General features: G+C 36.5%; 12 protein-coding genes across 34 annotated transcripts; 6 read left to right on the top strand and 6 right to left on the bottom strand.

Annotated features, from left to right (window-relative positions):
- The first annotated feature begins 13,998 nt into the window (after window positions 1-13,998).
- Window positions 13,999-17,756, top strand: LOC131802290 (cytochrome P450 4d1-like). Of its 2 annotated transcripts, none has more exons than XM_059122276.1 (4): window positions 13,999-14,628; window positions 16,303-16,372; window positions 16,443-16,996; window positions 17,064-17,729. In XM_059122276.1, exons 1-4 carry the CDS (start codon window positions 14,046-14,048, stop codon window positions 17,414-17,416), a joined length of 1,560 nt encoding a protein of 519 aa, XP_058978259.1. In that variant the 5' UTR covers window positions 13,999-14,045; the 3' UTR covers window positions 17,417-17,729. The 2 variants fall into 2 exon arrangements, with proteins under 2 accessions (XP_058978259.1, XP_058978260.1); XM_059122277.1 differs by lacking the exon at window positions 13,999-14,628 and adding an exon at window positions 14,954-15,548 and having other exon boundaries at window positions 17,064-17,756.
- A 5,240-nt stretch (window positions 17,757-22,996) lies between these two features.
- Window positions 22,997-54,793, bottom strand: Sxl (sex-lethal homolog). Of its 9 annotated transcripts, none has more exons than XM_011298128.3 (8): window positions 54,549-54,793; window positions 53,356-53,452; window positions 34,856-34,901; window positions 30,467-30,790; window positions 29,724-29,831; window positions 27,382-27,563; window positions 27,056-27,261; window positions 22,997-23,517 (listed from the first exon to the last, which is right to left on the bottom strand). In XM_011298128.3, exons 2-8 carry the CDS (start codon window positions 53,421-53,423, stop codon window positions 23,450-23,452), a joined length of 1,002 nt encoding a protein of 333 aa, XP_011296430.1. In that variant the 5' UTR covers window positions 53,424-53,452; window positions 54,549-54,793; the 3' UTR covers window positions 22,997-23,449.
- A 1,032-nt stretch (window positions 54,794-55,825) lies between these two features.
- On the bottom strand, window positions 55,826-59,940 carry LOC101898177 (cytochrome P450 4ae1). 8 transcript variants are annotated; one of them, XR_002195593.2, is made up of 8 exons: window positions 59,369-59,940; window positions 59,137-59,308; window positions 58,685-59,071; window positions 58,554-58,623; window positions 57,937-58,493; window positions 56,783-57,143; window positions 56,693-56,726; window positions 55,826-56,638 (listed from the first exon to the last, which is right to left on the bottom strand). XR_002195593.2 is itself a non-coding variant. In XM_011298155.3 (7 exons), exons 1-6 carry the CDS (start codon window positions 59,495-59,497, stop codon window positions 56,803-56,805), a joined length of 1,656 nt encoding a protein of 551 aa, XP_011296457.2. In that variant the 5' UTR covers window positions 59,498-59,940; the 3' UTR covers window positions 55,826-56,726; window positions 56,783-56,802. The 8 variants fall into 8 exon arrangements, 4 of the variants coding, with proteins under 4 accessions (XP_011296457.2, XP_005177311.2, XP_005177310.2 ...); XR_002195592.2 differs by having other exon boundaries at window positions 56,693-56,723; XR_009342129.1 differs by having other exon boundaries at window positions 56,693-57,143.
- Window positions 59,941-60,080: 140 nt separating this feature from the next.
- On the bottom strand, window positions 60,081-64,287 carry LOC101898004 (cytochrome P450 4d2). Of its 3 annotated transcripts, none has more exons than XM_011298154.3 (6): window positions 63,961-64,287; window positions 61,966-62,163; window positions 61,712-61,900; window positions 61,577-61,646; window positions 60,582-61,138; window positions 60,081-60,517 (listed from the first exon to the last, which is right to left on the bottom strand). In XM_011298154.3, the coding sequence occupies exons 2-6, from the start codon at window positions 62,156-62,158 to the stop codon at window positions 60,180-60,182; spliced, it is 1,347 nt and encodes a 448-aa protein (XP_011296456.2). In that variant the 5' UTR covers window positions 62,159-62,163; window positions 63,961-64,287; the 3' UTR covers window positions 60,081-60,179. The 3 variants fall into 3 exon arrangements, with proteins under 3 accessions (XP_011296456.2, XP_005177309.2, XP_058978265.1); XM_005177252.4 differs by lacking the exon at window positions 63,961-64,287 and adding an exon at window positions 63,306-63,949; XM_059122282.1 differs by lacking the exon at window positions 63,961-64,287 and adding an exon at window positions 62,686-62,832.
- A 136-nt stretch (window positions 64,288-64,423) lies between these two features.
- On the bottom strand, window positions 64,424-66,409 carry LOC131802292 (cytochrome P450 4d2-like). Its single transcript, XM_059122279.1, has 4 exons — window positions 66,027-66,409; window positions 65,501-65,960; window positions 64,863-65,431; window positions 64,424-64,791 (listed from the first exon to the last, which is right to left on the bottom strand). Exons 1-4 carry the CDS (start codon window positions 66,187-66,189, stop codon window positions 64,448-64,450), a joined length of 1,536 nt encoding a protein of 511 aa, XP_058978262.1. The 5' UTR covers window positions 66,190-66,409; the 3' UTR covers window positions 64,424-64,447.
- Window positions 66,410-66,950: 541 nt separating this feature from the next.
- LOC101897841 (cytochrome P450 4d2) lies at window positions 66,951-69,402 on the top strand. The gene is made up of 6 exons (XM_005177251.4): window positions 66,951-67,356; window positions 67,434-67,820; window positions 67,889-67,958; window positions 68,010-68,200; window positions 68,259-68,657; window positions 68,729-69,402. Exons 1-6 carry the CDS (start codon window positions 67,194-67,196, stop codon window positions 69,073-69,075), a joined length of 1,557 nt encoding a protein of 518 aa, XP_005177308.2. The 5' UTR covers window positions 66,951-67,193; the 3' UTR covers window positions 69,076-69,402.
- A 737-nt stretch (window positions 69,403-70,139) lies between these two features.
- On the top strand, window positions 70,140-72,059 carry LOC131802293 (probable cytochrome P450 4d14). Its single transcript, XM_059122280.1, has 5 exons — window positions 70,140-70,379; window positions 70,447-70,903; window positions 70,966-71,162; window positions 71,262-71,624; window positions 71,687-72,059. Exons 1-5 carry the CDS (start codon window positions 70,217-70,219, stop codon window positions 72,025-72,027), a joined length of 1,521 nt encoding a protein of 506 aa, XP_058978263.1. The 5' UTR covers window positions 70,140-70,216; the 3' UTR covers window positions 72,028-72,059.
- A 1,045-nt stretch (window positions 72,060-73,104) lies between these two features.
- Window positions 73,105-78,036, top strand: LOC101897033 (probable cytochrome P450 4d14). Of its 2 annotated transcripts, XM_020040137.2 has the most exons (6): window positions 73,105-73,268; window positions 73,328-73,518; window positions 73,590-74,046; window positions 74,109-74,308; window positions 74,432-74,803; window positions 74,872-78,036. In XM_020040137.2, exons 2-6 carry the CDS (start codon window positions 73,353-73,355, stop codon window positions 75,207-75,209), a joined length of 1,533 nt encoding a protein of 510 aa, XP_019895696.2. In that variant the 5' UTR covers window positions 73,105-73,268; window positions 73,328-73,352; the 3' UTR covers window positions 75,210-78,036. The 2 variants fall into 2 exon arrangements, with proteins under 2 accessions (XP_019895696.2, XP_005177401.2); XM_005177344.4 differs by lacking the exon at window positions 73,105-73,268 and having other exon boundaries at window positions 73,291-73,518.
- A 1,556-nt stretch (window positions 78,037-79,592) lies between these two features.
- On the bottom strand, window positions 79,593-80,138 carry LOC101897150 (uncharacterized). Its single transcript, XM_059122283.1, has 2 exons — window positions 79,961-80,138; window positions 79,593-79,878 (listed from the first exon to the last, which is right to left on the bottom strand). Exons 1-2 carry the CDS (start codon window positions 80,018-80,020, stop codon window positions 79,642-79,644), a joined length of 297 nt encoding a protein of 98 aa, XP_058978266.1. The 5' UTR covers window positions 80,021-80,138; the 3' UTR covers window positions 79,593-79,641.
- A 581-nt stretch (window positions 80,139-80,719) lies between these two features.
- Window positions 80,720-82,790, top strand: LOC101897496 (mediator of RNA polymerase II transcription subunit 22). Its single transcript, XM_005177249.4, has 3 exons — window positions 80,720-81,089; window positions 82,372-82,473; window positions 82,526-82,790. Exons 1-3 carry the CDS (start codon window positions 80,987-80,989, stop codon window positions 82,741-82,743), a joined length of 423 nt encoding a protein of 140 aa, XP_005177306.1. The 5' UTR covers window positions 80,720-80,986; the 3' UTR covers window positions 82,744-82,790.
- On the bottom strand, window positions 81,451-82,287 carry LOC101897330 (ADP-ribosylation factor 1). The gene has a single exon (XM_005177248.4). The coding sequence runs from the start codon at window positions 82,110-82,112 to the stop codon at window positions 81,573-81,575; it is 540 nt and encodes a 179-aa protein (XP_005177305.1). The 5' UTR covers window positions 82,113-82,287; the 3' UTR covers window positions 81,451-81,572.
- A 1,803-nt stretch (window positions 82,791-84,593) lies between the features above and the next one.
- LOC101896737 (small ribosomal subunit protein uS12m) lies at window positions 84,594-91,359 on the top strand. 4 transcript variants are annotated; one of them, XM_020040135.2, is made up of 4 exons: window positions 84,668-84,748; window positions 84,824-84,896; window positions 85,551-85,601; window positions 90,957-91,359. In XM_020040135.2, exons 3-4 carry the CDS (start codon window positions 85,571-85,573, stop codon window positions 91,319-91,321), a joined length of 396 nt encoding a protein of 131 aa, XP_019895694.2. In that variant the 5' UTR covers window positions 84,668-84,748; window positions 84,824-84,896; window positions 85,551-85,570; the 3' UTR covers window positions 91,322-91,359. The 4 variants fall into 4 exon arrangements, with proteins under 4 accessions (XP_005177301.2, XP_019895694.2, XP_005177302.2 ...); XM_005177244.4 differs by lacking the exon at window positions 85,551-85,601 and having other exon boundaries at window positions 84,594-84,748; XM_005177245.4 differs by lacking the exons at window positions 84,668-84,748; window positions 84,824-84,896; window positions 85,551-85,601 and adding an exon at window positions 85,818-85,848.
- Window positions 91,360-117,498: the final 26,139 nt, after the last annotated feature.

Raw genomic sequence — 117,498 nt, 5'->3', positions numbered from 1 at the left:
ATTAGATGAAATCAATTAATGATGACGAAAACAAGCAAAATTTGTTAAAAATTATTTTAGCATAGTAAGAATATTTTATTTAAAAAAAATGAGTAACATTAGTAGGGTATTTGTGATGACACAGAATCGATTAAATAACTTACCTTTGCCACCTTTCTGACCTTTTAGAGGTTTGTCCTTGATAAAGCCTGGGTTGTCCCAGTTTATTGACCAGCTTCTGTATGTCTAAGCATATGTTTGTGTGTCCATCTAGATTTTATTGGCTCCACGTGCCGGCATTTGTTGGAGAATGTGAGGGTTGGCCTTGTTAGAGTTGAGATTAGGCTAGTTTTTAGTCGAGATTGGCCTATTTTAAAGCTGAGTTGGTCCAGTTTATTGACCAGCTTCTGTATGTCTAAGCATATGTTTGTGTGTCCATCCAGACTTTATTGCTTACACGCGCCGTCATTTGTTGGTAAGTGTGAAGAAAAAAAAACTTTTTGTTTTGGTCTGTAATGGTCTCCCTATTAGACAATGATGCTCTTATCAGTACAAATTATGTTAGAATTGTGTGTCGATCTGTCGAGATGTAAGTCCGACCACTTACATGCTGTGACGAAATTGGTGATAGAAGTAAATTGTAACAGAAACATTGTTTTTATTTTGTTTTTCGTTTTGGTCATATTTCAGATGCATTATTGAATATTGACATGTTTTGTCAGTCTAGAAGTTGAAGGCATGCTTTGAATTTGTATGAATAATTATTTTTCAGATTAAAAAGTGGGCATAGAATTTAAGACAAACTTGTTTTAATTAGTCATCAGTTTTTTCTTTCAAGATAACGAAAACTAGGAAAGAAAAAATGTATTTAGTTCTATAGACTATTTGACGCCCTATATGTTTAATAAATAATGTGTGTATGTCTGTGTGCGGGTATTGATTCTTTTGGTTATGTAATGTTTTAATATGAGTATAGATTCATAAGATGTGTAGTTTGATGTGTTGTCATAATTTAGATGCATTTCTAGGCGTATGAGTTTGTAATGGTGATATCGTTGTAAGAGTTGAGAAAGTCATCATGAAGTTTACAAACTTTCCCATAATAACATAATCTATTTTATGTTAGCAGACCCAGAAAATATCATTGATTATATAAGAATGCACTTTCATTATCAATTATATTTGGCTGAATGTTAAATATATAAAAGCAGAAAAAATTTGGAAAATGCATTCAGTTTCTAAAGAACTCTCAAAAATTAAAAAACAAAAATGGAAGGACAAAATTTAAAGTATGAAGGAGTGCATCCCATTCTCATGGAAGATGTGAAGGACGAAGCCGCGTTTTGCGAGCACGTTTCCTACATTCTACAGGACGATATTGCAGCAAGAAGGGAGGAAAATGATGACGTAGAGCTAAATTCTGATGACTGTTCAAGCGAAGAGACCGAATCGACGATTTTATCGGACACCGAGGATGAAGTGGAGGCGATACGAAATCATCTCCTAAATATTCTACAGAAGTTATTACAGGATTTTCAGGGAGATTATTTCGTATCGCCTCCACTTTATCCTCGGTGTCCGATAAAATCGTCGATTCGGTCTCTTCGCTTGAACAGTCATCAGAATTCAGCTCTACGTCATCATTTTCCTCCCTTCTTGCTGCAATATCGTCCTGTAGAATGTAGGAAACGTGCTCGTAAAACGCGGCTTCGTCCTTCACATCTTCCATGAGAATGGGATGCACTCCTTCATACTTTAAATTTTGTCCTTCCATTTTTGTTTTTTATACCCTCCACCATACTATGGAGGGTATATTAACTTTGTCATTCCGTTTGTAACTCCTCGAAATACTCATGTCAGACCCAACAAAGTATATATATTCTTGATCAGCGTAAAATTCTAAGTCGATTTAGCGATGTCCGTCTGTCTGTCTGTCTGTCCGTCTGTCTGTCCGTCTGTCTGTCTGTCTGTTGTAATCACGCTAACTTTCGAACGAATTGAGGTAGAAGGCTAAAATTTTGCACACATGTTTATTTTTTCAGTAGGCAGGTTAAGTTCGTAAATGGGCCATGTAGATCCACGTTTTCATATAGCCCCCATATAACGGTACCTCCGGATATTCGGTATTTTGATGATTTTATCGACATTATTCACCGGAATTATTTCAAATTTGGTATTTGAAGTTCGAAATGGATACTACAGCCTAAGACAGAAAATTGTCTGTGCAAGTCCATGTCTTCGTATAGCCCCCATATAACGGTACATCCCGATATTCGGTATTTTGATGACTTTAGCGACATTATTCACCGGAATTGTTTCAAATTTGGTATTTGAAGTTCGAAACTGATACTTCAGCCTAAGACAGAAAATTGTATGTGCAGGTCCACGTCTTCATATAGCCCCCTATTTAACGGTACCTCCCGATATTCGGTATTTTGATTATTTTAGCGACATTATTAACCAGAATTGTTTAAAATTTGGTATTTGAAGTTTGCAATAGATACTACAGCCTAAGACAGAAAAATGTCTGTACAGGTCCACGTGTTCGTATAGCCCCCATATAACGGTACCTCCCGATATTCGGTATTTTGGTGATTTTAGCGTAATTATTTACTGGAATTTTTTCAAATGGTGGAGGGTATTCAAAGTTCGGCCCGGCCGAACTTACTGCTTTTTTACTTGTTAATTTTTGAGAGTTCTTTAGAAACTGAATGCATTTTCCAAATTTTTTCTGCTTTTATATATTTAACATTCAGCCAAATATAATTGATAATGAAAGTGCATTCTTATATAATCAATGATATTTTCTGGGTCTGCTAACATAAAATAGATTTTGTTATTATGGGAAAGTTTGTAAACTTCATGATGACTTTCTCAACTCTTACAACGATATCACCATTACAAACTCATACGCCTAGAAATGCATCTAAATTATGACAACACATCAAACTACACATCTTATGAATCTATACTCATATTAAAACATTACATAACCAAAAGAATCAATACCCGCACACAGACATACACACATTATTTATTAAACATATAGGGCGTCAAATAGTCTATAGAACTAAATACATTTTTTCTTTCCTAGTTTTCGTTATCTTGGAAGAAAAAACTGATGACTAATTAAAACAAGTTTGTCTTAAATTCTATGCCCACTTTTTAATCTGAAAAATAATTATTCATACAAATTCAAAGCATGCCTTCAACTTCTAGACTGACAAAACATGTCAATATTCAATAATGCATCTGAAATATGACCAAAACGAAAAACAAAATAAAAACAATGTTTCTGTTACAATTTACTTCTATCACCAATTTCGTCACAGCATGTAAGTGGTCGGACTTACATCTCGACAGATCGACACACAATTCTAACATAATTTGTACTGATAAGAGCATCATTGTCTAATAGGGAGACCATTACAGACCAAAACAAAAAGTTTTTTTTTCTTCACACTTACCAACAAATGACGGCGCGTGTAAGCAATAAAGTCTGGATGGACACACAAACATATGCTTAGACATACAGAAGCTGGTCAATAAACTGGACCAACTCAGCTTTAAAATAGGCCAATCTCGACTAAAAACTAGCCTAATCTCAACTCTAACAAGGCCAACCCTCACATTCTCCAACAAATGCCGGCACGTGGAGCCAATAAAATCTAGATGGACACACAAACATATGCTTAGACATACAGAAGCTGGTCAATAAACTGGGACAACCCAGGCTTTATCAAGGACAAACCTCTAAAAGGTCAGAAAGGTGGCAAAGATAATTTATTTAATCGATTCTGTGTCATCACAAATACCCTACTAACATTGGACCACATCGTAAAATTCGTAATATGTATTTGCTTATTTCAAATCCTTTCCGCCTTATCAGGATTATATAAAAATATTCATTGCTACTAGTGAAAAAATCATATATCATCATCATATATAAAAATCATAAAAAATAAACAAATTTAGAAAACAAAATTTGGTTTTTTTGTTTATATATTTTTTAATATAAGATGCCATAATTGATAATTCTTGCTTGTGGAAATCCAATAAATCCATTTTTAAACTCGGTGGTATTGGGCAACTTTTGCATTAAATTGTCAATAGCCGAAAAATTCGAAAAAGGAACCACAAATTCTAAGTTATGTAATCTTCTTAAATGTCGACAGTTTTTATACCCTCCACCATACTATAGATAATATCTTAACGTTGTCATTACGTTTGTAACTCCTCGTCTGTCTGTTGCTACCACGCTATTTTTAGAACGAATTGAGATATTAGGCTAACATTTTGCACCCATGTGTATTTGTCGGTCCACGTTTTCCTCTCTCAATATTCGGTATTTTAATGATTTTAGCGACACCTAAATTGTTTCATATTTCGTATTGAAAGGTCTCAATGGGTACTAAAACCTATGACAAAAAATTACTTATGCGGGTCCTCGTTTTCGTGTACCCCCATATAACTGTTTTTATGTAAATTTTTCGAAGATTTCTTTTTAAATTTTCAGGTTCCTTCCAAATGTTTGTCTGTATGCCATAACATCTGATGTAATGGCATCCTTAATTTCTTTTCTATTCATTTCACACAGACATACACATGTGTGCGTGTGTATCTTCATTTCCGTTCTACAATTTCTTACCAAACTTGGTAATGTGCGCATTTCATTTGCAGCCGTCTCTGCTGATTGATCATTGTCGTAAATGATTCGTCCGTCGTCCGGTGATGATAGAATAAATTCCGCTCGAATGATATTTAAAAACTCATCGTTTTGCCTTGAATTGCGAATACTGTTTGTGGTTGAATTTCTTATTTGTTTTTTTTTTTTTGAAAAGAGAATGATGAATGCAGATGGCAATAACAAACACAAAATGTTTATATAAAATGCCAATGATGCGTTAACAACAAAACAAAAGTTCATTTAACTTTTTCCAAAATCATGACGATTGCCAATATGATGCATCGGAATTATTCATGGATTTATAGAACTGTGTATAGAATTTGTATTGTATTTGTATTTTTAATGAACTGCCTAAATAATGCATCCCAAAATTCAAAACTATGAATTAAATACTGAAAGGGTGAAACCGAAATTGCACAGACTGCTGAATTAGTAAGCGAGTGTCAGCTGATTGACTATAACCCATCTATCCAATATTCTAGACAAATTCCGTTTAGAAAAATTTGATTCGGAAATAGAAGAGAAAGCCAGCCGGGCATTCGGTTATTAATTGAGTTGTGACAATTGTTTGTGCCAAACATCGATGCAAACGTTCGGCAAATTATTTATTTGTATGGGCTTGCTGAGAGACGTGTGTGTACAACACACACACACACACATACACCAACAAATTTGTTTATAACAATTAGACAGTGAATCACTGAGGCAAAAATAATTTCAACAAAACAATTATGAAAATGCAAAACAAATTTTGTAGTTTATTTTCGTTTTTCTTTGATGCCTTCCTACACTACAAAAAAAAAAAAAAAATTAACAAAATATCTAACTAAATATATTCTTTTATTATAGTTATGTACACATATGTATGTATGTATGTATGACATATGTACATAAAACACGGTTGGTGTTGAAGAATACGCTAAACATTTGTTTCCTATTTCAGAGGGTTTTTTTGACATTTTTTTTTTGTTTTAGATCAACCAAATACGTATTTAGATTTCGGTGATGAGGCCCCTCCCGAGACGAGGTAGCTTTGACAGATGGCATCATGTGCCATCAATTTCTAACTAGCTGCTATTCTTGGACAAGCTTCATTAATGATATTCGTGGATGTTGGTATTCTGAGTCATTTGTTGGTTTTCGAGAAACCAATGCGGAGAAAAGAATATTGAAAGGATCACTAACTTCAACTTGATAGCTATATGTAAACTTTGAGACCACACGAGACGATTAACTCATTACTAGGTAATGCAAACAAATTTATTATTGGGCTTTTTCCCCAAAAGAGATGGATAATCAATTTTTTATTGGCGAATGGTGCATTTACGGTTCACAGGATTTAATTGACCCAGCGGACCTACATTTGCCAATTCCACCGCTTACATGAACGTGATATAAATATCCAAAGTCAAAAAATATAGAGTGTGATTTTAATGGCCTCAGGATTCAGATGTGTGCAAAGGACCCCATTTGCTCTATTTTGCTCTCAGCACACAACTTTTTCCTGGACTTTTGAGTAAAAAGACAACATCTAGTAAAGTTTTTTTTTTGTTCTTATAAAATATCGATTGAAAGGACACGCATAGAGTTTAAAAAAATCATATTTGTGAAACATCCATTGTAACTAAATTCTTTTTCAATACGGGTGGTTCATTTTTCAACACCACTGGCTTTATTCATACAATTACTTGTTTTGTTTGTATGGGTGTGTGCACAAATTACTTCATTTTACATTATCCTTCAAGTTCCTGCCTTGGAGTATAACTTTTTGTATGTCCCTTTTTGTTGTTTCCTTTTTTGTCAATATTAAGTGTCCGTCCTATTCCGTGCATCATCATAATCTTCATGCTGGCTGTATAGGATGTGTAAACACAATTACTCAGCCACTCATTCACCCACTTGCAGCAGTCCTAGGTGCTACCTATCTAATATTCACAATATTCGTTCGCTTGCCAGCCGGGCACATGATAAATGAATGATCTGTCTCGATATGCAAGCTGACGTTCTTCCCATGTATGTATGCATGCATGTAAGTATGTGTGTATGTATCTATGGCTGCTGCATTATCCCATAACAATGAAAGGTGACATGTGCTGGGCGAACGGGATTCGTCGTCTATTATATTTCACAGATCTGGGCCAAAAAAAATGAACATGTTTGTTTTTTGATGCAATTTTTGCTAAAGTTTCCCTCTCCCTCCCTCTAAACACTCAATTCGTTTCGATGCTTTGCAAAAAAATTGAATTACAATTTATAAGCATTTTATTATCTGTAAGTGGTGGCCCATAGATTAATTTAATTGCTGGTTGTTGTCATGTTGGCATTAATAAAATAAAAATGCATTCAGTGCATAATTCATCCGCTGCCGCCGGGGAGACGTCAAGAATGCACTTCATTCCTGTGGCCTGTCGTAATGCCTGTGTGTGTGTGCGTGGATACCTTTATATGTAAATTTATGATCAGATATTTGCTAATTAAGAGAAAATGCCGGGCGTCCTGCCTGTCAGCCAATCTCTAGCCGAGACGTCGTGTTCAATATTATGTACATTGGGTTTCATTCAAAGGAATATTTTCGCCATATTCAACATTCAAGGAAAATTGCAAACATACATACAGACAGATTTATTATTAATTTAACACAAGTGCCCTTGTGTCATACAAATGTCGGTGTGTTAGATAAAATATGCATTACATTAAATTAGGAATTTGCCGCGAATCGGCAATATTGTTGCATTGTATCGTACTTTCTATATTGGAATATTCGAAAAAAAGGAAAATAAATTTATGCGTTTTTGAGGGAACAGAAAAATGAAATTGTTTTTCGATCTTGGCTTATGGGTTATAAAGACTTTTTTCAACTTTTTTTTTTTGAAATTGCAACAGTTCAAATTAAATTGCAATAGCAGTTCATCTTACGAGTCAATCTTGAAATATAATTCCATTGCCATTTAAATAACAATTAGTTCCATTGTCGAATAATTCGTTGTTTACCTATTTATATTTGAAATTCTCTACATTCTTTTAATATTAGACAGTTACGTACGAATTTCCATTAGGTTCTACAGAATTGCTAATGTGTTTATGTATGTGTGGTGTAAACAATAATAATTTTGGCAAAATGTTAAAAATAGATTTTAGTTTTTTTTTTCTTTCTAATTTGGATCAAAATATTTCACTCTTCTAAATATAAACGCAGTGTTTTTTCATCTTTGTTTACATTTACTTTGAGAAACTGCTGTGAAAAACTCTACCGGGTAATAGGTGTGTTCCATACAACGACAACTAAATTGACAATTTTAATAACGCATAGAAATAATTTGAACAAATTATTAACAGATATTGTTCGAGTCGAGTAAATGAGAGCAGGTGAAGAGAAGAATTTTCACAGTTAAGTTACTGAGAGTTAGTCCGAATTTACATTTGGCAAGTCTCTGTTTGTGGAAGAGAGTGGTAAAGGGAATGGGGATTCCTTTTGTGTTTTCATTTGTATACAAAAATATAATACAAAAACAAGAGGCAAGTTTCATGGTACAATAAGGAGGTATAGCAGTTTTGTAAAACTATAGAAATACCTCTCTGAGGCTATGCCCGCTTCCTGTTAGAATTATTCAAAATTATATCCAACAAGTTGTTTTCGTTTATTTGATATTTTTAAACTTATTTAATAGTATAATACAACGTTGAATGTTTATTATCTGAAATCAATTAAACCATTTCCTGAAACATTGGTTTTGCATCGACCGCAAGGCTGCTGTTTTTCAATCGGCTGTTCTTAGTGGTTAATTCTTGCTGAGTACATTTATATGTATTTGCAATATTTGTACATTAGAGAGAAAATTTTCTCAAATTAAGCTTCAAAGAAATTTTTACTCGAAAACTAATCGTACACCCCCATTATATTCGTGTACATTGGAACATTAACGAATATTTCAATTTTTGGATGAATGACAAAAGAGGGACGCGTCTTTTTTAAATTGTGAAAAATTTGAATCGTCCTTAATCAATATTATCCTTAGCAGTATGTATGCAAAAAGTGGGACCATGTGTACACTTGTACGTATTAGTAAACACCAATCGTCTAAAATGTAGATATAAAAAATGTCCGATCATTCAAATGAGTTCGGTATTTGAATGTGGGTGTGTGTGTGCCACCAAATTATATTTTTTCACGTAATAACAGACATGAGTAATCTACATCAGCATCATCTGCATCAGCCCACATCAACATCATCCTCGTCAGAACATCGTCACTGGCGAGGCAAATGTTAGGGTAAACAAACTTATCGGTGGCCGCCATTGGACGCAACAAACGGAACGGAAAATTCTACCTGCCACATTCTGCTCGCTTTGTACGGCAACCGAGAGCCTCAACATTCCATTGATGTGTTGGGTGTAATAAACTTCAATGTGATCTGAAGAGAACAAAAAGCATTCACTTGCTTAGTCATGAACTTGAAATGCTATTTCCGATTATGAGTGATGTCGTTACGATGCATAAAGAGATCAAGTGGAAATATTAAGCAAATTTGATTTGTCCCCTCCTATTCCCCATGTATGTTTGCATGTAGATATATTTGGCCTCTTATAATCACACCCTAGTTTGATTAATTAGCTTTCGTGTAATAACAAATGTCGACATTTCACTTAACAAATGTTCTCCTGAATGTGAAATAAATGCCCAAAATAGAAAGAAAAAAACACTCTGCAGCAAAATCCAAGCATATTTCTTTCCGAATACTCTTCGGGTCCCATTCATTATTGCCACACATCTTATTTTTTTTGATGTCTCGCTGATGCTGATGCTGATAAATGATGCCAATTTGTAGTTGTCCCTGTAAAGAGAGATAATCGACAACTATAATTATCAATTTGTTACATTAGTTGTTGTTGCTGTTGTAGCAGACCGACTGTTGTTACAGACAGTCGTAAAACCCTATCAAGTTCATAGGCTCTGTTACAGATTCTTCAAAAAGTTTAACAAACATTTCATAATTTTTCTCTCCCAATAGAGATTCAACTGATTTGCATGTGTGTGTTTATTTTGCATACACACACCCACACATAGTGTGTTACCCATTGGGTCTTATCAACTGCCAACCACGTGTACGGTCCAGACATTATACTATACTTCATGATTTTCAGTTTGGGTTCAGCGAGTGCATTCTGTAATCCGAGTGCTGAGAAGGGGGCGGTTGTGGTTGAATCGGTCATTGCCACAAATTACACTTGGGCGCTACCAGCACTTTTTTATTGGGCCAATGTTTTTGATGTTGAACTGCTTTCATAGAATTTTATTGGCGCCCAACCATCGCCCATTTATTGTGTGATCGATTTTTGAAAATCCAGGCCATTTGATTTTCTGAATGAGGGTTTGGGTGAAGGACCCTTGAAACGGACTTTTATTTTTCAATTCATTTACAAAGGCTATGTCGAAATTTTCGAATGAATAACAGAATTGCAGCTGTGGAATGTGGAACGTGCTATTGGAATGCAGTATTAGGCTGCTGGCCACAGGTGGGACAAGGATTTATTTTACCAGGAGAGTATTTATTTTACCTAAGTGAAACTTTAGTGCAACATTCACTGGTGGCCAAAACTAAAGCAACTTAAATCGCAAAGACAATAAATGTCCTGTAACTTTTACAAAAATAAACAAATCGTAATTATTTTTCCAGTTTTAAATGAGGGGTTTAATTCACTTTTAAGAAACTAAAAATAAAAATACAAAAATAATTTTGAACGAAAAACAATATGTGGAAAACTAAAATGACCCAATTTTTGCTTGGTCAAAACTAAAGCAACTTTTGATTTTTTATTTTAAAATAATTAAATTTTGGCTAGTAGTCGATAGCATAACCATTATTTTTGATAGCAGCTGCACACCTACAAGGCATTGAATCTATAACACGCTCAATTTGATCCTTGGGAGTGCTTTCCCAGGCACCCCGAATTCTTTAGAAAATGTTGTGCTTATTTATTTCCGAATCTCTCTTGATCTTCCTATCTACGACACTCCAAAGGTTTTCTAAGGAGTTTAGGTCAGGTGATTGTGTCGGCCATAACAAAACATGAATTTTTGACTTCCGCAACCAATATTTGACAAGTTTTGATACAAGTTTGGGATCATTGTCATGCTGAAACACCCAAATCAGCCGAATATTTTACTCAGTGTAAGGGAACAACGTGATGTCCAACACATATTTGTAAACAAACCGATCCACAACTTTCTTTATTTTATGGGTAGGCCCAAGTCCATAGAAAGAAAAACAGCGCCACGCCATTTTTGACCCTCCCTCATGCTTCACAGTACCTTTGCAACACTGCGGCTTGAGTCCTTCATTTTTTGGTCTTCTCACCGTAAAATTTTTCACGTCTGAGCCTTTAATATTAAACGTGGACTCATCCCAGAAATAATGTTTTTTTCCATTGAACTTGATTCCACTTAATATTATCGTTTCCGAAAGCCTTTTTGATTTTTTTCAGATATAAATGGTTTTTTGATGTCTTACGGGCATGCAGACCAGCTGCCACTACTCGTCTACGCACTGATCTCGAGCTTATATCCAATGATTGCTCTCTTACCAATCCAGTTGAACTCTTAAATAGTTGTTTTTTATTTCTGTCACAATTTGTGGATCAGTACGGGCTGAAGTTTTTCACGGCCTTCATCCGTTATGGACTGTTACTACAGATCCAGTTTCAAAAAAACCGACTTAGTATACAGAAATAATTATGGAATCACATAAATATTTATGAAATATTTCTCGGAAATCATTTTCTGTGATTTGTTGTTTTGATAGTCACTGATAATTTGCTGTTTTATTCAGGTACTGTATTTGCTTCTAACAATTTTTTAAATTTTTTGGGCAGTACTTAAACAACGAAAAGAAAAACCCATACTGTTGTAAAAAACTTCTCAAAAAGGATTTATGACAAGCGAAATTGTCGAAGGAAGCAAAAAGCGATAAATATCTCAGTAAAAACAACTGAAATTGCAGCGGTTATATGCGTGTACAATAGAGTTGCTTTTGTTTTGTCCAAGCCAAAATCCGGTTAATTGACTTTACCAAACATTATTTTTTATATAAAAATGAATTTTGGTTTTATGTTTTAGGTTTTTAAAAAGTGAATACAGTACCTAATTTAAAACAAGAAAAACTTTCTCATTTTCTTAATTTTTGAAAAAGTTACAGGGCAGTCATTCTCTTTGTAATTTCAGTTGCTTTAGTTTTGGCCACCAGTGTATATTTTAATGCTAAAGTATTAGAGCTATATCGCGCTAACGAAATTCTGTGGCAGCTGGTTTAGTTACAGGGCAGTCATTCTCTTTGTAATTTCAGTTGCTTTAGTTTTGGCCACCAGTGTATATTTTAATGCTAAAGTATTAGAGCTATATCGCGCTAACGAAATTCTGTGGCAGCTGGTTTAGTTGATGGTCAAATTCCAGCGAAAGAAGTGTCAATAGCGTCAATGCTTGAGACTAGTGAAACTACAAACATCCTCCTTTGGTGAAATGCAAGGGCTCTATACCGATACCGACCAGATCTGATTCCATATAATTTAACGTTATTTTCATTTGGTTCTATCTCGCATGTGGCGAAGAGAAAACTGTTTTGATCAAGGATTTTTTTTTGTTACCAGTCCCTGCTTAAATGCCTAGATTGATGTACAATACACCCATGACCTTGAAACGAGATGGACGAGAGTACACTTATCAGAAATGGATCTTCTTCGTGTACGAAATCAATAAATTATTGCCTTTTTGTTTTTGAAAATCTCGAATTGGAATGAATCTGGGATTGAAAATAGCCAAAAGATAATCGCCAACTGTGGCGCTCATCTCATCAGTAACATTCCACATAACAGCAAGCTTGTCGCTGATTCTGACAACGATTGGTGTTGTTGTGTATTTTTCAAAATTCAAACATAAAATCGATGTCACCCACACAGCGCCCCCACCCTGCCGATAGTGGGTCACGCTCACTATTTCATTGGAGTACCGGCCCATTTGATGATGCAGCGCATCGTGTCCATGGGCGAGGGTCATCGCACCATCAAAGTTTGGTTGGGAACCCAGTTGAATATGGTTTTTTCACACATCGACGATATAGAGGCCATATTGGGTTCCATGAAACACCTGCAGAAGGCGGCACAATATCAAGCCCTGGCTTCGCGAGGGGTTATTGATTTCCACCGGTTCTCACGTCGGCCTTTCATTTCAACATCTTAACGGAATATGTAACGGTTTTCGATACAAAGTCTCGTCTGCTGGTAGAAAAGATACGTCACCATTCCCTGGACAAAGCCAATGACGAAGGATTCGATTTCTATGAAAACATAAGCCTGTGTACCCTGGATGTCATCTGTGGTAAATATTTAAAGTGAAGCAAAAAAAAAAAAAAACAGGTCCAGTAAAAGAGATTGAATTGAGAAAAATGTATGACAGCTGCAAAAAGGTTCAGTAGGTTAAATCTCACGGGGAAAGTAAACAGACATACCTCATCTGTACAAACTGTTGTTCTATAACCCAAAATTCAGTAAATGAGAGCGAGTGAAGAGAACAGTTTTGAATAGTTTTCTATAGCCAACATCGGTTGTAAAATGTCGGATCCAAAGTAATTCTACATACTTTACAGGGTCTAAATGGTACTTTCCGACTCCGACGGACATAATTTATACATGGCGGTATTCCTAGAAAGTCATACTTGAATATGGATCCAGCTGGACATAGTACCCGTTTCGGGTGAAACTGAGGTGAATTTCGAATATGAACATGGCTAGGATGACTCCAAATGTCCTTGAAAGGATTTCAAAAAAAGAGATTTTGGATTATTTCAATGTAACCATAAAATATGTCAAATTGAATTGACATTCGAAAACTGAAGTTTCCACAAAAAAAAAAAAAAAATAAATAAATAACCAGCCCTCTTCAAATGTAAACCCTGGACATTAGCTCGCCTGTGACACGCTCGTCGATTTTGTTTTTCAATGACGTGCCATTTTTGCACACACTCCTCTTGACCTTTCACTTTGTTTGTTTTCCAACAAACATACACTCCGACTCAGACCCAAGAATAGACACGTCCGAACAACATGAATTTGGAATTTTCGAAAAAAAAAATCGGAAAATTTCGATAATAATTTAAAGTGTTTATTGGATTGGAGATTAGATTAGGTCCTAATCTATCTCGCTATCGCTATCTCGTTGACGACTAAATAAAATGAATAGAAAAATATTTTCTTCCAGTGTTATTTCGTCGCTCTCACCAATACTATTACATTGGGCATCTAATCATTAGGACGAGTTAAAATGCCTAAGCGTAATTACCTGCAACTGCGAAGAAGTCAGTTCTGTTTTAACTTTCGACAGTGATAGCAGATGGCAGCCGCCGCCTTGATAAACGTCCTCCTCTGTGCTGGCGGATTGTTTACAATCCTCAGCACCATCGGCCTGGTGTTGTATTTGGTGAAATTCAAACACATGATCGACATTACCAACAATCTGCCCAGCCCGCCTTCTTTGCCGATCGTGGGCCATGGCCACCACTTTGCTGGGAAGCCCCCACATGAAAATATGTACACGATTTACGAGTTTGCCTCAAAGTATGGACCCACCTTCAAGGTCTGGCTTGGTACAGAGCTGAACATATGGACATCCGATCTGAAGGATGTCGAAGTTATTTTGGGCACGACTCGCTTCAATGACAAGGCTCATGAGTACGATATGCTGGAGCCGTGGCTGAAAGAGGGACTGCTCACCAGTCGTGGTCGGAAATGGAATTCGCGCAGAAAGGTTCTTACGCCGGCGTTCCATTTCAAAATTCTGGAGAGCTTTATTGATGTTTTTGAAAAGGAGTCCCGAACACTGGTCGCCAACCTGGACAAGGAGTATCGCATGCAGACGGATAAGGGATTTGATTTGAATGATTGGGTTAATTTGTGCACCCTGGACACGATCTGTGGTAAGAAAGAAGTATAATGGCTTGGCACCGTCCTCCCTTTTCTTGACAATTCCAAGGAAGTGAGTCATTTCCCTTCGACTGTTAGGTTTCGTCAAATCATGTCCATTCCTTTGAGATGTTAGATTAAAATAAGTAAAGTCCGTGCAAATTTGGTCTTTGCTCGAAATCAGACAAGAGATATAGATAACGCCCACTTCAGAGGCAATGCAAGTCGAATATTTTATGGTTTTGTCGTTTCTCCTTTGATAAGAAATCTAATCGCCCCTGTCCAGCAGGGGCCACAACAAACTGTCCAAATTTTCTAAGGCAGTGCAAATCCAGCTGCTGGTGGCGTTGAAATATGATCGCAGGATTAATTTACGTTGCCGCTTTTTGCGGCGTCTGCTTGGCGCTTTTAGCCTCGATCGGCCTTATCGTGTATTTCGCAAAGTACAAACATATTCTGGATGTGACCAGCAACATTTCAAGTCCACCTACCCTACCTTTGATTGGTCATGGACACCATTTCCTCGGCAAGCAGTCGCACGAATTTGTGCAGGTGTTTAAAAAGTTCTGTTTGGAGTACGGACCCACGTATAAGCTGTGGATTGGACCATCGTTTCACATACTCCTGGGCGATGTCAGGGATGTCGAAGAGGTCCTAGGTTCCACGCGATTCAATGACAAGGCCCACGAATATGCAGCGTTGGAGCCATGGCTAAACGAAGGGTTGCTTCTCAGTAGCGGCAGGAAGTGGCATTCGCGCAGAAAGGTCCTTACACCGGCTTTCCATTTTAAAATTCTGGAAAATTTCATTGGGATCTTTGAGCGCGAATCCCGTGTGCTGGTTGAGAATTTGGACAAGGAGTATCGCATGCATTCGGACGAGGGATTCGATTTGTATAATTGGGTGAATTTGTGTACCCTGGACACAATATGTGGTAAGGAGACGGGGGATATTTTGACATAGTTGCAGAACAAAGGCGAATGTCGGGGTGTCAAAAGTGTTTTTTGTTTTTTTCATTGAAATGCAATACAATGTTTTGTTCGAAACGCGAAAGTGAACTATCGTATCAATCGATATTTGCTATCTCAAATATCGATCTGTGACAAAGTTCACGGTGGGGGGTCGGGGGTTTACTATCAAGCATTGGCACGTATTTCGCCAATTCGGACACTTGATTGGCTGTGATAAGATAACACTAGTGCTACTGTAAACAAAAAAATGTTTGCGATCGGGAACATCTGTTGGGGTCTGTTCGGTCATTTTTGCAGTAGAGACTATACTGAGGGTCCCGATCCATATACGAGTGATTTCATGCGAAACATGAAACTGTCAAAAAATATCCATTTTTTATTTAGAATATTTATTAAGAATTTAAGTGAAACTAATGTTGCCTGAAGGTGTGAATACTTTAGCAGCTTGAATTCTCCGCATGACATATTTTGTGACATATCATAAAGGGATGCCAGAATCCTGTCGTTTTTTCCTATAACTTGACATTAAGATGACTAGTTGTGATGCCAAGCTGCTTATACATCCACAACTTAACTTTTGTGAATTGAATGAATAAATTAATTTATTATTTTGAACCTCCACATTCGTGTGTGTGGAGCTGAGTTACCGGTCCAAATGTTTTTCACTTACCGCCTTTAAGTCTCACTTGTTTCTGTTTTTTTTTTGTTTCTCTTCAGAAACGGCAATGGGCGTGTCGGTTAATGCCCAAACCAATGCCGATTCCGAATATGTGAGAGCCGTAAAAACGTAAGTAACGCCACTTACCAAGCATCTGGCATTTGTCCCATCTTGAATAACTTCCTCGCCTATCCCTTAGCATTGCCATGGTGTTGCACAAACGTATGTTTGACATATTGTGTCGTTTCGAGTTGACCTATCGCTTCACCAGACTGGCCCGTGAGGAAAAAAAGGCATTGGCCGTTTTACACGGCTTCACCGAGAAAGTGATTGTCCAGAGGCGTGAAGAACTGTTGAAAGCCCAAGAAGCGGGAAAACTTGATGCCGCCGACGAAGATACCGGTTCGAAGAGGAAAATGGCTTTCCTTGACATTTTGTTGCAATCGCAAGTGGACGGCAAGCCCTTAACAAACATGGACATCCGCGAAGAAGTCGATACGTTCATGTTCGAGGGACACGATACGACATCTTCGGCCGTAACGTTCTGCTTCTACAACTTGGCCAATTATCCGGAATGTCAGCAGAAATGCTTCGAAGAAATAGTACAGGTGTTGGGTAAGGACAAGTCGAAACCCGTAACCTTTGAAGACCTAAATAATTTGCACTATTTGGATTTGTGCATCAAGGAGACGCTGCGTATGTTCCCCTCGGTGCCACTGCTGGGCAGGAAAGTAACAGAGGAATGCGAGATAAGTATGTTTGAATTCAAAAACTATTTTCATTTTGGCAACATAAAATATCCATTGTTTATGTCTTCCAGATGGTAAAATTATTCCCGCTGGTACCAATATTGGAATTTCCCCCCTGCAACTGGGTCGACTGGAGGAGTTGTTCCCCGATCCGGACACCTTTAAACCGGAACGCTTCGAGGCAGGCTATAGCACAGAACGGCTAAACCCTTACGCCTATATACCCTTTTCGGCCGGACCACGCAATTGCATTGGACAAAAGTTTGCCGTCTTGGAAATTAAAACCATTTTGTCCAATGTCCTACGTCACTATTCCGTAGAATATGTGGGACCCGGTGAAGAGGAAATACATCTGATAGCCGAATTGATTTTGAGAACCAAAGATCCCCTGATGTTCAAAATAAAACCCAGAGTGTATTATTAATATGTTGTGCCAATAAAAAAAACGGGGGAGATTTTATTGGGAATCGATGTGCATCCCAAAAAAAACCTTTGTGATTTTCATAGTTCTGATGCTGTGCTTGGTTCTGGGCGATATAACAATCGAAATGAAATGTGTCAATGAGCGGACATCACTTTTCTACAGTTCTAAAGAAAACGAAACAATGCGGAAATTTATGAATAAAAATAGCTAAACATATTGGGCTGACATATATTTTGCGTTGAAACATATATACATAAATAATGCGCAATAATACGCAAACATTGCTGAGCGAATTCCACGTTTAGGTGGAGCATGAATATTGTTCGTTGGGATCAGTAGGAAGTATTGAGGGACAGGTATGACAATAAAAGAAAAATACGCTTTTAAAAGCAAGGAAATAAAAATAAATGAAAAATACAGGTTTATTAACTTTTACATTTTGCCACTTAGGGAAGTATATCGACGTAGACAGAAGAAAACACATCACAAAATAATGTGTAACATATGCATCATACAATTATCACGTTGTAGACATGGTAGAAGAATATAGGTAAATGCATCAAAGCTGGCGAACATTGATATGTCAACATTTTTTCAATGATTTTTCAAAAATAAGACTATATTTATATGTTTTCTTATACGACGCCTATCAGAGGTTATTAAGATATGCATTTTTTGCAAATTTGTATAATTTTTCATTCAAAATTTTCAATTCAAAAATTGGTGTGACAATTCATTGACCCAGCAGCTGTGTCGAAGCGACTACCTGTATTCTTCGACCATGGTTGTAGAGTCATTCATGTTTCCTTTTACAAGTGCAAGCTATATTTATCCGCAGGGATATTATTATTAGATTTCCAAAGTAGCTCAAGATATTTAGCTGTAAAACAAATCCAACTCAAACGATGGCCCCTGGCCATCATTTCACAAAAAAGAAAAACTAAAATCAGGAAACAACTTTCCATCGTTTCATCACTGCAGGCGGGCAAAGCCCCTGAGGTTACGCTGTAGATTGCATTTGCATTGAATTAAAAATGGCTTTTCACTTAAATAGTTTCCAAATAATAATCTTTATTTTGTTTTCTCACACATCGGTTTGTTGTTTTATTTTGTTATTTGTTGTTATTAATTTTGTTGTTGTTGTTTTTTATAATTATTATTACTTTGTTTAAATATTGCTGGGAAAGGAGGTAAATACACAAAATCATATTCACATTTTTTTGTCTGTTGTTTTTGTTGTTGTTGTTAGGTTATGAAATTGGAAAAAATTTATATTTTGTTCTTTCATGTTTTTCTTTTGTATTTTATTTTTTAATTTAATATTTGTCTAAATTTAAATAGGGATTTGTTTGACATAAAAAATCGTTTTTGTCTTTTTCGTTAAATATAATTGTAAATATTTGTTGTTTTCTTTTTTTTGGATTTTGTCATTTGGTTTTAATGCTTATATCAGTATATAGAGTATATAATTGGAATATATAGTTGTTGATTCTTTTTTTTATCGATTTGTTTCTGTTTTTGCTTTGTATATATAACATTTATAAAGATACATTATATAACAAGTCATAAATTGGGAGGTTGATTTTTATCATAACAATTTGTTTTTCTTTTGTTGTTAATTTGAATGGATTGTAGAACAAAAAAAAAAAAAAAAAGGATAATACGCTTAAACATTTGGAAGCTTAAAAAATAATTAATAAAAACCAAGAGTTATGTGTTTTTGTGGACAGATATCACATATGAATGTAATAACGGAGAATATAAATACTTCAATTTAGTTTAAGAAGTCGGTCTAGAAAAATTTTCATAGAAACCTCGTAATATTTTAAGAGTAGATCATCTTATGGAAACAAAGAAGAAGAGAACTGGAGGAATTAAGAGACAAATATTGACATTTCTTTTTGCAGTGCTGCTCAAGAAAATAGCCCTCTCACCAGTCAATTTCTCTTAGCTTAGCATTATTTATTTCTTTATTGTTAATTATTAGCTTCATTACTAGTTTCAGACAAATTTCATATTTAATAATATTTGAAATGAGTCATAGAATTCAAAGAAAAATCGAATATTAATTCTCTGTTAAATGTTTCCTTTTGCGTTTCGGTGATTTTTAATTGGGCAAGCGATTTTACTCACTCACTCACACCTCACTCTCTCAGAAAAAAAAACTGCTGGACAATTCCTGCAGGAAAATTAATCAGACGTCTGTCTATTTTTTATTAGGAAGTGTAGCCATTGACTAGTACTACTACTAGTTTTCAAAATCACCTTTCATAAAGATAACAAATGACTTCAGTTAAATATAGTCCACAAAAATTCCAAAACTCATATGTTTTGTTGTCCCCACAAGAGAGTGGGGTAAAACAGTAGCTAAAACAAAATAATTTTTATAAACTGCAACTAGCAATAGAGTTATAAATAAAAATATTTACCTTTTTGTGCCTCACAATCATCATTTACTTATTCTCATAATAGTCAACTATCGATTTGATTTTCTTGAAATGTATTCAACTATCAGTTACTTTAAATTTTGCTGCTAATGAAACATATTACGTATTTTTTTATTGTTTCAACATTTTTCCATAAATGTTTGAAGATTTCAGTTAAAAAATGCTCGAAAAAAGAAAAGTTTTTTTTTTTTTTTTTTTAATGAATGCATTTGAATTGTGGAAACTTAAAGTAACAAACCCATTAGTTAAATAATATTTGTTTGCCCAAAGTTGGATTTGCGCCTTGAACGAAAGGAAAGAAATTTTGTAATTCATCATTAGTTGCAAACGATTTGAAATTTTAGTTCGGTAATTTCGACTCTGATCAATTTTAGATTCGTGTGTGTTTTTTTTTGTTTTAATTTATTATATAATCACTATGTTTATAAAGATGCATTGTTTGTTTTAAAATTCGTTTACATAAATTATTATCATTAAGAATTAATTGGTATTGTTACACATCCGGTACAGACGCCGGTTCCGTATGTATACTTTTGTGTTTACTAATTTCATTTTTTGTTGGTTTCCATCTTTTTCATTATTAATAAATTTAAATAATTTGATCCGCTAACAGTTTGTTAAATATTTATATTAAAATTAGATTAGTTTTTTGTTTTATTTATTTTTTTTTTTCGTTTTTTTTTGTTCTATTAGTTAAAAAATCTTTATGGGCAGTTGACGTTGTTCACTTCTTCTTACTTTTTGTTTTGTTTATAAATATTTGTTTTAACTTGTCTTAAGTAAAAAATGTAGTACTTTATCGTCGTATATATAATTATGTATATTTTTGTTAAGGATTTTCATTTCATTTGAAAAAATATTTAATATACAAAGTTTTCGTTAGACTTGTTCTGGAACCTTTTTAGGGTAAATTTTTGTTTTTTTTTTTAATAATTTACAAAAAATTTAACTCTTTTTTTTAACGTGGAATTTCAGTATTTGCTCAACAATATCGTTTTGTAACAGTACTAATTTTGGTTTTGTATATAAATTTAAATGCTAAAGCTAATGTGGTAAGTTCTATGGAAGTCAGTTTTATCATTCATTCATTTATTTACTTTTTTGTTTTGTTTAATTCATGTCACAAACTAATTAAAATCTGTTCCTTAGAAACTATTTATACACATGGATGAAAATCATAGGGATTTCCAGTTAATTGAAATTATTAACACCTTAGAAGATGTTGTTAACCTGCTCTGCAGAAAATTATTCTCAAAGAAGCTGACAAATTTGAGAATTTTATTTTAAATTTGTATATTAAACAATGAATTGTTAGGTTTACTTCAAGTCGACTGTTCCGCCTGAAGTTCTGAAGTTGTAAAGGTGCACATACTAATCTGACATGCCCTATGAGTAAGCAAAGCAAAGTCGTAATTGTATTCAAAAACCAATTAATATAATTAATGTTAATACAATGCATTAACATATTAAGAAACATGGATCAAGGCTTATTTAATGAGATCACACCGGAAACGAAAATTTCCGTGTGAAATCCATCAGAAAGGAAGTTATTTTTAATATATTTATAATTATAATGCAAAATCAGGCAACAGCTGGCCTTCACCTGTTACCTTGTAAATACGCCTTGGATTACGTAAAAGGAACACCAAGATTTGGTTAAATTCAAAATTGCAATGAATTGTTGTCCCAAAATATTTGTGATAATTTAGAGATGTCAAATATGGGAATGATTTCTTTGATCAAATATTAAATAGTCTCATGCATGCCAGTTTTAAATGTTAAATTAACTGCGTAATCAGTCTCTTTACCATGCACGTTCGCTTTTGCATTATTGTAATATGACTAGGTATGGCACAGAAAATTATAGTTTCCAATCTTTTCATGGGCCTGGGCCCTCCCTCCCAAATGTCTTTAGCTTTGCTTTAGAGATAATGAAATATTAAAATTCCCACGAGCCACTCTAAGAATGCCAAGCAACGGCATAAAGTGTCCCTACTGCTATCGCCGAGTGAAGCCAAGTCAAGTTATTGCTTGAAATTGAGAACTTCTGCGTGTAAGCGACATAAAAATTACAAAACATAGGATAAAGAGTTCCAATATTGACGCGAATCCAAATCCTTGCACTTCAAAGAGAACTTTCATTACAAACTGTTAATGACAGCTGTGTGTGCATGTATTACAGGCCACCGAAGGTAAATGATCAGTTGATTTCCAGTTTCCAACTAAACGATTTGTATATAATTTCTTAATTAGTCTAACATGTAATGTGTACATGAATTAATTATTCACTTAAGTATTTCTATGTATTACATGTGAATTTGTATTTATTATTTATTCAACTAAACTAGCAAATACTTTTCATTAATCAGTCAGAATATTTATTTTTTATTAACTCAAAGACACATACAAGGTATAGAAATCAAAACAGTGGTTAAACAAATATATATAATCGAGATTCTAATTTGTTGCTAAGGTACATTTTTCATTGGTTTTTTCTTTGTAATTTTAGGACACAAATCAATGTAATGACGGTATTGCTAAACAGTACATATTTGGGAAAGAGAAATCGAATTCGTTGCAACGTCTGTATCTGTGCTAAACTTTTACAGAACGAAATTGTTATTGTCTTAGCCGTCATTTTATCAAATGCTACCTAAGAAACAAGTTATATCTAAGGTGTAATTTTTCACAAAACTTACCTGTCTGGCAGTGATCGAATTGAAGGGCTTTTTGTAAAACACAAAGGATCGCGTAAATTTCAAGAATTTTTATAGACTAAGATGAAGAAATGTAATTATTAATCATTAAAGATTTATAAAAAAAAAAACAATTACAAGGTTATCCATTCTTAGCTAGCTGCACCATTGACAATAATTTCAATGTTAGGCTAGTTATTTTTACAGAAAGACCCTTCAATTCAATTGGTTCTATTTCCGACGTACATACTTCGTCTGTTTCAGAACCTGCAAGAATCTACTAGTGTTAATATCATAAACCGATAAATCGATTTTAGATTCTTGCAGTTCTGGAACCGACCAAATATTTTGAGATAAATGTTTGTGGAATGCTTTAAAATAAACTAGAAGAAATACCTACTGGTGTTAAAAGGGTAAAATTAAACGAAAAATTCAACTTAAATTTCCAGTCTTTGTTTTATTAAAACTAAACGAACAAAAACGAAAAAAAAAATCACAAACATATTCAAGTTCATAGTTCTTGTTTTCTTAATCTTAAAAGTTAAAAATAAAAATATAAGTCTTTCATGTAGAAAAAACAAATCAATTGTTTTTCTTTTTTTTCCTTTTGGTTTTGTTAGCAATATACAAAATGGTTTGTTCTTTTTCTGTGTTGTTCTATACGAATCGTCTTAGTATGGGAAGTAATAATTGAATGCAGTACTAAAAAACAATTACGAATTTATGTATATTAACAATAATTTAGTTAGCTTATACAAGAATGAATTTAACCTAAACATTTTACAAGTCATTCATTATTAATTAATTAATTCATATCGTAATACTATTGAGTTTGCCTTTGTTGTTGTTGCTAATTAAAGATTAAATATTTACACTAGAGTGTGGCTGAATTATAAGTAAGGATAATGATACGACTTGTTGCGATAAAAACCATCCAGAAGACCAGAATAGTTGTACGCTGTGGGTAAGAGGCAGGATACGCACGAACGTGGACAACCACCAGTAGCATGAAAAAGAAATTCAAAATATTTCCATAATTATGATGCTTTATAGAAAAATGTTAATAGGAAAAAAGAGGAAAAAAGAATAACAGTTTTGAAAGGAAAATATAAAAAAAATAATAATTCCTAAATTTTTTTGGGAATATGGATTGTTTATGGACCATGTTTTTCATTTTTGTTTAAATCGGAAAATCGTAAATTCAATTAAGTCACTTAGAACTAAAATGTTGATGCTAAAAACCCGAAGTAAGACGAGTTGTAAAAATTTTCTACTACATAGATATGTAAATTAAATTGAACGGGTAAGTGCAAAACGGGAGCACGACTTTCTTTTATTGTTCTGATTGAAAATGGAATTCGACAGGGAATAGGATTAGCTAGTAAGTTATGAATTATGGAGGTGTACATTTAAATTTAAAAATAACAAAGAATAGTTGTTAGTTAATCCGAATTTACATTAGGCAAGTTTACTTACGGCAAGTCTCTGTTTGTAGGAGAGAGGGATGCGATGGATAGAAAGGGGAAAATTGGTCGGCAATATTCTGATTTTATTTTTGTATAAATATATTTATAAAAATGACAGCAAAGACTGTTATGAAAAACGAAACGAAAATTGACGAAACAAATTGCATTCTGTAAATGCAAGGACCGAGTTCTAAAGAGAACGAGAACAATTGTCGCAAATAATCTCGCCTAATCCAAATCGGGACTTAATTTTTGTATAGTTTTCAATCATCACTTGAAATTATTCTTAGTCAGTATTTGCAGGACTATGCTATTACTTTCCTCCTGGAAGTTACGTACATTTGTCTTATATTCAGTTGGAAATGGTTATAATAAGAATATTTCTTGGAATTTAATTCTGTAAAAGTGTGATGCAATGGTCATTTTAAATGAATTTTTGGACGGGCTTTGTTTATCGCGATATTCATTCAATGAAGTACCAATATTTTATATTCTAATGACTTAAAAAGTTTGTTTCGCAAGGCATCTTTACCAGGTCAAATAGAAGACCAATCAAGACCTAGTAATCCATCAAAATTGAATAAAACAACACTTGTACTGAAAAACTTCAGTCATAACCACAATTTAGAATAAGTATTGGGTTGTTTTATTCAAGTTTAATGGTTCTTATTGAAAGCAAAAAAAAAAAAAAAACGTAACGGCTCAAATTCGCCTCAGGTGTGACCTTTTATTTTAATTTGTTAAAAAATGTATTTTGCCGATTGTTTTCACTGTATTTCATGCACATCATTAAAAAGCTTAGGCATAATGGGCTTAATAGACACAGTTATAGTTTATATTTTTTCATTTAAAATAGTAAAAAAAAAATTATTTAAAATTTTATAAAAAAAACTGTGTGTGTTTTCACTAACAAAAAAAAAAATAGGTATATGAAAAAAAAAAACAACAAAAATGTTTCTCACCTCATTTGGAGACAATAATTATAAACATAATATCAATCAATTTTTCCTCAAGAGCTGTTTTTATTTCAAAAAAAAAATAAAAAAAAATTATTTGGTTTTTCAAAATATGATTCTTTGTTTAAGAACTCGAGATACCGATATCTTTGGGTGGGGGAGCAAATACAAGGAAGCATCTCTTGGAAGTTGCAAATATCGGTTGGCGCATACTTACCACGCCCACCATTTTCATTTTGGAATAGTTTGCTAGAAGTAAAAAAAACAACAAAAACAAAAAAAAAATATTCTTCCCGTTGATAAAGATGACTCGACTCATCTTTTTCTTTGCATATATACCATAGATGATTTAAGTTTTCATTCAACTCAGTGATTTATTACGAGAAAGAAAAACACACACACACGCAGACGAAAAAAAAAAAGGTTTCTTTTGTTGTTGAGATACTAAGTTTTTATTTCTAATCTTCTACAAAGATAGTTTTTTGTATTTTTTTCTTCCATTTTCTGCATTTCATATTAATAGAATTTAATAATTTCAAATATGAATATATATGTATATTGGGAATCTAAAGTTAACATTGTATTAATATAGACTTTCAATTTTTGTTGTTGTATTGTAGTTGTGGTGATTGTATTTATTTAGAAGTAAGTTAAAAAGATTTTTTCCATATCTAAGAAAACGCTAATTTGAGAGTTGAATACTCGTGTATTGCCAGTCATCATGATATCCTTTCGATTTGATTACTTTAATGGTGATATCACAAGGAATTTCCCTGTTTAAAGAAGGAACACCTTTTTCATTTCAGTATGGGAGACTTTTTACTATTTTCCTTCCGAATTCTTATTTTGACTTCCTAATTTTGGTGATGTCTTGATTTGTGTTAGACAATTTTACTTGAGCAAACTCCTGGTAAACTGTTTTCAATTAAGTTTCTAGTTCTTCGTCGTGCGAAACAATTTCAATATTTTGAGAACAAAAGTTGGTGATCTCAAAGGAAAATCATAAAATTTTCTACAATGAATTACTATTAACTATTGAAAAGAGCTATAACGAAACTCCCATTTACAATTAGCTTGTTACCATTGCAGACAATATTCCGAAAAGAGAGACTTTTCCCAAATTTCTTGTGTTAATATTCATTTGCAATTTAAAAAAATTAAATTTTGTAGGGCAATTCGAACAAGGGAACATTATTTCGTTATGAGCGCTGAAAGAGAATCTGTTTGTTCATCTTCGAAATGGCATGATTCGAAATGGCCTCTTAAGCTTTTGCTGGCTTATTTAATACACCAGTTGTTTTGTTTGCTCATTGTTCTTGAAGACTATTTTTTAAGTCTCTCGTCTATTTTATACTTATATTTATTAAAAACCTGTCTACATGTTCCCCTTTCTGGTAATACAGAATAAGTAACGACATCATTACGTGGAAAAACGTTTAGCTCAAGACCAAGTTAAACAATTCTTAAAGATGTTTTCTTTAAAAACAATTTGTAATTTAAAAAAAAAAAACCTTATTTGTGCTCTGCAACTGGATATATCCCCTTAAGATAAGTTAAAAGCGATCATTTTTGGATCATATTCATGACACAAGATGGAAAAATATAATTTCTTTTAGCATTCGGCGGAAATGTTGCCACAACTCTCTTTAATTAATTTAAAATGATGTTCGCAAGGATAAGCATAATGGTTCTCCACAGAGTCATTTCATTGGTCTTTGTAATATATATATATTTTTTGTTTTTGAAAAGGAGGAGAGAACTACTACAACTATTTATATATTTATGTTTATATATGTGTATATTTTGTTCAACTCAGGGAATATGTATGTGTCCCGTATTTTGTTAGAGACGAGCTTTTCTTTGTCACGATTCCTTTAAAATGTATGTACGTATGTATACTTATGTTTATGTGTGATACATGCCACGTTTTCTTCTAATTTGATTATATATGTATGTATGTGTGTTATTATATTGAGAAAAAAAGAAACGCTCTTAGTTTGCCTTCAAATTTATATGAATTTCTGGGGATTATGATAGGGATGTACTTTGTGATTGCGCATTTTATTTTGTCTACCTCTGTGCACCATATTGTTGTAGCCAGGGCCAGCAGCGGGAATGGGGGCAGCCGGTGGACCCATTCCCAATTGATTCATAAAGTGGTGGGCCTTCATTTTGCCATGCTCCTCGGCCAGACGCACAGTCAGGGGCTGTGAGGCACCTTCTGGTATGACATTATTCAAGGCCGATATGGCCTCTTGGGCTTCTTCGCGTTTATTGAATCTGTAGAAAAAAAGGAAACAATAATTATTTGCAACCAGTGGTGTATGATAGCAGCAAATTCAGCTCCAATTATGTTAATGTCCCTTTTAAGATCCCCGCTGCTGGCTAAAGAAAACCTACCTTACAAATGCTACACCTCTCGGTCTACCAGTGAGTTTATCTCTGAGAATATTCTTTTGTACAATGTTGCCATATTTGCCAAAGATCTTCTCCAGTTCGTCGTCGGTGATTGTACGTGGCAAATTGGTGACGTATAAATTGGTATCCTTAATTGATTCTCCGCCGGGTCGGGCATATGAAACCTGCAATTGGTAGGTAGTATAAGGAACGAATAGCATTTAAAAAAGAAAACTTCTTGTCTAGAACAATATTGGTAGTCTGTCTGGGTGTCTGTCAATTATGTGACACCTTATTATAGGTAAACTCAACACCGTTCTGCTTCAGCGCCAGGCATCGGTGCTTAGCAAAGCAAGCAATCGTCCCTTTTCTCTGTAAAGATAGTTTGATTGTAGAATGCAGCAAAAACACAAACAGCCAGCCTCTACGGCAACACGGGCAACATCGTAGACATTCTCATCACGTCGGCAATGCTAAATGTACTCTTCACGTGCATGACTGCGATGATCCACGTAAAACGTACACTCGATTGGCTGCCATTAAGCGTGACAATCGAAGTAATTAGTTCCAGATTAAAAACGGAACAACTTCCTCGTACAGGTGGCCCAAACAGAGAATTTGTCAAGCTAGAGAATTTGCCATGGAATGAAAGCAGAAGTGGTTGCAAGTGGAAACGAGTCCGTACTGAATGCCGTAGAGACAAGCGTGGTATGGCAGAACAAACATTGCCATGGAATATACATTGTGACGTCTGTTGCTGGTCGAACAATGCTTTTTGGACAAATACACACACGTACCCACACACTCGAATCGTGTGGCAGAAAGGGGAGTGCGGGTGGAACGACGTGTGTGCGTTAAACATCGCACATTAACGACACAAACCAAAAACAAGATTAATTAGTTTTTGTTGGTGGTATGCAAATCAGCAGCTACCAAGGAGAACAAAAAGAATTATTTAGCGAATGTCAACGCAAAGAAAACAAACATAAACAGAAAGGTGGCGTGTGCGATATGACCAACTCGACACCCTGGAGAGAGCAGCGTTTTTTATGTAATTGAAAACATGAGTTATTAAATGATTGATGATGGATGGATGGATGGAGGAAGTGGCACACAATGAACACCATTCCATCTACTTGACTGCCGCACCATGTGATGGAACATATACGTTTCATGAACATTAATCCTGTTCCCTACGACTGATGATTGTGCTAAATAATCATACTCGTCGTCATTGCCATCCTGCATGATTGACTGAATAGAGTGAATTAATAATCAACAGGGAGGGTTGATACGGAACTCCAATTCGAAAAAGTTAAAGGTTCGAACGCATATGATACTGAATGAAAACTAAACTATTATTTTTTTTAATTTGTTTAATGACTTTTTTAAGAGTTAACCGTATTACCAGAAAATAAGAGTTATCACAGAATGAATAGTGATAAGAAAAAACGTCACCATAGTATGTAACAAATGTGTTGGTCTACATTTTGAAAAGCCATAACAAGAAAAACCTATTCATTTCATTTCTAGACGACTTAAAATGTTGTTACCTTGTAGCCTCCCTCTTCCTATCCTAGCCAGAACTAATTGCATGAAACGACGTTACATCAATCTTCGGTTTTAATAACTTTGCAAACAAAAGATGCGAGAACAATCAACTTCACGAAGAAAAAATGTTGTCAGAAGCCAACCTTCATGCAATGCTGTTACTTGGCAAATATTATCTTCGCGCGGTGTCTGTCAGCTTGCCAGTCAACATTTCTCTCTGGGTAATGTAAGGTAAGGTAAGTACAGGTGGGGAATTACACAATTGCATCTCATAGCCGGTTATGAAAGCAACATCGATATTCAAGGAAAACTAAAGAGGATGCTCAATATGAAAGCATTTCCCGGTATTTCTTATATAAGCGCAGGAATGAAAAAAACCTTACAACAGCGATGATAAGGTATCTGCAATTGCTCGCGGTGTCGTGAAGGAAAGCTGTGTATAGAAACAACCCTCTTCATGGTACACACACACACACACACGACAACCAAACGCGATACAATGTTGCACAAGTGGTAAAGAAATCCTTCATGTTACTTCGTACAAGGCAGACAGACCGACACCGCCATCATGACTATCACCACCAAACACCAACAAAGCAAACAATGGAAACGACGGAAATTGATTTACATCTTCACTTTCAAGTGCAAATTTAAATCAATGTCGAGAATAACCGTTTGTGCAAAGAAGAACGAACGAACGAACCGGCCAACCAATCTGCCAGCAATGAGCAAAGGGAGGCCTCCTCCTAAGGAATAACAACAATGAATAACAAACAAACACAAAATATGCTTACCTTTAAACGTTTATTCCTTACTGTAATGCCATTTACGGTTTTAATGGCATTTTGGGCATCAATTTCGGAGGCAAAATCAACAAAAGCATATCCAAAACTGTAGCCAGTCTGTGAGCGTAATTAGGGTAAACAAAAGAAAAATAGAAAGAGTTAAATGCAAATCATTGAATTATGTTAAAAAAAATAAATAAAAGTCTGACGGTGTAACATTGCAAATTTCAGACAATGACTGGCCATTCCAATGCAGTTGTATATTTTTGATAAAAACATTATTATTTCTTCGGTTTGACACTCACTCCTTGTAATCTGGATCCGAAACCAGGCTATGGAGGCGAAGTGTTAATGACCTTTCTGTGTGTGTCAAATTTGCTCTGCTACACCATCCTATTATTTGTAAATAGTCTTAAAAGTTGTTAAAAACACATGATGTCCTCTCTCTCCGCGCAGTTATATTTAATTTTTTTTAACACTGACAACGAACAGTGTATCCAAGATTCATCATAAATTTAACTTTTAAATATTCGATGAGGTGTGCAGCCAGGCAGGCAGTACACGCCATCGGCGCATCCTTCAAGGGGTAGAGAATAATGCCTGTCAAATGTTGTTGTTGACACTTGACACCACATCATTCTTTGTTTATATGAAGAAAGAGGAACATTTGTTGAGGTGCGATTAGGGAAATGACAACTCCCTGTGCGAGGTAGTATCTCTGTGCTATTTGCAGCAACTAGAGTGCATCTTACCTTATAGTCTTTCATGATTCGACAAGTGTTTATGGGACCACACGTTCTAAACAGGGCATATAATTCACGATCTGTCATGTCCTGAGGCAAATAGTTGACAATTAGATTGGTGCCATTGACGGCCTGAGTATCTCCGCCGCCACCGTCGCCGCCGCTGTTCAGCGAGTTTGTACTTTGCGCCGGTGCCATGTTACACATGGAGCCCATTGCACTGCCGCCACCTGAAAAATCATTATAACCTCCGCGGCCGCGTGGATTCATTGCCGATGGACCGGGATACGATGATGTGAAATCTGTGTCCTGTGGTGAAAACGCATAACGTGACTGAAATATCAAGTCAAAGAATTTTGAAACATTTTTATTTGTCGTTGGCGCTTTTGTTGTACTCGATTGGGATTTGGACGGGGCATTTGCTGGTGCTTCCGGTCCTCGAACATAATTCTGATTGTTGTTTTAAATTGATTCTTATGTATGATGTAGGCAAAAACATTACAAGGAATTTGCATTCGCAAGAGAACAAAAATGCACACACACGCACACACACACACATAAACAGAGACAGAGCCAGAGACACTGTCTGGAACGGGAAAGGATTCCGAAGAGTATAAAAAACCAAAATTTTTGCAAAGAACACAACACATTGGTGACTGATAGAATTCCTTTATACATATATTTGTTGGGTTGGTATGACTCTTGTAACCATTGGAGTATCAATGCAAATGTTTCGTATTTTTATTAATTTGTAGATGGATGGAGTGGAATTCAATGAGCATTTACTTGTTTCTACAAAACATCTACATTTCTATATAAAAAAGAAAAAAAAACATAGAAAACGCTGACACGAAAATGGAGCTTTGTCGCTCAATTTTTCTGTGTTTTTTGCAAACATCAACAACAACACACAACTAGAGACGAAAAACCAAAAGGCTTGACCAAAGGAAACCCATTATTGAACCTTTTCGTCAATTAGGGATTAAATATAGAAGTCACAAAATTAATAACCGTTAAATAACAACATTGAATAAATAGTTTTTCCTTATGCGAATGAAATTTAAAAATATTTTAGAAATTTTATGTTTTTAATTACAAAATTAGATTTTATTTAAAATAAAAATGTGAAATTAATGGTGCATTAACTATGTATATCTACAACCAAAAATAATGCTTTCTTATTTAACTCACACACATATAAACACCAACAACAAGAATACCAATAAAAACACCACATTCACATCTAATCAAATGGAGTAAATGAATGAAAAAAAGGCGAACAAAACCGAAAAAAGGAACTACATTCTACATCCGTTTGTTGCGAAACAACGTCACATCGCACACAGTGAGCGTCGTCAGTTTGTGTACTTCGTATATGTCATGTAGATTTTGACGTCCAGATAATAATAGATGAATTTACAGTTAATACGAATTAAAAGTTCCCATCGAACAGAGACGGCGGAATACATGTTGTGTTCTGACGCTCACTGTGTGTAGACGACAGCAATGGATATGTTTGTTTGATGATATATATATATTATGTGTACTACATACAGAATTTTGTTGTTAGTATGTCTGTACATATGTGTGTGTGTGTTATTTGGTGTAGTGTAATGTATTTGTCTAGCACTATTGATCAGTAGATAAATTAAATATATGTAATTAAATTCTATTAAAAAACTATGAAATACAATCTGTCCACAGACATACTTATATATATTCAAATCGAGGATAATATTGTAATTCCAAAAAGATTCTTATCGACTGTGGACCCGATATTACATTTTCTACATTTAGAAGGAGAGTTGTTACTCTCCCAAGTGAAATACGAAATGACTTGCCTTTACTTGGAAATAAATAATCCCGCTATCATATGGGACTGTTCTAAAGTGTTTCTACAGGTCATTTTCTATCTAGGATGGCATGGATGGGGTTAAGCAAAACATGGGACATAATATGCTATTTTTTGGGACCTCCGCCTAAGTCTGGACTTGTTCTTAGATACAATGCAGGACTTGTTCTTAGATACAGTTCATACTAATATGTGCCAAAGGTCTTTCTGGATTACTCAAAATCCACCCGATTTATATTTCTAAATGATTTTGGTTTATATAAATGTAGTGTTTTTTGTTCCAGAGCCGAGTCCCCTCCCGAAAGGTTTTTTTTTTTGCTAATTGCCCCCTAAACGGTTTCGAACTGCATTTCTCGATACGTCTCTGCTTCGCTTGTGTAATAAACACACACTTAAGTTAACTTAAAGTTTTTTTCCATTGCCGCTTGAACTCCGGTAAAAGTAGATGGCGAAGTTCAAACTACGTTGGGTGGCATGATTGTGACATCTAATGTCTTGACAGGATAAGAAGAATGCTTCATTTAATTCCGGCTGTTGCTCGTGCATAAAAAACTTTTATAATCTCTAAAAAGGTAACTACCGACAACAACTGCAAAAAAACTGACAAATAACTGCCAAAGTTCTTGGTGGAATGATCCGAATGGGGTGTGAGAGAAACTAAAATAGAAAAAAGGATAACTGGGGATTGAAGTGTCGGCGGTGTATGCGTCCACGGCTAGAGTTTGTTATCTTGGAGGGGTGAAGAAAGCGTTGATATTTTTATGGCCGACCAGAAGAATGCATGTATAAAGTTGGTCTCTAATTAAAATAGTAGTTTGTAAGGTCCTTTTGTTCTTTTCTAAAACAAGCATTACAAACCCCTACATTTCCATTCACTTTTGACAAAGGATAATTGAAATGAAAAACTGAGGTATGTAACAGCATAATCCAAGATTGTGTGTTTCGCCGCAATTCATAGGTGAAAAGTCATGGCAGCTTTCTATGTATCGCTCCCATGTAGAGGGTTGATGTTAATGTACTACTCATTTGCTCCACCCAGAAGTAATATTTTTGTTAGCGACGAGCTGACAATAAATGGTACGAGTAGTTCTTACAATAATACGTTGTTTTTATTGTTTGGAATTGAATGAAAAACATTTTTCGCCCACCTGGCTCACGTTTAGAAACGGAGAATACTTTGGAACCTAGCTATTGTTTAAAGAACAATCGAATGATTTCCCTGACTCTGTCACCTCGTGAAAGAGGAGATTTTTACTTCATAGAAATAAGTTTTTCAATATTCTTCTGCCTCTTCGCTGTGCCTTTTTTTGGCAAATCTAGTCGCTATTGGAAGATGGAGTTTTCATGAAGATTTTGTTAGTAACACAAAACTTTACTACATTTGAGGTTAATAAGTATTTAATTGTTTTTAAGTAACCTAAATATCGAATAATCAACATAAAGAAAAAATATTAATAATACCTTCGTCGTTTCCAGATGTCGTTAAAATAAATACAGCCAAAAAGTTATTGGCCGAAAAGTTTTGTAGTATATCAATCAAATATTTGGAATTGCTTTTTTCTAGATTCGTTACATTCAGCATTATCAGCTGAGATATTCAATTCAAATCGGGGTATTTTGATATGCCCGGTGCATCTATTGCCAATTTATGAATGAAAGCAACCTTTCTATGTGTCGGAAATAAATGTATTAGCGAAATTAAAAATTAAATCTCGATTCCGCGAATCACCGACCCAGCTATAAATGACCCAAGGGACAAAATATGATATTTTCATTGTAAAATGATCAATCTATTTTCACAGACTGGTCAGGATGGATGCCAATTTAAGTCCAAGTGAAGTAATTTTATTGGGGTTTCCATTCGACATCTAAAAACATCTTCGCAATCTAAATACTAAATCTACATTTATGCCTAATGTCCGATAATACTCTACATGGATATGAACTTTGTAAATGTGCTGTATTTTTGTGTTGTTGATTAAAAACAAAGAGTCCTTAATTATATATTGCTCGTGTTGGACATATAACAGTTTATTGATACGTATATGTGTTTGTTCCTTGTTACGCTAAATTTTTGAGCGTGTGTGTGTGTCGTTTAAATGTACTCGTTTTATACTCATTTTTTTAAAGGATTAACGTTTGTTGTTATTGTCTGTATTGGAAATGTAAACAAAATTTATATTGTGTTTTTTGGATTGTTATTATTTTGATGTTGTCTAAGTTTGCAAAAGCATGTGTGCCTCCGATAATTCTTCTTGTTTTTTTGTGATTTTTTTAATTTGCTGTTTTATTTTTTAGGATTATTTTCATATTTTAACAAAACATTTTTCAATTCAAATTATCAAAAATGCCAAAAACAAATTTGTAAATGCATTCAAAAAACTTTGAACTTGAAATTTCAATAAAAAGATATTTATTTTTATTTATTTATACTTTATAGTTATATTAATATATATTTATAAATAATATAAATGGGAAAGGATAAAACAATTTTGCAAAAAAGAAAAGAAACGAAGAAACGATTCAGGAATCATGATGCAACTTACCATTCCAGAGGGTAGTGAATGGGACATGCGCCACATACGTTCGCCGCTAAAAATAAAAGAAATAAACTTAAGTTTTCAGGCTCAAAACTTTTGAAGTTTATTTTGATTTGTTTCACTCAACGCATTTCCATTTCGTAATACCGTATACACTCTATATAAGAAAATAAACGCATTTTACTTTTTTCTTGGTCTTGCGGAGGATACCTCATCCATCCCTCCTTTTCCAAGTCTATGTGTTTTCCTATCGCTCATTTTCAGTTATGTGGTGCCAAACAATTGACAAATTATTTTAGTTAACCTTGGCTGGAACTCTGCTTTGTCTGTTGGCTTCAAATGTGGACGCCTTAAAGTAGACACTGAACTTTCTTATTATTTACCGTCACACTAGAGGTGTGCTTGAAAATACACATCTTGCCAAAAAAAAAAGAAAATAACGAAACGGAAATTTCGGAAATCGAATAAACGGTTTATATGGCCCATAAAAAATGCAATAAATTCCCAGCAAGCCAGTATTGTGTGTCTGTGTACATCGTGTGACCTTTGGCCTACGGCAAAAGTAAGCCAGTAGGATTTACCAAAAAAAAGTAGGAGAAAACAAAACCAGACATTTCAACTGCCTTGGGGGCGCCTCTAAAAATGTTTATGTTCCAAAAATATTTTCCAATAAAATTATTTTTTTTTTTTTCAGAAAAAAAAAAATGGAATTATTTATCATCAAGTTGTTGTGTTATTGATTTTCATAGGAATGAGTTGGACAAAATTTCTTGCTCATGTTTTCTTAGCGAAAACAGTTTCCCATATCTTTGGCCTAACCACGCAAGAGAAGGGGGGGGGGGGGTTATTCATTTATTCATATTTTGTCCTTTGGCCTAACCACGCAAGAGAAGGGGGGGGGGGGTTATTCATTTATTCATATTTTGCCAAATTTATAAATACTCGAGACAAATTGGATTTAACAGTCATGTTTCCAGTTAAACGATGTATATATGTAATCCAATGTAAAAGAATGACTCGATTCTAATCGCTTACATACAAAGCGGCAGCTACTCATGATTTGGCAATAAATACAATTAATTAATTGAGTTATTTTTCAAAGAAGAAAAATACTATTTCTATTTGGAGATATGGAATACACAAATATACCAAATGCCGATTATTTTTCACTGTCCGCGTCTATGCAGGAGAGAGGTTAGCCCAAAAACACATTGGGCCAATTGAAATGATCAGTTATGGTCGAAAATAAATATTAATCACTCTTTGGAGGGCAGCATTTCGTACGGAAGTATAGCCAATACATACATACATACTCGTATAAAGTAGCCACGAATAGGCGCCACCATGGACGACAACATCCACAGGACCTTTACAGTAATAACATTTGTAAACAACGGAAAGAGTCGCAGCATGGGCGGAAGGAAATTGTTACGAAAAAAATGTATATAGCAACAAAAAAAGGAAAACGCAAACATCCCACCCCACCCACTCGCCGCCGTTCGTTCGTTTTAACAAATAGAACACAAAACAGCAAATATTCTAGCCAAAACTATTAATAATGAAACCGCCTTCTTTGCGTATCTACGGAATGGTGAATCGTTCTATACACCGCGAAAAAAGGCAAAGCGGGTTATAATCCAAAAAAGTAGATTTTTTCGATATCTCGCCCTAAACAGAGGGCGAGTTGATTTTTAACGACACAGAGTTTATATCAACTCACTGGATATCTGTGACCAAAAACAACAACCCGCAAAATAAGGGTTTTGTCGCTCTTCAAGTAAATGATATTCTGTTGGCCCGTTAATTTTCGTCACCGCAAATTATTACACTCGTCCCGAAAGAGAAATACACAAATAAAATCATAAGCCTGAATCTACAAGGGTAGTGAAGTTTCATGACATCTTTTCAAAATGAAGCGGCCAAAGCGTGAGCTAATGTATTTCAATTGTATCATGATATTTCATGGCGCGCCACATATCAGCGCCGTCATAAATAGACTTTGTTTGGTTTCGATACCGATCTCTTAACTTTAGTCTCTTTATTATTTATTGTTTATCTAACAAATATAAACTTTTTCTCTTTGTGTATTACGTCGTTATAGCATTAGCTTCCAGAGAAGAGACAGGCATACTTGGTTGGAGGTTTTAGTGGTTTAGCTTTCAAACGGGCAACATAAACATCGGTTAAACAGCAACCTCTGCATTTGCACCCAGCATCAAATCAAGATGAATACAAATCACTTTTATACCCTAACTGGCAGAGCGTGTGTGTTTAAGTCATCCAAAGTATTCCGAAAAAGAAAAAAAAAAACAACACTAACCTTCTTTTTCATCTTCCCCCCTCATCGAATTGACGTTGTAAACAAAGTGATTAGGCCAACTTTGGGTTGGAAATTGTCGTTGGTTGTGGCGGTGGTAGGTGGGAGGGTGGGAGGCGTCATTTATGACGACGATACGATTAGAAAGTTTATTGACTTTCTCCACTTTGTTGTTTCCTTGCCACTGCCACATCATCACCATCAAATTTATGCCTAAACTTGCTTCCTTTTGGGGTAGTAAGTTTTTAGAAAATTGTGTGCCATTATTTTTTCCCAGATAGTGTTAATTCTGAAGAAGCAATACGACCTTAATCCGGTTTTGCTTTCTTTTTTTTGTGTTAATTTTTTAAGAGTTCATTACTTTGTATTTGTTGTTGTTTTTTCTATTTTGCTTTATAAGAATTGTGTCTTGCTCTTTTTCCCTAATCGGAAGGCGCCATATCACAAAGAAAAGTTGAAGGCAACTCACATCTTGGGCTACAAAACATTAATGTAATTATATTCGGCCGACTGAAAGTTATTGAAACGTAAAGTATTTTTGACACTTTCCTTCTAAAATATGTACAAGATATGCCTGTATGTATCCTCTCCTGGGTACAGGCCAGAGAAAATTGACACAAATTATACATTTGAAAGGCAGAAAGAAAAGGCATAGCGTTAGGAGATTAGGTTTTAGGACTGGCTACTACAGTTTATAGAATTGTGTCCAACATTAGAGCTACATTGCAAAATTATTGCAAAATCAACTCGAACTTGTGAGTAGATCCCTTGTGTAAATGAAAGACAAAATAACGTAATGGTTTATTTTATTATGAAATTGGAGTTTGTTCATCTGGCCCCAGAAAAATGAATTAATTATTAAAACACAGGTCCCATCAAAACTATTGGCAAAGTTGTCCCAATCTCAATATTAACTCTCAACCAACGTCCGGCCACCTCATAGGCTGAAGTAGAATTTTACGCTGATCAAGAATATATACATAATAAGAACTACTCCTGTGCTGCTGTTTTCTTTAAAAACCAACGAAAACCAAAATTCTTTATCAAGGAGTAGGGCGGAGAAAAAAGGGAATGATACAAGAAAAAACCATTACCTTCACAAACACAGCCAAAGTATTTTCCAAACGATTCTCCGATTTCCAAGCAACACCTTTCAATATCTAAACAATTTCCCATTTGTGGTGTTGTCAATCAAGCGTGAATTGACAATGGTGACGGGCACATCGTATCTAATGAACCACAAATGGCGATACACGGAATTCGTTCTTTGTCCCATGCTCATTTTCATATCAGATAATGGAAATAGAATGTCCCCTCCCCCCCCCCCCCCCCCCCCCCTCTTCTTATCACAAGTGTACAAAACAACACCAAACTGAAACATTAAGGATGTGACTGTCTGTCGTCGACCCTCAGTCGTCAGTCATTCGCTGCTATGTGGTCCTTTTGTTGGCCTGACATGTGTTGCATTTGTTCCCTCCTTGCCTTTTGCTTTGCAAAAGAAAGCCAAACATTTCCAAACACGCAAAAATGGAACAAATCAAAACTAAACATTGAAATTACCTAGGATGGAATGAGAATGGCTTGAAACAATTGAAAAGCATTCGTTCTTATGTTTGCTTTCATGCATGATGTGACAGTAGCAAGACAGAATGTAAAGGACACACACAAATGAATGTGGAAGATGCAGTTTGATAAGGCAAATCAAGGTGAAACCGAGAGCTGCATTAGGCATAACCTTGTGCAAAGGAAAAGAGCGGCCGATTCATTCCTAAAGGATCAACAAATTAAATGCAAGGACAGATATCAATCCACCATTTGTAGTTTATTTGATTTTTATTTTAAATATAGATTAAGCGATACTTAAGTTGTTACAAAACCAGTGTTAATGGCTCCGTATTCTTCTTATTTAATGTTGCACTATTAATGTTAAAGGTTCAACTCCATAAAATACAAACAAATTGTATATATGTATCCGCCAGTAAAATTGTCAAACCGAAAGAAACGCCTACAAATCGCATTCTTAGTGGTCCCTCAATTACGATCGAATAAAACACAATTGAACAAAAAATAAAAAAACACACACACACACACAATCAAGAATGACCCTCCTACCTCCTGGCGTTGCTACCGTGCAGCAATCGCGCGCCAAGTTAAACAGCGGAAACGAATGCATAACGACCATTTTTTGTGTTTGCTTTACGCTTTAGTTAGTTAAACACAACAAAAGACGGTGCAGAAAAAGACATGTTAAACAAGTTTAAATATTACACAGACAACGGTCGGACTGCAAAAATGTCGATTGCAATGGATTCTCCCACCCAAAACCCCAGCCAGACCCCGCTCCTCGAACTGCTGGTACCTATATGGCTCTTTCAGCCAGGCCAACATCATCATCATCATCAACAAAAATTATAACTAAATGAAAAGCAGGCAAGAGTTTTTTCCTCTACTCAAATAGTTCTTTTTTCCTTTGTTAGTAAACAGTGATGAGCTTATGGCGAAAAAAACCCTAGACGTGGGGTGAGACGGCAGCAGGATGTGCTCTACGGGCATCAAGCAGTTTGGATTGTTATGTTGGTGGGCGGAATATTGCCACTGTGAATTACTTTTGCTTTATTCTCATGTTTGGTGTCGTTCGTTTGTTCGTTCGCTCGGTCTGCTTCTTCTTTTTCTACTTGCCTTTGCCCGACTAGAGTTGGGTAGCACGAATGTTGGCTGGTTAGCTGACTGGCTGGCTGGTTGTGAGTGTGTCAAGGCCTTGACACAATTTCGAGATCACAAGTCGAACCCAAATTGCAAAAGCGTAACGTTGTCAGCAATGCACTCGGATGCCACCACAACAACCGAATGAGCAACTTTCCTCTCCAGTCTCGCTTCTCTGGCACTGTGCAGTGCACTTGCCACAAACCTACATACATACACATAAACACACACGTGTACACCTCCACAAGAGGTGAATGTAACAGATACAGCTATAGGTATTTAAATTTAAGTATGCATAACGTCCTTTTTTTGTCCTTATACAAATATAAACTTTTTACGAGCAATAACAACAACGCCAAGCAGCTGCAGCTGCAGCAGAATCCTTGCAGCGGGAGAAAGATTTACCCAAAGAAGAGGTTAGGCAATGCATTTGTGGTTTTGTGTTGTGCTGTTTTCTCTTTCGCAAGTCTGGGCATTCTTGAGAGAGGCACAAAGACAGTGACAGAGAGAAACAAAAGGAAATGCACGTGTTTGTGTGTATGATGGAATACCCAAACTTGGTTGTCAGTTACGGAGGAGCAATGTACTCTTTGCCACTGTGATTTGTTACTAGTTTTGTGTAGTTCACTTTTTAGCAGCAGCATTTGGGAGTACCTATATAAAAACACATCGTTGGATGTTATAAATACCCTATAGACAGCATTTCTATTTGAAAAAATTAGGAAAAATTAGGAATTAGGAATCGCGTTGCACTTACGATTACATTGCAAACACTATGTAATGCATGATTAACTACGTAAAGAGTGCCTAAAAACTAGGAATAATATGAAAATAATCCGTCTTTCCAAAGTAGTCATAGGGCACATTTAGCAATCGAGCATCTTTTCTTTGAAAGTTTTAAGTCTGAAACTTTTGCAAATCGATCTGTGTGAATATAAAAAAATGTTACTACAGCCACCAAAAGCAGCCAGAATATTATTTGTAATACAGTGCCATGTAAATTTGAGTGATATACTCTTCTACGCCTTCACCGAAACCATCATTTCAATCTCAATATTCAATGGAAGCAACGACAGCAGTTCATCATCTGTGATGACACGAAGCAATGAAAAATCCACAAAATTGTGTGGCTATTTGGGTGGGGGTTGGTTTGCTACATCGAAAAGATGGGAGAGTACAGAATTTAATTAGATTATATCAACACGACACAAATTAATCTTGAAAAATGTTATCCTTGACAATTGGAAGACTCACATTTTGACAGTGAAAATGTCTTTCTTAAAGATAAACTAAGTGGCCACACAATGTTAAATTTTCAAGCGGGCTAGAATTTACTAAGAGATGTGACTCCAAGCAAAAGGTGTTGATGAAGACGCCATAAGGACTTAAACTTCTAAACGTCATACAAGATCTGATCTGATCAATCATTATGAACATCCTCTTATTAAAGATATATAGTTCTGTACAAATTCCAATGGAAGTTGAATAATTTCCTCTACCAATGGGCTAATTCCCAAACTACCTGTTTTGAAGTAACATCTGTCAGTAAGGCATCAATTTCGATTCCTTGAGTCTATATTTTGGGTTAGTCTTTAAATGGTGCAGACTTTATTTTTATCAGTTGGTTATTTTGCCACAAACGCTTTCGTAGTTTTCTTTTTTTTTTTTGGTTGGGCACCTAGAACGAAATTATTTTATGTGTGTTGTGTGGCTGTGTGCGTGCGTTTAAGCCGCTTAAGGCCATATCACTGAAATACAAGATGCAAACAAAAAAAAAGCCCCAAACTAAAGTAAAGCACAAAATGCTGACGTTACAACAACAAAGTACACGAATTAAAAGCCAAGAAAAAATAGAAAATATCGAGCCAAATATAAAATACAACGACAAAGAATAAAAACGAAATTAACTTTTCCCTAAAGGGGAATCGTTGCCGGGGGCCAAATGCAGCTAAGAAAAGTTCTATTGTCACAAAATGAAATCAGACAAGAATTAAAATAAGAGCAGAAAAAAACGCTCTAATTGAATTGCTAAATTTTACCATAAAAACGACACAAATAAAACAGGGCTTGTGTGTGTGTGTGTGTGCATTCCATTTTTGTGGCACTTTTCCTTAAATGAACTGAATTACGTTCGTGCTTGAAAATTACAGCTTAATAACTTCAACTCCAGCCAGCCAACTTTGACATAATTCTGTGCATTATCACATCACCTGAAAGACCAAGTCATTATGACGGCCTGTCAACTCGGAGGAAAAATTTATTCTGACTGCTGAAATATAAACTAAACTTTGTAAAGTGAAATTCGCATTGCACCACTTGACACAGCAGCAAAACGGCTTGTTTTGGGCTCGAGCAACATATTCAGCCCCAACACACCGACAAACAAATAAACAACATCCAACCAGTGAGAAACTGCGACATTCTCACACAGCCAAGTCGAGTCACTTCAAATATATTTCACTCGTTCAACTGTTGGTTCGTTCGCACGTTTGTCGTCCGTCCATTCACAAAAAAGGACGACTTGATGAAAATTATACCTAACCTAAAACAGTTTGGAGTAGACATGAAAATTATATCTTGCACACCATGCAGCAGATATTCTTCGCATGTCTGTATTTTATGTGTTGCCAAACACCAATTGAGAATGTCCTCATCGTTTGTACTCTTCGAGGGTCGTAGAATCAACACATTTAGTAGGGATGTCCGCGGGAACGATTTCGGATGGTTTAAAATATGGAATTGTCGAGAAATTATCTCCAAGGAAAAGAACTGACATCGATGTTTAATAGCAACATTATGAAGTCTCGATAGAAAAACTCCATAGACCATCCTTTGGCATTGTCATCTCTATGACATTTATATAGCTGCAGCACTCAAGACCAGAACGATTGCTTAAAGTGGGCATAATGCTGTATAAACACCGAACGTTTCTTCATTTTTTGTACGATGAACAACTCATTATCATTTTTAGGAGGCTCTGAAAAAAGCAGCATCAAAAACAACAACAACAGCACAGCAGCAATAAAAGAAAAACTTTTCAAAAACAGACACAAATAATAAACACCAGCACTAAACACTAATACTTCGAATACCAAACAGAAAAAAGACACGACAGACCGTACGAAAATTCGCAGTTTATTCTTTCCAAATCAACGCACAAGTTGAACGACAAGAAAACAAGCTGGGTGGCAGACGGAATTGTCTTTCGCCTCGCCTCGCCTACGCCCCCACCATCACCACGAACATCGTCACATGAATGGTTTTTATAAAATTACATCCTAAAGACGTTTATTAAGAACTTATTTCCATAAGTGGATCAACCAAGAAACTGAGCGAAGAAGGATACGAAGACGACTACAAAGAAAAAGCCGGGGTGCCAATGTGTTGCATACTCTTGGGCTAAATGCTTTCAAACAGTTCAAATTGCTCGTGAAGCAGGAGGAGTGGACGGCATTAGCAGCAGCAGCAGCATCAATACCAGCAAATTTATGCAGACACCGAGAAGCGAATCGACTATAGCATTTAAGACAAGGACAATGACATCGAAAGAGGGAAGGCGGGCCTTTGTTTGTAAGCTATTATCACACAATATCTAGATTTAGGGATTTTGAGTTTTACAGAAATCTGACGATCGAGAAAATTAGACAAAGTTAATCGACTTCTGTCCTTAATCTAGGTAATGGTTGTTTCAAAGAGTTTCGTAATCGTACGGCTTTTGCTATCGCGTTAATAACTCTTGATAAACTCTGACGATTAGAAAAGTTGGAGAGAAAATATTTCATATACGAATAATCTTTCCCAGAATATTTTCGTTAGTTCTGGATGGGGGTCCGACACAATGCATACTACCAGGCATGTCAAGTGTATTTAAACGGCTTTGACGCAATGTTTCACTACGAAATGAATACTTGGCAAACCTTTGCATTCAAACATTTTACATTTTGATTTCAATCATTACCACGCGTAAAACTTAGGAGCAACATAAAAATTTGGTTTCGTCAACAACTACTTCCTTTAATTTGTTAGTATCAGTGGTACATCTCAACACACGGACAGGCAGGCAGTCAGGAAAATGCGTAGTCTGTTTCTGTATGTATGTAAAAATATTGTGTCATCATTGGACGGATTAAAAGTAATTTTAAAATTTGTTAGCGATTTACCTTTTATAATAAGCCAGTGGGATATCAAAGATTAACACTCTGTTATGTTGTTGTGAGGGCTTTAACTTGTCAGTTAGATTGTCGGAGAGCCAGCTATGAGCTAAAAATTAATTACTTAAATTTACTTTGGGAATGCTTACAATTCCAACAACAAACTGCCACTAGCAGAAGAGATGTTTGCCAAAGCTTAGGGTTCATAAAATCGTAATCACTCTTTAAATCTTATATCTCCAACCAGAGAACGGCGGGTAAATGAATATATGAATGGCTTGTAATTATCACACAACTACATTACTTTAGACTTAAAAATAGGAGGCGTTGTGTTTATCAAGGATGGGAGGTCCTAACCCACTCCTGACTGCATTTAAATCCAGGAACATGAAAATAATTGTATGTGTAGTTAACTTTGCATTTGGCATGTGCTGCATGCCATGATGTGCGGGAAGAAAATCACCGTTGATATGAGAAATAGTTTAAATTTGGCACACCGCACCGATGACCGACCGGCCGGCCGTTGCCGGTTAACAACCAATTGGATTTGCAGCATGGTATTCGATTTTCCGGGAGGGTGTGATTTGTAAATTAAATTCTGCATAAATTAAAAGTATACTCTTGGGAGTTCTATTTTATTGCATACCGTTGCGGGCATTGGATGTTTAACCATCAACGTAACTTTTGTGCTTGGGGTTTAAGTTGTATGACTTAAAGCAGCTAAAACACAGGGAATGCAACAGGAAGTTGGAGTAATTCTTTATGACTTGATGGCCACACAAGTTAATTTATAGTCTTAATGTATAGCGTGGATACAATCTATAACAATTTAAAAGGTCCACGTCATAAACTCCATAGAGTCTTAGAGAAATAAAAAAAATCCCTAAAATTGTATATCTGTAGCTGGATTTACTAATGCTTTCTGATAACCCATCATGATGCGGATCATGATGTGTTCGCGATCCCTAAGTGTTGGGAACGTTCGATATTTAGAAGGAAACTATTCAAAAAATAAAATTTTACTGATAAAGATTTGCAAGACTCGGGATGGGGATGTTGTCCCATCCCTCGGTCGACAGATACGCAATAAAATAAATCCCTTCAATTATATACAATTATATACACTTTGAAACACCAGCCCGCTATTGCTAAAATAAGCAACCCAATATCGATTTTAAACATCTCAAAACACATAAGTTAAAAGTGTTCTGCTGTGTCCAGACTACATCGCATCCTTTTGCTTTCAATTTTACAACCGAAATTGACAATTAACTTGTTCATTGCACATATTAAAATCGCTGGCAGATCAATTTCATTTATAATTATGATGTTTGCAGAATGGCCAAATCGCGAACCTTCAAAGTTAATGCTTGCTTCGGAAGGCAATTACTTAAAAAAAAAAAAGAAAAATCAAAAATAAACCCTCTCTTAACCATTATTAGCAAAATTAAAAACAAATTTCTTTTCAAAAATATTGACGCCGACAGATCTGATGATGGATGAGCGCCTAATTGTTCGCAAATCCTTGATCAAAGGCAAGCAAACCAACCAAATCACTGCCAATGGGGCAGCATATTATCATCATCGTTAAGCCACTGGCCAGAGCAAGTGAAAGGAGATTGAAAATAAAATCCCGTGTTATTGATTCAACAATAATCGGAACAAGAGCACTGGCAACAAATGTTACCAACAACTGAATAACAAAGCAAAAGTGAGTCTATGAGAGAAGGCCTAGATTCGACGCAATTATTTTCAAATTCAAAAAACTTTTATTCCAAAGAATATTTTCTCTTTCGAATGGTGCTGCGAGGATGTGGGACGGCCAACAACGAATTCACCACAATTTTCCGAATGAATTATTCTTGTGAAGTTTCACATTCCCCCAACCCAACTGTCCTTCCCCGCATGCTACATACATTCCCGTTTTACTTATTTCTATACATTTTTGTAAATATTTAAACCAAACAAGGAGACAAATAAATTTGAGATATGAATAACAAACAGTGGGCACCAGTAATTCTGAATCGTATTTTCAAATGGTATGTTTATCTTACAATAGAGAGTGTGAGCGCGGACTCTCAGTCCCGATTTATGAGCGACCATCAATTTACACAATTCAAAATGTCCGATTCTATTATATAAATGTTTTACTGTGCACACAATAGTTCATAGTTCATGAAACATTTAGAATTATCATTGTTTTTTTTTTTCAATGGATTACAATGAATAAATACCTAAAGAATGGATGGAAAAACTCCTGCTGCAGGGAATTAAATGGACGGAGATTCTACAGCATTCTTTAGACATGTTAGCTCTAAGGAAGAAACTTTAAATTCTTAAGCTGTTTTTTTTGTACTGCAAAAATGCAAGGCATCTTACTGCAGCTATGCCCTACAAAGAGGGTTATTATAAGTTGAGACCTATCCGTCGGGTATGTGGATGAATAATTGCTCCAAGAATTTCACAGAATATTAGTTCCTTGTGATGATATTTGAAGGCTAGGGATGAATGTCGTACCAATAATACATATTGTACCAGTGTGAGTACTGCCTCATTACACTACAAGTTCCAAATTTAATTAAAAAAAAAATAATGTCCATCTCTCATTGTCGATGTTATGCATGATTATTAGCAGTTTTGAATTTCAATATCCCATTCTGTGGTCTTATACCGATCCGGCACGGAAAACCTCAAATAATCATACAATCCGAAGCATGCGAACAAGTAATGACGTGTGTACATATGTGCAATTGAATATAAGAGCAAATACCCACAAACATACATGTTTTCACTCATTGATTAGCCTTACAATATGCAACAAATTGCATACAGAAGCTATTAAAAAAAGCATGCGTTGTTGTCGTTGTTGTTTTTTATTCTACGAGTAATTCATGTGTAAACATTAGACACACATGAAACAAATAAAACAGTAGCAGTCCATTTTAGATGAGCTTATTGCGGTGGGAATTCTTGGGAGAATGTTTCCAGTATTATCAATAGGCAACTATGGTTGAATCGTGACCACTCTCTTCGAATTTTAGTCCAACATTTTAAAATGAAACAATATGCATTAACTCACTATTTTACAATCGAATTCTATTTTGCAATTTTCGCAATTGTAGCCATCCATTGAACAGAGTCATTGTTTATGGTATAATTTAACCTTTCAACCCTTACTTGTGACCCCGATTCGCATCCATTTTGCATGCCAAAAGAATGTTGCATGCAAACATTTTAAGTGAGTTGCGGAGCCACGAAAAACCATCCTTGCCGGGAGAACAAAAAAACAACAACTACAAAACCAAAACAAAACAAAAAAATGGAAAAGTGAATGCTTTCAGAATGGCGACGTTTAGTCTACCACCTAATGGTCGGCTACTTCTGCTGAAGCAAAGCCATAAAAATCATTCACATAAAAAAGGAGATGATAAATTTAATTGTAAAAGTAAATTTGAATTTAAAGACAACGACAACGACAAAGATGACTGGAGATGAACACGAACACGAACTTGCAATGACATTTTGTAAAATGGCGCCGCCTTTGACGTCATTTCACAACTGCCAAAATACTGTGGACAATTAAGAGAAATCGTAGAGCAATTTTCGACTTCCGAGGGATATTTTCAGTGATGGTCACGAGAATCATTCAACGCCATGTAAGTCAACACACATCAGAAGTCATTGTGGGAATTTGTTTACAACATCATTTGTAGATTATTCCGAAATCAAAGTCGCACACTTCGACTACATGTAAACAGCAAAGATTTTCACTACATATGTATGTATATCCATCCACCGCACATACATAATCTCACGTTTCGCAGGCAAACAAACCATTGTAAAGAATTCAGGTTCCTGTTTCCTCTTCAAGACATTCATGCATAGCAAATGAAAACGTTGTATTTCCTGAATGCTTCTTCTATTTGACCTCTAGTCATGTGCGAATAATTCTTCATGTTCTGTATGTGTGTTTGGCTGTTTGGAAAACAACGATTCCCTCCCTCAGGCTGGAATTTACACAATTCAAGTATTTATAAAACCAAATAAAATGTTAATCTTAGTTTACAAACCTCCAGATATGTGAATATATTTTTAATTTTAACTGTCTTAAATCGAATGGGCTAAGATCATCATCATAAATATATAATAGAATTTTAAGGCACCAATTAAAAGCTAGTATCAATTATATGAAAACTTGTCGTAGTTCTATTCAGACCCTTACATACACTTTAATAGCCTCCACTATAAAAATTGTCAAATCAAAGCCGTTTTATATCGAGGTTATTAATGGCGGAACTGTTACCTATAATGTTTGGTGTTCGAGCCACTGTGATTTGAAAGCAGAACACATTTGCTCCATGTAGTGACGAAAGCGGAAATATAGTGAAGTTTCACAAAAACAATGAAATAAAAAGACATTTATACATAACCTAAGTTTCTTTGATTTTTAACACCTACAACCTGCCGCAAATGGGATTCTATTTTCTTTAAAAAAAAAGGTTTAAAGAACCTGTTTTCTAATGGACAGGGATTTTTATTGCCCGTTCCAATGAGTTTAATGGAAACATGTCCTCCCTTCAGGTCATAGAAACATGAATTCCACATAATTTCCATAATTTTTTTAAGAATATGGGGTTTACTTTTTATGAGAAAGCAGTAAAGGAAAAATGATATTTTAAATGTTTAAGAACAATGTAATTAGAGATTGAAAACCATACCAAAATCAGGAAAAATGTTTGGAGTGCAGTCAATAGAGTGGTAGTGCCCATGAAAGGATAAGCCCATAGAGGATAGAATTCGCATTTGCTCGCTTAAAAAGATGCATAAGAGGAATATTCTCTAGAGAAATATTATGATATTGAAAATATATGTAAAAAATCATCTCAATTGGTATGAAATCTAAGTTTTCGATGGGTTTTCTACATTACAGCAGAATTTCGAAAATTCACAAATTATTTACTTATATTAATTATTGACTTATACTAAACTAAAAAGGCAAAGTCATATTAAACATTTTTTTTTCAAAATTATTCATTTGACATCTCGTGGGAACCCGTATTATTTACAATGAAATTTGACAAAGTATATCACAGGAAATGTAGAGATGGATATGCTTGTTTTGAATGACTTAATCTTCTTAATTTTACCTAGAATAATAAAGTATTCCGAAAGATGATTCTTTTAATGTTGCTAGTCATATCTCCGAGATTAGACATTGAGTAAAGTGTAAAAATTCTTTTATTTCCATACATTTTTGTTATGGAATTTAGAACTAATCGTCGTAGACGAGAGGCCTAACTGATAGCACTATTTCACATCGATATCTAAATCGATTCGGAATTATAGATTACACCAGAATTTGAATGTCATTAAAATAATACTTGTCAACAGCAACATGATGATTAACGTTAAGCCCAAAACTTTTATGAACTCACTGACCGATAAGTATTTCCCACATGAGGAGTGGAAGTAATGGATACTATACCAACAAATATTCATAAATAGAAACAAAAAAATTAGTGGTAAGCAAATTTTTTTTCCGCAGTGCGTCCTTCTTTTGTTTATTTCTTACAGAAAAAATTGACATCAATTTATCCGATCTACCTCCCTCCCCCCATCCCATGCCTTGTCTTAGCTACTAATGTTGCCCTTCTAATGATTTATGTCATCCGGGGAAAGCATGTAAATGTTTTAGCGTAGCCGTGGCGGTATGGGTCTAGTCAATAGTTTATGCGTTTTGTCTCTGCAGCCTAAAAGGATAAACATCTTTATTGGCGTCACCATTGTGGCTGGTGTTTTGTTTTTCTTTCCTAGCGAAATAAACAGCAAAAAACAAAGCCTCTCTCTGTAGCTATTGTTCTCCCATGCTTCTCTGCCTCCGCGTGTATATACCTTCCTCATTCATAGCGATTCTGGCTCAACGGGGGTTCGACAGATTTCCCAGCTTCAATGTATTTAGCACTTGACCTAAATTACTTCATTTTTACATTACAATAATGAAATGTCGTCAGCCAGCCACTGACTGCTTCCAACCAATCGACCATATAGGCCGGACAAACAACACCAGCAGAACGTTGTAAAGAAAAAAACAGTACGAAAGATTTACCACAAGAAAAAAGATTGTGGCGGGAGGGGGTGAAATTATACAAAATTAAGAAGCCGCTAAACAACAAAAAATGAATCGGAGAAAAAAGCTTGATTTTATTACAACAATGCAATACTGGCTTCTAGGTCTAGATTATGTTCACAGCACTAGGGAATGACTGTTAATAATGTCAAATTGTTTGGTTAAACAAAACACCAACTAATCAAGTACAATGATTCTTTTAGAAGTCAGGACTTGGATATCGGCGAATTTTCCCAAATTAATTCAGAAATGAAGAACAGCTAAACATCTTTTTTACTGATTTATTTCAGTTTCATTTGGTAATCACTTTAGGGCCATTAATTTAATTTTCTTATCATCTAACGCATTTAAATAGGCATATCAAACAAGCCGAAAGCAAACAAACAAATAGCAAATAATGTGTGAAATGAATAAACTTGTGGCTTAAAGCCTACGGAGATGTGAGGCAGTACTTTTTATTTTATATTAACGAAGCCTTGGAGCACTTGTCTGCTTTGCTATCAAGAACACCACAGCAACTTTCAAAACCAGAAGACCATTCAAAACGTTTTTTTTTTTTTCTCTTTCAAAATTAAGAACATCAGCTCCTTCAAGTCTCAAGGTGCTTGCAATTCTATGCATCTATACGTTGAAAGAGCAGGCCGTGAAAAAAAAGATTATACAATTTGGTTACAGTATTAGAGTCCTCATTATGGAGTTGGAGTTGGTTTGTTGATATTTTGCTAAAGAAAGTGTTGTGTGTGAGCTAAAAAAATGGACCCCTAGAATCTATGGGAATGGCACAGTAGTTCAGTTTTTGTTCCAATATGATGGCCATAAAAATCTCAATTTGCAAACAAGCATAGAAAACAAAATAAAGAAAAAAATACAAAAATGTGTTCACACACAAATTTTAGTAAACAGCCCAACAGCCAATTTGCAGCATCTAAATGTTAATCTGAAACAGCCAAGTGCCTACGAATGTGGGGAATATTGATTTTTTTTCTCGCACCCATTACTGGCGACAGACAAATTCAAAGATTTATCTTTAATTCTGCCAAATCCACACCAGAGAAGTGAGTCACTTCGCAATTTTTTGCTGAGTTTCGACTATTATGATTTATGCTGGTGCTTTGATGTCTCGCAATGATAAGTAGCAAATATTGCTACAAACTAACGCTGTTCTCGATGATAAAAATGATTAGGTTTTTCGCCAAAATTCTTAACGCCCACAAGACTCATGATGATCATAATGTTAACGGAGTAGTTCTCAACAGAAAGGAACAGGAACCTCCTGAATTGAAAAAAAAGCTGCAATAGATATTTATGGATATGGTTATTATTGCATTAATAAAATGGGAGATATTCAGTCAAAGACATCACGAAAAAAATCACTGGCCCCCAAAATTTCTTAATGGGAACAATTTTCCAGCGGTTTGGTGGCATATCAAAGTTTTAATATTATCAAAACTGTAAAAAGTGAATTCAAGGGCTATTCTAGTTCATCTTTTTGGCTTTGTGGACTAACAACTAGCCAGTGGTGTTCTCATTGGCAGTCAATATGAGGCGGTAAATTGGCAAATCTTTTTTATGGTTAATGTAAAAGGAACACCCTTTATTTCTTGCATCTGTTTGCTCTCTTGTACAATGCTATTAAAATATTATTGTATCTAATTGAGGAAGAGTTCTCTTTTTTCCCTATTCGCCATACCATAACAATGGGCGCAAATGTCTCAACATCCATGGTGTGGGCGAAAAAACAAATCAAATTACTTGGCAAATATTTACAATTACTTTGAGTTGGAAACGAACAACAAACATAGGGAACGGATAGTTTCAATATGCTTGCATTCGACGTATTCGAAACAATAGGTTGAAGAATACATCATTTTTCTTATTCAAATATACCAATACCTTCTGAGGACCAAGGATGCAAAAAAAAAGAAAAGTGAAAAAACCCATATTTTTTAAACGTATTTCCATTAATTGCAATCATAAAAACAAGACAATTGTCATAAAATCAATATTAATACTCTGTTGAATAATTGTTGATATTTACCGATACATGATTGATCTGTGCCGCTGCTGCTTGCGTTCGCTTTAATCCTTTGCGATAACTTTGTTCAGTTTTCTTGGCTTTTAAGATGTTGGAGGTAATTATTTTTTTTTTTACTTCTTCAGCTGTTATCCTTTTTTCTATTTCGCTAATGTATTGGTTAAGTCGCTTTTTTAACACAGTAAAATTCTATATATACATATATATTCATCTATGAAAGGTCAAAGGGGTCAGCCAATCGACACAAAAGTAAAATACTTAGGTGTTCAATTGTCGTCAAATCAAAGAAACCAACAACACTTTTAATTGCATTGATTGATTTTTTATTTGCGGAAATATGAATGCCGTTACACACGGTTTGTCATTTTCTTTTTCTATTATAATTTTAGGTTCTTTCTTTTAAGCAAAGGCAACAACGGTTGGGGTGACAGGGACGACGTACAGCTACGAGGATGACATCGAAACACTGCCAATGTTAATATCTTTCACCTACAATACATTTTTCTTCTTTTTCGTAGTCGTCTTCTATGCTTTTTTACATGCACTAGACACAAAAGCAAACTACTGCCCTCCTACCAAATTACAAACATTTTGTTTGTGCCTAGGTTTGTGTGCTCCTCAACTTATACAATATATGGCATAATCTCTTAAAAGAAATCACAGCCTAAAAGTAGGCAAAAAACGTACACAATGATTAGAAATATAAATAAAGGGATGAAACACAAAAACTGCAGAGGGCAGAGTTTCTGTGAATGTAACGTAGATGCTATTTAATATGAAACCGGCTAAATTAAGCCCCCCTCCTATAGAAAAATAAAAAATTGTATTTAAGAATTCTTGGATAATAGAATATTCATTCGGGGATAAATTGTCATATTCTTTAGTTTTTCATAAATTTTCTTTGAAGACCCATATCGGCCGATCAAGACTAGATAATTATCAATTTAAATGTCAAAATGCATTATTGAAATCACAGTACGAAGCAGCTGCAATTGGGAAACAAATTTGGAAGTTTTTGTATGATTTGGAACGGCTAGTTGAACACCTTGCTGTGCCAAGTATAAGTCTGTCTTTAAGTCTTAATATTTTAATTAAAGATTAAATAAACATCACAAAATTAATAAACATAACAAAATATATATAAAAAAACAATATTTTGAAATTAAAAATTACCTTTGCTTATATCCATTATAGCCATAGGGTGGATAATAGGAAACGTTTCGAACATTTTGACCATACATGATGGCTAAAACTTAAAATTAGGTGAAAACTGAAAAATTAAAAAAAGAAAAGAAGTCCCATTAAACAAAAAAGAAAAAAATGTAAACTAAAATTTCAAAATTAAGACAGCGTGTGGCTGGTACATGTGCGATTCCCAACTAATTCTTTTCCCATAAAATGTAGACTAAAATTTCAAAATTAAATTAATTGCGTGACTTTAAAGATGCATTTTAATAAGCTTTTCAGAAATCAAGAATTTAATAAAAAAAAACCTATATATACATGTTTTATGAGGTATTTTCTTTAGGCGAAACGTAATTCTTCCATGGAAAATTCTAAATAAGTTTACGGCAATTCAAATATTGGTGTCCAGTTAGTGTTTCAAAGTCAAACTGCTGAAATTAGACATATTTCAACATTTATGCATAATGCGTGCAATAAAACAAGACAAAGTAATAACTTTAAAAATAATAAAAAAATATTGAATATGTTCGTATAAAAAACAAAACGAAAAACCTATACCGTAAAGAGGGAAGAAATCCCAGCATTTAATACATTTGAAAACATGTGGCAACTTTTCCCTATTGATCTTGAGAGAGTAACCGGCTTAGGTAAGAAAAAAAATAAAAAAAAAACTTATGCTCTCACAAAAAATTAACATTTCAATTAATTATGCCGAATCTTTGTAAACAAATTTTATTGGCGAGTCAATATAAATTGTTTTTGAATGGGGAGCAAAAACAATGTACAGCATGGAGCACACAAACACAACAATCTTTTTTTATACAGACGATGAAAATGTGTAAGGTGTGCTTGTATGTGTGCATGTGTCTTTAGCGTCATTTCATTTTGTAGGAATATGGAATCTGCAAATTCATTCAAGATTCCAAAAATGTTCATTCATTTGCTAAACTGTCTAGGCTCTAAAAGATTCTTTATTTCATTTATACACAATTCCACATTGATTTCATGCACTCTTTGGCCACCCTCAACTATTTCCCAGTAGCAACACACACGCGCCACTACCACCACCACCATCACCATAAAATAGACACTGCAAATATATTTTCCCTTCTGGCGAAGACTTCCAAAATGAAAATTGTTTGCATCGAACACCCCCATTTTATTTTTCACAAAATACACACCAACACCAAGTTGCAATAGTTTATTGTAATTTTTTTAAGAATTAATGTACACTTTTTTACGAGAGCGGACGAACGAGCTCTGGCCTCTTTGTGGTCTTAATAAAGCCTCGGTTAGATTAAATTTCCGATGGATTTGCAAATATAAATATGTTTGTTACTTCGCGCCGTGTAATTTGCTAGCTATTTTCTTAACAAAAGATAAATTCTAGTCCGTCGCTCACGTCCACTTCACAATTCTGTGTGAAATAGGGACATGTAGGTAGCAAAAAAAATCCAAAAGATTTATCGAACATATCGATAATTTCATGAATCATATTTAAAGTACACTACACACTAGCGAACATTAATGACAGCAGTTGCGCCCCAGAAATCACCTTAGCAAATACTATGCTGTTTTTGTTTAACAGTCCGCAACGTACAACGATTATAAAAGTGGGTAGAAGTATCAAGGTAGCATTGTTCAATCATATGATTATGACGTTCTTATTATTAGGTTGTCGGAAACTCTTGCTCTGTTCCAGAACCTGCAAGAATCTCCTTGTTTTGCATTTTTTTCGATATCATAAAGAAAAATCGGTTATCGTAGTAAAAAGTTTTACATTTGGAACATGGTACAATAAGGAGGTAAAACAGCTTCGTAAAACTACAAAAATACAGCCCTGATGTTATGCCCGCTTCCTGTCAGACTCATTCAAAATTATTTTCATTTTTTTCTTATATTTTTCCTCATTTTTAAAATGAGTTAAATACCGCGAAAATGAACTTAATGTCTGGATTTTTCTCTCAAAAAAAAAAAAAAAAAAAAAATGATCCTAACTGTTCAATCTTTCAATTTCATGGCTATACTTGTTAATAGCTTTAATACACGAGCCGCAATTCATGTGTCTTCCAATCATTGATTTTTGAAAATATTTTTTCTCGTTTTTCAAAAAATTAATCCATACACAAAATTGGCAGAAGTCGGGCACACTTAGGAAAAAATTGAATAGGAATCGCTCTAACTTACCTTTTTATTGTACTATGATCTGGAATAGAGCAAATTTTTCGTGCTCGATTTGAATCAAGTTCAAAACACGTTCGATATTTATTTAGCCCATTAATGGTACATTTGCATCTACAGCATCATGTTAGAACTAAGAAGGTAAAGTCATGTAATCATATGTTTACAATCTTTTTCTCATTGCCAACATCTATATTCATAATTCCATTGTATACACACAAAATCAGAGATGGAAACTGTTTTTTATGCATTGAAATTGAAAATGCAGAGCTGGGAATGCTAATTTGAAATGAGGTTACCTTTATTTCATTGTACAATGAGGGAAAATCGGTTATCGTAGTAAAAACTTTTACATTCTTGCAGATCTGTAACAGAGCCTATAACTCCAGTGCATATTCACATATCAGAGATGGAAACTTTTCTTCTATGCAGTGAAAATTGACAGGGTAAATTACAGAAAATGCTGAAATTGTTAGGGCTATTTGAAATGGCTATATTTTTTTTTCGAAATTATTCACTTGACAACATCTCATTGGAAACATGTATATTTATGACTCCATTGTATATTCATAAATCAGAGATGGGAACCTGTTTTCTAGGCAATGAAAACTGACAATAACTACGACTATACAAAGCATAATCCTTTAATTTAGGAATACATTTTATTCTGAAATGAGGAAAGAAGCATCGTTTTTAATTTTTATAGTTAATATTATTGACAATTTGCCATTATTGGAAATACATTTGATACTACTGTTGCTAACAACATTACGTCAGCACTTGCAGTTACTTTGTACTAATTACGCCATGATTTGGTTTATAAAGAATTTTAGATGACGTACATAATTTCAAATTTGAACAATGTCAACATTGAAAAATAAACAATTTATTCTTTTGTGTGTTGAACATAGAAATGAATAATACAAAAAAATGTTTATGTTTCTAATCGGAAAATATAACAATTGGTTAATTCTAAAAATAATCAGCTTTTACAACATTATTATTTGAGAGATTTTGTGATATGACGTGTATTTCACCACAGTGGGGAAGATATAAAAAATGTGTCTGCTACGTCAAGTTTTAGAGAACGCTGTAAAGAACAAGAATTGGATCCTTCCTACAAAGGTATATTCAATAAGCTCACCCAGTAGAGGAATTCAGATCTGAAGGTAGAGCTACTGAGATATACATATATTAAACAATAACATTTTTAGTTTTCAAATTTCCATCTTACACATGTACATTGATTAAAGATCATTGATACTGCCTGGGCTTCAGTCCAATATTTACACCATTCTTGGAACGCAAAACTATTTTCATCGAAACTTGGACTTCTTCGCCTAGTGGCAGCAATTCAAAGTTTCTCAGAATCTTTATCAGTATTGTGCGCATTTCATATAGGGCGAATCGTTGTCCTATGCAATTCCTTGGTCCCGCACTGAATGGTATGTTACTGTAGCCAGTCGCTTTGGTATTGCCCTCATTTTGATGGCGATCGGGCTTGAAGGATAATGGATCAACGAAGTTGTCAGGGTCCCTCAGAATTTCCCAAAGCAAAATGACAACGTTAGCGCGGCGAGGTATGGTGCAGTCGTCTGAAAAATAGAATGCCACAAATTGGGGTTTTTATCAAATTGAAGTTTTAAGTAAAACAGGAACACAGTAAAGATGCTGGCCATGGCTTGCTTGCTAATTGGTTAAACAAGTCAAATGGCTTCGATACATTACAATCATGGTACAATAAGGAGATAGAACAGCTTCGTAAAACTATAGATATAAAGCCCTGAGGCTATACCCGCTTTCTGTCAGAAATATTCAAAATCTTATGCAACAAGCTGTTTTCATTCGCATTGTGTTTTTTTTTTTCGTCATTTTTAAAATTATTTTAAAAAAGTGCCAAAGTTAAATGCAATGTTTGCCTCGTTTTTTCAAAACTATGCTCCAAACAGTTCAATCTTTCAATTCAATGGCTAAACTAGTTAAATATCATTAATTCGCGCTCCGCACTATCATTGATTTCGAAAATATTGCGTTTTTGTTTTTCAAAACAATAAATACACACACACAAAATACGCAAACAAAGTCGGACACACTTTGTAAAATTGTAATCAGCTAGTAGCTCCACCTTACCTTTTTATTGTACCATGATTACAACACAAGCTCATGCTGCAACACAGGTCAACGGTCCGTGTTGGTGTCATTGTTGATGACTTTTTTTGTTTTGTTTGATGCGGAACCCAGAACAAAGGGGAAAGGTTAATTCTGTCCGGTGCCCATGACGTTCCCCAACTTGATCCACTAAAGGGGACTTAAGTCTAAAACTGCACCAAACGATAAACAATGTAGCAACGCCCCAACCATTTACTCTCTTTTTTTTCTTATTCTTACCCAGCTTCAACTCCCTGTCCAGGCAACGGCCAACAGCCGGTATTGGTGGAAATAGACGCAGCGACTCTTTTATAACGCAATTCAAATAATTCATTTTTTGCAAGTCCGCGTAGCTGATTCGCCGAATCAAATCATCACCGAAATTCGATCGGATCTCTTCAAAAACTTTGTCCTGAATTTCTGGGTGACGCGATAGTGCATAGAGGCAAAATGATATGGCCGATGTGGTGGTGTCATGGCCTTCGAACATGAAAGTGTTGACCTCATCGTGAATTTGCTTATCGAGCAGGGGCTGTCCATCAACCCGGGCCTGTAGCAGAACATCTAGAAATGCTAGACGCTTCTTTGCACCAACACCATCACCGTCAAACTCCATCTCGTCTGTCCTGTACCTTGCATCGGCATGCAGAAGCGATTGCTTGCGCTCCTCGATAATTCTCTCAGTAAAGGCATGCATAACATTGATGCCCTGCTTCAGTTTCATGTGCGTATTCCATGCCAGGAGCTGGAAGGATAGATGGGGGCGTACAAAGCGATTCGCCATTATATCTGTAACTCTGACAACAATTCGAACAATTATTTAGTGATGATGCAAACCATTCTGCCACAACACTCACTCATTGACGGCTTGGATTAAGTCTGACTTCAAATCCGACTGGGCATTGATGACAACTCCCATTGCGGTCTCTGCAATCAAATTTTGGTTAGAAGCAAGTCAAAGAATTACAGACAAGTTGGACAGCAGTACCAGCAATTATATCCAAAGTTAGGAGTCCCACTGGTTCGTAAATATTGACAGGAGTGATTCCATCGGCCTTCGATTTCAGTTTGGCAATCAGGGCGTCACTTTGTCGATCAAATACCTCTACAAACCCCTCCAGTATTTTGAAGTGGAACGTGGGTGTGATGATTTTTCGCATTGTCTGCCACGATTTTCCGCTGCTCAGCAAGAGTCCATTGCCCAGCCAACTGGTGAGCATTTTGTATACAAAGTTCTTGCTTAAATTCTCGTTGCTGGCTAGCAATGCGTCCACAATTCGATGATCCGTGGTAACCACAAAGACCATGCCAAGCAGAAAGGACCCGAATGTCTTGCCGTATCTGAGTATGAATTCATGCCACTTCCTGTCGTAGTCTAGCAAACAAACAATGGAGGTGATTTATTGATTAGAAGCTTCTTTGAATTCTGGCCGATCTTACTGTCGGGATTTAACTGAAAGAGCACCGCAATCGTTCCAATAAAGGGTATGTGGGAAACCAAGGGAATATTTCCCAAGGTGGCGATGACTTTCTGGCGTCTAGAGTAGTCTGCCACCAGGAGGATTGCAAACACGGCTAAAAGTATTGGCCATAGCATTTTTACGAAGGTGCACTGCCTAAAGGAAACACCCAAGGTAGGAAAATATTCAACCAAAGATTAGATCATAGTTACCGTCCTTAGATTAGATACAGAGGCTAATCTATAACACGGTGTTCCCGACCCCTGACTACTTCTCTCGGGAAAATAGTTAAAAAACAACAAGTTTTCCGTTACTTCGTCCACCACACCATTTAAGTGCATTCGTGCCGACAACCTGATTGCGTTCAATATCGATTTCGAACAAAACGAAAATACGTCACAGATGCCTTGCGTTTTGTTGTTTTCTTATCTGCGAAATCGGGTTCTTTGATGCCAATGTGAGGAAAAGAAAATGCAGGGAACTTTGTAGTTCTTTACGAAAAGCTTTCGAGCTTTCAGACACACGGCTTTTCCAATGACGAATGATGGAGGTTTCTACGAAACTTAAGTATAACAGTTCCCCACGAATGTCAAACGACTACTGGCAGTGTCCGAAGAGAGAAAGGCGTTCAAATAGCCGACAAAAAATGCAACAATCGGCAGTTTTAAAATTGGCACACACGTGCCATGCGATAAGGCAAATTGTTGTTTTTTATTTCTTCGCGGCACAGGCAATGTCCGCGAACACACCGACACACACACACACACTTCAATTCAGCTGCGAAACTATAGCTTGTCAACTATCGACCAAGTTGAACGTTGTTTTTTTTTCACTCATTTACAAACAAGAGATATCCTCGGCGTCGTTGGCTTCCTTAATTTTTTTTTTTGGGCTGTGTCACAGGGCATTTACAACGATTGATCGTCTGAATTTCTGTTACATTTTTGCAACAAATTTATTATTCTTTCTTTCATTTACTGTTCGGCGTGGAAAAAAAAAACTAAAACAAAATGCATTGTCGACTTAATACTGTCTGGGCTTCAATCCAATGTGGTTTCCATTGGCCGAGCGCAAAATTAAATTCATCATCGGTCTGACGTCGGGTCCCAAGGGCAGTAGTTCGTAGTGGCGCAACATTTTGCTTATGGTGCTCTTCATTTCCAAAACAGCAAACTTCTGGCCAATGCAGTTACGAGGACCCGCCGAAAATGGAATATAAGCATAGGGATCGATGTTGGCCCCGTTCTCCACAAGGAAACGTTCCGGCTTAAAGGAGTCCGGATCGGGGAAATATTTGGGATTGCGGAGGCACACGAAAAAGCCCATTGTGAAATTGGTACCAGCCGGAATTTTCTTGCCACCTGCAAAAAAACAAGAGAGGTCTATTGTTTTCCATATTCCACGATAGGATATTCGTGTACTTACGAATTTCAACGTCTTCGGTGAAATATCGACCAATCATAGGTACTGGTGGATAAAGACGCAATGACTCCTTTATAACACACTCCAGGTATTTCAATTCACCCAAATCCCTCAGCGACACTGGACGCTCTTTGTCGGTGCCCAGCACTTCTACGATCTCCTCCATTAATTTCTTTTGGACGTCGGGATGTCTGGCAATGAGGTAGAGGGCGAATGATATGCCACTGGTGGTGGTGTCGTGGCCCTCAAACATGAATGTATCCACCTCTTCGCGGATGTCTTCATTGCTCAGGGGAGCCCCATTGATGGTTGACTGCAATAGCACATCCAACAAGGCCATGCGCTTCTTCTGTCCGAGGTCATCCTCTTCGAGGGATCGATTTTGGTCAATGGTCTTTTGCAGTGACTCCCTTCGCTCCATAATTATGTTCTCGGTAAATTGGTGCATCAATCGGATGCTCTCGTTCAATCGCTTGTATTCTGTGGGCGCCGTCAGACGGAATATCCAATCGATTCGATGCCAAACGTTGATGAAGCGCTTGGTGGTAATGTTGGTGACGCTGTAAGAATGGCAATGTAAAGAGTTCGCCAGGAACAATGCTAGTGTCGGAATACTGATGCGTATGAGTAATATCTATTTGGCCATTCGTTTATCATACGCACTGCAATAAAGATGGGATTGGCCATGAAGCGAGTGTGCGCTAAATTTACCCCCTCCCCTCCCGATTTTGTTGTGTGTGGACACAATTGCAGTATGCATTTGCAACAACACTTGAGTTGTCTGATTAAATATACCCAACAAACATTGATACATACATACGTACGTGCACGGTACATACATATGTGTGAAGCTATGTGATATAGTTGTGAAAAGAACGGTTTCAAGTCCTACAATTCAAGACTTATCCTTTCCCAAAGTTCCCTCAATTATCCCCCATCTTTTTTAGATTTCAGACAAATTGGAATCCTGCGTACAGGTTATTTTAAGGTTTACTTACGTAAATACGGCCTGGACATACGGAAAATTGGGATTATTTTGAGCATTGATTTTGACGCCCATAGCAGTTTCTACAACAACAAAATATCAGAAAATAGACGTGAGCTCCATTGTGATGCACTGGTCGGGAACTTACCTGCAATAATATCCAGAGCCATTGAACAAATAACTGGGAAGATATTAATTGCTGACTTCCCATCGGCCTTATCGCTCAATTTTTTAACCATTACCCCACTCTGCTGATCGAATATTTCCACAAATTGCTCCAGGATTTTAAAATGGAATGTTGGAGTGATTATCTTACGACGCGAATGCCATTTCTTGCCTGAAATGAAGAGGAAGACACTCCATCAGAACACGGTTCGGATATGCGGAAATCCCTTGGCCTACCTGTGCTCATCAGCAGACCAGTGCCCAGCCACTGATGCAACAACTCGTACAAGTTGTTTTTGGTTATGTGCTGGGGCGAACTGAGAATGACCTCCAGATCACGAGGATCCGACGAGAAAACAGCCAACTGTTGTAGTATCCATACGCGGTACATGTCGCCATACTTTTTGCTGTTGTTGGTAATGAATGTCATGATTTCTGAAAGATGTATCAATTAAACTGGATCTGATTATCTATAGCCGAGCCTACATTTCCAATGCATTTTCGTAACTGATTACAAATCACCCTACTAATCCGAAATAAGTAGGTATTTTCTGGCCACTAAAGGTCGACAAACAAGTATGAAAAGCACCTGTATAATGCCATTTCAGGGCATTTCAGGGCAATCCTTTTGTTTACTTTGCCTGCGGCTAGTTTTAATTTTATTATTTGAAGTTTACGATAAATTCTTACGTCTTCATCAACAAGTCATGGTATTTTATTGAGTCTTTCTTCTCATTGCCCATGACGAGTCTTCAACTCGCAACACTCGGCTCTGTAGTCGCTCACCCTACGCCAAGAAAAGTAAATTATCATCATCTAATAGCTTACCCCTACGGGTAATGCATGATTAGGTTTGTTTACATTACATATTAATAGGATATTTGGCTCACATTCTGATCTGAGATTTATACTCGGAGGCATTAGACTGATCTGATGTGAAAATAAGACGTTAATTACATTTTATTTCTAATATTCATTCAGTTAACTGACTATGTTTCCAGTTTCATGGCTGAATGCATCTGTAGAGATTAGATGACGTGCTTCACCGCATCTTATCAAACAAATACACTCGATGGTAATCTAACGGATTTCAGTCGACCATTGAAATGGCGCAAGGTAAAACCAGTACTGTTCTCATTCCTAAAATAGAGTTAATGTCGGACATAAAGATACGACGGCTTTTAATCAGTTCGTAGTTGTTGGCCCACATGCTTGGGTAAAAGTCCAAACCATTCGAAAAATCCGTTGGTAAAACAAAAGTCAAGAGTTTCATTGATTCAAATGCTAGAGCACGATGATCCATTCCGCCAGTCTGCAAACATTGTCGTAGTAAACTTTTTTAGTAACAATACATTTTAATTCATTTTTTGTTATGTTTATTCTATTTTTGTACAGGTAATTGTAGGAGATAGGAGATTTGCTCATCAGCGCCAAAAAAAACTGAGAATCGACCACAAGTCTTTTTAATATCTGGGGATAAAACTCATAAAGAGTTTTTAAATGCACAATTCCGCATATTGAATTTTTCTACGAGTTTGAAACGGATCCACTTCACATGCCAGCCAACCTTTACTTACGTTCGGGATTTTGGCCACGATATGAGAGAACATTCCCCACAACCGGCAAAGGTTTGGGCCCTTTCATGTAGCTCAGCATGTCATTGCGTCGCTTTTTAGATAAATAGTCCCATAACAAAAGCAACGTCACAAACACAAAAACAATTTCCAAAATCATTTTTATTCTCGATTTTATTTGCCTCTCCCGCCGACCGTCCGCCCGTCTGTCTTCATATATCGAAATCGAAATCTATACTAAATTACCAGAAACGCTCGAAGAACTTATGCATGTTGTATTCACAAAAAATAAATTGGGCAAATCTAAGAATAGAGAGTCCATTTTTTTGTTATCAAAACAGAGAACAGCAAAGTGATAATAAGAAGTGTGTATTAGGTTGCCCCGGCTTGGACAAGAATTTATGTTCGGTGATGTATGTATTATGAGTGTATCAAATATCGAAAAATGTTGGACATTGATGCCTTGAAGTGGATGATGAATTGCACATTTTGTGATCTGGCTAGTCGCCTTAAAAAGAAATTAGAAAAATGTGTACTTTTATTTCTCCCTTAAAGTGCATTTTTTAATATTTAGCTCGCCATTGCTTTAAAATATGTTTCGCTCCACTCTAAGTTCCAAAGTTGCGTGAGTTGTTTGACCTCATGCCCGCCGACTCACCTGGTAATAACAGGTTATATTACAGCATCTATGTTCATCTTTTTTTATTCTCACTGACTCTCCCTCTCTTACTCTCCCTCTCTCGATTTTCCAGAATTTATAATACACTCAACATGACTACAATCCAACGAAGATCAATGTTATCTAGACAAACAGTCTTGGCTATTTCAACACTTCGTTTGTTTTTATGCTCTCCATGAGAATAATTCCGCTGCTAATTAAATCGAGTGGTAGTGGTACATACATGAGACAGGGGATAGCTCACCGAAAAGGTTACTTCTATGCTATTTTTGGTATATTTTACAGGGAAGTTACATTTATTTATTAGCTATTTTGGCTCTCATAAAAGCATTTTGAAGTGCATTTCGGCACACGTTCCTTACATACATACATATATACATATGTATTTATGCACATACATATAAACAATAGTACATAGTTTGTTCGAAACACAACAGAGAAATGTAAAAATTTAAAAACAAATGCTTTATTGAAATGCGTTTCTTGCTCTGAGACCCATCTGAGTACCGGTCGTCGAACGTAGAATTAAACTCAGCGACGGTATTACGTCTGGCCCAATCGGGAGGAGTTCAAAGTGTCGCAATATTTTACTTATGACACTTTTCATCTCCAGCATGGCATACTTTTGCCCAATACAGTTACGTGGCCCGGCACTAAACGGAGTATAGGCAAAGGGGTAGATATCTTCGGCGTTTTCGGCAAAGAAACGCTCCGGTCTAAATTCATTGGCGTCTTGGAAATAGTCAGGATCTCGCAGAACTACAAATAGTGGAATATTGAAATGACAGTTGCCGGGAATAACAACACCATCTGAAAGGGAAAGGAAAGTGAAAGGAAAGTGGTCATTCGCGTTCATATTTTAGCCATCGGGCGGGTCCTACTCAAATCGGTATCCTCTGCAAAATATCTGCCGATGATTGGCACTGGCGGATACAGACGCATGGATTCCTTTATGACACACTCCATGTAACGCAGATCCTGCAGTTGGCGGTATGTGGGAGCAGTGTTCGCATCTGTCCCAATTACATCTGCGATCTCTTCCAGAAGTTTGCTCTGCACTTCGGGGTGACGGGATATAAGATACAGTGCAAACGACGTGCCACTGGTGGTGGTGTCATGACCCTCAAACATAAATGTCTCCACCTCCTCTCGAATGTCTTCGTTGCTAAGAGGCCTACCCTCGACCGTAGCCCGAAGTAATATGTCCAGCAATGCCATGTGCTGTTTACTTCCCTTGGTGAAGGTTTCTTCCTCATCGGATGGTGGCTGGTCCACACTAATTATGTCCTCCAGAGCTTCTCGCCGTTTCTCAATCACATTTTTGGTGAAGCTCTGCATTTCATTGATGTGCTTCATCATTCTGCGATAAATGGAGGGGGCAAAGATCTTGAAGAGGCTATCGGTGCGCCACAATGGTTTCCTCAAGCGGTCAGAGATTATTTTTGTCACACTGAAAACACACGCACACATCACCTAAATAGATGGTTTGTCCAGGAATGGTTCACCATGGCTGACTTACATTTTAACGGAATTCACATAGCCGATATCGGGATTTAGCTGGGCATCGACTTGGACCCCCATCGCGGTCTCTACAATGATGTCCAAGGCTGTTAAGCAAACGAAAGGAAACATATCCAATGGTGTATTCGGATCTCCGGCCTTCTCTCTCAATTTCTCGACCATGACATTGGTTTGACGATCAAATATCTCCACAAACTCCTCCAGGATTTTGAAATGGAAACTGGGCGTGATGATTTTACGTCGCGTGTGCCATTTCTTGCCCGTGCTCATGAGAAGACCGTCGCCCAGCCACAGGGACAACATGTCGTAGACATTGTTCTTCGTTATGTTGACGGGACTGCTCAGCAGGGTATCCAATATTTTTGGATCGGCGCAAAAAATCACCAGTTCGTGCAGTATCCAAGTGTAGAAGATTTTTCCATTTTCCCGAGAAAATTGTCGTATGCGATCGATGGAATCTAGGCGAAGGAGAAAAGATTACGTAAGTACCAGTCTGCTCTGGGGTTGACCATTGATTAGCCTACTTTCCGAAGTGGCGCCGATCATGTGCAACGCCCTGCCTACCAGGGGCAAATTGACACCTCCAGTAATTTTCGACCTTGTCAATACCTCATTGCGGTGCTTTTTGTTGAGGTAGTCCCAGATTAAAAGCAAAACAAATGCACCGATGAGAAGGGTCGCCCACATTTCTACGACTAGCTGTGGTCACTGATGCAAAAACAAATGTCTGTATGTGTGTGTGTGTGTGTGTGTTTGTGTGTGTAGCAATCTATTAATTAAAAACAAAAAAAAAACTTTTGAGGGGGAAGGGGTCGAGTTTATTTCCAGAGAACACGTCGACTTGTTATCGTCCGCAACCAAGTGCTTTGTTTGAAATCGCGACACTACTGACGGAGAACAACGCTCCATTCCACAGATAAGGAAATTCAGCTGCTGTCATGGGGAACTCAGAACAAGTTTGCAGTGAGAGCTTGAATGTTTATACGCGTTTCCCGTGTGATGCCAATCGAGAAATCGGGGAATTTTAAAATTCTCGGATTAGAGGTTGGAATTTGTGTTTTATGCCAAAATATAAATTTATGAAGGGGAAGTATTGAAAAAGGTGGTGAAGGCTTATTTTTCAATATCATATGTATTTTGGTATAAGGGGAAGAGATAGATAGATAGAGGAACTCCTTAAACTACAAATAGAGAGGTTTCATAGTTTGCGTTTTAAAGGACTAACGTTTAAGACCTTTCATGAGGCTTACAAATTTTTGAAGCTGAGGAAAAACAACTCAAAACAATTCAAATGTGTCCGCGTATTGTATATTTTCAGGCTATAAATAATCTTCAGATCTCGCCCCATCATTAGTAATGTTTGCATGTGATCAGCGGATTTAAGCTTTTGATTTCCTCCCAAATATTTTAGTGGCTCTTGAATGGGGAATTAGTAAAACCTTCAATGGTCAGAGGAATTGTGGCGATTTGTTGTGGGGACATAGAAGAGCTCAAGTTAATGTTCCATTCACGTTCCAATCTTCGACGGAATCCCTAATTCCTACTGTATCGATTGCCTCTAGCGTTTGGAGCGTGTGCATGAGAACCTGTGTGTGTTGGAAAATTGAAGGAGAGAGCGAGAGTAGAACACGAGAAGCTGTGAACCGAACAACACCGAATAGTGTCAACTGATAACTCCAACAGAGAAGAACATGCTGCTGGAGCTGACGTTGGCCATACTGGCCATTCTGATTGCTTGGGATTATCTGCACAAAAAACAAACAGACGCTTTCTTGGCAAAATCAAATATTAGTGGGCCGAAAGCGTTGCCCATCCTTGGCAATTCCTTGCGACTCAGAAACGTAAACACTGAAAGTGAGTACCGTCGTCCATCAGGACGTATCATCCCACACGAACTTATGTTGGTGTTGTGTGCGTGTATCATTTTCCAGACATAGAGGCAGTCTTGAAGGAGAACACGGCCACGTATGGCAAGATCTATCGTTTCTGGGTTTTCAATCAAATGCATTTGCGGGTAACTGATCCCAAGCTTTGCGAGGCCCTTTTGAGCAGCCAGCACCAGATAACCAAGAGCAGCTTCTATGAATTTTTGATCGACTGGTTGGGTCGTGGGCTGCTGCTGAGCAATGGCAAGAAGTGGCATACGCGCCGCAAGATTATAACACCAGCTTTTCACTTCAAGATTCTGGAACAATTCGTCGAGGTGTTCGATCAGCAAAGTACCGTTATGGCAAAGAATTTGCTCGCTCAGGCCGATGGTCAAACTGCCATTGACATGTTTCCAGTTGTGTGTCGCATGGCCCTAGACACCATATCGGGTAAGGGATTCTCCACGGTTTGGCAATGTAGCTTCTTAAGGGACTTTCGATTCATTCATTCATTTTAGAAACGGCAATGGGTGTTAAGGTTCACGCCCAAGAAAACCAGGAGTTTGAATATGTGAAAGCGTTAAATTAGTAAGTAAGGCCTGTGATATGTTCTCGTATGTGAACGAATTCCTCTTTCAGCGTATCGACGGTAATGTCCAAACGCTTTGTTAATCCATCGCAAAGAACGTCGTTCCTCTTCAAACTCACCTCGCCAAAGGTGTACAGGGAAACGCAGCGTTGCATTGGCGTCATGCACAGGTTCACAACCCAGGTAATCGAAAAGCGGAGACAAGCCTTGGAAAAGTCAATGAGGGAGGCCAGCAACAAAGGTAAATGCATTGCATGCGACTAAATCTGATACTGGGGATTAACGAAGAACTTTTGTAGCTGACCCTCCTTCCGAGGAGGAGGACGAAGACGAGTACGAGCACTATGGCCGAAAGCAACGCATGGCTTTTCTCGACATACTCTTGCAATCTACCGTTGACGGAGAACCGTTGAGCAATGAAGACATCCGCGAAGAGGTGGACACATTCATGTTTGAGGGCCACGACACCACCACTAGCGGCATATCGTTTGCCTTGTACCTCATTGCCAGGCATCCGGAAGTACAGGCTCGTCTATTCGAGGAAATTTGCCAAATCGTTGGACAAGATCCCGACAAAGTTTTGTCCTATCGGGATCTACAGGATATGAAATATCTGGAATGTGTGATCAAGGAATCGCTAAGACTTTTTCCTCCCGTACCTGCTATTGGCCGAGAAATTACAGAGGATGTCCAATTGGGTAATTACGATAGGCACATCCCTCAACACAGGTCCCCCTTCTTATCAATTCCCTCGACTTTCCCCTTGCAGGTGATGTGACTTTGCCGGCCAACACGAATGTCGTTTTGTCGTTTTCACTAATTATGCGCAATCCCGACTACTTTCCCGAGCCGGATGCATTTAGGCCGGATCGCTTCTTTGGCGATGGTGATTCCAAATCGCACGTGAACCCATTCTTGTACACACCATTCTCTGCTGGACCCCGCAACTGTATTGGCCAACGCTTCGCCATGCTGGAAATGAAATCGGTAATCACGAAAATGTTGCTCCATTTCGAGCTGCTGCCCTTGGGACCCGAGGTGCAACGGTTGACAACAATAGTCTTACGTTCGAAAACAGGAGCACACATTGGACTTCGGCCCCGTTGTGCCAAGTGAAATTCCCGTTTCGAATTCTCTCCGTTTAGAGGGTTATACGACCGCCACCGAAATCTAATCTTCACGAATGAAAGCTATTGAACATTGTTCGTTCCCCTCTACGCTCGCGAGTATCATTCATATCTTGCTTGTCATGCTGACCAGAATTTTTGTTAAACTTATCATCACCGCAGGCGTTACGCGCCAACAGCCGAATAAGCATTGCTCAGCGTTTTGCAAACAGAAACATTAATATGTACTAATAATCATTACCATGCACATTTGCAAAAAGGTGAAAGTAGAAATAAATGTTGAGACCAACAACAAAATGCGTAATTATTTATGTAGCAAGGATATGAAATAAAAAAGAAACGTTTCGGACTAGAGTTAGCATCAAGACATCAAAAGTTATTCTGCATGGAATCCTTGAGAAAGAAAGAAATGCTATAAAATTCAGAAGTTTTGCGACACATTGATCGATTTGTGTAACAAGTTGAGTGCTACCCAAAGGCCAATGGCCTACCTTTGGACTAAAATTTCGAGGAGTTACAACATCGTGGACAAAACATTCTCAGAACACTCTCTCTCTCTCTCTCTCTGTAGAGCATTTAGAGTGGGATATTTTTCGATAAAAATTATTTCTTATCTTCGGAGTTTTATTTCAAAAAAATATAAGAAAATGCCTTGGAAAATAAAAACTATTAATATTTTGTCACTAAATCGATTAACTCTGCAGGGTAATTCACCTAGCATCGAGGGATAGATGATTTACAATTCAAAGTAATTTTGAAAAATCCTAAAATATCCCTATCACGACAATTCACCGAATATAGTGTTATTTTTGTTTCCAGTGTCTTGTGAGAACCACAACGTTCTCACAAATGCGCATCGGCATGGTAGTTCTTTGGAATGACTTTCTTCGAAGCCTCTCATACGTTAGGGCCATTCACCGCATTGATGTTTGATTTGGATTTCAAATATTTTTGTTGTTATTTATTCTATTTTTGTATTGGAAAAGATAACATCCATGACACACACTATGGGGCTTGATAACGATAATCGGAAAGCCAATTTCACATTGAAACAAGTGTGACCATGGTTAGAACAGAAACATTATTCGATCGGAGAAGACATAAAACAACTGGGTCGCACTTTGATCAAAATGATAATTGAAGTGGTTGTGGGTTTGTTTACGTGCCTCCTGGTGTGGGATTACTTTTACCGGAAACCATTCGAGGATTTGTACAAGCAGTCGGGCATTAAGGGCCCCAAATATTTGCCATTCATAGGCAACGTGCTGCTGGCTTTGAAGAACGACACTTCTAGTGAGTGAAAATGATGGCCACCCGGCCACGCGGCCACCTTACACTAATGCTAACGTCCAAATTACAGATGTCTTTGAGATGCTGAATAACTTGTGCAAGGACTACGGAAAAGTTGTCAAAATATGGGTATTTGGCGATGCTGTGCTCTTCGTCCGGGATGCCAAGTTCTTTGAAAGTATTCTCAGCAGTCAGCAGGTGATCAAGAAGAACCGGCTGTATGCACTGCTGGCCAGTTGGCTGGGTGATGGTTTGCTGCTCAGCAGTGGCTCGAAGTGGCACTCGAGACGCAAGATAATAACGCCCACGTTCCATTTCAAAATTTTGGAGGAATTCGTAGAGGTCTTTGACCAGCAGAGCAGTGTACTGGTTAAGCGACTGAGGTCAAAAGCCGATGGCAAGACCGTATTGAATATGTTCCCCATAATCTGCCTCACAGCCTTGGACATCATTGCGGAGACGGCCATGGGTGTACAAATCAATGCCCAAGCAAATCCAGACTTCCCCTATGCCAAGGCATTGACAAGGTAAGCGTGAGAACGACGACAAGGGAGATTAGCGCTTTACCAATTTTCCTACTTTGCCATAGCGTTGCCGACATAATAGCTACGCGCTTTGTAAGACCCACCCAAAGCTTTGATCTGCCATTCAAACTCTTTGCCAACAAATCGTATCGCAAGATGATGAGGGACATCAAATTGATGCAGGAGTTCACGGACAAGGTTATCGTTGAGAGGAGGACACGCCTAGAGGAATCTATTAAGAATGGAACCTTCAACTCAGAAAGTATGTTGGACCAACTCAATTCTCCGCTAACAATGGACGTTGCCTTTCGAGGCCGTTGAGCACGTAGTTCACTTTTAACATTCCCCACTTTCTTTGTAGCCAACGAAATGGGTATCAAGAAGCGAATGGCTTTCTTGGATGTACTACTGCAATCCACCGTCAACAACAAGCCCCTGACCAACGAAGATATCCGAGAAGAGGTCGACACATTTATGTTCGAAGGTCACGACACAACCACCAGTGGTATCTCGCACACCCTGTACCTCTTAGCCCGCCATCCCCAAGTCCAGCAAAAGGTATTCGAGGAAATCCTAGAAGTTATAGGCAGCGATAAGGACAAACCCGTGAGTATGAGAGAACTGCAGGAACTAAAATATCTGGATGCAGTGATCAAAGAAAGTTTGCGCATGTACCCGCCGGTCCCCATGATTGGTCGTGTCACCGAGCACGAAGTGAAGCTAGGTACGGCCGGTTTCCATGTTTGTTTCTCACAAAACATAATAATAATTATCCTCCATCTGCAGATGGCAAAACCCTTCCGGCAAATGTTCAAGTGAATATCCTGATCTATGCTGCTTGCCGGGATCCCGACTACTTCCCCAATCCAGACTCATTCGAACCAGAGCGCTTCATTGGCGAAAGCAGTTCGGAAAAGTACAATCCCTTTTCCTATGTGCCCTTCTCAGCGGGGCCCCGCAACTGCATTGGTCAAAAGTTCGCCGTGTTGGAGATGAAGAGCACCATCAGTAAAATGCTACGCCATTACGAGCTGTTACCCTTGGGAGATGACGTACTACCGGTTATGAATCTAATTTTACGTTCTGCAACAGGAATAAATTTAGGCCTGAAACCACGAGAGTATTAGAACAATTAATAAAACAAAACAAAAAGGAAAAGAAACGAAATTAATGTTTTTTTTTAATTTTTAATTTGGTACAGATACCATTACCAGTATCTGGAAAATAGTTGGATTCTTATAGTTCCGAAAATGTAAACATTCACATCATCCGGTTTAGATCTCCATTGACTTGAAATTGACAACAGATCAGAATTTTCTGAAGAGCAAAAACCATATTTTTTGGCGACTCATCTTAATTTTGACCATTGCGATATTAAATGATATTTTTTGATCAAAGCACCCATTACATTTTATCTACCTTCAACTTATTTTTTTCTAATGGACCAGAGAGTCTCTGAGTGGAAAATTACCCTGAAAGTTAACCATGACTAGATAAGACACTGACCCAATTTCAGGGATTTGTTTTTTTCGGGACGCGGCATGCATGGTACAACAAAAATTCTTCTACCTTGGCATCTGAAATGAGAACACTCAACCACATGATTTCCGAACCAATTGATTTCTGCTGACAATGAACTTGTAACTCCAAGTGGAATTACTCATTATTATATCGACTCTAAAAAAAACAATAAATTAACATTTTCGGAAGCGCGGTTCTAAGGAAATCCAGTATTGAAAAACCTGTTTACCCACCGAAATGCAAAAAAACGATCCGCTATGGTGATCGAACTTTTCCTTATCTTAATCAACAAAAAACTGCCGGTAATTTTTTAGCTTCCACACGACATTGCGATTAACATAGGCTTGTGTCGGACAGCTTGTTTTCGTTCAAATCACAAATACAACAACAAACAGTGTGGATAACCCAGAGCAATGACTGCACTGCCACAGTTAATTGCTAACACGAAAGTTTTGTTGTTCTAAATAAAAATATGTTATGGTGTCAAGGTGAGAAGTGCACTTGGAAAAATATGGATGAGGTCAACAGGCTCCCAACACTTTTTCATTCAAAATCTATGGGAATCCATTGATACCCTATACTTTGTGTCCTAAGGCTTTTTAATGCAAGTGATGTCCTTTTAGTGCTGACAGCTATGGTTTCATGGCACCGACCACACCATATTAACCCATATCGTAAACACTCTTCTCAGATCTTCTGAGATTTAATCCAACATTGTTCGCAATGAAACACCCAACACTTCCACCAGTAGGGTGTTTCGTATTCGCTTCAACGAGGTCAACTTCATTGATTGAAAACATTTGTTTCATTACACTTTTGCTACGAGCGCCAATGATTTAAATGCCTGGTAGGTAATGAATTCAGTTTCCAAACATAATCGATCGCATCAAATACAATTTCGCTCAGATCGTTTTGAAATCAACATCGCAGAATGTTAACGCTCGTTGCAGTCGCCTGCCTTGCGTGCCTCCTGGTTTGGGACTATTTCCTAAAACGGCGGAGGAATCGAGTCCTTAACGAATCCGGCATACGAGGTCCTACATCGATAGTACCCGTCATTGGAGATTCCTGGGTAGCATTGGGAAACAACACTTCAAGTAAAGAATATATGCGTAAAAAATTGCAAAAGAAAAAAAAACTATTTTCATTTCATTTCGCTCATTTTAAGACGTTTTCAATTTGTTTGCGACCCTGGGTCAAAAATATGGCAAAGTCTTTCGCGTGTGGTTATTCAATGAACTGATGCTGGTAACTAAAGATGTCAAATTTTTTGAGACTATTTTGAGTAGCCAAGGATTCATTTCGAAAGCCTTTATTTACGACATGCTTTCGCCGTGGCTAGGCGACGGCCTGTTACTTAGTTCGGGCTCAAAATGGCACAGTCGACGCAAAATGTTGACCCCCACATACCATTTTAAAATACTGGAGCAATTCGTAGAGGTGTTCGATCAACAGAGTCGGGTTTTGGTTAAACGGCTATACAACGTGGCCGATGGCAAGACGGCACTTGATATGTTTCCAGTCATCTGTCTTACGGCCCTCGACATTATAACCGAAACAGCTAAGGGTGTCAAGGTCAATGCTCAAGATCATCCCGAATTCCCCTATGCCAAGTCGGTAAAAGAGTAAGTTTGAATGCCCGCATACAGATAATCATCTCATAATGAATGTTATTCAAATTCTCAAGTGCAACAAATGTGATTGCCACAAGGGCCATGAAACCGGTTCAATACTTCCAACTCGGATTTCTACTGACAGCCTTTCCCTCGTATCTGAAACTTAGGAAGAGCATACAAGTCATGCATGAATTTACGGACAAAGTAATTGCTGATAGAAAACGCAAACTGGAGTCAGGTTTCAATAGTAAAGCGGGGCCATTACCGTCCGGTGAGTGAGCTAACATTGTCAATTAAAACAAAACAAAAACCATATTGCATCCGGTTGGCGATTTCCTCAAATCATTTCATCGTGATTTTGAACAGTCATAACCTATACATGTTTCCATTTTAGCGGACATCGTGGATGATATTGGACAGAAAAAACGCATGACGTTTCTGGATGTCCTCCTGCAATCGAACATCAATGGACGTCCCTTGACGCACGAGGAAATACGTGAAGAGGTCGACACATTTATGTTCGAGGGCCATGACACCACGACCAGTGGCATATCACACTGTTTATACCTATTATCACGTCATCCGCACATACAGCAGAAAGTCCTACAGGAAATCTCCGATGTTATGGGAGAGAATGTAGAGAAGAGAATAACTATGAGAGAATTGCAAGATTTGAAGTACTTAGAGGCTGTTATCAAGGAGACTTTACGTTTATATCCTTCAGTGCCAATAATCGCACGCTATACCGACAAGGACGTGGAAGTGGGTAAGTACTTAAACCCGATCTCCTTAATTAATTATGTGTATTAAATGGGAAATGGAACTAATTGACAGATGGACAAATTATACCGGCCAAGAGCACGGTCACTCTATTGGTATATGCCCTCGCCAGAGATCCCGACATATTTCCAAATCCCGATGAATTCATTCCAGATCGCTTCTTCAGTTACCAGGCTGAGAAATACAATCCATTTGCATATACGCCATTTTCGGCCGGACCCCGCAATTGCATTGGCCAAAAGTTTGCAATTCTGGAAATGAAGACAACAATATCGATGATACTGCGACAATTTGAGCTCTTGCCCCTTGGGGCGGAAGTGGTGCCTCAGATGAATATGATTCTACGCTCGGCTACTGGCATTAACTTGGGCCTTAGGCCACGCATCAAATAATAGTCATGCAATAATAAAAATATATCATAAGATAGTAATATCTTGGAAGTTTAGTTTTTCATTAATTATTTTTTATTATATTTTAGAGGTCATCGGTCAGAAATTTACTGTACAAAATACTTTGTACATACTTTTGAGTGCGGCTGAGGCGCTGGGAAAATCTAACCATTAAAAATAAATATTTAAAAATTGTCAATTTCCCAGTGGTCATAAAATATCACATGTGTACAATTCAGTGATCTTGTGCGCTGTCGCATACGATAATGTGTAGGATAATAAAGGTCATAACCCACACACACAGATATTGATGCGCCAGTAGGTAGCCAAGATCACTTGAATGAAGGGACACGCAGCCATGTAATGTTTCCTTTTAAATCTAATAATAGATAAGAACAATTGTGTGGCTGCGACTAGGTTAAGTTAGATTAGTTTCAGTAGTACGTAAGGAACATATTTTAAAAATAAAATTAGAATTGAACCAACAGCCACACGATACGGTTGTGTTTTCTCTTCTCCCGCTAACATATGGTCAATCGAGCCTTCACTTTTTTATAAAGTGGAAATAACTAGCGGCCGTAAAAAAATTGTAGGAGTTTTCCCCCACCAGTGGTAAGAGACTCACTACAAGCAGAAATAGATATTCTCCAGAAATAGAGGAGAATTTCTACAAAAAACAAAGTCCGTTAAGGCATTTTAAATATAAGACCATAGGGGCATTTTGAAATAGCCGAAGGGACTAATTTGAAAAAAAAAAAGCCATAGGGGCAAAAATAAAGCGAAAAGAGGACAACAAAAGTCCCAAAAAAAAAAAATATATATATACATAAAAATAAATTTTGAAAAGAGGACATCAATTAGTCCAAGTTAAAACTCAAAAAGAATTCCGAAAAAAAAAAAAAAAAAAATGGATCAAGAAGCAAAATTTTTGGTCTTGGCTGACTATTTCTGCACAACATTGGCATCGGCGACTCAATTTAAAAAAATTCGTAACGTGAACAAGTATAAGATTCTTGTTGAAAACACGTATTACGTTTTACAACAAACGTTGAAAAGTTTTAAAAAGTACATTCCTCAGAGAATCCAGGAAAGTTCAGTAGCAGTGGATAAATGCCTTGTGTTAGCGCATAAATTAATGGCGACGAGAACACGAGGTTGCAAGTTGAATGGAGATACTGCACAAGCGGAAATTGAAGAATGCTTAAAACCACCAGGACCCTGGAGAATTGAACTGGAGTACTATTTCCTTAATCCGGAGGAAGTAGCAATGGAAGCTGAGGAGTGTGCAAATATTGTATTTCCCACCTTTGGGCTGACAACAGAGCAGAGGCCCTCGAAGACCACAAGTTGTGGAAAAGATGCAAAGGGTGATATTACATGCCCTTTGGATGATAAAAGAGAAGCGGAATATTGTATTGGTGATCGAGACACTCTTGAAATGGCTAGAAGATATTGGCTATTTTATCCACATGATTGCGAATGTGACTGGTGTGTTTTTGTTGCAGCTCGAAACTTTGAGGATATGAATATATTCCCGCCGGCAAGTCCTAACTCGGAGGAAAAAGTTAGAGCTCTTACCCAAAATAATGAAGAGGGAAGACTCAATACTGCATCACAATTAGCCGAATCAGCTTCCCGAATCAAAATATTAGAAGATGGCCTGAAAACCGCTAATGATGAAAAACTGGGGCTTGAAGATTTGGTGCAGTCCTTGCTAACTAAATTTGAAAGAGACATACAGGCCATTGAAGAAAAAGCTCAAAAGCAACGGCGTGACCTGGAAAACCAAGTCCAAGATCTGGAAGCTAAGCTGGAACATCAAAAGAAAAAATTGGAAGCCATCGTAGAAAAACTCGACACATCAGAGGAAGTCAGCAGTGACAAAATGGACAAGCATGTACAAAAAGTGTCCTTGGACAATATGAATTTGAGAAGCCACAGGGAACAGAACCACCAACAAGAGAAGAGCAAAAAAAGAAATCCGGTGTATATTGGTACTTCTCTAAAAGACACGTTTGGCAAAGATAACGATAAATGCATCGAGGAAGCGGAGAAAAAAGAGCGCGACAAGGTAAAGAGGAATAGAATTAATAACAAACACCGGGAATCCTCATTGAAGCAACCGCGTATAAAATACATCAGCAATGACCTAACCTTGGATGCCCTACGAAAAAATGACTCCTTGGATGATCGCAGCCAGCAACTACCAAATCACAAGTCGCCAAAGAATTATAAAGCTTGGAAGTTAAAACCGGCAGATAAGGGTGGTGGTATTGGCGAGCGAGGCTGGATAGATAAGTGGAGCCGTTTCCTGCAAGCGGTTACCTAGGATAATTTATATAATATAATCATTTTCAAAGCTATATGTCTAAATATTTTTTATATAATCCTCTTCATGATCCATTTTTAAATACAGTCCACTAAAAATATACACATTTAAGCCGCCCGGGAGAATGTACAAAATACTTTGTACATACTTTTGAGTGCGGCTGAGGCGCTGGGAAAATCTAACCATTAAAAATAAATATTTAAAAATTGTCAATTTCCCAGTGGTCATAAAATATCACATGTGTACAATTCAGTGATCTTGTGCGCTGTCGCATACGATAATGTGTAGGATAATAAAGGTCATAACCCACACACACAGATATTGATGCGCCAGTAGGTAGCCAAGATCACTTGAATGAAGGGACACGCAGCCATGTAATGTTTCCTTTTAAATCTAATAATAGATAAGAACAATTGTGTGGCTGCGACTAGGTTAAGTTAGATTAGTTTCAGTAGTACGTAAGGAACATATTTTAAAAATAAAATTAGAATTGAATCAACAGCCAGACCATTCGGTCGTGTTTTCTCTTCTCCCGCTGACATTTACCAAAAACCATAATTGCTTGTACTTGATATCATCACTAAAGCCCTTTCTAACTAGATATAGAGCGAAAACTATAAAATAAATTAGATTTTACTGGCATCACGAGCTCTACACCGGCTTGTCCCAGTACTTAAAAAATACAAATAACATGGGACAGTCATGGCGATAACTTGAAACCTTGTTTACCTTGCATATTTTCCGTACGGCACAAATCAATTGAATTGGTAGTCTTTGCAATTCATATAAGCTCTCAATTACTAATTGGTAGTACTTAACAATAATATTACACTTTATAGCTAATATGGTGCAAATTGGCGTTTATTTTATCGGAACAAACTTTCTATATTCACAAAACATTCATAGAACCTTTTGAGTATAACTATAGAAGCTGGTAACAGTCGTAACCATGTTAATAGGTACGCAATTAAAAAAAAAGAATTCATTATCCCGTATTTTATGAAATAAATGAAATGGAATTAAAAATTTAGGGGAATATAGTAAAAAACCCGTATTGTAACAATTTACTTGCACATGAGGAGTAGGAGCTGACAAAGTTGTTCTCAGATGCTGCAGTTGTTCTCACTTTACGGCTTGCAGAAATTTGTTATCACAAATACAAAATTCAAATTCATATGACAACAAAAATTTTATCAATGAAAGACAACTGCATTGCGGCCTTGCTGCGCAACCTTGGAGCTACAGTGTGGCGTTGGGTATTTCTTGTTTTATATACACATATACAATATTCTCACAGGATCGCCTTCCGGCACTTCTACTTAAATGCTAACAAATGCGTGCGATTTACATTTTGAAGGCCTGCAAATTAAAAAAAATAAGGCGTTTTTACAATTTCGTTCTTGTTTTGTGGTCGGCCACTACACTTTGTAGCGCACCATTCGCATTCGAGAGTTAAATTATCAGAATCAATTTAGAATTTCTACGGTCGCCTCTTAATCTTCGGTGTAAAAAGCTTTGGAAAATGTTGCTTTGCATTTTGTGTGCCCTGGTATTCATATTAACGCATATTTTTTTGTTTTAGCTCCTAAGAAAACTAGCATTTTACTGAGTACTATAACTAATTGACCACGGATACTATCGAAATGAATTATGTTAAAGTTGAGTTAATTGGGAAATACCCGGTTATTCGAACGGAAAGTTCGGATACAAAATGGAAAAAATTACTTTGCCTTAATCAGGTTAAAAATTCCTACCATTTACAAAAAAATGATCCGAGCATAGCCCTTAAACTCAACTTGCTCCGAAATTTTAAATTTACGTCCTCTTTAGGTATGTCGACACTTTCGGCCGGACTAAATTTTCTCGTTACTTCCCTTAAAATTGTTATTAAACAAGGAGTAGGATACTTAATTTTCTATAATTGACCAGAAATAATATTTTTGGTTGTTTATTGGAACCACTCAATGCCCATTTTTATACAAGTAAATAGAATTATATTTGTTAAATACCATAGTCATGGGCCATGTATAGTTTTGGAGTTTTGGTAGTCACATCTATTACTTTCCAATAAACTGTGATCACAATATTTTATTTCGTTTATCTAAATTAATCCCATTTATAAAATTGTCCTGGCGTTGGCAAACGACTGGCGGCTGCCGGTTTAGCATCGCCAGCAATCTTTAGCTGTTCCTTTACCAAATCAACTGGTGGCGCTACAAGGCGACGTGGATCTCTTCCGTGATAGTAACAATCAGACCTCAGTACAGGGTAAGGGATTTCTGGTGGTGGTTGGGTGCGATCAGCCAGACCATCTTCAAAGCGAAGCGCTACTGTGTGTTCCCGCTGCAAAAAAAAGCAGGTGTTATCATCCTGGATCTTACATAACCAAAACGCAGCATCTACATAAAGTTCCATTTAAACTTACACCCAAAAGAAAGGCCCTTAAACGTTGCAGGAAGGGAGCAATGTCACGACGTGCAGCCATGATTATATATCGCTAAATATGTGGAAACAAATCAACTAATTGCAAATAGGACAAATTGTATAAACTGAGAAAATACCGTCAACCACACCGATGCCAGTAACTCACTGAATTTCACCGCCGTAAGAACCACAGACCAAAACGGAAACGCGTGATAAATATGAAAATCAAAACAAAAAATCGAAATGGTAAAGAAACCAGCTGATATGTTCACTACATGAGCGAAGGGATTAGATGCAAAAACAACGGTTCTCTGAAACACAAAATAAGAACATCTCGGTCGTCGAAATAATCTTAACTGGTTCACCTTTCTTATTGGGTAAATTTCCAGTACCTCTTTTTAAGCAAGTTGATTCTTGGACTACTGTGTATAACGCTATTTACTCGCCTTCAAATGTAGACAATTTTAGTAATCTTATTTTATTTCCCCTCGGCATCAAAACACAGCTAAAGTCTTCTTCCATCCTTGTGTTTCGACTTTAAGGTCATTTGCATTGTACTATTTAGTAGAAGAGCGACATCTAGTGAAAACTGTACAGATTATTACATTTGAATAAATATCTAAAATACAACTCTGATTTAAGCGAAATTGTTGTTTTGAAAGTAGAGTGTTAGATCCCTAACACCTTTTGGTATCAGCTGGTAACCTTTTCTTCCAATCACCCTTCTTCGTTGGCTATCAATTCATTTAGATTTTCACTGATTTCATTCGAGGCCAAGGCATAAATAAAATAATATGATATTAGTACTTGCTAAAAAAATACGACATAATTTGGTTGTGTTATGTATGTGGTGGGATGGCCCGCTCCGAAGTTAACAATAACAAAAAGGGTAAATGACGATTATATGAAAACGATAGTAGTGGTGCTATCAACACATTTGAATACCTCTTTATCTGGGTATGAAGAAGCATTGTTTGGTTCTACATTTCGCCAAATCTGTTAGACGCGCTTGCCTTTTCTCGGAAGGATGAATCCAAATCGCGCATTACCCCAATCCAAAGAGGCTTTATTGAAATCTTATCAAGTGCGGTTGAAAGATGATGTTAAAAGCATGCTTGAAAACTTTGAAGGTAAGAAAAAAGCTAGAAATACACATGTACGTGAGTTTCCTAAAAATTGAGGCGTTTATCAAAGTAGCCGTTGACTTGATTCCTAATTAAACAGTCAGCGATATTTAATAATCTCACATTTCCTAGTACTCAAACTGTCAAACATTTTGATGCGGACAGTCTACATGGATTTTGTGGCAACAGCCCTACAGTTGCCAGTATAATCCTTTAACTAGTATAAATAAAAAATTCCAAATCACCATTTGCAGTATCTAGTACTTTATAATTTCACCAGCCTTGGGGCGTCCTTAATTGATTGGGTTCGGAAGAGGGTGTGCCGCTAGTTATCTTTTACAACTGGAGTAATGCATATCAAAGACAATTTTTCTTATAAATATCGATTATACAGAGGCTTATTTATTAATCAAGTTTGCGTTTACATTAAAAATTAACTTAAGAATACATTTGCGAATGTCCATCATATGAATTCGGGTTAAGAATGCTTTATTTCTTCTCCAACATGTCCCTCAAGTAATCCAAACCTTCGTAGAGACCTTTTCCAGTTGTAGCCGTTGTGGCATGAACGTGCCAGTCTTGTTTAAGTGTATGCAATTCCAGTCGCTTCGTTAGGTCCGCACAGCTCAGAGCATTTGGTAAGTCTTGCTTGTTGGCAAATACTAGTAACACAGAATTGGCCAGCACCTCATTCGACATCATTCCGTGTAATTCTTCTTTTACGTCGTCCATACGCTGTACGTCTGATGAATCAACTACAAAAATGACAGCCGATGTGTTGGGGTAATAATGATTCCATAGATTTCTTATTTTCTTTTGGCCACCGATATCCCAAACTGTAAAACAAATGTTCTTATATTCGACTGTTTCAACGTTAAAGCCAATGGTAGGAATAGTTGAAATAACTTCGCCGATTTTGAGCTTGTATAGGATCGTGGTTTTGCCAGCACCGTCCAACCCCACCATTAGTATGCGCACATTTTGCTTGCTTAGGAAATTGTTGAGGAGATTTGAAATAAGCAAACCCATCTTCGTTCAAAATTGGTGATTATTCAAATATCAAATCTTTTAATTTGCTTTCTTTTGTTTTTTTCTTTGCTTTTGTAAATACTGCCACTTCTTAAATTTCTTTTCACAATCTCACGAATCTCTCCGTAAAGTTCTCTGACTGACGTGGTGGCAAACAGCTGAGACATGTCGCCATTTTATTCCTAGTGTCAATAGAACGATGAAAGAACTATACATACTGCAGGGATGGAAATTTTAAATTGTACGTTTTATCTTTCAGAAATTATAAAACTCGCTAGAGGTGAAGGCGACTCTCAAATATCGAAAACCACACAGTGTGAACAAGATACTTATGAAATGCAAGTCCGTGCAGCAAACATAGGTAAATTTCAACAAAAATAAAAAAAGATGTAAATAATAGTTCTTTTTTTCAGTGCGTGCGGGTGAATCTCTGATGAAGTTGGTTTCAGATATTAAACAGTATTTAATTTTAAATGACTTCCATTCAGTCAATGAGGCTATTGCTAATAACTCACAACTGTTTCGCACCACCCAGAGGGATTGTGACAAAAAATTAATGAAATTACGCGATGAGATGGCAATGGATTTGTATGATCTAGAGGAGGAGTACTATACGAGTATATTTAAATAGTACCTCAAGTATTCCAAAAGCTAATAAAATAACCGTTTTGATAGGAAGTTGAATGGTATTTTCATTATACCGTTGTTTTTTGTTTCTAAATTAACATTTACTTTATGTAAAAAGTGTTATTTACTGTGCACATATAAGTTGTGTTCCAGTACTTTTTTAGTAGTAAAACTAGCAGAAGAGAGAACAGTTCGAAATGTCATTCTCATTTAGGTTTGCTCAAAAAATAAGGGAACGGAAAATTAGCAGAAATGCGATAAAATGTCAAAATTCAAAATTCCAAAAGTAAACAGCCTAAATCGGACTGGTGAAACCTTACTGAAAATAGCACCAACATTTAAAAAATGAGTATTGGAGACGATTAGTTAAAATTAATAATTTATAATAATAATTAATAATCTGATTCCTCATTCAGCCAGTCCTCTTCACTGCTGGAATCATCCAAAAGTGAATACATCAGTTGCTCCATATTTTCTCTTTTTGTTTTTTGCACGACAAATATTAGTTTTTCCTTTAGTTTTCAAGTTGATCATTTTCTTTATTGAAATGTATCAATACATTTTTCAACCTTGTTAGCCCTGCCAATTAAATGTCAAATTTACAATATGCACATATCTGCTCGCCCAAATTCATGTAGCTAAAACAAGCAGAAATGTGCACCACTCAGCGCCATTTTTTTCTCGAGAGAGCTGCAAGTTTTGCTAGTTTTTGGAGTACGGGAACGCGTTGTAGCAGAATTAGTGCTAATTAGTACTAATTTGCAGGTTCTGGAACACAACTATAGTTATTGTTATGTCAAAAGAAGAAAATTGCAAAACTAGTAGATTCATGCAGGTTCCGGAACATAGCACTTGTTGCATATCTATTACGGTAGTTCTAACAACCGGTGTTATAAAAGTATGATCGGTTATATAATAACTTTTTTTACATTCTTCCAATCCTGGAACAGAGTTTTTATTGTAGCACGATTGCACTGTACCAGAACTGCGAGCAAGGACATTTAAAAAATTATAAAACTAGAAGATTTCATGGTACAATAAGGAGGTAGAACATCTTCGTAAAACTATAGAAATACAGCACTGATGTTACGGCCGCTTCCTGTCAGCATTATCCAAAATTCCGTGCAAAAAGTAGTTTTCATTTATTTAATAAATAATTTTATTTAATAAAGAAATTTATTTAATAAAGAAATACTCAGACTTGCTTTCAAAGTTTTGATTCAAAATCTTTTATCTGTCAATTCTACGACAAAACCGGGTAATATTTTTAATACGCGCCCGCCATACTGTTTATATATTTCTTCCAATCATTGATTTTGAAAATATTTTGTTTTTTTTTTTTCAAAACTATAAACACATACACAACATTGGCAGAAGTTGTTCACACTAAGAAAAAAATTGTTACCAGCTGGAAGCTCTACCTTACCTTTTTATTATGGTACAATGAAATAAAGGTAACCTCATTTCAAATTAGCATACCCAGCTCAGCATTTTCTGTAATTTACATTGTCAATTTTCAATGCATAAAAAACAGTTCCCATCTCTGATTTTGTGTGTATACAATGTATTTATGAATAAAGATTTTGACAAGGAGGTGATGTCAAATGTATGAATATGAAAAAAATTTAAAAATATAATTACATGTCTCTACCTTCTTAGTTCTATCATGGTGTATAACCTGTTCCGGAATTGTGAGAATGTAGAAGTTTTTATTACCATGACAGATTTTCCCTTTATGATATTGAAAATACTTGCAAAACTAGTAGTTTATTGCAGGTTCTGGAACAGAGCAATATCTGTAATCGTTATCGTGGTATCGATACCCTTTTAAGCCAGCTGATTCTTAGCTAAAAGACAGCTGTTTTCTAGACCAAAATGTGTTTCTAGTACCCCATAGACTTATTTTTTCGATCTTTTAGAGCCCTGCTGACCGAATTCGATTTTGTAGAAACCTTGTAGAAGTAGAAGATTTAGAAAAACTCGACTGAAAAACAAATTAATTTTGAGTGGTATGGTATTCTTTTCCATTTGTAATGACACAAACTTAATGGTAATCTGGATTTTTATTAATTTTTCACTAATAGAACCCACTACAAACCGCACCGATGAATTTTCTCAGGCAAACATTCAACGTTACGAAACAATTGACTACGCAAGGTAAATTTATAACAAACATCATGTTCTTAGTTGACATATCCTACATATCCTTCAGTAAATGGCTATATTGCGTCTAGTTTAAGAACAATCATGCACTCGAAATGTAAAATAGGATGAATGTTTCTAACCACTGAAGGCCCACAAAAACCTGCTTTGTTTCGTAAATGCTTTCTAAAGTCTCAAGGAGCTATAATATGAGGTCTGTAGCAAATTTGTTTCACAGACCCTCAGTGAACATTCGATATTTGAAATATACATTAGGGCAAATTCTTGGGAATATATATTATGGAAAATTCTTGTCAGGCGAAGTAAATAAGAAAGGTTTTTAACCAAATGAGAGATAATGCAGATAGGACAATATAGTTTAACTTCAGATCGGTACATTCATGGCACAATAAATAAAGGATAGTTCAATGAAACCTCAAACAATATATTCTTTTGGTGTCCCATTTCTATCGAAACATATGCGCAATTTGTGCATGTATTGTATTGCTTTGAATGTTTCCAACCTTTTTGGAGCATTTAAGGGATTTATAACAAACATTAAACATTGCAACAATAATACAATTACCTAATTATTAATATAATATTATTACCTAATTTTTTACACATCTTCGTGGGTTAGTTTGTTTTAATATTTAATTCTTTTTTAAGGTTAAAATTATAATGCACAGATGCTTTTGGGACCTTGGCCCTATGGGATAGGTAACTGTACATGTGGAAAAATAAAAAAGTGGCAAAATAAGAATTCATTAGAAGACATTGAAAATAATTCAATTCAAAACACAAAATGTAACTTTTTTTGCACATTGCTTCAAAACATGTAAACAAATTGTAATTTTGTCCAGCAAAGAACTAAGAGAATAATGATTGCATATGATTCCGGACTTTATCTTTCGCCATGAAGTAAAGAAAAAGCTTTCTATAAGCTCGTGCATGGCTAGGACTGTAGGTACAAAAATAACATTTATTCTCAAGTAAATTTGTAACAGAAAATATGCTTGTGTTTTTGCATACATTACATTTTGCATATGTATAGATTTATATGCATTTTGCAAGATTTAGCATGGAGTGCTTTAACGAGATCAATCGTCGATGTAGAACCATGTCTGGGAACGTACGATATTCTTAAAAAGATCGAGAAAAACGAGGCAACAAAAATATGTCACTCAATTCATTTATGTCAGGCTTAAATGTTCCATATCCAACAATTTGTCTATAACTAAAAAGCAATTTGGAGCTGACCGAAATATATGTTGAAGGATTATTGTTAAATATAATACAAAAACAATCCCCGAAAACTTTCCGATACATATCTGTTAGAATAAAAATGCTGAGCTTTCTAAAAGCATAGTTTCCCTCCTGTTCGATGTCCACACTTTTGACACGATTACATGGAACAAACTTTCTAAATTTTCTCGGTTACTTGCGTTTAGAATGATTTATTTCTCAGTCTAAAATAATATTCATATCATGTTAGAATCAGAAATTTTATATTAAAAAATATTTGTCCGATGTACATCGAAAAAGGCATTTAAGAAAACGAAATGTCGTATCGAATTTGACACTAATGTTAAAGTAGATTAAAATCCGATGAGCTTTTCTACTACGTTTAAGTAGTCTCAAAATAGTTAGACGAACGAAGTGGCACACAAAACAGTATTTAAGTATACCTTTGCGATTTTATACCCGTTATCCCAAATTCTCATTGAATGTATATAATAAAAATACTATTACGTACATTAACCTTTTTAGTACTTTGAATATATTTCCAAATGTGATTGACAAAAATATACGTTACAATGCTTTCATCTTCAAAGCAAAAGAAATTTCATTTCAACAAATCACAAATTGATTTATGTAAATATTTAACTGGCATATAACCATTCAAATAAATGTCAAATCATTCAGTTATTTTTGCATCCATATTCCCCGTGCCATCAAATGCATCTGTGTTTAAGGTTTTCTTTGCCATATGGATGTGTCGCACTTCAGGAGCATGTTGGGCAGACGCCAATCACAACCCAACAATTTCATTGGCGGCTGTAGACCGCAGGTGTTATTATTGATAAAAACGCCCTCTTCATATTTATCCTAGCTAAGGACATTAATTGGATGATGTGGCAAATTTTGAATTCGATCACTTCATAGTTATATTTTCAACCCCTTTAATGAAGTGCTAGTGAAGTCTGGGAGTTTTTATAAATAGTAGGATTGTGCTCTGCATACTTGTGTGTGAAAAAGAAAAAGATTGCGCGTAAAGTAACAAACAATTCATATATTTTTTAGAATAAAAAAAAATCATGACAATTACATATGACCGGTATTTAATATTTATATCAAGTACAACTAACCAGCACCCAACATACCAAAATGGCTCGAGAGTTATATTAAAATGAGCTTAAGGGCAATAAGCCTTAAGCTTGAGAAAATCTTTTTAATATATTCAAAAACAAAGAAGTTGAACCCTTTTATATAAGATTATGTATCGAACTCATTCTTGTAATAGCATTTAAAATTTAGTTTTGCCCCAGATGCTACTGCCTCCTGTGGTCTTAATACGTAGTAGTTTTCCCTTCCCTTATTTTTCCTAAATTCGCGGGACCCTGGTCTAACTGACAGTTTTTACAAAAACTTAAAACAAATTTGTCAATTTGAGCACGTTAAGCAGGGCTCCGCTTCTGATTTGAATCGATTTTAAATCGACCAGCTATTTCTGTAAATAAACCGAAACGTAACTCAAACCATTGTCAAAAAAACTTTTTAACCGAACCAACCGAGCATTTAAAAAAAATGATATGACAAACTGTTTTTCTACTATCATTCTAAAGCTGTATTGTCTTTTTATTTCTTTTCGGTTTGTTGAGTAAATTCGAATACAAAACTTTAGAAATGCTTTGTGTAAGAAAATTATGATATGACAACGGTATTCCTATCCCATTCTGAATATTTAAGTAAGTCCCTATAAAATTCACTTCATACAAAAACGTTTAAAAAGCAAACATATCGCCAGAAAATTGTGATACAGTACAGCCTAAAATTCAAATGATTCTCACACACAACAACAAATATGGAACTGCATAGTCTGATATACAAAATCGTTTGCTTGTGTGGCATAGTTGTCAAATTTGAATTTGTGCATCAGTTTGGCCAGGCCACCCATTGAGCGTATGGGAAATTTCAAATGGACGTAATCCTTTTCTGTGTGTTTGCCTTTTGCTATTGTTGTACCATATAGTGGTCATGGTCAAACACTGCACACGGAAAAGGGATGCAAATGGACAAAAGAAACTTGTGGAATTCTGACCACGCATTGCAATGAAAAACAATGCATACAAAAACACTGATTAAAATTGTGGCGTAGGTTGATGTATATTTTTTGACACCTCTATTGTGAGTATCGTCAACTATATTGGGATTAATAATGAGAATAATAAACGTTAGGTTAGTCATTGGTGGCATTTGTTATGTTTGCAACACCTGCATTCAAAATTCCTATTTGTCTTGCATAAATTGTGGACACGTTACAAATGAAAATTTTCAATTAAAATTTAAATTATGAATGCATTCAAAATTCTGAATTTTAATACGCATTTTCAAAAGAAATACTTTTTGGTAAAATCGGAAAGTTCGCCTGATCATTGTCTTTCATTCATTGTGAAACATATTTTCACTAGCGGAATTTAGTCGAACGGAGCAGTTCCTGCTTATTTCGTCCATCGAATTTAAATATATAAAAGTTAAGAGTACTTTAAAGGTAGATATCACAAATGCAATTTAAAACCAGTAATGAAAGTCTTAAAGTCGGGCGGGGCCGACTTTATGATACCCTACACCACTTTGCTAATTTAGTAGAGCTCCGCATAAGAATTAAAAGTTTTTATGGGAGTATTCAATCATACACGCTATGATTGTAATTGTAATTTAAAGTTCAAAGGACTAAATATGCCGAAGCATTTGTATCTTTTAAATTCGGACTTGTATTGCCCATTTGGTGCACAATTAATTTGAAATCGGATAAAGATATATATGGGTGCTATATCCAAATCGGAACCGATCTCGATAAAATTTGACAAAGATATTTCTGAGCTGTATTTGATATATTTTCCGGAATATCGTTGTTACGGAGTGAATATTACGGCTGTGGGTAACAAATATAACAAATCGGATGAACAGTATATATGGAAGCTATAGCTTTATCTGAACCGATTTTCACCAGATTTGACGTACTAGCTTCTAGACTCAGTTCGGTCGTAAGTGCCAAATTCCATCCCATTTGGACAAATATTAGACGTTTGGAGCAACAAATAAAGGTAAATCGGACGGAGTTATATATGGGAGCTATATCCAGTTCTGAATCGATCCCGATAAAAATTAAATGTATTTCTGAACTGTATTTGATATATTTCCCCAAATATTGTTGTTACAGATGGCATATTACGGCTGCGGAGGACAAAAATAACAAATCGGATGAACAATATATATAGGAGCTATAGCTATATCTGAACCGGTTTCGATTAAATTTGGCATACTTATTTTCAGGCCTAGTTTGGTTGTATGTGCAAAATTCCATACTATTCGGGCTGATATTACACGTTTGGTGTACAATAAAAGGTAAATCGGTCGAAGATATATATGGGAGCTATATCTAAATTTTGACCGATTATCTCCAATTTCAATAGGGTTCGTCTTTGGGTCAAACAAATGATTTGTGCAAAATTTCATCTGGATAGGGCAATAAATGCGAGCTGTACTTTGTTTACAAAAATACATGGACAGACGGACGAACGGACAGACAGACAGACGGACGGACATGCATAAATCGACTCAGAATGTGATTCTATGCAGATCATCAAAAGGAACTATGGATCCATCTCGTTTCTTTTTGCCTGTTACAAACAAATGCACAAAGACATAATACCCTGACCACTATCGCGTTTTTATGACTGGAATTTTGAGAAGATATTATCTCGGTCCTATGGAACAAAATTCAATTACATTTGGCGGCCATTATACATACATTTTTGTCGTGGCAATTTTTGGAAGCACGTGGGATATATACACATAGCACATCATTCGCCAAACAAAACTGCCGAGAGAAAGAGTTAAAGTGTGACCAACGCGTGTTAAAGTGGTGGTGCCTATTTTGGGGATGATATTCCTTTGGTGCAATGAGTAAATAAATTCTATACACACACAACACCCTCACAGATGTCCAATTCAAATACAGAATACCAAAGTACATAACTCGAATACATAACGGATTAATTTGGGTTATATCTACCCAAAACAAAAAAAATCAATGAAACTGCCATAAATTTTCACTCTTTCTGCAACAAATATTTATCTGTAAATAGGTTTCAAAGCAGCCGTTCTATCGACTCCAAGACACAGACATAAGCATTGAAATATGAAATGTGCATTTTCACTTGAATATGACGGCTATTGTTCCAGCCAAACTCACTCGATATGGCGTTCAGTAATTCCTTTTTTGAATTAATCTCTGTGAAAAATCTGCAGTCATTGCCGAGTGATAATGGTCAATGGGAAAACGCATTCTTCTCTCCATTTGCACGCATACGGTTTTTTATAATTACCACCAAATGACGTTGTCCTCAACACGGGCAGGATAGATTCCATGGCGTGATTGATAGACATTATTCTCGATAGTTCCCTTTGTGGCTTCTTGACAATGACATTTGCGATTGACCCTTTTCACATTGGCATACCCATGCTATGGTAAAGGCAACGTGGTTTCAGTGAAAATTGTCACTAATAATTGTTCGAAAAGCAGGCTTATCTTTTTTAAGTAAATAATTGCAATTTTGGAAAGGCCAAATGAATTTCGTTTAACCAAACTAGTATTTGCACATCTTTTCTGAGGTACAGTTTGCCAGGGATATCAGGACTGGATTTCTGCAACTTGTTCAGCAGGGGTGTGTACCTTTGAATGTCTTTTCAATTAGTATGTCATTTTTAGTACAACCGAAAATTTATGAAATAATGAACTGATCTTAAAAGTATAAAATGAAATGATGTTATTTTTGTGGTTTCTTTCAGTTTTCAATAACACCTCTCAGCAAATGAGGGAAATGGCATCTTTGTATCAGATGCATCGCACCGGACCCCACGTCAAAATACGCCCTCCACGTCAACCTTTAGATGGTAAACCCTTTGCCAAGGGTGTTGTCCTAAAGACACTCATCAAGAAACCAAAAAAGCCAAATTCAGCCAATCGGAAGTGTGTTCTGGTGCGATTGTCAACTGGAAAGGAAATGGTAGCGTATGTCCCCGGCATTGGTCACAACTTGCAGGAGCATAACATCGTTCTGTGTCGCGTGGGTCGAGTTCAAGATGTACCCGGTGTAAAATTAAAATGTGTCCGTGGAGTGTACGATTTGAATCATGTTATTAAAAATAAATAATAGAAAAATACAAAACAAAAACATTAAATTAAACAAAACAGTACTTGTCATTTGCTTAGCCGAAGAATATGAAAGCGCGCCGTGCGACATTAGCATCATAGTTATGTCTAAAAAATCAGGGATTATCTTTTCTCCTTGCCTGTGCTATTTTGTGTGCGTTTTTGTCCTGCTCTAACTTTAAGTCAACAGCGTCAACGTATTTTTGCATTGAAGTCTACCATTGTTGTTTTGTTGTGGTCCTCCCTCTTACAAGGAAATAATAACCAAACGGGATTTCGTTTGTGTTTTTACACTTTGGCATAATCTTTTGTGGTTAATCTATAATTTAATGCACTTTGCTTTGTTGTTTTCTTTCTTCGATATTTTTGCATGTTCATTATTCGTTGAATAAGAATTGCCAGTCCTACCAATTTGATGGCAAATTAGTTATTGTCTTTTTGCTTGTGTCAGGATTTACGTCTCGCCCATACGCCTATTTTTTACAGCAATCGATACCCTTTTCTTACGTTTCAGTTTCTCGGTATTGGAGGTAGGAATTCAAATGCAAGAAAAAGATGTGTTTGTTTTCCATCGTGCCAAAGAAACACAATTGCACACTTACACGTCTGTGTTAGAGAACGAATCTCAATATTTCATCACATGAATACGTTCTAACTAAGTAAGGAATAAACAGTTTAAACAGAATGAGAAAATCATACAGGTGAAACAAAGCAGTTCGATTTGATGTTATAGACGATTAAAGTAAGGACAATTCAAGTTATTCAAGTATGTTAAAATATTTATTTGAGTGAAAATTATATATATTCATAAAAATTGCTTTTAAGCATTCATGATGAAGTGCGAGTAGTTTCGTAATTTTTTTTTGCTATAACAAGTCAAAAAACATTAAGTTCGACCGGGCCAAACTTTTAATATCCTCCACCTTAGGGTGGAGGAAACATTAGAACCCATTATCACCCATAAATACCAATTTTTAGGCATATTCGTGGGAAAATTTAAAATACCAAAAATCAGGAGGTACCGTTATATGGGGCCTAGACCCATACATACAATATTTCACCACACGAACTAGGACCCATTATGACCTACAAATACCAATTTTCAAATACCATTGGAGCTAGAACCCGCTATGACCTACAAATACCAATTTTTAGACAAATCCGTGAAAAAATGTGGCAATATATAAAGGGTGTTTTCTAATCCCTATTAAATTTTAATCAATTTTTTTTATTCAAAAGATCAATACGTGACATTAACATTTGAAAATGATTTCGGGCATATGGGCACCGCGGTTGTTCTTGACGAAGTGCATTCTGGACGTCCAATTTTTGGCCACTTCTTCGAGCACTGCTGGCCGTATGTCACGAATAACACGAACAATGCTGGCCTCCAAGGCGTCAATTGTTGCTGGTTTATCAGCATAAACCAGTGACTTCACGTAGCCCCACAGAAAATAATCGAGAGTTGTCAAATCGCACGACCTTGGAGGCCAATTGACAAGTCCACTTCTCGAAATCAACTTATCGCCAAATTTTGATTTCAATAGGTCGATGGTTGCGGTCGCCGTATGGCACGTAGCGCCGATCTATCTCATTTTCAATACCAACCATCCTAGACACAATACAAATTGTTCCGCTAAATTTTGACGATTTACGTCAAGTAATGTGGGCTGTATCGTGATTTCAACTGACACACGGACATCGTTAAATCGACCTAGAACTTTATGCTGATTATGAACATTTATGGGGTCTACGACGAATATATAGGGATATTACAAACGGAATGACAAAGTTAAAATACCCTCCTTTCCAAGGTGGAGGCTATAAAAAGAAGATAAGTTGTGAGTATTTACAGGTGGTATTGACTTTAAATCATATGTAAATGCTAACCATCAACCAGTATGAAGAGATATTCATATTATTCGTAATAAACACTCTATAGTTTATTAAGTACAGCAACAATAATGATGAATAAAGATAATAAACTATATACTACGCTTTATCTTTAATTTTAATTTAACATTCCATATGCCTCTTCGTATTAACAAAAGTTCAGCTCATGCTGTGCTGATGTTTAACATACTATATGGTTTGGAAGTTATGTGGGATTGTATCGGGAACCATTTTAAAAATTTAAAAGAAATTTTGTTGTCCGCTTTGTTTATAGCTGATTTTGTTTCCTATAGAACTATTGTTGGCCTTTATAATATTATTATATGTCGCAAGCCAACATCTCTATAAATAATTTCTATGGTTGTCAAATAATTATAACGAGGATTTATTGAGATATTTATGCGACATCTTTCTGAGTTCGAGGAACGCGGGATTGGAATCTATTACTGTGTGAACTAAGTGTTTTTTCCTCAATTACAGTAACATTTTTATAAAGAAAGTTTTAATTCACACAAAAATCTTTCTTAAGTAGCCTTTTTTCTGGCGTTAATTTACTTTAACGATCTTCATTATATAAACAATTTCTGAGAAATTGTTTACTTGGTCTACATTTTTTAGTTCCATTATGGCAGGGGAGCCAACGACGCGAAAAATAATATACATATAAGTATTGAAAACTTGGTTTTGCAAGCTACCTAATATGATTTTATGGCCTTGAAGATCTTATATTACACAAATAGTGCAGCCAATCTTTTAGGCAGTTGATGTAAACTATTTCGTACAGTTTGGCATGAATCGATTAATTATATCTCAAATATGGCTAATCATTTTATTAAAATTGTGATATGTTTAGAAAATGTTAATATATTTCCAATTTAGATTCCATAAATTAAATCGAATCCGTGTCCATGACATATCAGCATATTCTTTAAAACTCAAGATCATCAACAGATCCCCTCTGGAAAGAGAGCGTTGAAAACAGAATGAAAAAGATGGCTCCAATATCTATCCTTTAGAAACATCACTACTTACAGCTGAAACAGTTTTAAACGTATCTTCAGCACAAGCCAATTGTTGCAGATAAGAAGTCACCAGCGAGTACTTAAATTCTTCACGACACTCGGAGAATCTTCTGAAAAATAATTGTTCTACAAATGAAAAGTTATCTGAAATGTAATACAGAAATCGGGCCTAACTTTTATAGCCCACCAAATCCAGCTGCATTGAAGTGAATAGAACTACACCAACAACTCAGCCGAAAACTGAAAATGTCAGGGACGCCAATGAAAGTTGATTACCAGAAAACGACATATTTAAATTTTTCAGAAAGAACGTAGTAGATTGTGTTGGACTGGAAACGTCCACGACTTTTGGAGCAAATAAAAGTTCGAACTAACCTCTGCCTCAAATTGTTCTTCCCCCTCTCAAAACAAAATGGTTGCCTTCGACAAATGCCACCCATTAGCCTAAAAGGCTATCAGACATTTCACAAAATATCGATTTAAATGACCAATTATGATTGATTTTATATTTCTTCTTTTCTTCATCCTTTTTTTTGAAAAACCATTTGCAAAGTAACTAATTTCAAATTTGATTTCAATCACTTGGGATAATTCACTATGGCGAATTCGTTATTGGGTAGAAATTATCGAATTACAATGAGCACGTCGTCACAGATTATTACATAGCTATTTTCTTTTCAATGTTGAATCAACTTCTGTAAAATTTTGTGAAGAAAGAATGGAGAAACTGGACACATTCTCTGGAAATTTCATGCCTCAGCCGAATAACAATGCAACAATTTTCTGACTAATAAGTTGGCCTATTGTGCGACACGGCATGAGAGACCTTCACACATTTCTGTAGGACCACATCCTGCCGCAGAGGATGTGGCCGAGTAAGACACCACGGTTGCTTGTTTGCGTTGACTCAGCAGAAAACCGATCACATGGAAAACAAACAAGATATGCGACAAGGAATGCAATGTCCACAAACAGATAATATCCAGTTATGATATGTGCTTGCTCACATGAGGAACGATTCCCGTTAACTGGCAAATGGAATTTCGAATGGCGGCACTGGTCTTAAGATCACCAACTTCATATACGCCATTATGACTCGAATACCCGTTACTTGGAATACTTGTACACGATGTCGCCCATTGTTTGCGGAATCTATTGTGGTCATTTGCCTATTGGCGGCAAGACTGTTTTATTTGCCAAAGTCATAGTGGTCATCATCAGAGTTGTGTCCAGCAGACGAATGGAAAAAATGTCCTTTTGTTGATTTAACGTCAGGTGATGAACGGTATTGCAACTGCCTTTTAACGGTCTTCGATATCGTGGCTTTGCAGGTTAGCATGTTTATTTTAATAAAATGGTTAAAATAGAATCCTGTTTCCACTGAAGTGAGCTCTTTGATCTTAGTCCCAGGCGAAATAAGAGAACGTAGACAATATGAAATATATAATGCAAAGGAAAATGTTTTTCAGGCCCGTTGTTATTATCGAAGCGATCCTTAGGAAGGTAAATATATATGTATCTAGCCCCAAGGTAATCTCGAATGGTAAAGTTATTTCGTATATCAAATAGTAATCCCACACTTCTTTACAATATTGGAATCTAGTCTTAGTTTGTTTTAAAGTATTTGAATATTTTTATGAATTCAATTCTTAGTAAATAAAGGTTATGATAAGGATGGCGCACTAGAGTTATCCATCGTCAAAGAAAGAAAGCACAATTTTAAAAAAGATAGGTCCTAAATAACCTGGTCACATAGTTAAGAACGGTGTTAGGAAGTCAAGCCACATTTTTTTAAGATACTCATGCCATGGAAACACTGACGTAGGCAGAAATGCCTTCCGAGGTCGTCTTGGGAGGAGGTATATCCCCACAATGTCGGTGAACCAAAAGTATTTTGAGATTGTCGACCCATAAACAGTGAATAATTAACATCAAATTGGTTTTTATGCTGGCTGAATGCATCCTCGGCAAGTCATTTTTGTATTGAGTAAAGGTTGAAAACTTTAAGACGAGATAAAGAATGCCTTAATAATAGAGATATCGGTATTCAGTTTTTAAACGAGCTCCATATTAAAGCGAAATCTGTTGGAAAATGCAGTTTAGATCTTGAAAATGGGCTTCATAGACAATTTTCTGTTACAGGTTCCAAGCACAATTCCTTTAAAAATTGTGATTAAAAACAACAGAATACCGAATTTTGGGAGGTACGCTTTATGGGTGCTATAGGAAAACGAGTTCCTACGATACTACAGTGGTTGGTATATTTGATAAAAATCTAGACGAAAATCATTAAAATATTAAATACCTTTAGAAGCTGCTATATGTTGTCCTATATAGGCAGCTTTCTTCCACAGGAGGCACAGCCCATTCGGAACTATAAAAACCGAATTTAAAGCAAATCCTTTTCCAAATGTGGTTTTAATCGTCAAAATACTAAATATCGGAGGCACCGTTATAGGGGCTATACCAAAATGTTAGACGACATGACAGAATTACGAACATGGTCTGTCTAGTGACCAAATACGCATACGGGTCTGTGCAATATGTTAGCGTTTTATTTCAATTCGATCGAAAGATATCATGATTACAAAAGACAGATATACGAACATCACTGAAGCCACCTGGAATATCACGCTGATAAAGAATATGCCCTCTATAGTATGAGGGAGGGTATACAATTCAAATATGTTCCAAAAATTAGCTAAATGCAGATAGAATGTGGTGTTTCCATCTTTGAAATGTGTATTGCTTGAAGAGTTATTTCCACAAATGTTCCCCATTGTAGTTCATCACTGTACTGCTCAAAATATTTGTATTGACCGATCCAGATCCAGGATCTAGATCCAGATACGTGTCCTTTCCCTTTAAAACCATTGGATTTTGAATATTTCTGAAAGCTGTGTGCATTTCCCATAAAGAACTCATCCTTTAGATAGGAAAATGAAAATTTGTAAGTTTACAACCACTCACTCCAATTGAAAATTTCAATTTATTTCGAATGAAACTTTTATCTTCAGACGAAAAAATCCCAGTTGCTTTCCGCTGTCATATGCCAGTGCATGCGTCTGTCTACATGGACTCTATCGACCTGATTAGAAGGGGCTTGCATTAAACTCGGTAATAGAAGGTAATCCTGATCTTATTTAACAAACAATGCCATTCGAACTCTTTAATCTGGGGGCATTAGGCCGAGTTTAATGGAAAAACTGGATCAGATTATGCGAAAAGGAGTACAATTTTCAACTACACACTACTTACTCGATTTTGATCCAGCCGCTAGAAATCGAAGGAGCGAGCGTCTGCTTTAGCTTAAGTCCACGTTTAGTCTGCCCGAGATTAAATTAAAATGTCGCGCTCTAATCGCTACTTGCCTCTCGGACTAGGAGATTTCGTGGTGCGAGTGTTATTTGCTTAAATCCTGATCGTTTTAATCTCGCTCACTCTCGTGTTTGCATTTCTGCCGATCGACGGCATACGTAATTTTTGCGCAGATTATTACCTGAATTAACCTGATTAAAATCGAATTTTTCCCAAATTTATGGGATTAAGTTCCGCTCAAGTTCCTTTAACTCGTTTAAGCTACCGGATTTACAAATACTTATGTCTGAGCGGCGAATTACACGCTCGCATATTTAAGTTCGAATTACCTGTGCGCTGTGTCTGCTCTGCCTAAGGCGCAGCTTAAATTCTTTGATCTCTTCTTCACGTGCGTGCATACTAGCGATTAATGCGCGCATGCGTGCGTGTGTGTGTGCGAGAGAGAGAGGTACTTAAGACGCTCTAGCCCATTTATTGAGGGGGCTTTAATTAGGTCAATTGTTTACAAAATGTTCCTCGGCATTGCGTACTCTTTCGAACCGAACCCGTTGATCGTTTGTCAGAGAGTGGATTGTGAGCAGCACACGCCTACCGAAGTTCCTTATCCAGCAGGCAAACATATGGGCATGTGTATTCCCAGCGCGAAATCCATACATGAGATTTCTAAATTCCATTTAAAAATTAGACTAATCATGGATCAATGAACTTGTTGGGCCATGATCCGCAACGATCTGACTAGCCGACTAGCCGAAGGATTAAATTGGGTAATTGTAACAAAGACCACAGAATCCGCAATGCCGGCCAGCATTGAATATGGGAAAATTTTTATAAGAATCTAAATTGTATTTGTAGGATGTTTGTTTTGGGCATGTGGCGGCAGTTTGCAGTCTGGAGATATATTTGCATGTTCTTGAGTTTGAAAATACATTAGGTTTGACACAAAACGGCATATTCTACAAACATATAAATAATTTTCAACATCCATACGCCGATATTGCTATTCAAAGGGTTCGATGGCTTGAAATGAAGGGCGAGAATGCCACTAGAGACGGAGGTACAGTTTTTCATGTAGATTTGTGAGTTAATAACCCATTAGGCCGTGTGACAACACCAAGGACCCAACTCTTAAATCATTTTCCATTGGGAGATATTTCCAGCGAATCCTCTAAAATTACTCCTCAGATGCAACGCCATTGTCCAGTCCTAACAAATTGACCAATCATTAATCACACGAACAAGTCACATGTGGTACATATCTTAGTTGCTTCATTAGTTCAAATTACAAATCGTTGAGGAGACTAACCATTTAGTCCAGAAAACAACCGGAACCGACAATCATTAGCCATTCTCAGTTTGACAGTTAGCTCACCCAGCGAGCAGGACTGGAAGGATAATTTTGTCAATGTGGTGACATTATGCCGTAGAATGGCATGACAACATCATTAGAATATGCCTTTTCAAAAATGACAGGACCAACAACTGAAAGGATTGCGAAGGAGACGAAGAGTTTAGAGTCTGAATAACTTAATCCGTGTTTGTACTCACTCTTCGAGCTGAAAAATAACAAATCCTTTCTGTGAATTGTTCAGTGTTATTTTTAAGCAACTGTCGCCATCAGCCTCCTGGTCCTTCTGGCGTAGAGGGCATGTGGTTGCTTTCCCGCAATTCTTTACAAATTATTCCAATATTATATGTTAAGTAAATATTATTGTTTGTATAGTGCAGGAAAACGAAGGAAGAAGAAGGCTGAATGGTTTTCCATTCTGGACAATGTTTTTCTTTTCTTTTACATACAAAGGACACGTGTTCCCAATCGATGAGGTATGGCAGAGTGCTCCATAAATGGATTCTTCAAGCCTATCTAACAATATATTTGGTGAAAGGCAAAAAAGCCAAGCTTGGCGATTATATTCCTGACTTGAAATTCATTTGTCCACATCACACACTCTTTTCTACCAATAATTGTTCCATTGAACTTTAAATTGTTATTAGGTCAATTGATACATTTGAGTACATTTCTCAGCAGGACGCTCCGTAACTCGATAATGTAAATTGCAACTGGATTGCCATTTCCTGTACTTTGAATTATCGAACAACATTTTATACAAATTATTATTATTATGCTAACCGGAAACATCACTCCGAATAAAGAAGCTGGAATGTGGTGGCGCTTCCACACCATTATTTAAATCTGTACATGAAGCTTCAGCGAGGATTGGCATAAACTATTCAAGTAAAATTGTTTAAACATTTTTTGTTACCAAATCGTTATCCAGGAACTCAATTATATCCCCTGACTCATAAAATTATATTCTCTGAGGAAACAAAATGTTAAACAAAATTTCAACATTTTTCATTTGTTAGTTTTGTAGATCGGCAAATGAGACGCAAGTTAATTTCCAGTTAAAGTGAAGATGTGTGTTTTGCATGCGCCATTTATCGTTCTGATCAAAAAATCCCTAGAATTGCCCCATCAGTCATTTTTAGATTATCTCGGAAAACATCTCCCAACGGTACAATGCCATATGCGGTCTTTCTCTCTCTCTCTCTCTCTGTCTCAGTTAAAAAATCGAGAAAACCGCATTATTTGGCAATTAGGCCTTCCATAATAATGGTGCCATTGTTAACTCATTATTGGGACTATTGTGTGAAGAGAAAAAAGATCTGTGCAGAACTGATTAGCCAAGCTGGGCTTGACTGGTGGAAGAGTCTTTCAGATGTGACAGTGGCTGGTGGTTAATATGGATGTTAGCAATGATGTATCTTTTACACCATCGACGGGTTGTCAAACACACCTTTTTACTCCTCCCGTTCACAACTAAAAAAAAAACCAGGACCAACAATGCGACAATGGTACACAGTAAGACACATGCACCACAGGAGGTAACACTTCACAGGTTGTGGCAGTCACGCGAAGCCAAGTCAAGATGGATTGATCTGTTAAAAGCAAAACAGCAGGTCAGCAAAAAAAAAATTAAAGCAATGAGAAAAGCAAAAGATGTACAGCAAGTTTTAAATGATCAAATGTGAGAAACCAGGGAAACTTAAAGTAAAATCTGCATGAAGAATATATTCCAACATATTTCTTATCCCCAGTCGACAGAATACTTATACTGAGACTGGGATTTGGACTTGAAAATGTCCTGCTTAACCCGGTTAACTCCAAATTTCTTTGGCGACTTTGGTGTTGGAGAACAAAGAAGGCGGAGAACAAACGAGGAAACAAAAACATGCTACAACAATTACAAAATGACCCTAGAAAATGATATCCGAAATTATTCTATGTTTGTTGGTATTATATCCGGATACTTGCTGTCGATGTTATCGCTGACATTTTTTTTAATTCTGAAGAGAAACAATGAAAAACGGACTGATGAAATGTAGACCACAATCGAGATTGCCGATTGTCAAACAAATATCTCTAGAAGGGAAAGAGGAAAAGGAATGTCCAAATAAAGGATATCGTTTTTATTCAATTGTGTCTCTAAAATAAAAGGATATTGTTTACGACAACTTCCGCTGCCCGAACAATGGCCGCGGTTAGAGGATTTGGCCACAAAAGTTGTAGACCAATATCACATGATATGAAATGGGATCTGGAAGCGGACTAATATGATTGGTTTACTGGTTGTTTTCGAATCCAGCAATGGAAAAATTCAAAATCTTTATTAATATTTATGTTTTTAGATATCGCAGCCTTCGAAATGTCAATCCCAAAACTTTGTTGTATTTCTAAACGCCAAAGAAATTGGCGTGAGACCATGGTGCTACACTAACAAGCATTTCTTTCAACATTTCATTCTCATTTAGCCAAGAAAGATTTCATCAAAGACATGTTAGTCAATCATGACGACTTTTTTGCAAGAAGTTGTTGCATCTATTGACGAGCTAAAATGTTGGAATTTTGGAAAGGGGGACGGGGCAAAAACAAGGAAATAGCTAAAATTGGGCGATGCTGATGTATGGACCCATAAAATGCAATAGAATAGTACACATGGCCTTATTAGGTCGGCCAGTAACCCCATCTGATAACTATTTTTGCTGTCAAAAGATATTAGTGTGATTTGAAATTCCATCAAATCGAAGAAATTAAAAGACGGTAACTTTGGCCTTTGCTTGTGTTCATTGTACCGTGCAAGGACTTTTGTTCAAAATTTCTTTTGAAGCGATTCTCTTTCCAGAGAGGACTGAAAAAAGGCCAAAGTTCAAAAGATTTAAAATGGATCCTTAAAGTCAAGTTTGAAAAAATATGTACGGCTCAAAAATATTTTTCAAGTCTTTAGCAATTGAATGACAAGATTCCTAAAAACATTTACATTCTTATATGCCGCAGTTATCCCTTATATTTTTCAGCACATCGTAGCATTCAGACTCTTCAATGAAGCAGACATGTTGATGGAAGGATTGTGTCCAACCGGAACACCAACGCATTAGTCAGCAAAAATAACTTTGGGCCAATTATTTGGATAACATTCGACACATGGTCATTGCCGAGAGTGGTCATTAAGAGTTCATTCAGAATGTCCGGAGACAGCAATCGAACGATCCTAGCCTTTACTCTGCTAAGTTCGAGTGTCGTCATAGCAAAAAAAAAAAAAAAAACAAATTGAGATTCCAAAAACACATTTCCCATTCTTGTGCAGTTCGTTCTTCGGGCGCATGTGCAGCTGACTCGGCAAACGGTGAATGGGAAATGGGAAATATGGAGATTGTCAAAGGATTCTGGAAAAACAGAATAAAATTAAATAAACAAATACATCAAGAGTGTGCGTATGCCCTGCTTGCTTGCTGCCTTTCGCCAAGCTGTGTGTTTTGTGCGGGAGTCAGAGGAGCAGTTTTGTACGACGCTAAAAGAAAAATATTTTTCCAAGGCACGAGGATCACGGGGGTTGCCTGTGTGCCGTAAATGCTATATTGTTTGCATTTCGGCAGGATCATTAATTTTGAGGGGGCGTTAACACGCGTCGCGCGCATTCTTTCACTCAGTCACATGGAAATGAATGCTTGTAGAGAGACTAACGCAAGATTTTGGAAATATTCTTCCGATCACATGGAGGCTTATGAAAACTGCTAAGCCCATGCGTGACATTGGGAATCCAGTTTTTAATTCACAACATATTTATAAAAATGTGGATTTTATATTTGGGATTTGGTTGCCGATTTTCGCCCAATGTTTTTCTTCTTAGAAATTCAACATGTTTTCGACACATCGCGCAAGAAGTAGAATGTACATAATTATATACTTTGCAAGGACCAATATCATTTGAGTGACATTTGGGCGGAAATAAATAGTCCCGAAATTTTTCTTATGTGAGTTCTTCGATGTGAGGTATATTAAATAGTTTATTCAATTTAATTTGATTTGTACTACTTCAAAGCTGGATTTAAATTTTTATTCTTCACTAAAAAGTAAAGAAGCGTTTACGCATTTCTCCGCAAATATCAAATTTAAAGGAAAACATTGACAGGATGTTGAATTCTTTATCCAAAAATTGGCAATAGTTTTCTCTTAAAGAACAAAAACAGGAGGGACAAAACTTTATCCCCCCTCTGCGGACATAATATACAATAATAAAACAAATGGCAGGGGGACAGACATGTCTGCGAAAAATCGATTTTGTTGCGTCCATTTCGTTTTACTGGATTCAGAGGGGTGTGGGTTACTGGAAAACGTGCTACATATTTATGGTCAATGTTATGTCTTGGCAATGTGTGGATGTGTCAGGAATGCCAAGGCGTAATGTTTTCCTGCAAAGAAAGGGGGAAAATGCCACTAAGTCCATATACGCCGACCACAAACCATCAGTTAAGATCAATCAAAATATATGTACATACACACGCGTACACATAGGAATAGGAAACATCCCTTGGCAAAAGGATTACAGAACCCAAAACCCCATGTCAACGGACACACAAAAGCATTGGCAAATGTTGGCCACTAAAGTGACCAAATTATTCATTATGTATGTATGGCAAAGAGGTATGTATGCACTCTCCCATCCACAATACACACAATAACGTAGCAACCCTTTGGGGTTAGGACACAGCCATTGTCTCCGACTGAATGAACTGTACATTTATTTGTAATTCGCAAAGACTTCATTGAAGTTGGTCAGCTCTAAAGAATCTCATTAAATTGTCGAGCATCAGCTGTGGTCACACGTCCACACCGCTGATAAACAGACAGATGGCAATTTTCCTTCCTTTCCCCTTGAAATTTTTCTTCCTTGATACTCGTAACTTATAATAATGAAATGGTGTTTCTTGCAAATCATTGCACACCACCAGACCCCTTCTCCATTGGTCGCAGAATTCATTAATATTAAACGATATTGAATCTGCAATATCTCGGCCTATCATTATGGTGTCCATCGAAACTGAATCAAAATTTGCCAAGGTACCAAGGATCGAATTCAGGTCTTAACGTTTTTTTTTTTTGTTTTTTTGTGTTTGAGCTTCTGTCGGATTTAAGCAAATGCAAAATCCGGGGGATTCCAACGTCATATCTGAAATCCATTGGATTTAATTTGACATAGCGTTGCAACGGAGTTGGCAGACGAAATCTAATGGACTTGGTATATGTAAACATGCTTATAGCATCCTTCCTGAGGATTTATTTGAGGGAATATGGAATGGTATTGACCAAAATGTTTTCAACATGGGACACAATTTAATATTTATATGGATTGTTAATGGAAGACGATTTTGCTTCAATATATTAGACATAAGTACCGATTTAGCAGAGATTGAATTGAGAGAACCACTTTCCACCGGTGACAATCCTTAGAATTTAACTCATCAAGCGATCAACTTGTACTAAATAATCGAAATAGCGGGTTTTGACCAGTACAGCTTAAAACCGTGTGCCAGCACATGGGACGCCAAACATTTAAGAGTAAATTGATAATATTCTATTCTACGGTTTATTTAATTGTTTTTATTTTTAAGTATGAAGTAGGTCCAAAGTTTTAATGAAGCTAATAATTAGCAATAATTAAATAAATAATGTCTGAACACTGATTTGTTGATGATTTCTAAAAGTAAAGAGAAATTGACTGGTAAGAGAGATCTTGTTCTCGAGCAGCACTAGTTTTGACCCAATGTCACTTGGAACGAAGGTGGGCAATATCTCGAATTAGGAAATTCGGCGTGAAGATCATAGATGCAGTGAAGAAGTGAGATTAAGCGATATTTTTGAAAATTCATGCTCGGATGGTTCGAAATGAATTGTACCAAATGTACTAGGTGTGAAGGATCTCTTGATATGAAGGTGGCATAACGGCAGTGTATGGAAATTAGTTTTTAATTTTTGTTTATTTATTTATTTTTTTTTTGACATAAAAAAGGCTTCCCTCAAGAATTAACACAAACAGAATAAATAAACAGGCTCTAGATTATTATTAAATGTACAGGTTCTAAACAATTTTAATCGCATATAAGTGACTAACTTAACTATATACATTTTTGTGAGTCTAAAATAAAGCATTATAATAAAGCATAGCTTCTTAAAAATGTAGGCTGAAATAAAAGAAAGAGTTAAGTTAAAAAGCTCTCCACATGAACATCCATTTAATTTGTAGTTTATTTCTATGTTTCTTGCTATGCAATCATAAACAATAACCCTTATTGTGTCTGTATATCTCGAGTTATTGTGACATAAATATTTATTAAATGTGTGTATGGGTGCGAGTGTGTTCTTCTATGTACACAAATCATTTGTAGGGCCTACATAGTATATATACGGTATATACACAATTACAATACAACTTCAGTCATTTCTCTTTATAATTTTCCTCTCCTTCCTTCAATAGCGCTTTGTGTGTGTGTGCGTTTGTGTAGACGATTTATGTGCTATTTAGGGGAAGGAACATTTTCTGAAGAAAGGGATGAAAATAATCGAAAGTGGTTGTTTTTTGTCTGTGTGTATTTCTCTATATTGGATGGCGTAAAAATGGCGTAAGAGTTAACAAACTCCACCCGATTATTCCACAATGAAAAATGACACTTCTCGATTAGACAGTCTATCAAATATATCCATTTTGTTACATATTTAAATAAAAAAGACACACGTAATATGCAATTGACGTGGTAGGCAAAGAATATGTACTTATTTGTCGATTTATTTGGGACCACTGACATTCTCCCGTTAAAGTAATGGGTTAGTAATCCGATAAGTTTTTCTTGTTTACTGGATTAAGCATACGTAGACACAGAATCCATCTGATTCGAGTAAAGAAAGATCATCGTAGAACTGAGCAATTATAAGTATATTTTTGGGACATATTTGTTTAATTTCCATAAAATGTATATTTTTATTTGATACGGTAGCCACAGCAATTTTACGGACCCCCCAAATAAATGTGATCCTTGTCAAAAATAGAAATATCTATGTATATTACTATATTAAAATGCCCATCAATTAGTTCGTGTTCATTACAAAAGAGAGTTTTAGAAGAAATTCTATTCAGTATTTCCATTTGGGAATTATAATTCTTCTGACTTTATACAGAGAGAATATAGAGGGAAGTGTAAACAAATGTTAAGATGGATTTGTGGACTATGGTGCTGTGAGAAGCACCTACCGATTTTACTCATCTGAACACATTTGTTCGCGATTTGTCCGGTATGAATTATTGAATTATGTAACAAACGACTAATTTACTCCAAAACAATAGTTTGATTTCCACGAATATATTATCTAACGGGGTTTTTGCGGTTAAGGAACAGCGACCTTAACCGCAAAAAAAGTTTCCGAACCATCGCCTCTGGCGTTTTGTTAAGTACAATAGCGATATTTTCTATTATTAGGCAAAAAATATGTTCACATTGCCCTGCAGTGAAATTTTATATCAAAAAAGGGTATACCTATTGTGTATAAAGAAATGGAATTAAATCAAAAAATGTCATATCGAGTTTGACACTTTTATTACTATAGAGTCAAATCTGCTGGGACTTGTACTGTTACCTGTAATAATTATACCATGGACTTTTTCAATAATCTAAAATGTCAACGAACAGTCTCATATGAGCTTCGATTCCTTCTATCAGATTTTCAAACTATTCTACAATGATGTTGGATTTGTAATAACATCATCAGAAAGATTTGTGTCACCAGTCACCATTTATTTCCCTCTGCGACACTCTCAATTCGATTACCCTCCTGAACTCATCAGCAATGGCCCACAGCCAAAAATATTTTTACTGAAGTCATATGAACGCTGCAGATGATAAATATTTAACCAAATTTCTTGGACATACTGCAATTGTGAACAGATTTTTTTTTAAATTGTTATAAAACCCTTTTGTTTCTCCTACCAAATGTTCACTTAATTTCGAACATCAACACTCCCACAAAAATATCGTCAGCGTCCTTCTTGCCGTTACGGCCGCCATACCATTAACATACCCATAACATGACCAGAAACATACAATAATTGCCACACACACAATGGCCTGGAAGAGGATCACATGTGCAGGACAATAACACTTTCACTGCAAAAAAGGCTTAAATGCCAACTAATCTCCGAGAGATTTCAGCCAAATGCAGAGATGACAAAAACTCCCACAAACTGAAAGGTGTAAAAAAAGGATTCTTCATGGAGTTCATATTACCGGCTTTAATCCGACTAAACCGTTACTGTGCGAAGAAGTGAGCAAACCGTTCGCCATGCAAAACTCTGGATTTCCACAAAACGGTATATCGGGGAAGGAGTACGTGCAAGAGATTAGGTCCAGTCCGTGCATTTTGTTTTTGCCATTCTCTGTTTTTTGTTGCATCCAACTTCCGCAAACTACGGAAAAGGAGTTTCGATTCGTATCACAGTCAATGCAAAACAATCGAAGGCATTTTTGGGAAACACCTTTACCCGTAAACGGTCACACCTAACGGCACCCATTGCGGTGACATGTCTCCCAGTAGCGAGAACAACGGTATTTAGGCCATTCAAGGTGGGAAAAGAGTTGAATTACAATCCAGCACCATTGACAGTAAAACATAGGGAAGAGAAGGAGAAAGCAATCGAGACAATGAAATCCCACAAATCCCCATGGAAATTAAGTGCTATTATCTGACACCGAGTTGTGCGAATTGACTGACATCTCTGCTTCGCACATACTGGTGATTAGATGGTTGTATACGTTTTTGATCACGCACTCAGACACACACACACACACAGACAGACATATCTCTGTGATAATTTGACTGACAAAATGTCCCTCAACAATTCTTCAATAACGGAAGTTTGATCAAAAAAGAAACACTCGGCTGTCGATTATGATCAATATTCTGTGATTCCCATCTTCCACCGCATCGCATGTGGGCCACAATGGAGTTAACGTTTCGGCATGGTGGCCCATGCGATTCCATTGAATTGTTAATGAAGTGTGGATTTATTTAATCGGCTGAGATGACAGTCAATAAAATGATGTATTCATTGATGAAAATATAATGGATGGTGACATTAGTCGCAACGAATCTCCGAATTCTCATCAGTAATGCAGACACGATGATGTGTCCGTCTGTCTGTCGGAATCCATGCGATGATAGCATTTTTTTCTCCATTTCTAACTGTAACTCTCACAAAACAGCGATATATGAAGTTCACTCTAAGAGAACTCCTACTTTGCCCTTAAAAGTACGAGTAAATAACAGCCGATTGGAACGGAATATGAGAGAGCTACTAATATGCCTTAAAAATAAGTAAGTACAGTAGATGATCCAAAATGGATCATTGTGAAGCAGGGACCAGATTTCGATTCTCCAGTGAAAAGTTACCAAAACGGATCATTGTCATATAGGTTAACACTTTATTTGTTCATGTTTGTCATCTCAGGGAGCGCTGAAAGGTTATGACGTATTATCAATTATCATTATTATCATTACGACCCACGAACATTTGTTAGAGGAGGAGTTCTAATATATGTTTAATATGTCGTGTAAACTCAAAGACGACCACTCGATTCTGAATGAAATTCCATTAATATATAGACGATGAAATGCTGTCACCACTACTTTAAAAAAATTCGGATCAGCGATTGTCGCCGATAATGGTTCAGGGATTTGAGAGAAAATGCTGAAGCCACTCAATTTTAAAATGTTCAGAAAGTCAACAATTTTCGGAAAATTTGGATAGAAAAGGCAAAACAAATATTCCTTCTCATTCTGCCAAAATTTGGTTTACGTTTTTGTGAGATTGATCGACAGTTGGGGTCCATTTTGACTATTCGTACGATATTAGTTGCCCTTACCGGTTAACGTAATAGTTATTGCATGTGAAATAGCTTTCAGACAAATCTCTTTGATTTTTAAAGCCGAAAACAATTCTTAAGTTGTGTTCAGCGTACCCTTTTCATAGGACCTTTTACGTTAAAACATAGGTCTTTGGAGATTTTACTCGAAAAAGTTTCATTAGAACTTCCATGTCGCATCTAGACCTGGCTAAATCACATTTATTGGCTACATATCGTGGAAACGAGTTGAATCCACTCTTCGGTCTTTCCAACATCATGCTCAACCACAACTGTTTCGAATGCCTTTGCCACTTGAATGCAAAATGGCCAATTCCTATGCAAAACGTAAAGAACATCTACAGCTTGTTTGGCTTCTTCCGCTTTTGGACACACATAGCTAGCAGCTAGCTAATCCTTTTGTTGTGGAAATGTTTTGGCCTCTTTGCATAGTCATTTACATGCATTAGGATGCCGTATTTGTATGCAAATACCACTTGCTGTTAAGTAGGATATATTCTTTCGACCGTAAAGAAAGAAAGTACTTCCGAAAAAAGAAACGGGACAGACAAAAGGCTGGGCATTCTCTTCTTGAAAGCGGACGGACACACTCATACGGAAGTAGTTTTAAGGAAACGGCAAAAAACCGCTCTCTGCTCGGATTAGTGCAACACAATTTTTGGGAAAAGAAAAAAACTGAAAAGGATTTGAAGGGAACTGCTTCAATGGAGTGTGTTCGGGTACTTGCTTCCCCTTTTGTCTGGCCAACAATTCCATGTTCTTGATGGCCATGTCTAAAATCCTTTTCTAATTGTTATCCTATCGTTATCCTATATTTATTGTCTCCATCGCAGACAACAGTTTGCAGCCAGCCTTTGAAGAGCTGCTGCATTCAAATGAGCTGTTGTCCATCGCACTGCTCAGAGGATTTCGCCTAAATCTCGGTTTGTAATTAACAAATATCGAGTAGCAACTCTTCTGATTTGAGTTGTCCTTCGACCAGAGAAGATCAATGGATGCGAACAGGAAAGAAATGAGATCACAACCCGGAAATTTAAACCAATCAACTGGACCGCAAAGATGGGTTGTCGTCGATTGTCTCATCAGCTTCCTTTGTTGGGCATTTGCAGCAAAGCGTGGAAAAGGCCGTTGGAATCGGTTGGATTGTTCAATTAGTGTGGTTATCCATATGACAGTATTGTAATTGGGCGCCACCTTCTGGGAATTTTTTTTTTTTTTTTTGGCTAAATGCACAACAAAGCGAATTCGGAATAGCACAACAAATATCACATCATATCATTGGCCAGAATAATTGATATTTTATATTGAGAGAGGAGACCAACTCCTTTCTGTGGAGATCTCTAGATTTATGGAGCTCTGGGCGATTATCGCTCATGGCTGCCAACTGCGCCAATGTCAATGTCATCTTGAAACAAAGTTCAGGCTAGTTATATTAAGATGAGAGGCAAAATATGCAGATCGGTTGGTCAAGTTTACTTTAGAATACCAACGCACACAAACATACTTACATATGCATGTTTATACACGGCAAGAACACAGGAGGCAGAGCTGTCTGCCCTTCAATGATAGTGAGTATTTGATCTTGTATCAATACTTGTGATTGTAGAAATCCAGAATGTGTCACTTTTTTTTTTTTTTTTTTGATAAATGCCGTTGAATCTGAATTTTCCCAAGTTTACTCTTCAAACATTGTCACACACACACACATATATATATAAATACTGAGTATTTATGTTTTTTTTTTTCTGCAAATTAAATAAGAAACCCGTTATCAAATTCTATTTTTGTAATGACTGGAAAATGAAGAACTGATTAACATTTTCCCACACAAGAAAATCGCTACTTTTTGATATTATCGGCTGTTTCATTAACCTCACAAGGAAATGAAACGAAAAAAACCTGAAAGTACTCAAAATCGATGCACCAATTGCTGTATGGGTACTCGTTGGTTTTTTTTTTGTAATATTTTTTGCATTTTCAAGGGGGATTTGACCATTTTCTATTTTTTTTTTTTTGGACTGTAGAAAATTCCTAGGTGCGGTTAACTTCCTTTGGGAATATCCCTGAATCATTTCTAACGAAATTATACGTAACTTTGCTATTGGAATGTTGGGCACCAAGGCCTTTTGCGCAACATCAGAGCCATTTCATAGATAGTTCTCTCAAAGAAGATTACATTGCCCCTCATCAACTGCAAGTCCGGCAATATATCAAAGCAAAGACATAGACTAATGAAAATATAGACGAAGAAATGCTATCACCGTTTAACTTCGAAAAAATTGGATCAGCAGATGTTGTTTATATCGTTTCAGGGGTTTGAGTGAGAATATCATCAGCATGTCGACTATGCAAAAACATGATAAAAGTCACCTGGACAAAAAGACGAAACTAACTTTTCGTTGTCTATATTTTCATTATTCTATGGCAAAGGTGACACAAACAAGGCTGAAAAGCAATCAGCTCCTAATAAATCCGCATAAAATAGATTAAGTCGACAAAAAAGTTGCTGTGGTTTTTTTGCTTTCATTTTATGATATTGGCAATAGATGTATATTTAATATTACTATTTACATCCTGGAGGTATGAGACCCAAAATGGTATATATTTGCCTAATCAGCGTAAAATTCCAGATCGTCTGTTGAAAGCAAGTTAGATGTCACATTATTTTTACAGAGCTGCAAAGTATGACACACCAATTTGTATTATGTCTAGGATAATTGAGCTATATCGGGCCCATCGTTTTCGGGCTACATCGTTTTCTAGGATAAGGCCGAACTTGATGTCCTTTTGTGTGCTATTGCTATTTTTTTCTTTAATGTGCCTGCAACCAAGCTTCACGAGAAAGGATTTCAAGTAGAAATTCTAAAAATTCTAGGTTCTTGTAGAAGTTGAATTAAAGTTAATTGACATGATCTAAAGGAATCCATGTTTCCAAACATTTAAAAACACACATCTTAATAAATTCCAACTAAGGACGAAGCACCTCTGTCATTTACGATCCGGTAGCCAGTTCAGTCTCCAGGAATGTGGCGCCCAATAATAAACCATTTCAGCTCTTCACATTTTTTCCATGCTTCGTTTGCGTTCTCTGCAATTTTTCCAAAATTAGCCAGTAATTCTGCAACGTCGTTACACATGCATATCCTTTTAATCCTTTTCTATGGAATATATTTAAGTATTCCAAGGCTAGGTCATAATGACATATATTTCTTGCAATGGGCAACAATGTTGTTGATCATCGTAAGGTTGTGATTAGAACATAACTCTTGCTTTCATCGAAGGGGTGTTGACTAGCATTTGTCCAACACTTTGACCTTGTCCTGCATACGGTAATCGAAGGACGCAACTCAACGTCCGAATGTCTCTTTTGTGTGTGGTTTGGCATTAGAGATGTTGCCTCCTCCAAACGGCGAATACCATGAGTTTTGCAGAAATATTGCCACCAAAAGGAGTAATACGGTCCTTTCTGCATAAATTGTCAACACAAAAAGGGGTTTGGAATTACCTGCCGAACATAGACAAATTCGCCATGCCATGGATTAAATGGCAGCAACGACAATTTCATATCCCGCGATTGACTGTGCCGTTTAAATCAAGGTTGTCCCAATCATTTACACGAGAAAGTGCCAGACCGGGATTTGAATTGGCACGGCAGGTTCTGGTTTGCATTGGAACTGACATTTCCTAATCTACCATAATGATAAGCTCATTACTCAGCAGCTCCAACTAATGACTTTCGAGACTTTTTTATTGCGACTTGCCGGTATTTGTTTTACTTGGAACTGCACCGTCCACTGCGATTATTTTAAAATAAGCCCCGTCTAAATGCCGGCCAAAGGATCAACGACACTCGCTAATGTACCTGTCCACTTGTTGGCGGCTCCCAATGCATTTTCTTCTTCGGCTCAGGTGAACACATGCGCAATTGTTAAGCTCAATGCGCTATTGGGATTAGGAGCGAGAATTTCGAGTCGACAGTTTCACAATTTAATCACTTGGATAATCTTCCATAACAGACGCTGTCGACTTGACATTCTAAGTCGGGATGAGCTGTGCAAAGTTATTGATTTTTAACATCGATGATGAATCCGTTGGTGGCTTTAATCGTTGCGTGGGTATCCGTACACTATAGCGGGATCCAAATCTATTTAAGCCCTATGATTTTGTGAAGACGATTAGATGACGATGTTCCCTACCGGATATGTTTGTTTATTTTTTTAGTTGAAATGTCGAAGAATATATCCACGAATCCGTCCATCCATCTAACCATCCATGCACTGCGACTTCGTAGGAAAGAAAGCGGTGATTTAAATCGAACATAAACATTTGCTGACAATTTGCAATCCAGTGTTGGGATTTGTTGGAAGTCTTGGAAAAATGTAAATCTGTGTACTCGACTACCAAGGCAGGGAACCACCTGACCGTACGGAAGACGAAAAAACACGAATCCTTAATTCAATATTTCATTCTACAATCTCAAAAAGGGAAGTCTAAAACAAGCAAACCAAACGCAGCAACTCAGTTCCTACGAAGAGCTGTCGGTTACAGCAGTACCAGAAATTAGACAATGTTTCCATAATTAAGTGACTCGGACGGGAGAGTAAACTTTATCGAACAAAATTTTACGATTTTGGGCATATCGGCCCTGGAAATGAAGTTGTCATGTCCTACTGGCAGGATTAAATAATAAAAAATATGTATTTATTATGAACATTTGTTCGGGGAATGGGTTTGCGAATCGTGCAGGCAAGAATCTAAAGTGGCGGATCCACGAACCAATGATCATTATTTTTGCATGATCGTGCAGATTATTTCGTATTTTGATCACGTATCCATGGATGTTAAGGAAGAACCGTTCGTAAAAATGACTATGATTTTAGTTCAACTACTCCTGAGAATAACGACATTTATCGATAAAATCAATATTTCATTTGTCCACAATTTCGCTAAAAAAGAAAAGAAAATGGCACTAAGCTCGCTAGCAGAATAGACTGCCCGTTACAGACAATTCTATTAACTTTTATAAAAACGATGCATTATAATCTTACCGAATATCATCGGTAAGAGCAAAATTTTTCAGAATCCCATTACTAAACGCGTTTCTAAGTTTTAAAGTTTTAAACGCAGCAGTGCTACGATATAGATTTAGGTAATTCTACAAGATCTATGTTTGCATTGTTATCAAATCAGAAAAAGTCGCATTTCGAATAACATATTGACTCTTTACCATCTACTTCTGGTGGAGAATCAGAAAGTCCATCTGCCGAATTCAACTCCGTTTTAACTTAATTGCATTCGGAAAGGTGTACAATTCAAAATCGTAAGTGTAAGAAGGACGAATGGTATTTCATGCTTAGCAACGACTAAATTATATACTAGTTGTAATAAATGTATTTACACACTGAGGTTTCAACCATGCTGACCATTTCAATTGGAACATCATCATGGAGGTTGGCATTTGGTCACATTCAATCTGCAATATATTTTTTAACTGGTATATTTGTATTCTCCAGGAGTTATTTGTACTTTTACTGCACCATGACCCCCCCGCCCCCCAGGCAATGAAATATCTGGGTCAGAATGTAAATACTGTATGAGTATCGTTTCGGCAACAAGTCACTTTTATTCGACGATCAATACGAAATTAGAGCCAAATATTTTTGTATTATTTGAATGTCAGTTCATATAGGTCACATAGTAGAACAAGACAAATTATTCAGTAGAATAGGGAACTTCAATGTTGTGGCAACTCTTAGCCTTTAGATGGAGCTATTGTTTCGAATAATTGGCCACATTAGAGGAACCAATAGCGGCAGAGTTGGAAAAATAAATGCATGCTGATGTGTTGAAGCTCTCATCGCAGGCTCGAAAAATTGGGGGAAATCTCTGTAAAAGATTTAGTTCCATTGTTTCAAATAAAAAATGCTGCCACTAGTCGTCACTGCAACAACGATTCTGCACCGAATGGATCAATGTTATGTTATGACTTCTAACATCTACATATGTGTATTCCAATTACAAAATGACAAAAATTATTTTTTGACTTTAAACCCTTTAAAAAAAACAGAAAATTACACCATCTCTGTGCGTATAGTTTTGCGATTCTGAGAAGCGAGTAAAATGCCCAGATTCATATGCGTTTTATACTACACTCATTATTTGAACACATTTCGCTTAAATTAGCTACAAAACCCCTTTTCTCGGGATAGTTGGCATGGTAAAAAAAAAAAACAAAGGAACCCTTTCGCAGTCAATTAGTCGCTAAATTTAATTATTATTATCATTCCACCCTCCCGCCATCTACCTAAGCGTCGCTTTTTTATAGGTTTCCCTAAAAAACTGAAACCCTTTATGATACAATTTCAGAGGTTTATGACACTTGAAAAAAACTACTGACTACCTGAATGCAAACACATTTTATTTCGACGTTCCAGGAATTCTTAAAAAACTTCTCGACGAGCAGACATCGTTGGCGTGAAAAACACGCTAAAAAAATGATGCAATAAAATTTTAGTTACGTTAAAAAACTGGCAAGGCATTCCACCCAGCGAAGGAGGAGGAGGTCCATAAAGTAACCCAACCCGTTTTTATTGCACCGCGACAAAAACGAACGACTTTTATGGATTTACGACCCTTAGTTGGCTATTTGCAACTGCGTTCAATACTCGTTTGCCCGAACTCTCGAGAATGCCAGATCAAGGTTAATCGTTGACAAGTTGCTTCGGTCATTTCAACCGAAAGGATTGCACAGAAATTGCATGTTAACGAGTAAAAATGGCAAAGCATGCCTCCGAATCACAACCTCTGGAAACTAGGATGCCAGCAGCAGCATTACGACCGGCACATTTCCTATCAAAGGATATTCCCCGAAATCTAAGGTCAAAGCCATAAACCAAGTGAGTAACTCTTTTTTATGGCAGTTGCATTTAGAAGTCGAAAGTTACATGCAAATTTAATGATCACGGTTGGTGCTACCAGCCCAGCCCAGCTCAGCGGAAAAAAACGACTGCGGGGCAGGTAAAAAACTCGGTTGGTTACTAGTTTTTAGTTAGTGACTAAGTTTTTTTCTGAATCGCTTGCTAGCGGCAACTACCATCGACCACCAACCGTGTGGCATCGTTGGCAAGGGGATTAGCGAATGCATATTTGGATTAAACTAATCCCTGTGGTTTTTTAAGGTTCTAATCCGAAGATTAGCGCATTTTTAATGTTCTGAAATGGCCGAGTGTTATTTCATTGATCGAATCGATTGGAAAAGACACTGACCAGTGCTTCGTATGTGGAAACTTAGATTCGTTTTAAGTTCAATTAGAATTTGCTCAGATTGAAATAGGTCAAACCACAACATGATATGATAATTGATTCTGGCCAAACTGCTAGCGACTGCTCCAAGATACGAATGAAATCGGCTGAGGTATATTAATGACACGCCGACGAACTGTGAAGTTGTGCTGTGAAGCATCATACATATGTGAATGTTTTTTAGCCTCTTAATCGGGGCATTGTTAGAAGTAGTTTTTTCCTGTGAAAAACTTAGTGAAATAAAAGTGCGAATTCCTTTGACTTGATAATGGAAACACGCTATCGTTCGAATAGTTCGTAAGTGGTAAATCAATGGAAAAGAAGAGTAAGTTCTATGGAAAAAAGTGAGTTAATTGCAGCAAATGCGGCTCTTTTTTCGACCCCCTTTTCTAAAATGACGTTTCTTTTCGACAGCCTTTACATAGTTCTTTAAATCTTTACTCGAACTGTTAGGTATTGTCTATTCTATAAAATTGTTTAATTTTGTGAAAAAAAAAACGCTTGTAAAATTGTGAGAATTTAATTGTTTCTGTGGAACGCAAGAGGATTATAGTTTTGGTGAATAAAACCATGGTTTTCCCTGACTTCTCCCTGGTAAACATATACCGACTTTAAAAAAAATAACAACAACAAAAATATATAAAATATATTGGTTTGCTTGTCGAATATAAAAGAACCTACAAAAATAACTAATTTAATGCTCAAAATGTTTTCAAAATTATTTTTTTATTTGCAATTTCAACTTTCACGTCAGCAAGCCAAAGTTTTACCGTTTGAAACGTTATTTTCAAACTTCTTTTTTTATTGTAACAAAAACAAAACAAACAAATAAATTTTATCCTAACTAACCTAAAAAAGTTACAGAAAAGACCTACTGTTCATCACCTTATAACAACATCCAGGCCGAACAATATCCACAAGGTTAAAAAGATAGGCATTTTATTTGGAATAGAACAGATCTCAAATATATTGATTGGGGTGCCATAGCTGTTTGTTACATAGTCTGGCTTGATTCCAGATTTGTGTTTTTTTATTAAAACCACCGATTTATTAGCGGGGATAATGTCAAAGGAATAAAACCATGGTGTTGGGAAAAGCTCCGCCATGCTCCTGCTTTGCAGAAAATAACTCTATGCACGATGTGACGTTCGCAAACTTATAGAGGAGTCGAGAATAAATTTGGAATTTCTGCTTAATATTACAATTGCCCTTAAATGATCGCCCATGTAAAAGATTCATTGCACAGCAAGACCAAAATTTCGTATTCAAATGTGAATCAACAAATTTTAGCTTTTTAACAAAAACCAACGCTAGATGCTTCGTATTTCAATTTTTTGGATTCGCACTAACATCGATACATTTTATGTAAAGGTTTGAGGCGCTTTTAAAATAGTTT

This window comes from Musca domestica, unplaced genomic scaffold, assembly GCF_030504385.1.
Source record: "Musca domestica strain aabys unplaced genomic scaffold, Musca_domestica.polishedcontigs.V.1.1 20, whole genome shotgun sequence".
NCBI lineage: Eukaryota > Metazoa > Arthropoda > Insecta > Diptera > Muscidae > Musca > Musca domestica.
Note: the sequence above shows the minus strand (reverse complement) of the source record. Positions and strands in the feature narration are given on the sequence as shown.

Coding starts and splice junctions, on each gene's coding strand:
- LOC101897150 (XM_059122283.1), bottom strand. CDS start 80,020: ATGGCTGCACGTCGTGACATTGCTCCCTTCCTGCAACGTTTAAGGGCC. Junction 79,879..79,960: donor TAAGGGCCTTTCTTTTGGGT/GTAAGTTTAAAT, acceptor TTTTTTTTGCAG/CGGGAACACACAGTAGCGCT.
- LOC101897841 (XM_005177251.4), top strand. CDS start 67,194: ATGCTGCTGGAGCTGACGTTGGCCATACTGGCCATTCTGATTGCTTGG. Junction 67,821..67,888: donor GGCCCTAGACACCATATCGG/GTAAGGGATTCT, acceptor CATTCATTTTAG/AAACGGCAATGGGTGTTAAG. Junction 68,201..68,258: donor GAGGGAGGCCAGCAACAAAG/GTAAATGCATTG, acceptor GAACTTTTGTAG/CTGACCCTCCTTCCGAGGAG.
- LOC101898004 (XM_005177252.4), bottom strand. CDS start 63,462: ATGATTTTGGAAATTGTTTTTGTGTTTGTGACGTTGCTTTTGTTATGG. Junction 61,647..61,711: donor GGCTCTGGATATTATTGCAG/GTAAGTTCCCGA, acceptor TTGTTGTTGTAG/AAACTGCTATGGGCGTCAAA. Junction 61,139..61,576: donor TATGTCCAGGCCGTATTTAC/GTAAGTAAACCT, acceptor CCATTCTTACAG/CGTCACCAACATTACCACCA.
- LOC101898177 (XM_005177253.4), bottom strand. CDS start 59,497: ATGCACTTAAATGGTGTGGTGGACGAAGTAACGGAAAACTTGTTGTTT. Junction 59,072..59,136: donor CTTTCAGTTAAATCCCGACA/GTAAGATCGGCC, acceptor TTTGTTTGCTAG/ACTACGACAGGAAGTGGCAT. Junction 58,494..58,553: donor TTAATCCAAGCCGTCAATGA/GTGAGTGTTGTG, acceptor AATTGTTGTCAG/AGTTACAGATATAATGGCGA.
- LOC131802293 (XM_059122280.1), top strand. CDS start 70,217: ATGATAATTGAAGTGGTTGTGGGTTTGTTTACGTGCCTCCTGGTGTGG. Junction 70,380..70,446: donor TTTGAAGAACGACACTTCTA/GTGAGTGAAAAT, acceptor TCCAAATTACAG/ATGTCTTTGAGATGCTGAAT. Junction 70,904..70,965: donor TATGCCAAGGCATTGACAAG/GTAAGCGTGAGA, acceptor ACTTTGCCATAG/CGTTGCCGACATAATAGCTA.
- LOC131802290 (XM_059122276.1), top strand. CDS start 14,046: ATGGCAGCCGCCGCCTTGATAAACGTCCTCCTCTGTGCTGGCGGATTG. Junction 14,629..16,302: donor CACCCTGGACACGATCTGTG/GTAAGAAAGAAG, acceptor GTTTCTCTTCAG/AAACGGCAATGGGCGTGTCG. Junction 16,997..17,063: donor AACAGAGGAATGCGAGATAA/GTATGTTTGAAT, acceptor TATGTCTTCCAG/ATGGTAAAATTATTCCCGCT.
- LOC101897330 (XM_005177248.4), bottom strand. CDS start 82,112: ATGGGTTTGCTTATTTCAAATCTCCTCAACAATTTCCTAAGCAAGCAA.
- LOC101897033 (XM_020040137.2), top strand. CDS start 73,353: ATGTTAACGCTCGTTGCAGTCGCCTGCCTTGCGTGCCTCCTGGTTTGG. Junction 73,519..73,589: donor ATTGGGAAACAACACTTCAA/GTAAAGAATATA, acceptor GCTCATTTTAAG/ACGTTTTCAATTTGTTTGCG. Junction 74,309..74,431: donor AGCGGGGCCATTACCGTCCG/GTGAGTGAGCTA, acceptor TTTCCATTTTAG/CGGACATCGTGGATGATATT.
- LOC101896737 (XM_005177244.4), top strand. CDS start 84,845: ATGAATTTTCTCAGGCAAACATTCAACGTTACGAAACAATTGACTACG. Junction 84,897..90,956: donor GAAACAATTGACTACGCAAG/GTAAATTTATAA, acceptor GGTTTCTTTCAG/TTTTCAATAACACCTCTCAG.
- LOC101897496 (XM_005177249.4), top strand. CDS start 80,987: ATGAATCCAAATCGCGCATTACCCCAATCCAAAGAGGCTTTATTGAAA. Junction 81,090..82,371: donor CATGCTTGAAAACTTTGAAG/GTAAGAAAAAAG, acceptor TTTATCTTTCAG/AAATTATAAAACTCGCTAGA. Junction 82,474..82,525: donor AGTCCGTGCAGCAAACATAG/GTAAATTTCAAC, acceptor TCTTTTTTTCAG/TGCGTGCGGGTGAATCTCTG.
- LOC131802292 (XM_059122279.1), bottom strand. CDS start 66,189: ATGTGGGCGACCCTTCTCATCGGTGCATTTGTTTTGCTTTTAATCTGG. Junction 65,432..65,500: donor TATGTGAATTCCGTTAAAAT/GTAAGTCAGCCA, acceptor GTGTGTTTTCAG/TGTGACAAAAATAATCTCTG. Junction 64,792..64,862: donor TGCAGAGGATACCGATTTGA/GTAGGACCCGCC, acceptor TTTCCCTTTCAG/ATGGTGTTGTTATTCCCGGC.
- Sxl (XM_059122229.1), bottom strand. CDS start 53,423: ATGTATGGTCAAAATGTTCGAAACGTTTCCTATTATCCACCCTATGGC. Junction 29,832..30,466: donor GAATCATGAAAGACTATAAG/GTAAGATGCACT, acceptor TTACGCTCACAG/ACTGGCTACAGTTTTGGATA. Junction 27,262..27,381: donor AGAGGTGTAGCATTTGTAAG/GTAGGTTTTCTT, acceptor TTTTTTCTACAG/ATTCAATAAACGCGAAGAAG.